This window comes from Schistocerca nitens, chromosome 8, assembly GCF_023898315.1.
Source record: "Schistocerca nitens isolate TAMUIC-IGC-003100 chromosome 8, iqSchNite1.1, whole genome shotgun sequence".
NCBI lineage: Eukaryota > Metazoa > Arthropoda > Insecta > Orthoptera > Acrididae > Schistocerca > Schistocerca nitens.
Window position 1 is genome coordinate 110,256,877 of NC_064621.1, and position 144,179 is coordinate 110,401,055.

General features: G+C 41.9%; 1 protein-coding gene and 1 pseudogene across 1 annotated transcript; one reads left to right on the forward strand and one right to left on the reverse strand.

Moving 5' to 3' along the window:
• Positions 1–25,762: 25,762 nt before the first annotated feature.
• LOC126198900 (myogenesis-regulating glycosidase-like) lies at positions 25,763–97,360 on the reverse strand. The gene is made up of 6 exons (XM_049935523.1): positions 97,268–97,360; positions 71,362–71,475; positions 61,020–62,008; positions 58,063–58,497; positions 47,115–47,271; positions 25,763–25,999 (listed from the first exon to the last, which is right to left on the reverse strand). Exons 1-6 carry the CDS (start codon positions 97,356–97,358, stop codon positions 25,800–25,802), a joined length of 1,986 nt encoding a protein of 661 aa, XP_049791480.1. The 5' UTR covers positions 97,359–97,360; the 3' UTR covers positions 25,763–25,799.
• A 35,591-nt stretch (positions 97,361–132,951) lies between these two features.
• LOC126199821 (5S ribosomal RNA) lies at positions 132,952–133,069 on the forward strand (annotated as a pseudogene).
• The last annotated feature ends 11,110 nt before the right edge of the window (positions 133,070–144,179 follow it).

Sequence of the window (144,179 nt, forward strand, 5' to 3'; positions counted from 1 at the left end):
TCTAAGGGGACGTTTCATGGTCTCTTCGCGGTGGTCTAGCGGTTCTAGGCGCGCAGTCCGGAACCGCGCGACTGCTACGGTCGCAGGTTCGAATCCTGCCTCGGGCATGGATGTGTGTGATGTCCTTAGGTTAGTTAGGTTTAAGTAGTTCTAAGTTCTAGGGGACTGATGACCACAGTAGTTAAGTCCCATAGTGCTCAGAGCCATTTGAACCATGGTCTCTTCCGCGAGCTGCACTAGTACCAAGGATGGTTACGTGACTATTCTCCAGAGCATAATTGGGCCGCCGCCAGCTTGTCTCCCTCCCGTAGTGCAGTGTCAAGGTTCAAATGGTTCAAATGGCTCTGAGCACTATGGGACTTAACATCTGAGGCTATCCGTCCCATAGAACTGAGAATTACTTAAACCTAACTAACCTAAGGACATCACACACATCCATGCCCGAGGCAGGATTCGTACCTGCGACCGTAACGATCGCGCGGTTCCAGACTGAAGCGCCTAGAACCGCTCGTCCACAACGGCCGGCGGAGTGTCAAGGAGCTGTTCCCCTGGCACACGACTGATTCGCGCCCTCTCATCGGCATAGTGAAGAATAGATCGGGATTCATCATACTATGCAACGATCTGCCACTTTCCCAACGTCCAGTGGCTATGGTCACGTGCCCATTTCAGTCGTAGTTGCCGATGTCGTGGTGTTAACATTGGCACTTGCATGGGTCGCCGGCTGCGGAGACCCGTCATTAAGAGTGTTCGGTGCACTGCGTATTCACATGCACTTGTACTCTGCCCAGCATTAAAATCCGATGTTAATTACACCACAGTTGGCTGCCTGTACTGTTTTACCAGTCTACCCAAACCCATGACGCCTGGAGGTTGTTTCAGCTTGGTTTCGCCACGTGTTGAAGGCTCTCACTACAGCGCTCCTCGAAAACCCGACAAGTCGTGCAGTTTCCGAAATGATCGTGCCGTCCATCACAATCTACCCTTGGTCAAGCTCAGTTCGCGCGCCTGCCCCATTCTACACGCGGACAGCACGTTCGCTGACACTACACGTGCCGTGCGTGTGTCTGACTAGCAAGTCATTCCTTGCCAGGTGACACTGCTATAGCGTGCACAGGTTTACATCGGTAGTACGTCGATAGTCATAATACTCTGCCTGATCAGTGTATTTACATAACCTGACAAGACGAAATGGAGTGAGGCCATATCAGATGAAAGAACGGCGCAAGAGGTCTACCGTGTGCGGGGGTCATTCACCTGTAGGAAGCTTAAGGAATCGCTTGCACGGAAAAGGGATGATGAGGCAGAGGCAGCCTTCACACTCCCAGGGCGCCTCGTCCCCCCATTGCGAGGTGAGGCGCATATAGAGTGTACACATTGGGACCAGAATATGATGAACTCCGCCTGTCTAGGACGAAATCAATGGAAACCTAGATGGAATCTGTAGCGATTCTAAAGTGCTAAGTGATTGTCGGAACTGTATGTACGAACCGTCTGGTAGTCGGTTGCTTCCGAAGATTCCCTCGAGGTGTGAAGGGTTAGCCCCACGTCGCTAATGAGGGACATATGAGTTGCGGCAAGAATTTAAAAGTTTACAGATGAAGCAATTTAGAATAATAGAACAGCTGCAACATGAAGACAATCCTCAATCCACTTTCATACCACAATTTACCTAATAAAAATCCTCCATCTTGTAACTGATTTTTAGCCGGTGTGGCCGAGCGGTTCTAGGCGCTTCAGTCTGGAACCGCGCGACCGCTACGGTCGCAGGTTCGAATCCTGCCTCGGGCATGGATGTGTGTGATGTCTTTAGGTGAGTTAGGTTTAAGTAGTTCTAAGTTCTAGGGGACTGATGACCTCAGCTGTTAAGTCCCATAGTGCTCAGAACTGATTTTTATGTTTCAGTACTTAATGAGAACTCAACAATTAGTCTAACGTTATTGGTTCATTTATCAAAACAGCGGAGAGTGGGACGTCATCACACTCTATACATTTAGTACTTTGACTAAAAATTTTATGCTTAGTAACGTGTTCATGAGGCACAGTCATGTTTCATGTACATGCAGAATCCCCGATTTTACACTCTTTTCACTATTTACACGTATAAAAAGGTTTGTTCATAGTGGGTTCAAAATTGTGTCCTTTCCACACATAAATTGTCGAATAAAGTGGCGTAATCTTTCTGTTTAATTAACGTCTAATTTTTCTAGTTTTGTGGAACTTTAGTTCTCGAGAAACATTCTGTACATAAAAATACAAAGACGAGGTCGAGGACTGAATCAAGATTGCAGCATCGTTGTGCGGCGGCGAGCGACAGCAGCAGGCGTCGAGTGTTGCCGGGCAACGACGGGTTTGAGACGCAGTCTGCTGGGGTGCGGGGGCGTGGTCAGCGAAGGACAACTGCCGGTCGCCGCTCAGGTCGGTTGGCGTGTTGTTCTGCAAACCGGTCGTCACGGGATACGTGACACAGTCGTAGGGCCAGGATCAGTTTTTCATTAAGGCGTGACATGCGATGTTGCCCTTTGACAAAGTTCATTAGTACCTTCATGTTATTGAGAAATTATAATTTACATATATGTATATAAATATTTATGCACTTCTATGACCCGAATCTGTGGGGACATACAGTTCTTTCATTAGCTGTAAGTTGGTAACGCTGTTTGCTAGATGCGAACACATAACGTAATTACAAATACGACTGTCCTCAGATATTTCACATGAAACATTTTGTTGGTTATGTCACGTAAGTGTTCATGGCTAGCAATAAGCAAATGTCAGTGCAGCGTAACGGTGCGTGACTTAGTTTACAAGATACACGTCAACAATTGGCTTTCACACGGCATTATTGACACCCACTATTCGCGCAGGAAGTTCATTCACGTCCGCGGCTAAGCGGATTGCAGCCGGTTCTACGTGTTTATATGGGTCAGAGGGTTTGTCACCAGTTGCAGGATATACAGAAGGCGAGGAGAGTCTTTGGATTCATGACTGGTTTCCACATTGCTACCAGTTCATCAGAGGTGAGTACACGGGCTCTACGCACTTTTAAATGCCTGTCTGAGTGCTCCAAGTTGCATCTTCCCTTGGAAGAGCGTCGCACATACTTCTTTTCCTGCTCGAATTCGAGTAAAATGTAACTCAGTGGCCTTATAATTACAAATAATTATAGTTTTTTTCATTTCTTTTATACATAGAGCAATATAGGTATAAATGCAATTCTATTGTTTTATGCTCACATGCGATAAATCGTCACTTACGCGAGCTTGGACCGGATACGACAAGCGAACCAAAAAAAGAATAAAGAAAAAGAAAAAACACGATCGTGAAAGAGATCAAGGACTAGAGATGAGGGTGAAATACTCATTGAACAGTTCATAATTCGCATTACACTGAATACTATAACTTGCTACCAACAGATTATGCAGCTAAGAATACTCGTCAATACAAGTACTAATGAAAGTCATTTGCTTGTCTTATCTCTAAGTAAAAAAATTAATTTCGTACCTAACAATATATCAAAATATTTCTTTCAAACAGCATCTTGGCTTAAAACTAGTATGACTGGCTGCTCGTTTCTCCTATATCACGCGTCATACGCACGATTTCTGTGTATTGTTTCAGTCCGACTGTTTATATATATATATAAAACCTCGTGGGGTGCCACTAACAGAGTGTCTTTACGTTTAACATAGTCATTATTGATGTTTCCATTTTTTACTAATATCACTCAAGCAGGAAAACTGTTTTCCATAGGAGTTTATAAACAAATATCTCTTCTTGTTTAGAATTTATACAACCAGTAGCGAACCCGAAACTTCTTCGCAATTGCTAAAATGTATGGAAATTGGATTCGTCCTTATCTCCTTCTCCTCCCCTCTCTCACAAACCTCTCCTCTTCCCCCTCCCTTTGTCCATCTCCTCCTCCTCACCCTACCACTGTTCGTCACCTTCCTTTTCCTCCCCCCACTCCCAGTACATCTCTTGTCCGACACTCTCTCCGTCCTTCTCCTCTTCCCTCTCCTCTTTATCCATATCCTCCTTCCCCTTTTTAACATCCATTTGCTTCTCCCTTCTCTCCCCCCTCTCCTTCCCCCTCTCTCTGCTCTATTGGTATTGTAAACGGAATCTTAATTGGGAATAGAAGACAACAAAATGAATGTGTGAATCGGTTGCAATCATCAGTACACGGGGTATGAGAGCGACCTTTCCAGCTCCTGGAATTGTGGGGATGGTAGCTTTAATGACAGTATTTCGCATGGTTTTAATATACGAACAGGTCGGATTATTTTCTTATTTTGCGAATCGCAGAGGGAGACCGAGAGATGAATACAGTAATCAGATTCAGCTGAACGTTGGTTGCAGTAGTTGTTTAGACATGAAGAGGCTGGCACACGATAGAGTAACATGGAGAGCTGCATCAAACCAGTCTTCGGACTGAAGACCACACCAAGAATGGCTGCCAAAAGGAAAAGAAAAGCTTATTGTTATAGCGCAACTCAGCGTGTTCTTCCTCGCAGCCGATTTGACAGAAATTGCTCATTGTGTAACATGTGTTATCTGTCAATGACGGGCGTTAACAATGGTTTGATAGCACTAATTAAGAAGGAATGGAATTTGGCAAATTTACTCTCCATTCACTGCTTACTGCGTCAAGAAAGTTTGCCATGTCAAATTTCAAATACCAAATGTAAGAATGTTACGCAAACGGTTATAAGCGTTATAAATTTCATTCGTGCCCATGAGCTTAATCACTGAAAACTTAAAGAACTTCTGCAGGAATTGCAAGCTTGTTACAGTGATGTTCTCCTACATACTGCTTCAGACGGCTAAGCAAAGGAGAAGTGCTGGAACGGTTTGTCAATTTGAAATCTGAAATTATTTCGTTTATACAACTAAGTTTCAAAAATTATCCTGAACTTGAAGATGATGAATGGTGGATACTTACAGCTTTTTTGACCGGGGTTACACAAAAATTCCACACACTTAACTTGGAATTACAAGAACCAAACAAGATAATTTGGCAAATGACTAACAAAATATTTGCATTTGAAGCCAAACTGCAATTATATATAAATGAACTCGAAGTAAAAGATCTGCCTAATTTTTCAACTGTTGCTATGCTCCGATCAGGCTTAACTATCGCCGAAACTATTTACCAAAACATGAAAGAATATTTGGAAGCCTTTTTAGAAGAAATAAAAAACAGATTTGCAGATGTTAGAAATATTCGAAGCTGTTTCATTCTCGTAGAGAACCCTTGGCATGTTGGCCATGATCTCAAATTATTCTGCCAATTTGGATTTCCTAAAACTAATTTTCCAAATGAAATAACCGAACTTCAGCATGACACACAGCTTAAAGCTCTGTTTATAGAACATCGTGAAACGCAACAGTACTATGAATTTTGGAAATGTGTGCCTAACAATTATAAAAATTTACGAGACTGTGCACAGTTCATTTTAACACTACTTTCGTCAACTTTTGTGAAGCTTCATTTTCAAAAATGAAGTACCTGAAAAATAAATATCATAATCGGTTGTCCAGTCATTTAGAAGACGCAATGAGGATTGCATGGAGCCCAAACGACGCAGATATAGACGACATAGGCAAAAAAGTTCAACATCTCAAGTCACATTAATAAAAAATTATATATTTGTATTTATGTTTGTTTTGCAATTATAATGAATAAAAACCAAATTCAGCAAGAGACCTGTAGCTTTCTTATATAGCCTGTTGTATGTGCAGGACATCTGTCCTTTTCTTATTTTTTTGTAAATTTCTTATTTATTTCTACATTTTTTTTTGGAAGTTTGAGATTAATGCAATTATAATAAAGCTTTTGTGGCCATTTGAATAATGTAATATAATATTTTAATAATAAATCTATCTCATCTTGCATGAAAGTACTTTAAAATAAATTTCAGGAACAAGATACACTGATCCCAGATTTGTTTTTGGTGGTGACTCAAAATTACTAATGATTCTCTTCCTTCCCTTCACCCTTCATATGCTCCTGCCTAGCTACATAAATATTGTAAGATTATGCAAGTTATGTGAATTTTATTTTAACACAGATAATTAAACTGGAATGAATTAGTCAGATGCACTGTATGCTTTTTTCCAGTTTACTGAAATTTGATCAGCAGCATGTTATGCAGTTTTCAGCACTCATAAACATGGTGACAGTCATTCTGTGAAAGTCTGTGAATGACACATGTCATCATTGGCTCATGCTACCACAACGATTATTCCAGTCGGTCTCAACACTCTATTGAAGACTGACTAAAAATGTAATTCTTGACAACGTGACACAACTACTCGTATGTCTCCTACGAATATATCCCTCATAATCTAATAGTTGTCAAACCGACGGACGGGTATTTAAAAATCTTTTTCCTTGTATTGCAGAATTTCAGTATCACAAACATGGCTTATTGTTGTCAGCAATTGCACAGCAATGTTATTTGGCGAAGGAGTCACATACATCCAACAGTTGCGAGGGGTTTGTTTCCGAAAGTACTATTTCATTTTAACAAGTGCTAACGTTTACAGTTTCTGAAGAACGATAAATCCGGTAAAGAATGAATGATTCGCAGCTTTCCGCTGTACCTCTCTCTTTCGTCAAATGAAAAATATACTGGAAGCATTGTAAGTAGGAGCGCTTAAAGTTGTTCTATCACCTCTACAGGTGCTACTTGGTACAGGGGCAGATGGATTTGTCGTTGCGGTGGGAGGGGACGTAATAATGGAAATGTTTTCTTGTTTGTTTCTCAGTGCTGACAACAAATGGGTGCGTGTGCCTCATACCTGTTATCTGCTATTTTATCAATCTTAAATGAAAGTGCGTTGGATTCATGAATACGCATTATAGAGACGGTCATATGCGGTACATATGTGTTAAAAGAAATAATTAGTCATTAGCTCTTAAAATGTACGTGTGTGTGTGTGTGTGTGTGTGTGTATGTGTGTGTGTGTGTGTGTGTGTGTGTGTGTTTATCCTTCACTTCTCCTCCTAAACCCTCGGATCGATTTCAACCACACTAATACACATATTATTTTCAGTCTGTAAAGATATATTATGCGGTAAGCAAAGGCAACGTCTTATTGGGGAGGGGGATGGTAATGTGGAGGGAGAAGGGGGAGAAGGACATGTACACATACAGGGAGAGTGCGAAATGGACAGATAAAGGGGTGAAGAGTTGGTGAGTGAGGGGAAGTCGAGAAGGATGACAGAGAGTGAGGGAAGGGAGAGACAGAATAACATGAGATTGGAATAAATAAATATCTAGCCAATGCCAGGTATCTCGACTAGTATGAAATAAAATTAAGGCTTTTGTAGTTCAGTCAAGTGAGTTGAAGAAAAATGACTTTCAAAACATGTAGAAAGCAGTTGTGATCGTGTCTCATGTTACATAATACATTTAAGTATAAGTCCATTTGCTGTTATTAACCATCTGTTCAGAAAGACAACGCAGAAACATGAAACTTCCCGGCAGATTAAAACTGTGTGCCCGACCGAGACTCGAACTCGGGACCTTTGTCTTTCGCGGGCAAGTGCTCTGCTAACTGAGCTACCGAAGCACGACTCACGCCCGGTACTCACAGCTTTACTTCTGCCAGTATCTCTCTCCCACCTTCCAAACTTTACAGAAGCTCTCCTGCGAACCTTGCAGAACTGACACTCCTGAAAGAAAGGATATTGCGGAGACATGGCTTAGCCACAGCCTGGGGGATGTTTCCAGAATGAGATTTTCACTCTGCACCGGAGTGTGCGCTGATATGAAATTTCCTGGCAGATTAAAACTGTGTGCCCGACCGAGACTCGAACTCGGGACCTTTGCCTTTCGCGGGAAAGTGCTCTACCAACTGAGCTACCGAAGCACGACTCACGCCCGGTACTCACAGCTTTACTTCTGCCAGTATCTCTCTCCCACCTTCCAAACTTTACAGAAGCTCCCCTGCGAACCTTGCAGAACTGGCACTCCTGAAAGAAAGGATATTGCGGAGACATGGCTTAGTCACAGCCTGGGGGATGTTTCCAGGATGAGATTTTCACTCTGCAGCGGAGTGTGCGCTGATATGAAACTTCCTGGCAGATTAAAACTGTGTGCCCGACCGAGACTCTAACTCGGGACCTTTGCCTTTCGCGGGCAAGTGTTCTACCAACTGAGCTACCGCTGCAGAGTGAAAAATATCATTCTGTGAACGCAGAAACATTTCGTCGGGCAATTACAGTGTTACAATTTACAGGTCATAGAGCGTGGCAACAATTTGAAACAGAGAACATTCTACACGTAGTGGTCCGAATGGTATCGACTTTAACGATATGTACTAGGACGTCAGTGGTAAACCTCTCCCTTTTTTGCTGTAGCTAGTCTGTTGGAGGTTCATAACACACAATTTACGTGGTTTACCAGTAAATAAAAAGACCTGGAAATCTGCGGCCCGAGGTGCCACATCATATTGTTAGTTTTGGCCCTTGAGCAAAAAAGTTTGACGACCACTGCTTTAGGTTGTGCGTTGTCTGACTCTGTCAGCCAGCCAGTTGGTCGAGAAGGGATTCATCCAACCAATCTTTCCTTGAATTTGTGTGAATTGAAACAAAACGTTTTCTATTCCTCACTGGTTGCATTTCCACAAAAAAAAAAAAACTACGAGCTGAAGTCATTTGAATGTTTACAACACACCAAATTACCACGAACTGGCATCAACTCAATCTTAGCAACACACCAAAGTTATGACCTCCGCTGATAACACACGTTAGGTCTTCGGTTTTGTCGACTTTCCAAATTATTTTTTGCGTAAGCTCGAAATTAGCTAGTCGAACTCGACTTTATCCGTTATTCCGGAGTCAAAATGGTTCACTCTTGAGAAACTTGTATTCGATTCGCCTTCAAACGCTGTCTACGCTCTTCGTCGGTTTCATTAACTCGACGATCATGTAGTTGGCCTGCGTTTAGCTTGCGCCTACCTATATTTCGACTACTCATTGGTGGCATTTTTTTCAAGGATGTAAACCATGAACTGAAATCAACCGAATTTTTGCAACACACCAACTTACCACCACGGAGGCAAAAAAGGAAGGGAAGTGGCAGTACAGTCTTAAGCTGTACGTTGTTTTGAAGCCAGAGTGGGAGGGGCCTGCCGCCATTTTAAGTAGCCTGAAACATTAGTAGATTACTGTTTGCGACTGCTTCTTGCTCATTATTTCCGTCTGTGCGTGCAACAACTATTTTAAATACTAAAAATAGTGGAGCTTACATAAATAACAAGGCAATTTCTGTTCTTGAATGCATATTTGCTCTAGTAATATCACACATCTGGCCTCGTTAAATTAACTTATTATTTGCTGCTATGTTTCGGATAAGCAGAAATTGAAGGAAGTAATATGGAAAGCATGCTTTCGTAATTCATTTAATTCCACTTTTAAAGTATTTGTATAGATAGCAGGAGAAACTGGAGCTCCGAAATGAACTCTTGTTTCCTTACTGGTATCGGTAGTTCCTTTTGTTTGTCATATTTTCAGTTTTCTACTCATATGCACAACATTTTTAGTGCTCTCGTTTGCAGAAAAGTTACCTACATGTTCTTTGCTTGCCCATAAACGTGTGCAATGAGGATAGAAGCAAGGGCTTGCTATCGTATCCTGTGCATGTCATCGAAGTGAATGATTAGTGAAACGGAACTGCATAGAGGTATACCTCCTTGCAGAATAGACTTCTTGTTTTATTAGATTGTCAGTGCATTAGTCTCACTGTAGTTTATCCCATCTTCTCACTTTGAAATCTTACATATGATGTGTCATTCAGTTTGTAGCCAACAATAGTAACTTACAGGGTAAAAAGATGTAATATTTTAAACATCGTCTGGCATTGTGAATGCTATAAATGTGATTAAGGGAATCGTCTCAAGCCCTTAAGACCACATAGAATGAATATTTAGCTTTTAGATGTATGTAAGTAATGTTTTAGTAATGATAGACTAACCTGTGTAATACGTAGCTCCACCTTTCCAACAGTAGCCTATTTGCTTCATTCCACGGAATATTTCTCTTCAGTAACTCTGTTAGCTTTTCAGGAACAACGAAACATAGCACAATTGGAATGTATGTCTACTTTGATCATCTGCTTGGTTCCATTTTTGAGTTTCATTTTGAGTTTTCCAGAGTGTATAACCATACACCACGTTTTGTGATATGCCAATAGTTAGTTTCACGTTCCATGCAGCATTTGCACGATAAATGTTTGTGATGTGGAAGGAGTCATTAGATACTGAAATAATTTTTTTGTAAATATGCTTCCATGATGATCATTTATTAGTTTCTTTCGTTTTATAATTTGAGACAAACAGATGTTAATATTTCCTACCCGTCACCATTTAAACATTACAGTAATAGATAATCTTCTGCGGAATAGGAGGCGTTGTCAAAGAGAAACGTTTTCACTTTATTTTTAAATTTTAGTGTGAACATTTTTTTCTTCTAGTGTTGTCGTTATGTACATCATTCATTGTTCCTATTGATGTGCAGTCGATTATTTACAACAGACTTCATGAGGGAGTAAGTACAAAATGAAATGGATAGATTGTTGCTCACACGCCCAGCAGCAGGCAGTACGACGAAAAGCGTGTTCACATAAGTTTTCAAGCAAAGCCTTGTCGAGAAAGGAAGCGAAGCATTTACACGTGACCACTGTCTCCGGCTGCTCTAGCCAGGATCTTTTTGAAAGAGGGAGGAAATATGAACAATGATCATTATCGGCGGGAGGAACGTAGGGCGTGAGATTCTGCCCCAACAATCAGCGCGGTTATATAGCCATGTGTTGTGCGGACGGGGACGAGACCATTGTTACAGAGTGGCTCGGATGTCGTATCGTTTGCGATTTAGAAGCTAACGAAAAACACAGGAAAGAGAGAACTGACGCTGAGTAAAGAAACGTAAATCTGAAGTTAAATGACAGAAATAAAATAACTACAGTAAATTTAAACACCGCAACCATAATTCACGTATAAACAAGAAAGTATTGCTTCAGCGGCTCCACTTACGAATGAAATGTGATTCTTTTAAACTTTAGATTACGATCGGATCGATTAGTACACCCGTAAAGAACGTGACACTGGCATTTTTGATGAAACAACTACGTCTCCACACAATCAAAGCACACAGCACTGTCGAAACTGGACACGGTCACGTCAGAGTGACGTCACGGGGAAGTACCCGGCTGTGAAACATGCAGGTATGAGTGCGGTAACTCTAATGTTTTGTGCTGCTTAAGATGGCGGACGCTGGCTTCAAGATTATGACGTAATGACTTTTTTTTACCTCCATGGTTACCCCCATAGATCTCATATAACATAGACCGCGTATGTCCCTATCTTTGCATTATTAAGGCTTGAAACCAACACCTAAGTCACGTGACTTGTGGAGAAGCAGAGTTGCTGTCTACGCGCTGTGTGAAGTGGAGCTGACAGTTACAAATTTTCTCATTTATAGCTACAATCAAGTATCGATTTTGACAATGTAACATACGATAGTACTACTGTTACACGTGTAGTAGTGCGGTTAACCTAGTTTCTCCGAAATTCCTGATAATAAAGCAATGGTTATCGTTTTTTACTTGTGGTCAAGTTGAAACGTATTGACAGTTCTTTTTAACAAGCGACTGAATCACTTTTCTTTAGTGTATACCATTTCTTGCACAGAGAATTCTTGCAGTTCGCCGGTTCCACGGGAGTGGAAGAGAAAAGAACAATTTCGCACACAGCATTAGTTTTCTCACGATTCCTCGAGAGTGTGTATGAAGTGTTTTGTAAGAAAGGAAATTCGTTTATCTGCATAATGTCAGGTATTTACACAAAATAAGCGCATATATTTTCTGACTTTTTCTTAATCCATTATCGATACCTAACGATATAAACATAGGAAGCGTAATATATTGATTATACTTGTGTAGTGAGCTAGATATTAACAATATGTCGTTTCAAAACCTTAGTCATTTAAAAAGTGTTACATCCAAGGACCAATATCCAACCTATCAACTCATGGAAATACCTCTACAGAGATTTTGAAATAGTTCCCGTTCACAATTGAGATTTTCATCCGTTTGTGAAGTGTGTAGCGTCGAAATACGACTTCCCTGGGCATATATGGAGGGCATTAATTATGCTGCTAATACAAAGCACAAAATTTGACTTGTATTAAAATTAAACTGTAGATGGAGAATCTTCAAGTATGTAGAATGAGTCAAGATCTACAGTAACAACAAGCAAATTGTAGACAATCTGTACTAACAATAATGTACCTATCACTATAATGCATAGTTATATTCATCCCTACAGCATTAAGAATTCCAAGAGTCTTAAAAAGCGTTCTGCACAATATTTGGTTATCATGCTGCTCACGTCTGGTCAATAGACACTATTTACTACACATGCCAAAACACTTTATTTACTTGAAGTGCCCTGCTCCAGAGTATTCATTTATAGTGAGCGAGAATATGCCAACACTAATCTCTCCCTGCCCCCCCCCCCCCAAAAAAAAAGAAAAACATTTACACGGACAACAGTGTACACCCTAAACGCTTTATACAGACATTAACTTGATACCACTGTGTTTGCCTTCATATTATTGTATATTTCTTACAGACGAATTTCACTCTCGGAAGAGTAAGGTAAACAGCATTTTTAACACGATTTTTGTCAGTTTAATACCTGTAGGATTTGCAAACGGCCTTATTATGTGTGTTAAAGTTGCAGCTTTTTCTGGTAAAGTGTCAGAGGGGTGTACATTTTTTATGACAACATTTCCACTTCCTGACCTAGTGCCAAAAAGTTGAACAGAATTCTAAAATCAGCAGTTAACACAAAAGAAAAATGAAAGTACTGATGGTAATAATAAAAGTTCTTGACTTATTACAAAAAAAGCACTTACATGTAACTTATATCCTTGTACTCTATAAATTCATTACTGTATCAATTAACACAGATCTTTTAGAATCAAATTTATTAAATCCAATTTTTGCTGCAGAGGAGACTCTGTATGATGTGGCAGAAGAAGATAAATGATTCAGCCACCTTAAAAATTAGTATCATAACACCGTTTTAAGGCGAAGAAACTTGGAAACTGATATTCTGTATTACACACTTACACAAGCATAAGGCATTAATTTATAACTTATCAGCAAAAGAGTTTAAAAAATGCCGAAAAGGTTTACAGAATGGGATTCAAATTCATTAATGTATTTCACACAAACAAACTCAAAAACTACATTTTAGCTGTAGGTGACTTGACTTCTGCAGCTGTAGCTGCCACCACATGTGATGAAATTATAGGTTCAAAACAATCACAAAACCACTGATTATAAACAAACTATTTTCGGTGTGGACACTTCTGATCAGGGAATGGTAACGCTTCTTGTCTCGAAATCCTACTTCGTCATGTAGCCTTATTTTCCAGTACTCAATCAGTACAGCTTATTTTTCAGTTTATGTATATTATTATCAAGGGAGAACTGTTTAGAACATGTTCAATCAGCTGAAAACATCCTTTGTGTCCTGCAAAGCTGAGGTAACTAATTTCTTAAAAATGGACATTTGTCTAACACTTTCTGGCCCATTTTCCACAGATAAACATGATATAGATAAACATGATACAGATAAGCCACCTCTGTTTTTTCTGTTCAAGATAGCAGTACCAGAAATTTTGGAACATGGTGTAATTTTCCAAATGTGACACACCAGGTTTTTGTTCAGTTTTGCAATCAAATACGAAGTCTATGAAACTGGATGAGGTATGTAACCATAGTCATTATTTATTAAAATGGCAGTTCGCTCCGATAGCTGAGTGGTCAGCGTAACGGACTGCCGGTCCTATGGGCCCGAGTTCGATTCCCTGCTGGGTAGGGGATTTTCTCCGCCCAGGGAGTGGGTGTTGTATTGCCTTCATCATCATTTCATCCCCATCTGGCGTGCAGGTCGCCCAATGTGGCGTCGAATGTAATAAGACTTGCACCAAGGCGGCCGGACCTACCCCGTAAGGGGCCTCCCGAGTAATGACGCCAAACGCTCAATTCATTTCCATTAAAATGGCAGAGCAATCAGCACTAGTACAGGTACCAATTTGAATGTGCACCAAAAATCTCTTGAAAGCAGCTTCAGACCGCTGGATTGATATGCTGCTCCACCACGAGTTAAAAACCACTTCCAGCGGGTCGTGAGTGAGTTTATATGCCAGTACGAAAGTCCTTCGTGGTGCAGAACTGCTTCTGACAGCGTCATACAAACTAAAGTTGAATGCAGACTGTTAATTACTCATATAAAATCTGTTTTTGTTGAGAGAACCGGTTAAGATCCCTCAGGAGATTCTTTTAACGTAATCTTGTTATCTTTTACTTGTTTACCATACTGGCATCGCTAAGTGACAAAAGACATAATATATAAACGCTTATTTTGCGTAAAAACTGGACCTTATATACAAAAGCGCAACTAAACATTTCACAAGTTTTGTTGAGGAATCGTCAGAAAAGTAATGTTGCCTGCCAAACTGATATTTTGTGTTCCACTCCTGTGGAAACCGTATACTAGGAGACTCACAGTGCAACAAAAACAAGTACTCACTGGAAAACTGTAATTCTGTTGCTTGTAAATAGAACTGTCAGTACGTTTCACCTACCCACGCGGAAAAACAATAATCATCGCACTAATATTAGGAATTTCGGAGAGATCAGGTTAACTGCATTACTACATGTGTAACAGCAACAAGGGAAATTTTTTTCTTGTTAAAATCAATGATTTCAACTATAAATGAGAATAACTATAACTGTCAGCTCCTCAGAGTGCATGATAACAGAAACTCGGTGTCCTGCCCCGAGTCACGTGACTTAGATGTTAGTTTCAGTGTAATGACGTCACGAACAGTCTGTTATCTATGGTCTTTGTATGGTTACGACGAACCACAGACATAAATTACTAGACTGGCAAAGATGTATCTTTTACTGCAACCTGACGTTTGGTGAGGTAAGATAGAGGCATCAGCAAGCTGGCGTTGGGTACTACTACCTTTTTCTGAAACCAAATAACACTGTAACCTTTATGAAGTGGTCTAACCAAATTCTGCAGTTGAGCAAGTATTTACGTAAAGTTTAAGTTAGCACATATCGTAGAATCGCGTTATGAGAAGAACTTCAAGTTATGTGTACACATGTTTAGAACAGACCATAGTTTTCGAAGGAACACTCAGATGAATAAAGAACACTTGTTATCGAGGTCAAATAGCACATTCTACTTCTAGGGCCACTTTCATAATGAGCGTAGTATTCGAAGAAAATCCAAAGTTGATGAAAACTGGTTAACAACACATCATCCAGCTACGTCTGTTAATACTAGATTTATGAAACCGCCTAAAATTTACATAAAGTATTTAATCATTGCCGGTATTTCAGGTAGGACAAACTGTAACGTAATTATTTAGGATTAAATACAGCACGAAAGCAAAGATATGTAAGATGTTTGTAGTTATTCTTGCATTGTGACATGTATCTTCCGTCAACTGTTCGATAAATTACAACCAAACAAGACGCATGTATCAACCATTTTGACAAAACTCTAAAGGTAAAGTAATTATATAAGTTTTCCCCATTTCTTACGATTGTTTTCTCAGTAAATAAACCGCTGTTTAGACGTTCTTTGCGCTAGCCGCCATATTGCTACACTAAAGTAACGTCGATGATACTATACACGGTATTGCCAGTCTAGTGATGGTAATTCAATCAATTTAATCTTTGCAGCATATAAATATATGATCATCACCGATAATACACTGAAATATCGCTTTCAAATGTATACTTTTGCGCAGACTGTCAATATTCAATGCGGAATTTGTTGTTATGAAAACATGCGACAGCAGAAGTGTCAAACTGAATGTCACTTTTTTTGTTATGCAAATATATGACAGCAGAACTGTCAAACTGATGGTCACATTTCTTTCATTTCGAATTTCCGATTCTTCCGGTGGATTTTCCAACTTTCGTATAAACCTTGTCCTGACAATTACAAACGCGCGCGCGCGCGCGCACGCGCACACACACACACACACACACACACAGAAAGTCAGCCAAATCGGTCGAGCCATTCTAAAGTGATGGTCTTTCATATATGTGGCAACTGATTTTTATTTATAAAAATTTACAAATGATCGCTTCATGCTGAATAGACTCTCCATCCTTTAGTCAAATGTCCATGACTTTAAAGGTACAAGGCCAATTAGGATATTAACTAGCCAATGATGAACTGTTTACATTCTGCTTATTTGGTTCTCAATCTTTTACATCTACATGATTACTCTCCAGTTCAAAATTGTCTGCAGAGAGTTTTTCGAACTACTTTTCAACTGCTTCTCTACCTTTCCGCTCTCGAACAGCGCGCGGTAATAGGAACACTTAAATCTTTTAGTGCGAGCCCTGTTTCTCTTATTTTGACGATCATTTCTCCCTATGAATGTGAGCGCCAACAAAATGTTGTAGCACTCTGAGGAGAAAGTTGATGATTTAAATTTCACAAGAAGGTCCTTCCGCATCGAGGAACGCCTTTGTTTTAATGAGTGCTAACCCAGTTCATGTATCATATCACTGGCACTCTCTCCCCTATTTCGTGGTAATGTTGCCGGCCAAACCCGATTTTAGGATGAATTAGTTTCGTCAAGGTCAAACTCGTTCATCCTGTTACAGATAGGATAAAACAGTTCAGCTTAGGTCGAATCGGTTTATCCTAGCTAGAATTTAATGCTTTAGGATAAAGTGGTATGTCCTAGTCTGAACTAAGTTTGCCTAGTCGGAACGCATGTCGCTGCCTGCACGACCGGCGAATCCCCGAGTCATCTCTGGCTCTGCCCTCGTGCCTCTGAACCGCTCTTCGCTCGCGCTGTTCTTTGTTTTGAACGATTTTACATCGACGAGTGCGCGTGTTAAGTTGCTGTTTGCGTTTAAAAGATTTTATTATAATCCTAGTATAGTTACTGTGAGGCTTATCACCATGGATGAGCCTTCGTGTAGTAGACAAGTCAATCAAAAGCTGTGGAGAGAAAATTTTCTGGAGGAAATTTTGCAGAGTGAAAACAAAAAGTGTTCTAACTATAATGTGTTATTAGTAAACGAATATGTGGATTTGGTTAAACAAGTAGAAGACGCGGAATAGTTGGAGAAAAGAACATAATTACAAAAAAAGATGATTGAAACGCTTTGCTGTTTTCAAAATTGGTGATGTGAAAAAACTCATTGCACGGTGTGAAGGAATATAAAATACTTTGTTCCAGCTGATGAACTTTATGATGTGATTGACACAGCGCATGTAGCTGTGGGTCATGGTGGTCGCGATGGGATGTTAGTCGGGACATCAAAAAAATATGCCAATATCACAAAGGAAATGATATGCCTCTACTTGTGATGTTTGTCAACAAAAGAAGACAAAAAAGGAAAGAGGGCTAGTTTCAAAGCCAATTCTCCATTCGGAAATGAATAGCAGATGCCAAGTCGATTTCATTGATATCCAAACTCAAGCAGGCGGGAATTTAAAATTCATTCTAGTTTGCCAAGACCATCTCACAAATTTTGTTCTCCTTGAATGACATATTCCTAAGTGAAGAGGCGCCGTGCATTCTTCAATCTGATAATGGCAGAGAATTTGTCAATAATGTTGTAAGTGAACTCGCAAATCTTTCGGTAGAAATGAAAATTGTTCGTGGAAAACAAAGCACAGCCAAAGTCAGGGTTCTGTTGAACGTGCCAAACAAGACATTGAAAATATAAGTTCTTGGTTAAAGACCAACAATTCGACGAAGTAGTCTGAATGATTAAGCTATGTCCAATTCATGAAAAACCGAGCTTACCAATCTGGCATAAAAGAATCACCTTACAAAGCATTATTCGGAATCGAACATAGAGTAGGACTTTCCACTTCCACGTTGCCTCAAGAAATCATAAATGGTATTCAGGATGAAGATGACCTAAAGAAGGCAATCGGAGATCATAGCAATACTGAACAGTATGAAGACAGTGGTGATGATAACATTGTGGAAATTGACACAAACGATATTCAAAGTGCTAGAAAAATTGCGACAGAAAATTTAAAGAAGCAAGCTAAAAGAATGAAAGCTTCCTCTGACGAATCCCATCCTCCGGCCGACATTGCAGACAATGTAATCATACCTATTCCAGATGTAGCTAAAGGCAGAGGTGACCTTCGAAACATAACTGGAGTAATACTTCAAAAACATTATTGCAGGTATGATTTTATTAAAATTTTCCACAGTTTTTGTAATAAAATATTAACAGATATTTGTTTTAACTTCTTTTTTATTTTATAGAACTGCATTCAGAAGTTTTTAGATGTGGGAGATATTAACCAGGATATTGAAATATCTTTACGGACTGCAGCCACAAAACATTCTATTGGATCAGGGTAAGGCTTCGTGAAGTGCAGTTGCATGAAAAACTACAACAAACAAATGCAATTGTAAGAAAAACAAATTACTCTGCAATTCTAAGTGCCACCAAAGTAAACCTTGCAAAAATATGTAAATAAGCAAATTGCAATAAAGTGATTTCAGTGGATGGATATATGTAAGCTGATCTAGTGACAGAGGTGAAATTACTGATTAGCTAACAAACAACTTTAATGAATCATATTGACTATTTTATTTATATTCCTCTATTCAGTTTACTTTGAAAAGCTTATAGAAGATACAAACTGGGTGAAAGTAATTCAGACTAGGACGTACCAGTTTATCCTGAAGCATGTAAATTCTAACTAGGATAGGCCGGCCTGAGTGGCCGTGCGGTTCTAGGCGCTACAGTCTAGAGCCTAGCGACCGCTACGGTCGCAGGTTCGAATCCTGCCTCGGGCATGGATGTGTGTGATGTCCTTAGGTTAGTTAGGTTTAATTAGTTCTAAGTTCTAGGCGACTGATGACCTCAGCGGTTAAGTCGCATAGTGCTCAGAGCCATTTGAGCTATTATAACAAGGATAAACCTATTCGACCTAGGGTAAACTGTTTTATCCTATCGGTAACAAGATGAACGAGTTTCACCTAGGCGAAACTAGTTCATCCTAAAATCGTGTTTGGCCGGTACCAGTAATACAAAACGAGCTGCCCTTCTATGACCTTTTTTGATGTTCTCCATCAATCCTATCTGATGCGGATCTCACACCACACAGCATAATCCGGAAGAGGGCGGATAAGCGTAATGTAAGAAAAAAGCAGTATCTTTAGTACAACTGCTACATTTAGTAGAAGTGTTACATTTTCTACCAAGAAATCGAAGTCTCTGGTTTGTTTTCCCCACAACATTGTCTGTGTGATCGTTCCAATTTAAAATATTCGTAATTATAATACATAAGTTTTTAGACGAGTTTACTGCATTTATATTTGCGTCATTTATCGTGTAAGTGAAATTTAGAGGTTTCTTTTTAGTGCTCATTTGGATGACTTCACTATTTTCATGATTTAGAATCAATTGCCACTTTTTGTACAATGTAGATATCTTCTCTAAATAATTTTGCATTAGTTATGATCATCTGCTGACTTTACATGACGGTAAATTACAGCATCATCTGCAAACAATCTAAGAGGACTGCTCAGTTTGTCTCCTAAATTGTTTATGTAGGTCACGAACAACAAAGGACCTTTAACATTACCTTGGGGAACGCCAGATATTAGTTCTGTTTACTCGATGACTTTCTGTCAGTTATTGCGAACTGTGACCTTTCTGACAGGAAATCACGAGTCCAGTCACACAAATGAGACGATACTTAATAAGGAGGCAATTTAATTACAAGTCGCGTTTGAGGAACGGTGTCAAAAACCTTCTGGAAATTTAAAAATACGGACTCAGTCTGACATTCCCAGTCGATAGCACTTATTACTTTGTGAGGATAAAGAGCTAATTGTGTTTCACAAAACCGATATTTTGTGAATCCGTTTTGGCTATTTATCAATAAATCGTTTTCTTTGAGATGATTCGTAATATTTGAGCAAGTCGATGTTAGTGATATGGGTCTGTAATTAAGTGGATTACTCCTATTTCTTTTCGTGGGTGTTGGTGTGAATTGTTCAACTTTACAGTCTTTGGGTGCGAATATTTCTAAGAGTGAATGATTGTATGTGATTGATAAGTGTGGACCTATAGTATCAACATACTCTGAAAGGAACCTGACTGATATACAATCTGGACCGGAAGCCTTGCCTTTCATGTGTTTTAAGCTGCTTCACTGCGCTGACAATATCTACTTCTAAGTTACTTATATCAGCTGTTGTTCTTGATTAGAATTCTGGAGTAATACTGACTACTACGTACAATAACGAGGAATCTCGTGAACACTTAGTGTTTATATATTTGCAGTGGGCCATCTTTATCATATTCAAACAGTAAACATGACTTATTGTATAAATACGAGAAGATGCATAAATAAAATAAATAAATAAAAGCAAATATACTTATAAATGACACTATGTACTATGTAGAAAATACCTGCTGCACATATTTCTTTAAATATCTCTGGCGATTTAATCTTTGAATCTTGTTGGAATCCGAATAGGCTATGAGGCAGGATTCTTCATGTAGCATTCTGATAATATTATATGGACCAGTGTACAGCAACTGCCGTTTCTCGTTTTTATTTTTTGTAAGTGAGGGCTTGGGGCGAGTTCTCAACAGTATTTGCTCACCAGCCGTAAAGTTCTGAATTTTTTCCAGTATTTTTCCTAATATGTGAACTTCCTAAGACATACAGAGGTTGTGAAGGAAATGCGGGCATGGTGTATTTTTTCTTCCCTTGCTATGTCACATCCTGGTGTGTGCAGCAGAAGTTTTACCCACTCATTCTTCTCTATCATGATTTCAGCCAGTGTGTGGTGTGTGGATGCATGATGAAAATTATTCACTATTTGTTCAAAAGTGATTTACAGACTCGACCCATCCAGTCTATTGATAAGGAAGATACATCCTAATGAATCGGATGAACTGCCTGAAACCCTTTCAGTGGGACTGGATTCAGGATAAAATTTCGGAATTAAAATTTGTCTAGTATGTTGCTCTTGAAGAAAATATTTCCATGGTTTGCATGTAAAGTTTGGGACATTGTCAGACAGCAGAGCCTGTGGCTTACCAAACCTTGTGATACAGTCTGCCCCCATCCTTTTGATAATCAAGGCTGTGGTAGCAGTTTTTGTGACATAAGAGTCTAAGAATTTAGAAAATAAATCACACACAGCTACGAGATATTTAGCAACCCCACGAGCCTGAGGTGATGGTTCTGCGATGTCAAGGGTCACGATTTCCCCAGGTTTTGATGTCAAAATCGGGTGCAGTGGTATCTTTCTGGATGTGTTGAATAGACGAATTCTGTGACATAGTGATTCTTCATATATACAGCGAAACGTTTTGCAAAGATAGAGTGGCGCGATGTGTTGAGAGTTGAAACTCAGCGAACTTGTTGTAGAGCTCTGCCGGGAAGCGGCGTGCACCAAAGGTGACACAGGATAAGCGCTACAGATCTTTCTATTAGTGGGGGCCACTTTCAAATCTGGACCATTTGAGTCCACACACAACAGCCGCAAGAAGGTCGTCCAGTGTGTGCCACGTCGAATGATCTCCATGAAACTTGTGCACAGCGTAATGTCGAAAAACCAGTCGCGTGCTGTTGTGACACACCAAATCCTTAATAATCCGAGATGTTTGGCTTCTTCCCGTTGGGACAATATGTCGATTATCTTGAAAAAATGAGACATTAGATTGGGAATGTTCGGATAGAGCATTAGTATTGTCCTGCTTGACACAGTCAAGTCGTTTAAATATCTGGACGTAAAGTTACAAGGCGATATGAAAAGGAATGAGCATGTGAGGATTGTGGTAGGGAAGACGAATGGTCGACTTGGGTTTATTGGGGGAATTTCAGGAAAATGTACTTTATCTGTAAAGGAGACCGCATATAAGACGCTAGTAGGCCCTATTCTTGAGTACTGCTCGAGAGTTTTGGTTCCGCACCAGGTCGAATTAAAGAAAGTCATCGTAGCAATTCAGATTCAGGCTCTTAGATTTATTACCGCTAGGTCTGAGCAACACGCTAGTGTTACAGAAATGCTTCGGGAACTCAAATGGGAATCCCTGAACGGAAGCCGAAGTTATTTTCAAGGAACGCAATTGAGAAAATTTAGAGAACCGGCATTTGAAGCTGACTGCAGATAGATACTATTGCCGCCAATATACATTTCGCTTAAGGACCAGAAAAATGAGATATGAGAAATTAGGGCTCATACAGTGAAAGGCAGTCTGTGTGTGAGTGGAACAGGAAAGAAAACGTCTAGTAGTGGTAAGGGGTACTCTCCGTATGGTGTCTTGCGGAGTGGGTCCGTAGATGTAGATGTAGAAGTCTTTAGAATCGGATAAGTAGTGGGGCCGGAAAACTGGAAAGTGCTTTTTGAAACGTACAGTGGAAAAAACAAGTCACAATGTAAACGCTTTTCCTTGGGTTTGTTAATAGGCTGGCTGCCATTGAAGATTCGTGTTGCAGGACTGAATAGACCGGCTTTGGAGTACCATCTCTTTAGTGCGCGGCAGCAGCAGGTGGCTCAATGGTTTCAGTCGCCACAGGAAGGCCTCAAGTCCCTGTCTAAGTAGGCTGAAGGGTTTGGTTGCTTCAGTGATGCACTTCCGGCAAATGCAGCCACGGTTCAAGAAATGTACTGCAGAACCGCAGCAGCTATGCAAAAGCTTCGACCATAATTGCTACAAAGACGACGGTACATTAATCTCCACTGTTGCTTCTTTTCTTTTGTAAATTATGCACTTTTCTTTCCGTAAGTTTGCACATTGTTTGCTCCTTGGTATAGGCCTGATTGTCTGTTTCGTGGGTGGCGTTATACTTCAACAGTCAACATACCACAGGCAACGTTCATTCACTAGGACTCTGGCGATCCGCCTGGCCACAACGGGTAGCGCAATATTTTCAAGCAAGTGTAGTAGACTACATTTTTCACACCTCGAGAATACCAGTAAACAGAAAGCAGCAAGATTAGAGTTTCTTGTTCCTCCCAGCATTGAAGTTATTTAAGACTGACAGTTGGGTGTACATGGTGGAACGAATGTGACATCGACTTGCTGAAGGAACTTTACTGGTTTCGTTTGAGATGATTTCCAGAACCTAAGGAAAAGCTGAATCACGCTGGTTGCGCTGTAATTAGGATGTTTCACCTTCCCGAATTATATGCAATATCTTAACTACTGCGCCACCTCCAACGCCTTGTACCTCACACTTCAGACACGAGAAGGGCATCAATATTTCTTTCAAGAGGAAAGTAAAATATATTAGTACAAATGTACACGTTTGCAATGTAAGAGATGGCAGGTATATTGCAAAATGTCATTGAAAAGTGACAAGTTTTGAGAGAAGAATATTAAGTCATTATTGTGGGTCTTTCTGCGAAGGCTTTGTATGAAAACGTTGTTTGTCTTTCTTCATGTTTCACATCATGGCACAAATTGTAGCGACATATAGAGCGCGGTGATCCTTTTAAGATTACAACATATCTGTGCAGGTGCTTCGTGTTTCAACGATACCAGACATGTGTTAGATTTAATTTAAAACCGTACATAATGTACAGAATAAATACCGTATCCATAGAGATGTCACTGTTAATATGGTACTGTTGTCTATTACTAAATTTAGTGTGTAAATGTAACTATGCAGGCAATAATCCCACGTCTTTCAATTCATCTCTATAAAGAGCACACAAGCCGCTGAGACTCCTTTCAAAATTATTGAATATTTTGTTGTCTGTTAATTTGTATTACCCAGCATAATCAAAATTGAAAAAATTAGAATTAAAGTCAAGATTAGTAGATACAGATGATGGATGACAAGAAGTTAACTTAAAAATTAATCTTAGACTTCAGCCATAGTTTATAAATGGGCGAGCCACCAGTATAAATAATGGAGGTAACTTCAGATTATGTGTGTAAAATTAATGCTTAAATGAACACAAAGCTTGTAATTAATATATCATTAACACAGAAATATTTTCTATCTAAGGACAAGAAAATCTGATAAGGAATACCACTCAATCTATGACAAGAAGATTGCAGCACTGCATTGATACCAATGGTCATCACTTCTAACTCCTTCTGCGAATGGACGTTCATGCCACCTTTGTGACCTTCGTTGACCTTCAACGACCTTATTGTTACACATCATTAGATTCGTCTCGATAGCCACTATCAGAAAATAAAGTACCAGACTATAGCATCCAATTAAAAAAAAAAAAACAAAGTTGACCTTCATATCTCTGAAGCAACCCCACCTAGCAACAAAAAACCAATGTCATATTATGGCCCCCGTTGTCCCATGCAACATCTGTCGGACAAACTTTTCAGCTACTATCATTATTTCGGAGTTGTTCTAGGTGGCAATAGTTAGTGACTCACCCTTAAATAAAAGAGAGAGAGAGAGAGAGAGAGAGAAAGAGAGAGAGAGAGAGCGAAAGAAAAAAAGAGAAAGAGAAAGAGAAAGAGAGAGAGAGAGAGAGAGATTTTAAAAACTGATATGTAGTATGTGATTTCAGCAGTCGCCATGCAAGCGTGCCCGTGGTAGTGACCAGAGACTTGTTCGCCACTACATACTAACCTTGTGAGTAGGGTGTTTAGGTTTTTATGTTGGTAACGCCACGTAGCGCTCTGTATGAAAATCACTGACTGTGCTGTGTGCAGTCTGTGGCTGGTTCGCATTGTTGGAATATTTGCTGTTGTAGTGTTGGGCAGCTGGATGTGAACAGCGTGTAGCGTTGCGCAGTTGGAGGTGAGCCGCCAGCAGTGGTGGATGTGGGGAGAGAGATGACAGAATTTTGAGAGCGGATGATCTGGACGTATGTCCATCAGAAAGAGTAAATATGTAACACTGTATATCATGAACTGATATATATATATATATATATATATATATATATATATATATATATATATATATATATATATGATGACTTTTGAACACTATTAAGGTAAATACATTGCTTGTTCTCTATCAAAATCTTTCATTTTCTAACTATGCCTATCAGTAGTTAGTGCCTCCAGTAGTTAGAATCTTTTATTTAGCTGGCAGTATTGGCGCTCTCTGTATTGTAGAAGTTTGAGCAACGAAGATTTTTGTGAGGTAAGTGATTTGTGAAAGGTATAGGTTAATGTTAGTCAGTGCCATTGTTTTGTAGGAATTATTGAAAGTCAGATTGAGTTGCGTTAAAAATATTGTGTGTCAGTTTAGTGTTGATCAGAATAAGTAAAGAGAGAGATGTCTGAGTATGTTCAGTTCTGCTCAGCTGTTTGAAAATCAAATAACGTAGAGGTTTATCAGCACAGTAATTCATTAATTTTTCTGGGGGGATGTTTCAACCTGAATGTCTCAGTTTTCACATTTTCAACAGCATTTTCATTCCTTACTCAAAGTTTGAGGGAGAATTTTGATTCATGTACGATAAGGTGGTGGTAAGGATAAGGATTAAAGGGTTAGTAATGATAAGATACGCCCTTTTGACGTATCTGAGTTGCTGAAGAGCTGCTAACTGGAGTAACTTGTGTAATGTTATGAAACACATTGCGACACAAAACCACATACCACTCTGAAGGCTTTGTTTATCACTGACATCAGTTGAAAGCAAGTGAAATGTCATAGTTTCCTGAAATGAATCATTTACAAACTCAAAACGATAGACATAAGTTATTTTATTTTTTATACGAAACGTGGAACATTTTAGTCGGTGAGACCTATGAGGAGGTGACCCTGGTGAAGTGGGGCAGCGTGTTGAGAGGCGCCGGGTAGTCGCGGAGCCAGGTGGGACCCTCTATGGTGGGGTGCTCGGGGTCCACCTCGTCCCTCCAGGTGCCCTTGGGCAGGTAGACGTCCCGTTCGTATGTGTCGTGCTGCACGATGGGCGCTGCCAGGAGGTCCTCTCCCAGAAGGAACTCTGTGCAGAAGGCAAGACACATTACTGGTGCTCTAGTTATGTCATGTTGAACCACTGCCTGCGATGTTGAAATACTGGAAAACAATGTTATAATCTGGATGTTGCTGGCGTCAGTTGATTTTACGCTAGAGAAAATTGGATAATGTGGAAGGATTGGATTCTTCAACAAAAACAAAGTATGTTATTGGACAAGGAATGGTGGCAGATATGTGACACACTGGAGAATGGTATGAAACGTCATCTGATTCCAAATATCAAGGGAGCTATGTTGTTGCTGTTGTGGTCTTCAGTCCTGAGACTGGTTTGATGCAGCTCTCCATTCTACTCTATCATGTGCAAGCTTCTTCATCTCCCAGTACGTACTGCAACCTACATCCTTCTGAATCTGCTTAGTGTATTCATCTCTTGGTCTCCCTCTACGATTTTTACCCTCCGCGCTGCCCTCCAATACTAAATTGGCGAACCCTTGATGCCTCAGAACATGTCCTACCAACCGATCCCTTCTTCTGGTCAAGTTGTGCCACAAACTTCTCTGCTCCCCAATCCTATTCAATACTTCCTCATTAGTTATGTGATCTACCCATCTAATCTTCAGCATTCTTCTGTAGCACCACATTTCGAAAGCTTCTATTCTCTTCTTGTCCAAACTATTTATCGTCCATGTTTCACTTCCATACGTGGCTACACTCCATACAAATACTTTGAGAAATGACTTCCTGACACTTAAATCTATACTCGATGTTAACAAATTTCTCTTCTTCAGAAACGCTTTCCTTGCCATTGCCAGTCTACATTTTATATCCTCTCTACTTGGACCGTCATCAGTTATTTTGCTCCCCAAATAGCAAAACTCCTTCACTACTTTAAGTGTCTCATTTCCTAATCTAATTCCCTCAGCATCACCTGACTTAATTCGACTACATTCCATTATCCTCGTTTTGCATTTGTTGATGTTCATCTTGTATCCTCCTTTCAAGACACTATCCATTCCGTTCAACTGCTCTTCCAAGTACTTTGCTGTCTCTGACAGAATTACGATGTCATCGGCGAACCTCAAAGTTTTTATTTCTTCTCCATGGTGAGCAAGATGTACGAAACAGGCGAAATACCCTCAGACTTCAAGAAGAATATAATAATTCCAATCCCAAAGAAAGCAGGTGTTGACAAATGTGAAAATTACCGAACTATCAGTTTAATAAGTCACAGCAGCAAAATACTAACGCGAATTCTTTACAGACGAATGGAAAAACTAGTAGAAGCCGACCTCGGGGAAGATCAGTTTGGATTCCGTAGAAATGTTGGAACACGTGAGGCAATACTGACTCTACGACTTATCTTAGAAGCTAGATTAAGGAAGGGCAAACCTATGTTTCTAGCATTTGTAGACTTAACGAAAGCTTTTGACAATGTTGACTGAAAGGGAGCTATATATTTACACAATAGAGGCGACCATTTTCCTTCTACCTTCACTGATCTACACTGAGCAGTATAATAACTGATAATATGGAACTATATACTTATCCCACAGGTAACGTGTTAGATCTTGATAAGATTTCGAAGTGGCGCCACAGTAGGCTTCTTGTTTTAAGGGGGGGGGGGGGGGGGTAGGACGTTAAACGGGCCGACTTGGAGCAGGAGAGGCATCTCAGGACATTTTAATTTCCACTGTCTATACTTTCAGAAATAAATTCATAAAACTTTGTCAGCATCACCAGAAAGGATTCAGGATTCACACCCATTGCAGTGGAAGTTCGAAAACATAACACAATACATTTTTTACGTGCGAAATTTCATCATTTGTTGCTATAGATACACTTTTCTTCATAAGTTAGAGAGATTCTTCAATGAATTTTGCACAGCATACATACAATACTCACAGGTGTATGAAACTCTAGAATTTATTTAATTTATGAAAAAACGAATGAACTGTTATATTTTAAACTTCATGTTTAAAAAAAGCACAAATTTTATATTTAATTACCTCAATTTTTACCATAGTTTTTAATAGATTCGGAAATTTCTGAATCCTTCCTGGTCATGCTGACGAAGTGTTATGAATTTATGTGTAAAAGTATAGACACTGGAAATTGAAATGTCCTGTGGTGCCTCTCCTGCTCCAACTCGGCCCGTTTGACGTCCTACCCCCCTTAATGTTGAGAAACGTAAAATTGTGCATTCCATAAAACGAAAAAACTTAGTTTCCTGTGACTACAATATCAACGAGTCACAAGTGGAATCTGTGAACTCATACAAATACGTGGGTGTAACAATTTATGGGGATATGAAACAGAAAGTTCACGTAGTGTCACCTGTGGCTAAAACAGGCGGGAGACTCCAGTTCAGTGGTAGAATTCTAGGCGAATGCAATCAGTCTACACAGAAGATCGCTTACAGAACACTTGTGCTTCTCATCTTAGAATATTACTCAAGTATGTGATACTCATACCAGATAGGACTTAACGGGGAATCTGAACGTGTGCGGAGGAGGGCAATACGAATCACAGAACAACGTAACGGAAATGCTGAGATACCTGAATTCGCAGACTTTTGAAGGTAAATTACTAGTTATCGCACGAAAGCTTACTTGCAAAATTGTATGAACCGGTATTTAGTGAAGAATGTGCACATTCTTAATCTTCCTACTTCTTACTCCCATAGGGACCGTAAAGACAGAGTAAGAATTGTTACGGTGTGGCGAGAGGTATTTAAGCAGCCATACTTTTCGTGGTCCATACTGGAGCGGAACGAGAAGGAATACTAACATTTGCTACCACGCTGAGTACCCTACTCCATGCACTTCAGAGTACTGTTCAGTATACGGAAATCAGCGTCAAAGCGTAACATTTTTTGAATATGACTGCTCTATTACTTTTTATTATATCCTGTCTGTCTTTTTTGTTTTTAAGCATATCTAGACATATTAGGGGAACCGGAAAGTAACGTCGTTTCTGCGCATGTCTATATTGGTCTGTCATTTATCAGCTCTTGTGTACTTCAAAGTCGTGCCAAAGACGTTTTAAGGTTAGTCTCTTGTTTACTGGCAAACCATTAAATCTTAAATTTTGTTTGCAGTTTATGGTGAAATGGCAAGCCAGATTCCAGAAGAGGTACATATCCGGCATCACTTGCTTTTTGAGTAATAGTTGCTGCCAAAAACATTTGTGATATTTACATGAATGCGTTAGACTTTCGCAAATGCCAAAGGCGGTTCTCTAACTTCAGATTCGGTAATTTTGATCTTTCTGACACGTATCGATCAGAAAGGCTAACAACTTTAGACAATGACATGTTAAGGGTGGAAGTGGAACCAAATCAGTGTCAGACAATCGGGGAACCGTCAAACGCTCTTAATCAACCTTGGTCAACCACCCAAGAACTATGCAGAACTTTCGTAAAGACAAAAAATAAGCTAACCTATCCACAATAAGCAAATTATTGCTTCAGTGACTCGGCAGAGAAGCGTTTTTTGATCGCTTTATCAGTGGAACTGAAACATGGGTCCACTACGATAATCCAAAACGCGAGAGGCAGTAGCTCCCTCCGAATGAATCGCCACGGAATACAGATGAGCCATGTATTACTCCCTAGAAAGGCGCTCTTGTGTGTTTGATGAAGTATTCGCGGGGTCGCTCATTCTGAAGTGGTGAAACCTGGAAAAACTGTGGATGCAGGCCTTTACTTTGAACAAGTGGATCGAGTAAATCAATATTTAATAGAAAAGTGCGCTGCGCTTGTCAACAGAAAGGCCATTATTCTGCAACACGATAATGCAGGACCGCACTGCGCAAGAGTAAGCCTGGAAAAATTTAATGAATTGGGGGGGGGGGGGGGGGAGGTATTGCCTAATCCACCACACTTGTCCGATATTCCGCTATCCGATTTCCATTTATTTCGATCATTACGACATTTGCTAAATGGAAAAAAATGTGAAGATGTGTATGATATCCAAAATGCTATCTCCAGATGTTTTTCTCAAAAACCAATTGAATTTTGTCGATCAGGCGTTGAAAATTTGCACACTGTATGGGAAAAGGTTCTTGATAAGAAGAGTGATTACGTCATTGATTAAAAAGAAAGACTCGTTAACAATTTATCTGTTTAAATTCAATGTAAAAATACGACATTACTTTACGGACCCCCTAAGACATTTACAGTCTACGTGTCACTTTATGATGTGTGACTGTAGTTTGCGTGCCATTGTCATCACACTTTCAACATTCCGTTCGCAAGTGATCCTCTGGGAGAACGACTGTTGATAAGCCCCATAAGAGCTCGCATTGCTGTGATTCTGCCGTCGTGAACACTTCACTATATATGTGTGTGTGAAGGGGGGGGGGGGGAGAGGCGGCGGGGCAGCGGCATTAATATCGTAATATGTATCCTTACATTAACGGAATTTATTCTTAAGACCTCTTTGTGCTGTACAAAAGCTCTCTTGTAGCGTTTAGCACGGAACTTAGTAGAGCCCTTCACTGATGCCCTCAAGATCACTAAATGAACCCATGGTGAAACCTACTACTCAGAGATTTCACCATCTGGCACGAAGACCTCAACGCAACTTACCTTCAAAAACATGAAAATCCTACAGAGAAACTAGAAGGAATCGAGCTGCTAAACAAATAAATGCTCACTGTGAAAGCAGCTCATATGAATAAAAACGTTTGCTGAAGGCAAATGATCCTGACAGAACCTCTACAGCAGTTTAAATGCAGCGTGCATGGCATGTTCCATAGAACTGTTATGTTTCAGTTATCAGTTTGAACATGGCAAGGGAACATAAAATAAATTCATGGAGATAATATTCAAGTTAATGATTATTTCAACTGGAGACACCGTAAAAAGAAGGATACAATTATTCACATATGAACCACCAGGCGTTGTATGCCACCACATGATAACGAATTTAACCACAAATTAGTCAAGAATCCTATGAAAGTATCAAGAACAGTTACATGATAATGTGAATTACGTGGCTCGCCTGGAACTCTACTGGGAAAGTGATTTCTGGCCCACATGCTTTGAGACTTAGTATCTCAGAATTCAAAACATGTTAAAGCCTGCCACTCACAACAGCTCGTTACGGACTTGTAATCGTTGCATTGAATTAATACTCAGAGCTGCGTAGTGCTAGGTCTTATTTCACTGTAGCTAAATAGCTCGTAACAAACGTATGCAGAAAACAATCTCAAGGCAATGCTGCACATCAATCTCTTCCAGTAAGAATGTGCCAGCAAAGAGCTGCACATACAGAGCTGCACACACAGAACCATGCATCCAATGCCAAACAAGAACCACAGACAATTCTCATACAGGACGGAAAAAAGCTAACATTTTAACATTACACTCACGTCCACGTTCCTGTTCTTTACTACTGTTCTTATCCAAATGAAGCTCTTAATTCACTATTCCTGCTGCGGCTACACTTCGCATTTCAATAACTGTTGTGCATTTGTTCAAAATAAATGTATTGAAGTCTTAGTTTCCTTCAAAACTTATTGTTCCACACAAGCTCTGAATCTCGATCTGGCGTAAATGATAAAAGAGGATTTGTTCCTCTTTTCTTGACTAGCAGTGCTGAATTCTTCCTTTAAACAACAACTGGGCTGCAGCTCTCCTGACACCACCAAAAACAGCTCAGTATCTATAGGTCGCTTACTGTTCATGTACTGGCACACATAAATCATCAGTTCTCAAATATATCGTAGTGCTCCTGGCACCAGTAAAATACTGTCTTACTGTTGTTGTTTTGGTCTTCAGTCCAGAGACTCGTTTGATGCAACTCTCCATGCTACTCTATCCTGTGCAAGCTTCTTCATCTCCCAGTACCTACTGCAACCTACATCCTTCTGAATCTGCTTAGTGTATTCATCTCTTGGTCTCCCTCTACGAGTTTTACCCTCCACGCTGCCCTCCAATACTAAACTGGTGATCCCTTGATGCCTCAGAATATGTCCTACCAACCGATCCCTTCTTCTAGTCCAGTTGTGCCACAAACTTCTGTAGCACCACATTTCGAAAGCTTCTATTCTCTTCTTGTCCAAACTATTTATCGTCCATGTTTCACTTCCATACATGGCTACACTCCATACAAATACTTTCAGAAACGACTTCCTGACACTTAAATCTATACTCGACGTTAACAAATTTCTCTTCTTCAGAAACGCTTTCCTTGCCATTGCCAGTCTACATTTTATATCCTCTCTACTTGGACCGTCATCAGTTATTTTGCTCCCCAAGTAGCAAAACTCCTTTACTACTTTAAGTGTCTCATTTCCTAATCTAATTCCCTCAGCATCACCTGACTTAGTTCGACTACATTCCATTATCCTCGTTTTGCATTTGTTGATGTTCATCTTATATCCTCCTTTCAAGACACTATCCATTCCGTTCAACTGCTCTTCCAAGTCCTTTGCTGTCTCTGACAGAATTACAATGTCATCGGCAAACCTCAAAGTTTTTATTTCTTCTCCTTGGGTTTTAATACCTACTACGAATTCTTCTTTTGATTCCTTCACTGCTTGCTCAATATAGAGAGTGAATAACATCGGGGAGAGGCTACAACCCTGTCTCACTCCCTTCCCAACCACTGCTTCCCTTTCATGTCCCTCGACTCTTATAACTGCCATCTGGTTTCTGTAGAAATTGTGAATAGCTTTTCGCTCCCTGTATTTTACCCCTGCCACCTTCAGAATTTGAAAGAGAGTATTCCAGTCAACATTGTCAAAAGCTTTCTCTAAGTCTACAAATGCTAGAAACGTAAGTTTGCCTTTCCTTAATCTAGCTTCTAAGATAAGTCGTAGGGTCAGTATTGCCTCACGTGTTCCGATATTTCTACGGAATCCAAACTGATCTTCCCCGAGGTCGGCTTCTACTAGTTTTTCCATTCGTCTGTAAAGAATTCGCGTTAGTATTTTGCAGCTATGACTTATTAAACTGATAGTTTGGTAATTTTCACATCTGTCAACACTTTCATTCTTTGGGATTGGAATTATTATATTCTTTTTGACGTCTGAGGGTATTTCGCCTGTCTCATATATCTTGCTCACCAGATGGTAGAGTTTTGTCAGGACTGGCTCTCCCAAGGCTGTCAGTTGTTCTAATGGAATGTTGTCTACTCCCGGGGCTTTGTTTCGACTCAGGTCTTTATGTGTTCTGTCAAAATCTTCACGCAGTATCATATCTCCCATATCATCTTCATCCACATCCTCTTCCATTTCCAAAATATTGTCCTCAAGTACATCGCCCTTGTATAGACCCTCTATATACTCCTTCCACCTTTCTGCTTCCCCTTCTTTGCTTAGAACTGGGTTTCCATCTAAGCTCTTGATATTCATACAAGTGGCTCTCTTTTCTCCAAAGGTCTCTTTAATTTTCCTGTAGGCAGTATCTACCTTACCCCTAGTGAGATAAGCCTCTACATCCTTACATTTGTCCTCTAGCCATCCCTGCTTAGCCATTTTGCACTTCCTGTCGATCTCATTTTTGAGACGTTTGTATTACTTTTTGCATGCTTCATTTACTGCATTTTTATATTTTCTCCTTTCATAAATTAAATTCAGTATTTCTTCTGTTACCCAAGGATTTCTACTAGCCCTCGTCTTTTTACCTACTTGATCCTCTGCTGCCTTCACTACTTTATCCCTCAAAGCTACCCATTGATCTTCTACTGTATTTCTTTCCCCCATTCTTGTCAATTGTTCGCTTATGCTCTCCCTGAAACTCTCTGCAGCCTCTGGTTCTTTCAGTTTATCCAGGTCCCATCTCCTTAAATTCCCACCTTTTTGCAGTTTCTTCAGTTTTAGTCTACAGTTCATAACCAATAGATTGTGGTCAGAGTCCACATTCCCCTGGAAATGTCTTACAATTTAAAACCTGGTTCCTAAATCTCTGTCTTACCATTATATAATCTATCTGAAACCTGTCAGTATCTCCAGGATTCTTCTATGTATATAACCTTCTTTTATGATTCTTGAACGAAGTGTTAACTATGATACTTCCTTACTAAAACGTTCATAATCGGAAGAATAGCGTTAAGCACACGGTACCATTTCGGACTATTGCCCAATTTCAACCATGAACCACAACAAGACACTTTGGCTAGCAACAACCTGTATGCAACGGAGAATCAAAGAAACCTCATATACTCGTCTACAAAAAAAAAAAAAAAAAAACCACAGCGTCACATTATTCCAGCATCTACTTTGGAGCAAATTCATATCTACACAAACCAGTTTCACTTTATAACTTCATTTTCACAGTATTCAGTACAGCCAGAAACATTCACCTCAAACAAATATCAACCACAACGACAGCCTAGAGAAATCATCAATCATCATACATAATCAACCTCTACTGAAACAGAACCCATCTGATGATCTTATACAACATTATTTATTTCCTGACAGACTTATCATGGTTTGAAATCTGAATCACATCGAATTTATTTTCAGTAACCATGGTCACTGTGAAATACTTATTTTAATTTGTTTTTCATGAAGTGATTGTTAACAGATGACATTAATTCAAACAATCCCACATTCTTTATGACCAGTTCACTTTCATTAGCCATTGAACTACGTACATTTTTTCACGGATGACTGCAACAACTTTTACACTTAGATCGACTGGTAGTAAGAGAACTATACTCATATAAATATAGGACAGAAACCTCACTTCACCTAAACAAACGAGTAGGAATACAATAAGTATAAAAGAATAGAAAAATGTAGACCTTCACAACATATCACTTCACACTTACAAATTATAGACACCAAGTATTAAATATCACTGAATGGAAAAATATTTATTCATGACCTCGTGGCATAGTTCAAACCAACTAACTAACAAAAATTATTGTACTGCATCACCTTACCACATCATCCAATATTCGCAAACATCCAGAACCAAGGCATCAAACAAATCATCAAAACATAAAGAACAGGTATAGTAAATCATGCAACCTATTCATGAAAGCAGACTCAACACCAAGAAAAACTGTATGCAGCAAGTAGGGAAATTATTTCATCACTTGAATACAGTAAGTGAAAGAAGAATATACAAAACAGCCACATGGAAAGCATCATCAGAATCTAGTCATCGATCTGGTCGATCACTGCATACTCTGTAATCACATACTGTCACCCACAAAGAAGAAACTATCTCGTATGAATACTAATGCAAACGATTCCTAACAAGTAAAAAAAAAAAGAAAAAAAGCACTTCAAGGATAGCATATATTAGCTGCCCAGTTGCAAACACAAAACGAACAAAATTAATTAACATACCTGGGTACTCTCATCTGAGTACAACAACGTACAAATTTTAGTGTCACTAAATTCTCCCACACTGAGGCCTGTTCTTACTTCTGTGTGAAGAAGATGAACATTGTGTTTGATCCTCTTATAGTTTGGTTCTACATCATTCAGTGAAAATAGCACAGTAAGGAATTCATTCAGCCTGAATGGAGCTTCAGTGAAAATAGCACAGTAAGGAATTCATTCAGCCTGAATGGAAATCATCCAGCTGCAGTTCACTAACACTCAATTGCACCGGAATGCCACAGATAAATTTATGCACATCCATCTGGGAACAGCAACAAGCATACATCAGGCTTAACTAATGATGTGGTCTCTCTTGACACTACATACCTTGTCAGCATTGCACTAAGAGGGTCACCATTTGGCATAGCCTGAACAGTTCTGAATTTATCTCTCCCCTCTTTATGACCAGAATTCATATCAAAACGACGCACATGAGTTCTGCTGTAACAAGAACCCTAAGCAATACTTTCTCCTAACTTTTATTGGAGAACTCTGTTCTCTTCCCATCAATCTCCTTTTGACCTTCTCTCAAATTCAACAAACGTCTCACCTCTTCAGAATCACCAACAATAGCAGGTAGTGTACTATGTGAGCTGTGCTCAGCATTAACAGCTACTTGTGCAACAGCAATGGCTTTTTAATGGTCTTGTGAACCTCTTCTCTAATTCCTGACACCTCTTTCTCTGAACTAACGTTTATCTCTTCAAAATCCTTCTCTAATCCTTATAATAAGGCAGTATTATTTGAACTTCGTTTATGAATTTGTTTATCGAGCTCCTCATTTGGGAAAGCATCCAACATCTCTGTCAAATCTGTTTTATTCTTCTCATACTAATTGCTTAAGCTGAAAACTCTCTTTTAATTGCTTATTTTGTTCACTCACTATTTCCTGCAACTTAATTTGACTTCCCCATACAATAACAAATTTATTCTCAATACTAGATTTACTCTCATCAAAATATGACAAACTCTCCTCTTAACTGCGTGCTAGGTACATCAAATCTCACTGAAAAATCTTCCCAAATCAAATTTGTTCAAGTTTGTGCTTGTAGTACACCTACTATAGCCTATTTTTCCATAGAAATAGCCTCGATCTTTTCACTTAATGTATCTACACCAGGCCACCTTCTGTTCTTTCCAAAATTTAATTTCGCTTCCAATATTAATTTTTAGTTTCTTATAAATTTCCTTTTTTTATTAGCCTCTAATCACTCTATGGATGCGAACAGAACATGAATTAAGAATGAATCAGAAATATCTTTTGGAACTTAATTAACACTCAGTTACTCAATCTGTTCATTACAACCAGCAGGAGTTGCAGAATTATCTGTCGAAACACAACAGTGAGCAGCAGAATCAATGGGTTGAACAAATTCAGATTAGTGGTACCCATACCATCACCTATAACTTCTTGAAACCCGTTACTGGCCTCAACACACGCTAATTCACTAACTCACATGCTCATTGAATCACTAAATGGCACACACATATCACCTAAATATTACCACTACACGTAACAACACCAGAATCATACTGCATGTTTAAACTAGATTTTTCGTTTCTTGTCTGGCTCTTCCCAAGTCTGTTGCTTCTCATCTCACTTTGATTTATTGCATATTTCTCCTTCATACAACGCAAAATAAGAGCACAAATGATTGATCAGCCACTTGAAAGCAACACACCAGAACACAGGTTCACAAAAATTCACAAATCCTCTCACTATACAGAAATTTAATATTCGTTTCTATAAAGCATTGCAATACCAAGACATAAGACAACAATACTTAAACTCTTTTCTTAATAGTCCACATCAAAAATTGGAAGCTGAAGTAAATTAAATATGACATGAAGATACTCAAAGTTCACTGCAAATATATATAAAAATTTAAAAAATCATTTCTCAAATATTAAATATCCATAGAAAAGCCACATCATTGCTCACAGAAGCACAAAAAATCTCAACTTCACAGCTGAGGATGTACAGTAGTACCTCCAGTCTGTTCCAGATACAGAATTTTTAAGTCACAGGTAATGGTAGTAAAATAATTAATGAAAATAAACAAAATTGTTTAATCCAACATACTCAGTAACTTTCTCCCAGATCTCATTCTGTCCTTCTGTAATGTAATGACAATGTAATATGTAACTATAACATAAAAATTTTAAATTTTTCTGATAAAATTGTACCTAACTGAGTGCTAATATTCTGTTGATGGATTCTAGCTTATCAAGATTGTACCACTTTGAATGTAAAGAAGTGAATGCTTCATTTCTATCTATTGACTATTAACTGTAATATAGTGTGAAATAAATTAGTCATTTCATTTAAAGCGTAAATGACCGATCAGCTTCCAAGGGATTTATATTGTATTGAATTCATGTTTGTAGTAATGATCCACATAAGAGGATGAACCACAGTTTGTTTTCCTTTGATAGGTTTTTTGGATGATCTTGATGCACATAGTGGGCAAGAGCAGAACTGGGATCAGTGAGAGACTGGCTTGTACAGAGTGAAGTCATGCAGCCAATTTTCTGAAATGTATAATTAAAAATGTTCGCTACAGTGTGTCGATACTCTTTAAAAAGGTTAAGAAAGTAGGGCGGCAATAAGTTACATGGTTATAAGTCGTGTCAACAAGATATTTGTCATGGATGCAAGAATTTCCAGATATAAACCTTGGTGAAATAGTGGCGCCACTGGTATGTCAAGAACAATGGCTGTTGATGGCATCATGGGGAGCCATATTTTTCTACATTAACAGAGACGGGAAGAAATTGAGTAACATTGTTTGTCACCACAAATCATGACTGTTCATTTGCTACAACAGAAGAAATTTTATGCACTCTCATATTCGGAAGCATATTGGGAGAATCAGTCATATTAGTGAATATACCAGAACACTGGATTTTAGAACAAAATAATTTTTCAGTTCTCAGCAGTTCTGTATTTTAATATTACATACATACAATTATTGTCTTGTTTCGTACATCATTTTTTTAAACAAGTTGATTTGTTGAGGAACTGCTGTTCATGTAAATTTTATTAGCTGAAATGGCAATGTTAGTGTGTAATTTACTTAACAAAGTACATTAACGACCAAAGCAATGAAATCTATTTGGAGTGGTCCCCTTTCAACTTATAGTGGTTAAATTCGATTTGCTGTTATTTTACGAGAGTACAGTAAATACAGTAAAAAGGTGGGATTTTAAAGAGATGGAAACTGGATAAACTGAAAGAACCAGAGATTGTAGAGAGTTTCAGAGAGCATTAGGGAACGATATGATACTGCATGAAGAGTTTTACAGAGCACTGAAAGGTCTAAGTCGAAACAAGGCTCCAGGAGCAGGCAACATTCCATTAGAACTACTGATAGTCCTGGGAGAGCCAGCCCTGACAAAACTCTTATCATCTGGTGAGCAAGATGGATGAGACAGGCGAAATACCCTCAGACTTCAAGAAGAGTATAATAATTCCAGTCCCAAAGAAAACAGGTGTGAAAATTACCATACTATCAGTTTAATAAGTCACGGCTGCAAAATACTAACAGAAATTTTTACAGACGAATGGAAAAACTGGTAGAAGTCGACCTTGGGAAAGATCAGTTTGGATTCCGTAGAAATGTCGGAACATTTGAGGCAATATTGACCCTACTACTTAGAGGGTAGATTAAGGAAAGGGGAACTTACGTTTATAGCATTTGTAGACTTAGAGAAAACTTCTGACAATGTTGACTGGAAGACTCTCTTTCAAATTCTGAAGGTGGAAGGGGTCAAACACAGGGAGCGAAAGGCCATTTAGAATTTGTACAGAAAGCAGATGGCAGATATAACAGTCGAGGGGCACGAAAGGGAAGCAGTGGTTGACAAGGGAATGAGACAGGGTTGTAGCCTATCTCTGGTGTTATTCAATCTGTATATTGAGCAAGCAGTAAAGGAAGCGAAAGAAAAATTTGGAGTAGGAATTAACATCCACGGAGAAAAAATAAAAACTTTGAGTTTTGCCGATGGCATTGTAATTCTGGCAGAGACTGCAAAGGACATGGAAGAGCAGTTGAACGGAATGGACAATCTCTTGAAAGGAGGATATAAGATGAACACCAACAAAAGCAAAATGGGGATAATGGAATATAGTCAAATTAAATCAGGTGATTCTTGGGAATTAGATTAGTAAATGAGACACTTAAAGTAGTAGATGAGTTTTGCTATTTGGGGAAGAAAGTAACTGATGGTGGTCGAAGTAGAAAGGACATAGAATGTAGACTGGCAATGGCAAGGAAGGCGTTTCTGAAGAAGAGGAATTTGTTAACATGGTGTATAGATTTAAGTTTCAGGAAGTCGTTTCTGAAAGTATTTAGGTGGAGTGTAGCTGTGTATGGAAGTGAAACGTGGACGATAAATAGTTTAGACAAGAAGAGAGTAGAAGCTTTTGAAATGTGGTGCTACAGAAGAATGCTAAAGATTAGATGGGTAGAGCGCATAACTAATGAGGAGGTACTGAATAGAATTGGGGAGAAGAGGAATTCGTGGCACAATTTGACTAGAAGAAGGGATCGGTTGCTAGGACACTTTCTGAGGCATCAAGGGATCACCAATTTAGTACTGTAGTGAAGCGTGGAGTGTCGAAATCGTAGAGGGAGACCAAGAGATGAATACACTAAACAGATTCAGAAGGATGTAGGTTGCAGTAGCTATCCAGAGATAAAGAAGCTTGCACAGCATAGAGTAGCATGGAGAGCTGCATCAAACCAGTCTCTGAACTGAAGACCACAACGACATCAACAGTAAGTAATATTTAACTGTTATTTCAGATCAGCTTTTCGACATGTAGCTACGTGGTTCAAAGATGCTGATGGCATCCCTCTTGATTCCAGGTAACTGCAATAATAAAGGATTTCGTTAAAATATTTCAGTTCATTACAAAAGTAATAATATTCGGATTTTTTCTGTTCAGGACTAGTGGGCAGATTTTATGTTTGGTATTTATTTCGGATGGAAAGACTAATGTTGACTTCGGTGTTGCTCTCATCCTGATACTGAATACAAGCCTTGCTTGTTCAGTCGATGTAACTCAAGTTATTAAGACGATATCGCAGATAGGCAGTGCAGTGAGGCGTATTGTTAATGTATTTTATGTGGAAGACCGAACCCCACATGCACCTAATACGTCGGATAAATTATGCGAAAACATCTTACAGCAATTTCAGTGGAGGTAAAAACACAGTAATAAATATTGTTATCAGTAAAACGCCTGTCCAATTTCATAACAGGTTATAACGCTAAAGAGTCATTGCACAATAAAACTGTAAAAGTCACAGCTTGTTTGAAGTGTAAAATTTGCGATACGCTCGGACGTTTAATGTCTTATGCGTTATCTGAATATACAGTGAAATATGTTGGAGGATGTTTACCTTTGAATACTGCTTTAAAAAGTGTATAAATTTTTTTCTGCAGTGAAGATATTTTTGTGAAATAATGTGGTTGTGATGCAAGAACAGTCAGATGTCAATGTCCAACGGGCGCAATATTTTTACAAATGAGCCCATTGCTATTATCAGATGCAATGATGCGATGTGGTCATGCCCCGAGGTCATACTGACGGACGCTGCGAAAGCTGAAAAAAAAATCTTGTTAAAGCAGGATTATGTTACTAAATATCTGACAAGAGACAAAGTAGGTGACGTTGTACTACTACATGTGAGGGAGTGAGAAATTCTCCAAACTGCTCTCTAGGTTTCAAACACTGAATTCCTGAGTAATACACTCCACACCTTACATTACTATGAAACGCATATGAACACAAGAGATGTCTCCCACTAACTGCATTTCGACTGACTGACTCGTAGCAAGAAAACAGGAAAACCACAGCTGCATTCTATCCATCGTACACAGGTCCAGTGTATAAGCCATGACACTTTGAAATGTCACAGAGGAATAGGTACATGTATTTAAAGCAAAATGTTATACTTCAAAGGAATAAGGACCTCAGAAAGACAACATATTAGCATGAACACTTCAATAAATTTCCACAAATAAATAAAATTTACATCGTATATTAACGCTACATGAAATTCAATGGAAACAACTCTATCTCCACTGTGTAATAACCTTATCTCATAAAGCAAGCCACGAGCGTATTACAATTCCTAAAGTTCTCTTTGCGTACTTCATAACGAAATAGTTCATGTGTAAATGGTCAGATGTCAGTGTCCAAGTGACCAAATTACCATGATTGCACCTGATAATAGCAATGTGCTGACTTGTAAAAATAATGTGTCCGTTGGATGCTGACATCTTACCATTCATGCGTGACATATTTCGTCACAACCATATTATTTCACAAAAAATACCTTCGCTGTACCAGAAATTTTTATAGAGTTTTAACATCAGCATTCAAACATAACATGTTCCAGAATATTTCACTGTACATTCAGATAAGGCATAAGACATTGATTCTTCGCACAGTATCACAGAAAGGAAATTCACTCATAAAAATCCGCACAGTATTCAAAAGAATGGCACATTAGCAAGATTACAGGACAAAAATTTGTTCAAAATAACCAACAGAAAAATAAGAACCATTTCCACCCACTCACCGAAAATAACTCACTCTGACGGTCATTTAATCAAATCTTACCGCATGTTGACAAACAATTTATCCACAGAATGCTATAGTACTGGCTGAGTTTAAAATACCTGTGTAATGTAATGGATGTAGTCTTCAGCATGAGATATGACTATAAGTACCATGCAATGAAAATAGTAAAATGCATACAAATATCACTCCCAGCATTAATTGTCCTTCGAGTAATATATAAGTTTCGCCAAAAGAATGTACTCTTCATTAGCAGAATAGTGACAGTGAATATTACTGGACTGTAACCTCTAAAATTAAACAACTGCTCACGCAGATACCAGAAGTTCTACACACTTTATGGCAAGTCTCTACACAAGTATCTACAAAAGAAAGTCTTCGATACTTTATTCCAAAAGTTCCAAGAACTGAAATGAACGACGTTAAATATCCAACAATCTTAATGCCTCCCAATTAGCTACAAAATAAAATACCAGAATTTGTAACTTCTCAGGTGGTGTAAGCAACATTAGCCTTAAAATAGTAATGTACTATAAACAAAGTATTTATACGGAGTTTAGCCATGTATGGAAGTGAAACATAAACAATAAACTGTCTAGAAAGGACGAGAACAGAATTTTCTGAAACGTGGTGCCGCAGAAGAATAATGAAGATTAAATGGGTAGATCGTATAACTAATGTGGAGACAGTGAACAGAACTGCGGAGCAAAATAATTAGTGACAAAACCTGACTGGAAGAAGGGATTGATTGACAAGACACATTCTGAGACATCAAGGAATCACAATTTTAGTATTGGAGGGAAGTGTGGAGGGAAAAAATTGTAGAGGGAGACTAAGAGATGAATACAGTAAGCAGATTCAGAAGGGTGTAGGTTACAGTAGATTTTCGGAGATGAAGAGGCTAGCACAGCATAATCATGGAGAGCTGCATCAAATCTGTCTTTGGACTGAAGATCACAACAACAGAAAAAAAGGTTCCGCTACATCTATTAAATAAAAACGAACTGGATTAGACAAATAATGTAATACATGAGCATAATGTTTCGCGTAACAAGTATACTTCACATAAATGTGTGAGGTTCATAGAACACTGATCTTCCAGCAACATACACTCCTGGAAATTGAAATAAGAACACCGTGAATTCATTGTCCCAGGAAGGGGAAACTTTATTGACACATTCCTGGGGTCAGATACATCACATGATCACACTGACAGAACCACAGGCACATAGACACAGGCAACAGAGCATGCACAATGTCGGCACTAGTACAGTGTATATCCACCTTTCGCAGCAATGCAGGCTGCTATCCTCCCATGGAGACGATCGTAGAGATGCTGGATGTAGTCCTGTGGAACGGCTTGCCATGCCATTTCCACCTGGCGCCTCAGTTGGACCAGCGTTCGTGCTGGACGTGCAGACCGCGTGAGACGACGCTTCATCCAGTCCCAAACATGCTCAATGGGGGACAGATCCGGAGATCTTGCTGGCCAGGGTAGTTGACTTACACCTTCTAGAGCACGTTGGGTGGCACGGGATACATGCGGACGTGCATTGTCCTGTTGGAACAGCAAGTTCCCTTGCCGGTCTAGGAATGGTAGAACGATGGGTTCGATGACGGTTTGGATGTACCGTGCACTATTCAGTGTCCCCTCGACGATCACCAGTGGTGTACGGCCAGTGTAGGAGATCGCTCCCCACACCATGATGCCGGGTGTTGGCCCTGTGTGCCTCGGTCGTATGCAGTCCTGATTGTGGCGCTCACCTGCACGGCGCCAAACACGCATACGACCATCATTGGCACCAAGGCAGAAGCGACTCTCATCGCTGAAGACGACACGTCTCCATTCGTCCCTCCATTCACGCCTGTCGCGACACCACTGGAGGCGGGCTGCACGATGTTGGGGCTTGAGCGGAAGACGGCCTAACGGTGTGCGGGACCGTAGCCCAGCTTCATGGAGACGGTTGCGAATGGTCCTCGCCGATACCCCAGGAGCAACAGTGTCCCTAATTTGCTGGGAAGTGGCGGTGCGGTCCCCTACGGCACTGCGTAGGATCCTACGGTCTTGGCGTGCATCCGTGCGTCGCTGCGGTCCGGTCCCAGGTCGACGGGCACGTGCACCTTCCGCCGACCACTGGCGACAACATCGACGTACTGTGGAGACCTCACGCCCCACGTGTTGAGCAATTCGGCGGTACGTCCACCCGGCCTCCCGCATGCCCATTATACGCCCTCGCTCAAAGTCCGTCAACTGCACATACGGTTCACGTCCACGCTGTCGCGGCATGTTACCAGTGTTAAAGGCTGCGATGGAGCTCCGTATGCCACGGCAAACTGGCTGACACTGACGGCGGCGGTGCACAAATGCTGCGCAGCTAGCGCCATTCGACGGCCAACACCGCGGTTCCTGGTGTGTCCGCTGTGCCGTGCGTGTGATCATTGCTTGTACAGCCCTCTCGCAGTGTCCGGAGCAAGTATGGTGGGTCTGACACACCGGTGTCAATGTGTTCTTTTTTCCATTTCCAGGAGTGTATATAGAACAGTACGCACACTGTACTATAACACCATATTCTTCGTAGAAGTATACTAATGAGTAATGTTGTCGCAATATTCTTTGCAAAATGTCTCACTATATAAGCAACAGTAAATGATGTTTTATTTGCACAGCTGGTGACCCAGAGGACACGAAAAGCCCATGTAAAAACTGATAAACGCTGGTAAAATGGGATCTTGGCTGACATGAATAGCAATGAATTATTAATCAGAAGGTTCCCAGCAAAAGGTCTAGGGTGAGGATCGAGTAATATCAGCTCCCCTATGATGGTAAATTCTGGATACATGTGAGAATCTCTACAGAAAGCTGCCCTGTTTGATATGCCCTCTTTTGCATTGAAAGGTTTTAACTCTGCAATTTTTGTTAAACACTGTCTGACTATATTTTAAGAATAAATTGCCAAGGAGAAGACTTACTTTACACAAGGCGTTGATCTATGGGCGTAAATGAACGTTCAAATGAACTTAAACGACCAAATTTCCTAACAGCAAATTCATGCCCTGACTTGCTAAACATGTAAATAGACAGCGGCAAGTACAATAAACATACCATGTGCAATGAGCGTACGTGGCTCAGTCTGTTGTCTTAACACTCTTCCACACAAAGCCTGAAATTATAATGTACTTATGTAATAAATACTGAATGGAGCATGATACTATATATAATCAGCTGCTACGAAATTATCGACGCAGCTTACGTTCAAAAACCTGGAAGATTATTCAGATAAGCTAGAAGTAATTTTGCTGCTCGACAAATAAAAGTTGATAAGCACACGTTTGCTGAAGGCAAATGATCATAGCAGGACCTCTGTGGCAGCTTAACTGCTAAGTGCACGAGCTTTTGGGATGCTGAGTGGAATTTTTACGTTTCAGTTATTAATTTAAGTAAATGTAATAAACTTCGGAGATATGTTATTCCGGTTAATGATTATTCGAACCCAAGCAACTCATAATATAAGGAAGAATACAATTATTCAGACATGGACCACTTGGCTGTCTACGCCACCACATAACAAATGTACCCAAAAATTAATCAATGTTCCGAAAACATCAAGTATAGTTAAACAAATCCGAACGTGAATTATGTAGCTCGGCTAAGAGTCAGACATACTTTTGGTTTCTGTCCCATGTGCATCGTGACAGAATATATTACAGTACAAAGTGTGTTAAATTATACCATTCGTCGTGGCTCGTTACAAACCTGAAATCGTTGCACTGAATTAATAAGCTAAGGTGCGTAGTGCCTGGCTGTAGTTCGTAGCTCATAACAGTAATACACAGAAGGCAGTTTCATGGCGAGGCTGCACATGAGTCTCTTCCACTTAGGACGTGTCAGCACAGAGCTACACAAGTAGCGCCACGCGACCAGCACAGGCAAGAACCACGAGCACGTCTCTCTTGCCTGCCTTTGTCCTTTTTCGTACGCTCACCAGGCACGAGGCAACGCAGAGTTCTCACAGCCCTGGATTCTCTCCGTGAAAGAACGTGGCCCAGACTTTAATTAACGACTGGCCAGAAACTGTACTCACTTCGGACATCTTATTACTAGTGTGCTCGCCAGCTGTTGTTGTTGTTGTGGTCTTCAGTCCAGAGACTGGTTTGATGCAGCTCTCCATGCTACTCTATCGCGTGCAAGCTTCTTCATCTCCCAGTACCTATTGCTACCTACATCCTTATGAATCTGTTTAGTGTATTCATCTCTTGGTCTCCCTCTACGATTTTTACCCTCCACGCTGCCCTCCAATACCAGCTAGGAAACGGAAAATAATAAAGGCTGAAAATTCTCATTTCTGACGAGCAACTTCCAGCCTACCGCTACCATGGTCCAAATATAAATCCGTAGGATATTTCCCATGAATCGGTGTTGGATTCACCTTTCTTACAACTACTTTTGTGTGCTGGTTCCAATTTAAATCGCTTCGCACACAATCTGTATATATTTTATCGCTTTGATTGTTGGAGTTACTTGATTACTTACCACATGAACGAAAAGCTATGACTATTTTCACTTATTTTTGGCAGTAAGTTGCTTTTATTTATGTTGAGCGTCGACTGTCCGTACCTTCACTAAACATAGATGTTCTTAGCTCCTCCTGATCTTACAGTTTTCTACATACTCAACAACAGCATCACCACTGAATATCCCCATGTAACTTCCCACTTCATTCCGCACATCACTTACATACTGCACGTAATCAACAGAAACGACCTAGTAACATTTCCTTGGAGTAGTCCCGAAGATAATTGAGAACAATATTCTGCGCATTACATGCTAAAACGACCACAACTATAGTTAGAAAGTTGTCCTGATATTCCATAAGCTCGTATCTTCTTCACTAGTCGTCAGTGAGGAATTGTACTGAACGCCTTTGAAAGCGGAGAATCGTGGCCTCTGTGTAGAGCCTTCTCGATCTCACAGGAGAACTGAGTGCAGATTTACAAAATCGTCGTTTGCATGATCTTTTCTTCAATCCTACAGAGCAGACTGATAATGAGCACAAAATATGTGACAATTACAGAAAATTGTGGGTAGAGGCATTTTCATGTTAAAGTGAAAAATATGTAACAATTTCTGCAAAATCACAAGGAAATTGTAAGACTATTTAATCACTCGCACGCGCGTAGGAGTCGAGAAAAATGTAGAGCTTACCTGAATCGATGGTGAGGGCCGTCGAGTCTGTAGGGTCGAGCCACCAAATGGGAAGGTTGACAGGGGTGCCGTCCTTCACCGCCCGCTTCATGGCTTCCACAATACGAGGTGCGTGCATTGTGTGCAAAGCTGTCATGTTGCGGAAGATCTCCACCGTCTGTAACATCACCAGCAAGTACCTTCCAGGTGATGGCTGGACGCAAATTTTTCCGTGTTTTTTGTTGAATGGTTTGCAACAAAATTCACCATTACTGAACATACACTGGCGTATACTCTGTATTAAGGGAATGATGAATGGAACGTAGCAAAACACGCAAAGCAGAAAACTACTGGAGTGATCTAAAGAGGCTTAGTCGTGTATGTCCGGGCAGTTACAGTTCCTAGTCTTCATATTCAGCTGGGTTAGAAGCTGAGAAAAAAAAAATTGCTCATTTGAGAAATGGTTGTGCAGAGAAGAAACTGTCCAAGTATAGTTTAAAAAGCCTTCACTTCTGTTGAAATAATGCATATTTCCTATCATGTAAACTGAACAGCGCCAGCCGCGGTGGCCGAGCGGTTCTAGGCGCTACAGTCTGGAACCGCGCGACCGCTATGGTCGCAGGTTCGAATCCTGCCTTGGACATGGATGTTTGTGATGTCCTTAGGTTATTTAGGTTTAAGTAGTTCTAAGTTCTAGGGGACTGATGACCTCAGAAGTTAAGTCCCAAAGTGCTCAGAGCCATTTGAACCATTTTTAATCTGAACAGATATATTATCACATATCGTCTTCGGATATAGTATGAGAAAATAAAGTTCCCCATTCTGGCCCTAGACGAGCAATTGAGCCCGACCAAACGTGTTATCCACAGCCAATGGCGTCATCGGATGCGGTATGGAGGGGCATGTGGTCCAGATATAGTGTACCATGTTACTAATAAACTCTATAAAGTCAAGAAACTAGATTGGCATTTATCTGGTAATAAATATACAACAAGTGGCTTTTTTACGCTTAATTCAACCATGAACATGTTTTCGAGCCACTGTAGGTTTATCATCATGTGTTATAAGGACATTATATTGTGGACCAAGTGTAGCTAGATGCAGCGCTGGAGAGTGCACTTCCTTGTGGTGTTAAAATCAGATTGCTTCTTATAACGTGGATTATTAAGCTATGTACACAAATAAACACAGTATTTAGCTACAGTTGGTTTTGCACCGATCACAGAATGTAAACATTACTTGACGATTTACTGAAGAACTACAGACGATAAAAATGATAATCGTAACTGCTGGTAGAGGTGGATAATATCTTATATTCCTGAAGTGTCTGTGTTTATATCTGCTTCGCATTCAGTATGACGCATTTGTGAATTTACTAGGACAAAATTCACGGATTCCTCAAGTACATGCCCAGCGACAAATTCTCCTGCAAAGCCATACATGGGTGTAATACTTTGCAGTTCGATGCTTTGGTCAAAAGAGTTCCTGTTAAGCCACAGTTTTTGTCACGAGACTCATCAGAAAGTTACAGAGGACGGAATGACACGGTTTACAAGTGTTGTGCTTAATTCTGAAAGAGGTGTCTCATTTGAAGACAGACTGGCAGTTGAGGGACGTCGCCAAGTTCTCCAGGACCTGTGACACTTGTGGGGGTGAAAGGGATGTTGGCTGAAAGGCCTTCTCACTACAAACAGACGGACTTCTTGTTAAGATGCAAACTTCTTAGGGGCTCAGAACACAGAGAAAAGCCAGGAGGCAGTCTCAGCAGCACATCCGGTGTGCAAACCGTTAAGGAAATGTCCACAGACAGTGGCTTGCACTTGCATCGCAACAGGAGGTAGCATGGAAATACTTCCTGCATTCCTGTGACCCAAGCTAGCAATCATCTGTGGATTTTTCCAAACAAGATTAAAAAGGTTGGCATCCTGTATTAAAGACTGATAAGAAGAAGTTATACAGCATCAGCCGTTCATTAGGTGAGACTGAAAATTAAACGTATCAATGACAGGGAAGTCTAATGGGAAATTTAGAATCCTGAAGTACAAAAGTGGGGAAATACATACTCCATTGTTTAAAATTAAACATCTTAAAAAGTGTTACAAACAAAATATCTTAAAAAATGTAATCAAATTTTCGGGACTGCTAATGCTCATAAGAAATAGATATCACTCCTAAAGGCAAACAAATGCAACATATCTTTAAACCTGCATTAGATAAAATTGGAGCATCGTTACTGAGAGATGATGACATACATATTGGCATGGGAGAAAACACAATTTCAGGCCTTAACAGCCAAATCAAACAATGTATTTACGAAAGCAGAAGTTGGAGACAAAGGAAGACGAGAAGAAATAGTAGATGATTACACTAAGGAAGATGGTGGAAATGATGATTCTGAAGAGAAAGAAGAAGAAGATAATCATGATGAAGAAGAAGAGATTATTAGATGAGGAAGATGACTCTCCCCATTGTAATACAGTCTCCAACGAATCATTAACAGCTATCGACAATGACCACTGTAATAACCTGAAAGAAATGGTAGAATAATTAGTTTCCTTAATGACTTTGAAAGCGACAGGCAGTGATTCACGTGATAATGAAATAATATCTATCGAGGAGAAGCACTGATTCTTGCTTGAAGTTTATAATGATCACAGAAAATGAAGTGAAAGACTCAGCTGCAGAATGGTAAATTTCATATGAGAATATTATATCTTACATAAATAACAAAGATAATTAGTGATAAACGTACTCTAGTGAGCCAGGTCCTTGCTACGTTAATGGATGAATCAAGATTGGGGGGGAGGGAATACGTGTTTCAAAGCTCCATCTTCATTGTGTTTTATGTTTGTCATTCGCTGTTTGATGTATCAACGAGAAGTATTTGCTAGTGTTAGACATTCTTATCATATTGCTATGCTAAATGCATCCCAAGCACAAGAAGATGATGGATGAATGGTGAACTAGCTGAAACCGCCTTTTTGTGAGCATATGATGATGACATTCTTTCCTTTGGTTATCTTCGACGACAAGTGTACATTAAGCTGTATAGTCGATCAGTAATGGTGGTCATACATGTTTTGCAACGCTATAGAACCAATTTTTATGTATTTTTATGAATTTACACATGTTACAGAGATCAGACGCTGCTCATCTAGTAACGTATAATTTATTTCACTAGTGCCAAAGTGACCACGAATAGTTAAAGTGATACGGACGATTTGGATGTGAAAGTATTTAGTTTTAGGGTCCATTGTGCTTGCAGAGTGTGGTACAAGAATCATAATTTGGTCGTTAAGAGTTGTTAAAAGTTTTATCAATAGTGTACACAATGTGAAATTTTAAAAATATTATAGAACAATTGATGTATGGCAGTAGTGCCATATGTCTCTCGTGCTTCAAATCTTACCTATTTTGAGAAACAGTACAATTTTATTTTGTTGTTAAGTTCGAATTTTTGTTCATGATCAGATATCTCTAATTCTGCTTACGTATTATTACAAGCAATCTGTATGTGTTTAGTACTCAATAAATGACAATTTTACTTTGGTTGCAAATATTTTACTGTAGAGATATCGACACTGAGTCTCTGTCTGCTGCACCGTCGTCTTTGGTGACGTTTCATCTCTGTTTTCGACCAGCACCCGTCATGTTTTGATGTTTGTAAACATAACAAAAGTTCTTATTGTGTACTGCGAAAATATGAAGTTTAAGTGATTAATCACAATAAAATCTCTCCAAATCACAGTCTCCCTTCCTTTCTAAAATGGTTTTTGCACAATTTGGTTGTCTTTTCGCTATATTGTGTGTGAACTTACTGTTTTTACATCATGTAATTTCATTAGACTCTGGTGTTATTTAGTAGTTATGGGACATACACTTTCAGAGATCTTTGTCATGTAAATATTGCAGACATCATCGAGAGTTGTTACTGTACAAAATCTTTACTAGCATTAATCATTTTCAATAAAAGAAAAAATTGACAGTCAATATCATCGACTTTTTTATTGAGGAACATGGTGCATTACCTTCTTTCACCTTAAAACAGCGGTTTCTAAATTGAAACATTATTGAAAAACTTGTAAAACCTTCAGGAAGACCCGAACCACCATTAACACAGCATCAGTTGAAATGTCGACACCCTTTACGCATTTTAGGTGGCGGGATACCATTGTAACACTTGCAAATATCATAGAACAATGTAGATCTTGAAATACTTAATTTCAAGATGCATTGTGTGTTACACTAATAGTAGACCAAAAAAAGTGAGCTACATTATGCCTGTATCTGGCAATAATTAAAACTTCCTATTTGTTAGTATGTTTGCCTGCTTAGCATACTATATTAGATAACTTGTATTTTCTGCATTTTTTAGCCTCGTCAGGTTAATTTTACTACGTCGAAGTTTGGGGCCTAATTTCAAATGGCAAATGTTTGTTTGGTGTGTTATTTGTAACAATTTAGGTGTGGAAGTAGGTAGCATTGAGCTACTGATTTTACTGTTCAAAATCTTATTTTAGGTTCAGTTTGGCACACACACACACACACACACACACACACACACACACACACACACAAACGCACGCGCGCGCGTGTGTACACGCACGTAAACATTGCATTATTTTTGTTGCTGATATATTTTCACAATCTTTTTAGAACTGGAGAGAACATTGTGAACTATACCTGCATCATAGGACAATTTAGATGCGGAAAATAATTCATTTGAACCCCTGATTTGCCTTACACCATGTATGGTACACAGGTACAGGTTCACTAGTACAAATTAACCTAACCTGTAAGATCACAGCATAAACACTGTGTATGTGTTTCTTGTGCGTGAGTTCTTGTGTTATTGTGTGTGTGTGTGTGTGTGTGTGTGTGCGCGCGCGCGAAAAATTGTGGCACTTGATGTAAAGATTGCATTTTTTGCGTTGTTGACGTAGTTTTACCGACATTTTAGACTCGGAAAAATCATTGTGACACTCGACAACGATCGTAGTACAATTTAGATGAGGAAAATAGTTAATTTGAGGATACGATCTGTCTTACACAATGTGTGATATGGTACTCAATCTACAGACATTGGTTCTAGGCGCACAGTCCGGAACCGTGCGACTGCTACGGTCGCAGGTTCGAATCCTGCCTCGGGCATGGATGTTTGTGATGTCCTTAGGTTAGTTAGGTTTAAGTAGTTCTAAGCTCTAGGGGACTAATGACCACAGCAGTTGAGTCCCATAGTGCTCAGAGCCATTTTTTTCTACAGACATTGCCAAACATCTGTTAGCAACACAACCGAAAGGTGTAAAGCAGCAATTTATTTTACTTCGCATTTCGAAGTGTTGCAGAATGGTAGTTAAAGTAAAACACATGCTCAGCATCTTGATATATCTAATTCATTAATTACAGTGCATAAGCGACCACTGGTTTGTAACTATTTATGGAAAGAATGGTTTATTCTTGTTGTCATATTCCATGCTGAATGCGTCTAGTTTCGTATGAAATTTACAAATGTCAGTTGAAATTTGCTGATGAGGCCATAAAGTGTTTGACAAACAATTTTTTTATAGCGAAGAATGAAAAAAGTTGGCAATATATTTTTTAACATGTGCAAGGAGTACAGAATTTGACTATGAAATACAGTGTGTGCATGCACTATTCACAGGCATATACCTTTGAACATACACCATTTTTCGGAAAATCTTTGAACATGATACTATTTCAAATGAATGTTACATATCTCTTCGGAAATACTCCACGTCAGAGACATATTTTTACGGAATTCAGTTACTTAACTGCCTCTTTTACATAGTACACTGAGATTGACTGGTGACGGGGATAGGGTGGAGAATGGGAAAGGGGAAGGGGTTAGGCGGAGAGGGAGAGGTGGTACGAAGCACAACTAGGCTACTCCCGCTATCTTGCATTTTTTTAATTTCCTGCCCTCTTGGATTTTTGAATTTTCCCCCAGCATCATCTTGGATTTGTCGCCGACTGCAGCGCCGAGTAGCAGAGGAAGCTTGAACTATGGATCAAAGTCCTCGTAGATATACCACCTAGATGGTATGGCGGTAGTGCGAAGAGAACCATTTCTTGCCAAATTTTCTCAATGGAAAAATGAGATGAAGGTTGGTGTTCCTTAATGTCACAAGTTAGCTTACCCTGTCGCTATCTATTTTTAAGTTTATTCTGTACATTTCTACATGACAGTACGATGTATTCCTGTTGTTGCCACAGCGGAGAAGAGAACACAAAAATTCACAACAATGTAATGTTTCCTGACACTGTTATTTGGCATTACTCTTCACGCACTATCACTTGCGACTTTTGTTCACTGTGTAATATGTAAGAATCCACAGTTCATCTAAATAAACCGCAGGCTGCTCCAATTCTGATGGTTTATATTTCCATAAAAATACAATATAGTGCGTTCTTTTTGCAAGAAAGTTCTCTCTTCTGCACAAAATGGCTAGAATCTGGTCCCTATCAATATCGAAGACCAGAGATTGGACTGTTTTTTTAGAGTGTCCTTCCAACCTGCAAGTCCAGTTACATGTGCCAAAAGATGTGAAGGTTCTGCAAAAATATTTTCTTGTGTTGTTCATAATATCTCAGAAATTGCTGTCTAATAACACTTTTATCTGTATCATCAATGAGACATTTGTAATTTGTATTTCACTTATTCTTCTTCTGCTCCACTCGTCATCACATGTCCGTCCTTCTGTAATTTGCACACTCCTGACCTTGCTTTTGCCTGTGAACAATCGTTCTTCCATCACCTTCTCTGTCCGCAGAGATGTTTTCTGTGACTTGTTTCTGCGACTGGGCTACGAGATAACAGCGCGCACCACTTTACTGGGTAACCAGTTCGCCTTGCCGGGTGATACTTGCTTTGGCAACAGTACTGCCTAATTTACTCTTCGTCCTCAAACTTGCATTGAGCACTGCTCAGTTCTGTCTTCAGTCGGTTTCACCGGTGATGTTAGTTGTACATTAACAGCAGCACACAGCAGTATGGATAGCTTTCCTGCTGAAGAGTTAGCCAATATGCGGCTCGCGTCTGTGCAGTGTAAGAGCGGCAGCAAGGCACTGTGCTTTGTGATTCCTTCTGGTACAGTAACTTTTGCTACTGCGAGCTGTTGAGTTGCTCCACATTTTGTGTTGTACCTTTCTGGGATGGTACATTGAGGCTGTTTCATTGTTCTAAAAGTATTATGAGGACAGTGGTTAGTCACGTGTCACTAACACGCAAAAGTCCAGATATGAGACACTCACACAAACGTTGTATGTAGACAGAGTATCAATCAAAACACCGATTTCTATCGTGCTGTGTGCTGTCCTCCGGTAGAACATACGTAAACGGTAATTAAAAGTAACACGAGCACTACGGAGCACAGAAGGGCAAAACTGTGAGTGATTAGTTTCATAGATCTCGCGTGGGTGGGTAGGTAGACCACGAGCTCGTCGTGCCAAAGGTCCCGCATTCAATCCTGATGAAAATTCATTTTAACTGTTTACGCGTGAAACTATTATATGGGTTAACATTTTCCTGACATGTAAAAGGACGTTTTGGAATTTGCAGCAATGTTCTTGTAACAGTCTACTTTCCCTTCGTTAGTTGAAAGTAGCAAACCTCTAGAGTACATTTGTATAGATAGGTCCGGGGTTCTGTCGGACATGTGCGACAGAACAGACACCACTCGTGATGAAGCAGCTAGTGCATTTGTACTTTCATAGCATACACATAGCCGGCCAGTGTAGCCGAGAGGTTCAAGGCGCTTCAGTCTGGAACCGAGCGACCGCTACGGTCACAGGTTCGAATCCTGCCTCGGGCATGGATGTGTGTGATCTTAGGTTAGTTAGCTTTAGGTACTTCTAGGTACTGGGGGACTGATGACCTCAGATTTTAAGTCCCACAGAGCTCAGAGCCATTTGAACCATTTTAGAATACACATAAACAATCGGAACAGTAGAATAAAGAAACAATTGCATCACACTGGCGGAAGTCTTAATAATCCCATATAAAACTTTCCCCTAAATGCAGTAAAAAAGAAAGTTGTCATAATTGGGGTATGAACTCAGCAGTCTTCGTATGACGGTCTAATGCTCTACCAACTTCCCCACGGAAGCTGTACGTATTAGTTACTCACAGTTATGCTTTTCGTATGCGCCGTTGTCCTGTTGTTACTTTTAATCAACGTTCTGCTGGACGACAGCATAGAATACGAAATAAATCGGAATTTTGGTTGATATTCTATCGACGTACATCATTTGGTACCGATCTGTCTGACATCAGGAGGTCAGTGTATAAGCGACAATCGATACATATATAGAATTATTTTGTGTTGTATTCTTGCAAAATTCTTAAATGGAAGAGCCGACTCTGTGATTCTACTATTTTAGCCCATGTTTCTCCGAGTTGTTGGAATATGACGAGACGTTTCACCTGCAGGTTTTAGGTGCTGGTTAGGCAATGTTGGGAAACTGGGAGATTTTCCACCAGAAACCGGCACGAGTAGTGGACATGTGAGTCAGCTGCTTTGGGTTCCGCTTAAGTCAGAATACTACAAAAGTGCCTTTCAAAACAGTGTGAGTCATATGAGCTCCCAAGGGATTTCAACAAAGGCCCACCGGGTGCCCTAAATGCGAAAGCAGAGAACAGAACCACCACTATGTGACCGTAAACAACATGGGAGCAGAGCTGCATTTACATGCTCAGACATCATTCCGCCAATCATAAGGCGAGGGCCAGTACACTGCCAACTTTTACTTCGTTGGCAGAGAACAAGAAAAGTGCTAGAGAAGAAAATTCTGCTATCTTTTCCTGCATGCAGGAAAAGAGCGAGAGACTTCCAGTTGTCACTGTGGCAAGCTTCGCGACTTTCTCCCCTCCTACGGTAATTATGAGAAGTGTGTGAGAGCAGGCAGTCAGTAGATTTTGTGGTGAGCACATGGTGGCAGCTTGCGTCTCTCCCCTGGAGAGTCATTGCTCGGTGCTGTGCTTCAGCTTGGCTCCCCTTTAGCTGTTTTGGAGTAAGTGTCACGTTTAGCGAATGCATTGGCTTTACACTGCATAGCTCACAATTTCTGTGTCTGTTTCTCAACTTGTGATGGCTTTTTATCATTAATCCTCTATCATATTGGGATCAACTATTAATGCTATTCAGTATATGTCCCTTTGCCTTCCTCCTGTACAGATAAAGCGTGTACAAATCTAAATATTATCACACTGGTGATTCATAAAAATCTTAACATTGTACGTGTACTGCTTTTTTCACTTTTTATGAAAACAGTAGTAAATCAGTCCAACTCTAATTTGAACAATGTTGATTGAGAACAAATAAATTAGTATTTTTAAGGTCACTTTTTCTCATTCCATCATTTACTCCTCCAACATGGTGATGAGGCGATCTTTACCATTAAAAATAAATATCGTGAGAAGATTCTAGCTCACTGCATTGCAGCCTCACTGTGACGGTATTCGCCATTACGAGGAACCTATTCTTTTCCTTTAATCTGGAAAGTCAGCTGGTCCTTTCTAATTATATGAATTCTGTTAAATTTTGCTTTGTGGATAATGAAACTTCAACTGCAATAACACTCAGCAGAGTGTATAATTATCAATTTAACCGTTTTGCGATTGTGTTGTATTACTTATGGGCACAGAATCACTTATTTGGTCAGTTGTGTATTGAGTACACGAGTGTGGAAGACAGCTTGTACAAACGAATGCTGAACTCAAGTCGACTCGCACATAGCACAATTACAACAAGTGACGTAGACATTTCAGTAGTTTCACAGAAACAATTTTTTTGAGGACAGAAACGGAATCAACCATAGTTAAATTACTGCTCTGTAACGAGTCAGTGTTATACCAAAATAATTAGAAGACATCCCCGAATAACTTCCGGAAATTTGATTGGGGGAGACCTGTTTTGCCCTGTATACATTGTTAGTGCAGGCGATGGGTAAATTCGCGACAGGTATACGCGTCACAATCAGTGAAAGGGTGAAGACTGGAGTAAAACAAATATGCTTCGCTGCCAGAGCACGATCAACATGCACATCCACAGGGCCTGTGGGACTCAAGGAGAAAAAACCCCACGGCGCAGTGCTCCTATCGTAGGTGATGGAACCAATTGATGAGCGAGTGGGGCATGTTGGTTGGCAGCCATGACGTTCTCGTAGGCGAGTACGTGACTAGGGTTCAGAGAAACCACACTTTATACCAAAGGAAATGCAAGTTGCAGAACTTTGCAACTCCTGATATGACTTATAGATAGGACCAGAGCGTTGCTGTTGACTACTTACATCCTTCGAGAGCTAAATTCCAGCAAAATTGTGAACTTAGAATTTAAAGAAAATTGAAAACCTACATTCGACTAGCGTCTGAATTTCAGCAAAAATAGTGATAGTCTTATATTATAGGTGATAAAGATGTAAACTGGAGACAAGGTAGCCCCTGAGGGCCGGCAACCCACATTACACCACAGAGGACGAGGTTGTCTATGTCCAAGGCGTACCTAACGCACCATGGTAAACACCGGCTATTTACATACTAGATAAGGGAAACAGACATGCCGAGCACTACTTCCTGCAGGGGAAGCTCGAGCCACGGAATGCAGGAAGTATCACTATGCCAAAACCTGATTGGCCAGAGACAGCTATTTAGTGGCTAGAACCAGCCCCGAAGTTCAGTTCACTCTGGATGCCGATCTCGTGTACTTCGAGAGATTTATGTCTTCGTATCTGAATTGATTATTAGTGTGTGTGTGTGTGTGTGTGTGTGTGTGTGTGTGTGTTGTGTGTGTGTTACCACAAATCTTTCTGGCAAATTAGAGGTGAACTTTTGTTTGCCTCAATTAGGAGACTTTTACTGGCAGCGTTATTGTTACCTTTCGTTTGTTGTTCAGTCATCAACCTTGTGAACTTACATCAAGAAAAACTGCGAATTTTCAGTCACAACACGTACCTCGTTGTCGTAGTCCCAGGGCACGGAGGAGAGCTGTATAGTGGGCATGAAGACGTTGACCTGCAGCCAGCGTATGAACAGCTGCTTGTCGAGCACGTCACCTTTGTAGCCATTACCGCCCACCATGTCTGGCAGAACGAAAGGGTGGCCCACTATGTTCATCTGCAGCAGTGTGGGTATCAACGTCTTCAGACCGTTCTGGGCGCTCCAGCTGCTGTCTTTGTCGATCATTCGGAAGAAGTGGGGCAGGTGCTGGCTCTCGACACTGGCGCGCACCTCTATCATTGGCCCGAACTGCGAGACGGTCTGGACGTAGTCGTCGGTGAAGCGCACCGGATTGACCTCCAGGGGCGTGATGGCGGGCAGCTGCGGCAGCCAGCTGGTCTCGCCGGCGTCGAACTTGAAAGAGTCCAGCCCCGTCTCGTTCCGAAGCGCCTGAGAAAAGACAGCGGCGTAAACGTGCACGCAGTGGAGACGTGGACACGCGACAGACGAGCGTCACTGCCTAAACTAGCCAGCCGCTAGGCTCGCTGAGTCAAACTTGGGGAGCAACATCTGCTTAATGACTACTTAAGTCAAGGCAAAGTACCAAAGAACCGCTCTCACTAACAAATATTTTTTAAAAAAATGGTATCATTGTTCACAATTTTACAAAAGCTCAAAATTTAGTGCGAACTTCAATGTGAGTTACATTCCACAACGAAAATCTGTCTTTAAATCTGGCAGAAAACCCGAAGCACATCAGTCGCAATACGTTGATTTCGCAGCACTGAAACATGCAGCAATTTGCGGAAGGGTTGCATTTCTGTCACGTTGAGCAATTCTCTTCAGTCGTCGTGGGTCCCGTTCTTGCAGGATCTTTTTCCGGCCGCAGCGATGTCGCCGATTTGATGTTTAACCGGTTTCCTGATATTCGCGGTACACTCGTGAAATGGTCGTACGGGAAAATCCCTACTTCATCACTATCTCGGAGATGGTTTGTCCTATCGCTGGTGTGTGACTATAACACCACATTCAAACTCACTTGAATCTTGATAACCTGCCATTGCAGCCGCAGTAATCGATCTAACAACTGCACCAGACACTCGTTGTTTTATACAGGCGTTGCCGACCGCAGCGTCGAATTCTGCCTGTTTACATATCTCTGTATTTGAATACGCATGTGAATACCAGTCTCTTTGGCGCTTCAGTGTACGTCGCAGTCTGTGAAATTAGGAAAAGAAACACTATCTGTTGAGTCTGGCTCCAATGGTAATTTTTATGTGCATGTGCATCAGCACTGTGAACTATCTAAATTTCATCTACATCTTCATGCAAGTATATTGGCTACCTGAACAAGTTATGTGATTATTCACAGACGAGCGTGCTACGGAAGAATCACAAAATGAATCGTGAACCAACTTTAAATAAACCTCAGGGATCGTATGGATGCTTCAACATATAATGGAAATACAAACAATCAAAGAGTACACCAAGGAAAGAAAGTCTATAGAAAATTATGGATAGAACATGTAATGCAGCTCACAATTGGAGAGGAAATCGGTAAGTTCCTTCCAACTGGATCGAGTAGCTAGTGGGTGGGACAGGGGAAACACAGCTTCTGAAAGCTGCAGCACGAGGTGGAGAGGTAAATACCAATAATGATCTAATGATCTTCCAGTTCTTACACGTTGTTTGCAGCTTAGGAACTGTAGACAAAAATATGTCTTCTGCCGCAGAACTCTGATGAGGATGATGATGTGTTGGTTCTGGCGACAGATCTTTAGTGACAAATACTGCTAAAAGTGGTCAAACAGTAATTTAACAGGAATTAGAATTTAAGAACACCTTGAATACCATAAACTCACAAAACCCCCTTCCCACCCAACACACACACGCCCATCCTCGTGAGCATGCGCACATACAGAGAAAAAGAGATGCTTTCTGTAAAAAGCAGTTCATTTATGTAATATAAAATAGCGCAACAGTAAAATATGGCTCGCTAACCACTGAAATGAAAACTACATCAGCTGCAAAGGTATGTATGCTCTTTATTGTATGGACAAACTTTATGCTTAAAGAACAGATTATTCAACAGCTGACAGTATCGTACTGATCGATGTCGTGGAGCTAACAATTTGTTACAGCCTCTTCATGTCTTTTACAATGTTTTACTCATCTTACAAGACTCTGCTTGATGAATCATACTTCAAGATAATCTTAAGCATAGAAACCAGATCATGAAGTAGAATGTTCCCAATCAGCTCTCACATACCATTTGGGTTCAGTATGGAGGCTAGTAATGATAACAACACATCAATCTTACCATTAAGTACTTGTTAATAAATGAATTCAGAATGCATACAGGAATATTTAAAATATTTGTGCTTGTGCCTCCAAGGAGCAATTGTTAATTAGAATGATGCGACTGAATCAAGATGATATACTTTTTACAAGTGTAAAAACCAGTCAAGGTGTTGATGGCGTTTTACGTCAGTGGCGACTATTACTTTATCTCTGTCAGTTTTGCATAGAATTTATGGGCAGGTGGGGCGAGATCCTTAAAATGTATGTTCATAAAGGGAAAGCCAACCAGATGTGTTTGAAAGCGTTTGAATCACCCAAGAATAAGAGAATATATGTTTTCACTCTTATCATCCCAGTGATGGGTCAGTATCAAATGATTCTTGATTCCTTACGATGTAACCTCTTCACTGAAAAATATATGTGATAATTGTTACCTGCTTTTTTAAACTTTTTTCCTTCATAACTATAGTGACAGTAATAACGAGAAAAGTTTATGACTGGAATAATGACATAAAGATTTTCAGTTCTCCTTCAAGCACATGTACTTGTTCGCTGTTGTAGTAGCTCCCTGAAAATAATCTGTAATCACGGAGATATCTCATAAGCAAGTGCAAGCATCGTGTCTACATAAGGCTAGGGAGTAAAAAAGTTTTCCGTGTAAGCTGACTCACCCAGACGCGATTGATCCACCAGCTGGCGGCTTTGGAGTTGGTGAAGTCGATGACTCCGCCGTAGCCACGCCACCACTGTGTGCGGGTGCTACCCTCTGTGTTGGTCGCGAAGTAGCCTTTGGACAGCGCCTCCGAGTGGTAGGGCTCACAGTCCTCGCTCACGAACGGGTGTATCCACAGCGTCGACCGGAAGCCCAGCTGGCGGAGGTCGTCCGTCAGCGCCCTCACGTCGGGGAACTTGTTGGTGTCGAATGTGAGACTGCCGTAGCAGGTCTCCCAGTTGTCGTCCACCTGAATGTGGCTGTTGTTGAAGCCGTTGGCGAGAATCTCGGCGGCCAGTTGTCTCACCTTCTCGTCGTTGACGTCTTTCTTGTAGCGGACCCAAGTCGACCATATGGGGTGCGTTGCCATGCGCTCGTCTGGGATAGCCGTCGGCTTGGCCAGGTACTTCCCGACGGCGTACTCGTGGGCCTCCCTGGCGTCGTCCAAAGAGCACACGTCCCACTCCATAACGTTCTCAGCTCGTTCCAGTGGGTACGGGTCCTTGTTCTCAGCGATAAAACATAGGGAATTCACTGAATCGTTAGTGTTCTGGCTTATGAAGAGTGGTACATATGACGGGATATGGACCAGTCTCCCGTCAGAGAAAAGCCAGTAACGCACGGCGATGCCGATGTGATTTGTCTTCGCGGTCACATACGGCATGTGGTCGTACTCCTTGGACTCCATCGGCCACTTTGGGTCTACCGTCTCGTGCCCGCCATATACATGGCTGTCCAGGTGATACAGACAGCTAGAGATAACGGACGTGGAAGAATCAATTGACGCCTGTATATTGAGACAGTGGCCATCACTGTCTCCATTCTCTACAGTTATTTTACAACTGCTGGCTCTGGAGTGTTCTTTGTTGGAACGACTCTCCTCACATGGGATTGAAGAGCCATCCTTGTCACTGACCACAAAGTAACCAATCTCAAACTCCTCGTTACCTGCAACATAAAGTGATAAAAAATGTCTTCACCTGCCGCTGGGAGACATATGTTATCCTCTAGCAAGTTTAGTTATCCCTTATATTATAGAGGGTGAACCTGAAATCCACCAACTAACTTTGGTAAGCTGTTGTGGTATATTTTCTGAGTATTTTCATGTGAGGGACTGTTGGTCTCCAGTGGCTCATTACATTTCCCAGTACCTTTCTTTTCGTGAAAATATCTTCATAATGATGAAATAGAATGAAAGATACTGGCATATTACAGGCCAAACCCGAAGGATCCGGTATCTCGTAGGTGGCTGTGTGCAACTGCAACAATGCTGTGAGGTGGCTCCCGCCACTGCGGGAACAACCCAGCGTGCCGCCGTTGTGCCGTCCATTGCATTCAGTGAACCCTTACAGGAGGTGCCTAATGGCCAACTCCTCGTCAGTGAAGCAGCCCAAACACCTCTGTATCGCTGCTAACGTGCAACTATTTTCTGGAAAATGAAATCTGAGGTAGGACCGAGCAGTAGTGACTGCTAGTGCGAGGGTGAAGAGTAAAGTGGACAGTACCTTTGTCAACAGCAGGAACCATGAATGAGTGGAAAAATTTAGTTTTCAAACAAAGCACGTAGCATATACCGTCGAGTTCCGCGTTGTTCTGCGGATTCATTTCGTGCAGTACAACTACAAAAGTAAATGGGGGTAAGAAAGCAAAGGAAATTGAATTACTCTGTAGCGACCCACTGGAGACCACAAGTGGCTCGAACCAAGATAAAAAATATTCTTTAACGAACTTCGAAAGGTTGTGTGTAGAATTCAGGTTCAACCTGTACATAACGTATCCGTTCAAATTACGTGAGTTCGCAAAGTACATTGTATTTTGTATGCGATACTCAATGGAGAATGACCACCTAACTGTCACTCTGAGAGGGACGAGTCTGGATCTGGAACAGTCAGTAACAGTCGGTTTCCGAGTAATGGAGCATGGCATCACGAAGTAAATGCTTGTGTAGTTGTTTTAGGTTTATTCCCTTCTATAACAGTACAGAAGCGTTTGTGCCGTGGTAAAATTTGCTGTTATGAAGAGCGCGCCGCAGCGCGTAGTGTAAAGCAGTCGCCTTCCGTTTCTGGCGGTGGCGTCGCTGTGGCAATCGGAGCTTTGGTGTCTCCCTCTGGTGTGAAAGGGGGAAGGTTGCTTGTTCACGTGCATTTAAGGGGCGCTATGAGCTCGTTAGGGCGTCAGTCAGTCGGAGGCAGTTGGTCAGCCAGGACAGTCTGTCAGTCTGGGCGAGTCTGGTCAGTTGGTCACCCAAGTCAGTCTGGGTCTGTCTCTCGTCCGCATTGGTGAGGCGGTTAGTGTCTGTCTGTCGTCCGGAGTGCTAGTATGTGTTAGGCCGCCAGTCTGCTCGAGTTTGCTCAGGCAATGGGCATTGGCGGTTGGATCGATCGGTTGATCGGTCGCGAGCTGGGACAGAAGATGACTTGTCCTTCTGGAGCGTCGGCGCATGTGAGGTGGCCACGTGAGTGCAGTGGCCGCGCCGTATAGCGAGGCGTAGTGGCTTCGCGGCCGACACGACAGCAACAGGAGTCAACCCACGACATCGGTCTGACCGGGGCAAGCTGCGACGCCGTGAGACGGGAGATCGGCGCGCCTTCCTGCGTCCGTTGAAGCAGCTGGCAGCGGACGGTTCGGGAGAACGTTTTGTGGGTGCTGCGCCAGGTCTTCGCCTGAAATCGCAGCTTATTAGAAGTTAAGTGACTGGAGATATGTTGTGTCATTTAGTTGTTAAATTCTACTTGTTTTCTGAGTCAGTCTCTCGTCCCCAGCTAGCTCGTCTGTCTCCCGTCCGCATTGGTTAGGCAGTTAGTGTCTGTCTGTCTGTCGGACGTTAATAGCTGCCTCTGTCATGTTTGTCGGATTCTGTGTTAACGAATTTATAGAATTAAGGTAAAGGCCGAATTCCTGAAATATGTTTTTATCTTGCCTATCATCTTGTAACCCGGTATATGTGTAATGTAGAGCATGTTGTACAAGAGCATGTTGTGCACTTTATGTAAGCCTGAATTTCATGGGTTTCATTTAAATAGTCATTTTTATAAAGTTGCCACCCTTCCACCGTAGGAGTTCTTTAAAAAAAATTGCACTTTTGGTGGAAAATAACTTCTTAGTGTGAGTGTTTGTACCATTTCCATCCCTCTTACGGGGAGCATAGTTAATGTGTTTGTGTGAGTTGTTAAAAATTTTAGTTCAAAGTAATCTGGTGTGTTGCAGATTTGCACCAGTGTAGTTTTTCAGAGGTCGTTGTGAGCGGTCGTGACTACGGCCGTGTTGATAGGGGGCGGAAGCTTCTCAGCCCGAAGGCTCCTACTGTAACAAAAAAAAATTTTATCCTGCCTCTGAATAATTGTAACTTGATATTTCTAAGGCGTTTTTCTGCTTATAAATTTTAAATCTGTTTTTGAAAAGGCTTTTATGAATAAAATTTCCCTTGGTTGAAATTTAATTTGTTTCCATCAGTTACTCCTTGGCAACTACTTCCACGCTCACATAATGTGTTAATGTTCTTGATGAATGGCTAGTAAATAAAGTAAATTCTTTAAGAAAAGATTTTGAAAGTAAATTTTCACGGTTCATCGTTATTAATACAAGCGGCGATCAAAAAGTCCGAGAGCCATACAGTCCAGAATCGGTATGACAGTCAGGCAAAATCGCCGTGAGCATTGAGGCGGGGCGATCAGCCCACCGACGCATCAGGTTGAAGATACCGTTGATAAAACACTGTCTCCAGCTGTGTGAAGAAATCCGTAACTGCCTATTGCACATCCTCGTCCGACAGGAATCGTCGACCCTTCAAACATACTCTCCTCTCCCATACCTATTCTTCATTTTACGATGTAACGAGTGAAGTAGAATATAAACTACGAAATATTACAGAAATGGATGTAATCCCCACTCCGAGGACTCTCGTTAACTGAGCGACTCGATTCAGTCGAATCCGAATTTAGTTTCAGCGCTCGTGACCATGCTACTGTACCCCGGAAAGCCACCAAATTATCAGCCATAAAGAGCTGTCTTTCTATTGCCAGGAAATATTCGAATTTATCGTTACCAAACCATCTAAAATATGCAGGTAGGGAACACCTGATAACAAGAAACCAAGCAGGAATCAGGATCAAACGCACCACAACGACCTCAGCCAGCACTCAATCTTACCGTTTATGTCTCAACCCTGCACTTAGACGATGAACGCGCTTTAGACAGGTGAGATACTCAAATCCTTATCACAGAGTACTACAACTCGATATCATATCACTGATGACCCATATAATGACATTGATAAACGATGACAGGCCTTAACGTATAGCTGTTACACAACCAGCAATCAAATGAGCGTCTTGCAAAAGTAAGAGACTTCTGTTGAAAATCACGACTTGTTTCGCGTCAACTGAAGACGCATCCTCAGGTGACAGACGCTCCATTTAACAACTCATAGCGAAAAGGTAACGGCTTTGCAGTCACTCCCCGTCATTCACGTCAGTTAATATACCGCTGTAAAGGGTTGTTAACATGAAGCGGATGGCGTAGAATCGTGCCACGAGCGTAAAGGTGGTTGAACGGCAGCCGACAAGGTAGACTTCTGCGATGCGGAAGCTCGCAAAAAGTTCTTCTCCTCGTAATAGAAAAAGAGCAGTAAACCATAGATTCATTGAGGGATTGAACTCCCATGTACAAAACTGCTTAACTCCCCTTTACAAAACTGCTTCAAATATTTGTTTATTCTAAAATCAGTTAACATATTAAACATTTGAAGTTAACGATGTAAGCAAGAAAAAGTTTAGAAAATGTTTGAAATCATGTTTAAAGTTTTGACTGCTTTCCAATATCCAACAGTAATTTCTTTGTTGTGATTAGTGTCGGACGATCTCGTCCATTTTCAAAGTATGGTTTTAGATGTAAGTGTTATCATATAGTTCCCAAAAATGAGTATGTGAGTAATCAAATATTCATGATGCCTCACTAATAATTATTATACACTAAAGCGTCAAAGAAACTGGTATAGGCATGCGTATTCAAATACAGAGATGAATAAACAGGCAAGATACAACGCTGCGGTCGGCAACGTCTGTATAAGGCAAGTGTCTGACGCAGTTTTAGTTCGGTCGCTGCTGCTACAATGGCAGGTTGTCAAGACTTAAGTGAGTTTGAGTTTGAACTTGGTGTTATAGTCGGCGCACGAGCGATGGGACACAGGATCTCCGAGGTAGTGACGAAGTGGGGATTTTCCCGTACGACCATTTCACGAGTGTACCTTGAATATCAGGAATCGGGTAAAACATCAAATCTCCGACATCGCTGCGGCCGATAAAGATACTGCAAGAACGGGACCAACGACGACTTAAGAGAATCGTTCAACGTGACAGAAGTGCAACCCTTCCGCAACTTGCTGCAGATTTCAATGCTGGGCCATCAACAAGTGTCAACGCCGACGGCCCACTCGTGTACCCATGACGACTGCACGACACAAAGCTTTACGCCTCGCCTGGGCACGTCAACACCGACGTTGGACTGTTGATGACTGGAAACATGTTGCCTAGTCCGAGGAGTCACGTTTCAAACTGTATCGAGCGAATGGACGTGGAGACAACCTCATGAATCCATGGACCCCGCATGTCAGCAGAGACTGTTGAAGCTGGTGGAGGGCTCTGTAATAGTGTGGTGAGTGTGCATTTGGTGTGATATGGGAGCCCTGATACGTCTAGATACAAGTCCGGCAGGTGCCACGTACTAAGCAATCTGTCTGATCACCTGCATCCATTCATGTCCATTGTGCATTCCGATGGATTTGGGAAATACCAGCAGGATAATGCGACACCCCACACTGTAAGTGTACTGTCATATCTCTGGTTTAGTTGTGGAATATCTTTGCGGGCAGCCGCGTCTAGAGAGTCGAGCACGGGACACAAAAAACTGTTGTGTAGCGTGTACCTCTGCATGTAAGAAGCATTGTTAGTATTCAGGTTGAAGTGTTGCTACTAGTGCTATTACATTAAAGTGATTAAATATGGAAGTAATTCAGAGGAAAGTGCGTCAAGATGTAATTAAAAACGGGCAGTGCCGCCGGTAACGTATTTGTGTATCCTCTCGTTGCGTGTCGCACAGTATCAATCATCCGTGCCGTGTTCGGTTTTCCAGAATGATCTGATGTGAATCAGCAAAAATTAGTTACCATAAAAGAGTGCAGTCAAATGCCAGTGTCTTGTAGCGAGCGTGAGGACATGCGTTCGATCATTGCGTTTCCGCATTATCAACAATCAGCCGCGCTGCGACGGTTACGCGCACGCTCGTACAAGTCAGAACTGAAAAATTAACTTTACGAACAGTGTTATATCATTACTAGTGACAAGGAGGACTATTACCAGATATCCGTATGTGTGACGAGCGTAAGAACTTCGTTCGATCATTCGGCTTCAAAAAATGGTTCAAATGGCTCTGAGCACTATGGGACTCAACATCTTAGGTCATAAGTCCCCTAGAACTTAGAACTACTTAAACCTAACTAACCTAAGGACATCACACACACCCATGCCCGAGGCAGGATTCGAACCTGCGACCGTAGCAGTCCCGCGGTTCCGGACTGCAGCGCCAGAACCGCTAGACCACCGCGGCCGGCTCATTCGGCTTCCGCATCATCAACAATCACCCGCATCGTGTCGGTAACGCGTACGCTCGACTGAATGATATTTTGGACTGTTAATCATCAAGATTGTTAATTGGGATAACCATTTACGATGTAGAGTGTAAACAGTGCAACCTGTGGTTTCCATATCGTCTCAGAATATAGATGTTCATACCAGACATAGGACAGTGTTGTGTTTGAACGTTGAGTGGCTCGCCTAAACCCGCTTGCATATTTCGATAGATAATTTCAGGCAAGTAAACAGCAACAATACGATCGCCGTGGGATTATCAGGTACGTGGTGTGGACAGGGCGCACGGTCACGAAACGAGATGCCAGTTTAAGGAACCACCGCACCCATTGTACCCCCGGGCGTGTTACAACACGTCCAGAATTGCTACAGAGTGGCTCTGGGAGCACTCTTCTGAGTGTAAACGCCCCAGTCATGAACGTTATGGAACATATCTCGGACGCCTTGCAACGTGCTGTTCCGGAGAGATCTCCACCCCCTCGTACTCTTACGGATTTACGGACAGCCCTGCAGGATTCATGGCGTCAATTCCCTCCAGCATTACTTCAGACATTAGTCGAGTCCATAGCACGTCGCGTTGCAGCACCTCTACGTGCTCGCTGGGGCCCTACATGATTAGGCAGGTGTAGCAGTTTCTTTGGCTCTTCACTGTGTAATTACAAAATGGTAAACTTGATACGAGTGTATACCGCGATTTCTCGTGTGCCTCTACCAACAAAAATGTAATGGAACTGCATACAATCGCACATGCCTGATTATCAGAACTTCCCCTGCACCTATGGTGTGTGAAAACTGGTGCCATGCTGTGCAGTAAAGAGACAGGAACGTGGACGCTCGAAGTGTGCAGGCCTACAAACGGCAGGCAACTGGGACGGATTCCCCTTGGGAACAGTGGAATCATGGATTCTTCCAGCGCTTTCGATCAAAGTTTTATTAAAACTATACTTTAAGAGGCTTGCAGGAACCAGTAGCTGTTCCAGACCCTCAATAAAGAGAATGAAGCAAGCAAACAAGTACTTCCCAATGCTTCACGATTTCAGAAAGGAGAAGAAAAATGTATTTTTTAAGGTAATATTGCCAAAAAGATTGTCAGATGTCTGACGCATAATTTCGATGTAGCACGTGTTACTCATTTTATATTGCCAGGATTGTAGTAAGTGACGTCCAGTACACTACACATTTTACCTCCTTTTTTTGTTTTGTGGATTTATTTCAGTCAGTGCATGGTCGATCTTGTTTTGTTTCGTTTGACCCTCTGTATATGTGAGTACTTCTTTTTCGGTACTCTAGTGAAAAAAAAAATACTGACTTAAAACGACTATATTTGACGAAATGTAGCACGTGCTATGTGTTGTTGATACATTCGTTTGAAGACTCAATAGCTGAAGCTTACAACATGTGAAAGGTGAGCGTTTGTGTGTAGGCATGAGCTGTGGAGCTGCAGCTGCCCTACCATACAGTGCTCGTCCACAGTGGAGCCCTGCTCCCTCCCCAGCAGTGCTGTGCTCTCCTCTTCCACACAGCTTGTGCATGTTATTTTGTCCATACTCTGGCAGTTGACGCATAAAAAGCCGAAAACCGATTTATAATAAACGAATAGTGCTATAACAAAACACCATTTGTTTTTTTCTACCATTAAATACTAAATAGCCCCACAAAGATGTGGCGGAACAGTTGATTAACATGTGCAGCCACCACCAGTCTAGGGAGTATCGGAAATGTTGCATCAATAAACCAAGTATCTTGTTTACCCTTAAATTCACTGTTGGTACTGTAATAGTTACTTTCGCAGCCTACATATCGGATCGAACCAACACCTTAACATAAAAGCAGTCCATTACAGATGGTAACGCAGCGAATGTCAGTTTCTACCGCGCCACTGCTGAGCAGCCTATGAGGTGAGTGGGGACGGAATTTCGTACCGGCAGCAGAGACGCGTCCTGAATGTCGGTCGAGAGGCGCGTTCCCTCTATCTCTCTCTCTCTCTCTCTCTCTCTCTCTCTCTCCCTACGCTCTCGGCAAGACGTCTTCTCCCTTCCCCCTATCTCCTTGGTCTTTCAGACTCTGCTCCGCCTCTGGTTGACTACCATGAGCATTCTAATTTGTTGGTGGTTTGTTCACCGACCTACAGCGCGCCTAATTATACATCAAAGTGAATACACCCCACTTTCACCTTTTAAACGTACTGGTTCATTTCTGTAGGTTTCAGACGCACACATCCTTTATTATATATTGACGATGTAATAACTTGTATATTGTTAAGCCTAAGATTGTTGGAAGCCGGTAAGGGCACTCCAAGATAGGAAATCAGTGCAGAGAGCATGCAAAAGTGGTAGCGTTTAGGTTACCTGAGGTAAGCAGTAATGGTAGAATCCTGCAAATTCCAGACACGCTGGGCAGCTGTCCCAAGGTAAAAGTTTCAGTGTAGAGAATTAACTGCTAACTCCATCGATAGCCGAGATCCTTTCGTACGCCTTCACCATAGAAGAAGGTCACAGGAAGCTAGAAAGCTTGACACATGCCCCTGAGAACCGTAACATCAGTGGGTTTACACAAGTGCTACAGCAGCAGTCCCCACTCACGAGATCTCTCAGGGCGAGGCCAAGTGACGTAAAACACTGATAGCCGTAAGAGAAAGAGCAGAAACGTTAAGCTTTCAGCTGAACGCTGTGCTACCGAACTTGAAATTTGTTAATGTAAAGTCTAGAAACACCCTACCTACTAAGTAGAAGAATGAGGGGGGACGGAGCCGCCCTGGAGGCGCAGAAACTATCATACGATTGGCTGAAGTGTGTAAAGTGTTGATGGGTTGGTAGGCCAACTGTAGGAAAACAGAAACAGTGTCCTTTAAAACCAATGTTTCTCTATTCAGACAGAGTTCAGTCAGATCGTTGGAGTTCCAACTCCATGTCAAACACTGCCAACATCGAGTAATTCTCACTCCACAGACTCAGACACTGACGTCTGTTGTCCATATAGTTGCACCCTTTCCTTTTTATAACGTTTAGGACTAGCTTTCAGTGTACTAGCTTGTCGGAATGCAATTAAATATTGTCAGGCAGGCCCCAGACGATCCTGGAGTCTTCTGTTTAGAGCATCCTATGGACTCCCAAAATTCGCGCCTCCAGTAGGTGTGACAGTATTTACCGCTGATCCACGCAACCAACCCACCTTCACTGGAAGTTTGTCTTTCTGCCCGTGTTCGTAACCGCTCAGAAAGTGCATGCTAATATGTAACCCCTGTCTTGTCACCGTCTCGTCTTAGAACACGACACCTTGTCCACCCTGCTCAGGAACCACTATGGCGTCTGTTAAAACATGATTGATGACAACTATCTACAGGATGAATGAGGAGCTACGGACAAAGTAGTTATTTTTCTGTTTTGTACTAGGCAGTAGTTGTATAGCTTGCAACATGTTGTCTAGACGTTAGAGAAGACGTTTTGAAAGATCAGATTAACAGGGCTACATACGAATAAAATGAATGTACCTTGTCGATATTGTCAAGCGTTTATTAAAAAAGAAAAAAGTGAACAGTGAGTAAGCAAAATATTATTCTGTTCGCCGCAGAACAAGAGACCTTGATGGAGGAAGGATTATTTTTAGGATCACGGCGATCCATCTTCTCGCGGTGGGGACGGCAGCTGGGCACCTCACCTGTGGCAGACAGCACCAGCAACCGGCCGCTGTCCTCGTCGTAGCGGGTCCTGAGTTCGGCCGCCGCGGGACACACCACCGCCCACGCCACCAGCAGCGCCGTCGCCCTCCAGGCTGCAACAAGACATTGTGGTGCAGAGGCGGAAATGTTGAATCACTCCCAGACATCATAGCTCTTTTGTTAATTCAGATGTCCTCTTGGCAAGTCTAGATTATACGGCGCGAAATACCAAACACATTCATGAATTCTTCAGAAACTGTAATGTTGCATGATATCAACTCAGAAGTGTTACCCAGGTGTAAAAACTGAACCCACACGGCGCACAGCACATGTGATACCTGAACAGCCATATTTAAAGCTTTAACCATACGAAGACTCGCGTTACCGTATTCCTGACTAAAAACATTGATATAATTATACTGTAAAATACACTATGTGAGAAGTTTCTTGGTATCCTGATGGATGACAAGCTAAATAGAAATCGATCACAAATAAAATAAGGAAACAGTTCGGTTCGGCATGTTTTGCACTTTTGATGTACTTTTTGACAAAAGTGACATGCTGAGATGCATACAAGGCATACTCATAAAATTTTAATTCTCACCTGGAGGAAATAGTTTTTTATTTATTGTAGGAATGCTCCAGATTCCACCTTTTTAGGGAAACTTCCACTTTGGCGTACTGGGAAATAACTTTGCAATGCCGCAGGAGCATAATTGATAACAACAGAGATGCAGCAAAATGATATAGGAATAGCAGTGGACGTACCTTCTATTCCTATAACGAAAATAGTGGCATTTGAACTTTTCATAAACAAGTGAAGTGCTCCTATGTTCTGTGCTGGCGTAAGCTGACGCCAGCACACCAGGCGGCAAAGGGGTTGCGTGAAGATCAATAGAGGCCAACGACACACTCGCAGGAAACGCGCCACCAACGGCCTCCCGGCGACCAGTATTTAGATCGCCGCCATGGCCCGGTGGGTCAGTTTGTAGCAGTCTGTTACGCCGAGTGAGTACGAGCCTGTCATTAATCGCAGCCGAGTCGGATCTGCAGTCACAGCCTCTAGTTCAGAATCAGGCAACACATAGTGACCAGAATAGTGTTCATAGCGAACTTCGTGCTTCAACAGTAGTAAGGCTAACGTGGACTATTACAGAGAACTTGTACCAGAACGACTATTATAAGTAGATTTCTTATTCATAGGAGTAAAGAAGCCAGTTAATGTATGTTTGCAGTTTATCTTACAGAAATAGGATACTGGCCACCAAACTATGTCCTTTCCTTGCTCCCTTGGTACAAGTCTACAGAGACAACGAGACGATATAAAATGTTTGTCTGTTATGAGCTTTTATGAAAATCCATTCCATGTGTTGGTGCTGTGGTCTTTAGCTCGAAGGAAGGTTTATATGCTGCTCAACCCTGTGCATGCCTTTTTCATCTCTGAGTAACTAATGCAACCTACACACATTTGAACCTTTTTACTGTATTCGTCCCTTGGTCTCTCTACAAAATGTTTACCTCCTCTCCCCCAGTCCCTCCCGCAATGCACATCCTTCCATTACCAAAGTGATTTCTGTGATGCCTCACAACGTGTCCTGTCAACTTATAACTTCATTTAGTCAAACTCTGCAGCAGATTTATTTTCTCCCCACTTCAATTCAGAACCTCCTAACAAGGGAACCTCCCCATTGCACCCCTCTCAGATTTAGTTATAAGTTGGCACAGTGGATAGCCCTTGAAAAACTGAACACAGATTAATCGAGAAAACAGGAAGAAGTTGTGTGGAACTATGAAAAAAAATAAGCAAAGTATACAAACTGAGTAGTCCACGCGCAACATAGGAAACATCAAGGATAGTCTGAGCTCAGGAGCGCCGTGGTCCCGTGGTTTCCGTAAGCAGCTGCGGAACGAGAGGTCCTTGGTTCAAGTCTTCCCTCGAGTGAAAAGTTTACTTTTTTATTTTCAGACAATATCAAAGTTCAGGCACACATAATCAACTTCGCTCTCCAAAATTCCAGGACATATTCAGCTTTGCTTGGACATATGCAGGATTTGACGGTCTACACACGGAAAAATTTGAAAACGTTAAAAACATATGTTTTGACAGAGCACAGGGAAAACTGCGACTGTGAAACTGTTGCATTCGTTTGTTGCAGTTTATGTCACAAACTCTTATGTTTTCATCACTTTTTTGGGAGTGATTGTCACATCGACAAGATAACCTATATCGGGCAAGGTAGAATAATCTTTTTACCCATTCGTCAAGTGTACAAGTTAGGTGGGTCGACAACATATTCCTATCATGTGACGCACATGCCGTCACCAGTATCGTATAGAGTATATCAGACGTGTTTTTCTGTGGAGGAATCGGTTGACCTATGACCCTGCGATCAAATGTTTTCGATTCCCATTGGAGAGGCACGTCCTTTCGTCTACTAATCGCACGGTTTTGCTGTGCGGTCACAAAACACAGACACTACACTTATTACAGTGAACAGAGACGCCAATCAACGAACGGACGCATCATAACTTTTCGAAAATAAACATTTCACTCGAGGGAAGACTTGAACGAGGACGTCTCGTTCCGCAACTGCTCAGGCTAACCACGGGACCACGGCGCTCCTGAGCTTACAATATCCGTGATGTTGCTTATCTTGCACATGGACTACTCAGTTTGTATATTTTGCTTATTTTTTTCGTAGTTCCACACAACTTCTTCCTGTTTTCTTGATTGTTCTGTGTTCAGTTTTTCAAGGCCTATCCACTGTGCCAACTTATAACTAAATCTGAGGGGGTGCGATGGGGAAGTTCCCTTGTAAGTAATTACGCAATCTATGAGGGTTGGAACTTAAATAGTGGTAACTATGTATTCCCAATAGATACAAAAGAATCACATGTTTGCACCTGTTACTGCCCTTCAAAGACGACACCAGCGTTATGTAGGACCCATTGTCATGTGGAAGGCGTAGTATACCGTTAGCAGAGCCTGTTTTGTTGATGGTGCGAATGGAGCGGTCTACTGCCTGTCGAATCTGTGGAACAGTTCTGAAGCGAATGCCGCGAAGCGGTTCGTTCATCTTCGGAATCAAATCAAAGTCACAAGGACTTAAGTACAGGGAGTATGGTGGATGGTACAGTACTTCCCAGTCCCGTCGAACGAACAGAGCAGCCACACCTTGCGCTGTATGCGCCCGCGCATTGTCGTGAAAAATGACGGGTGGGTTGCGCAGAACAAGTCGCAGCTTGTTTCGCAAAGTTGATCGCAGGTAATGTTCCAAAACCGAACAGTAATACTGTGCATTTTTTGCCAGCAAATGTTTCTCAGCAGTGCTACCAACGTCAACAGAATGAGATTTTCACTGTGCAGCGGAGTGTGCGCTGATATGAAACTTCCTGGCAGATTAAAACTGTGTGCCCGACCGAGACTCGAACTCGGGACCTTTGCCTTTCGCGGGCAAGTGCTCCACCAACTGAGCTACCGAAGCACGACTCACGCCCGGTACTCACAGCTTTACTTCTGCCAGTACCTAGTTCTGCATGGTTCGCAGGAGAGCTTCTGTAAAGTTTGGAAGGTAGGAGACGAGGTACTGGCAGAAGTAAAGCTGTGAGTACCGGCCGTGAGTCGTGCTTCGGTATCTCAGTTGGTAGAGCACTTGCCTGCGAAAGGCAAAGGTCCCGAGTTCGAGTCTCGGTCGGGCACACAGTTTTAATCTGCCAGGAAGTTTCGCTACCAACGTCACTTGCATTCGTTACACCTCATTTTTAAATTATTTTGAGTATATAAAAGCTGTTAAATTCTTTAAAAAATCGCTTAATTCAATAAATTTAACTGTAAAATGTGAAGAAATGGTGTGTGGAACAGTTTTTTAAGTGTCATATTTGGGTTTCCCACCCTAAAAAACATAAGAATAAGGTATTTTTAGCAAAAACGTTTTTCCATCGTTGACCCGTGTTATGGTCAGAGTCCACATCTGCCACTGGAAACAATTCCAAATCTGATTTAGAGTTTTCTGACTTACCATTATATCATCAACCTGTCCAAGGTCTCCTGGTCTCTTCATGTCTACAGCATTCATGCGTGATTCTTAAACCAAGTGTTAGAGATGATTAAGTTGTGCTCTCTACGAAGATCTGCCAGATGGCGCCTTCTTTCATTTCTTTCCCCCAGTCCATGTTCATCTACTAGTTTGCCTTCTCTTTCCTTTCCTAGTATCGAATTCCAATCTCCAATCACAATTAAGTTTTCGTGTTCCTTAACGACTTGAATAATTTCTTTAACCTCGTGATACATCATGTCAACTTCTTTGTAATCTGTGGAGCTAGCTGATATAAAAACTAGTACTACTGTAATGGGTGTTGGCTTCTCTGGCTACGATAATGCGTTCATTGTGCTGGTCATAGGACAACCACATTCCCGTATTCCCATATTGTACCTACTAGTGCATTACCCCTGTTTGGTCTAGAATTTATAACCCTACAGTCTTTCTGCTAGTTCAGTAATTCCCACAACTAATTTCAACTTATCGAATTTCCTTCTTAAATTCTCTAACCTACTTACCTAAGTAACGGACCTAAAGTTCTACACTACTATCCATAGAATGCTAGTTTTCTGTTTCTTGATAACGACGTATTCCTGAGTGGTACCTGTAAAAAGTTTCGAACGGGGTATCATTTTTACCCTCGGAATATATTTCCCAAGACGAGGCCATCACGACCTGACAACACAATAGCTCTGCAGGCTCCCAGGAAAAACAACTGCCGTATTTTCCCCTTGCTTTCAGGCAGATATGGAATGCTAATAATAAAAGTGCCTATGAAACCTGTGTGCAAAATACTTGACGCTCTTGAGCTGCGTCTGTCTGTACTGGTGATGTAAGTACATTAAGAATCTGCCGGAAGAAACGTTATGGCACATCACAGTCAAGCAACTTTGTAGTTGGTGTGTGATGGCGGCAAAAAATGCGTTCTGTGCATCTGAATAACTTTAAGTGTTCATTGGTGAAGACTTCCAGCATAAGCAGTCACCCTCATGTCACTTTGTCAAAGAGTGCAGAGGAGCGGATAGAGGTTCAGGGTAATCTCTCTTGTCCTTCGGGTGGAAACTGCCCATAAATGCGGAAGAATCAGCAATGATCAACAGCATGAGGATGCAGAAGGTAATGGAAACCACTGCATCAACGGCACATAACATGTATGCAGAGGATATGTGGCCTGTAATTGAAAAGGTTTCACGATGATGTCTCCATTAGCAAAAGATTCCGGTATAGTCCCCCATTCGGATCTCCGGAAGGAGACTGCCAAACGGGACGTGACCTTGAGAAAAAGATTGAGTAACCAACGAAAAGACATCGTTCTACGAGTCGGGGTGTGGAATGTCAAAATCTTTAACGTGGTATGGAAGCTAGAAAATCTGAAAAGGGAAATGCAAAGGCTCAATCTAGACATGGTAAGAAGACAAGGATTTATGGCCAGATCAGTAAGGCGTAATATCAACAGCAGGAGAAAATGGTGTAATGGGAGGAGGATTCGATATGAATTGGAAAGTAGGGAAGAGAGTGTCTTAGTGTGAACAGTTCAGTGATAGGTTTGTTCTTATCAGAATCGACAGCAAACCAACAACGATAGTTATGGTATACATGCGGACGTCGGAAGCTGAAGATGAAGAGATACAGAAAGCATATCAGGATACTGAAAGGGTAATATAGTACGTGAAAGGAGATGAAAATCTAATAGTCATTGGGGACTGGAATGCAGTTGTAGGGAAAGGAGTAGAAGAAAAGATTACAGGAGAATGTGGGCTTGGGAAATGGAATGAGAAAGACCAACTGTGTTGTAATAGATTTCGGCTCGTAATAGCGAATACTCTGTTCAAGAATCACAAGAGGAGGAGATATACTTGGAAAAGGCCAGGTGATACGGGAAGATATCAATTACATTATTGTCAGACAAAGATTCCTAAATTAGACACTGGATAGTAAGCCGTAGCCAGGAGCAGATATAGACTCAGATCACAATATAGTGGTGAGGAAGAGTGGGTTGAAGTTTCAAAGATCAGACAGGACGAATGAATACACAAATAAGTGGGAGACGGAAGTACTAAGGAATGACGCTTGAAGTTCTCTAAGGCTAGAGGTACAGCAGTAAGGAATAGCTCAATATGCAGTGAAGTTGCCGGCCGATGTGGCTGAGTGGTACTAGGCGCTTCAGTCTGGAACCGTGCGATCGCTACGGTCGCGGGTTCGAATCCTGCCTCGGGCATGGATGTGTGTGATGTCCTTAGGTTAGTTAGGTTTAAGTAGTTCTAAGTTCTAGGGGACTGATGACCTCAGATGTTAAGTCCCATAGTGCTCAGAGCCATTTGAACCATTTCTGCAGTTACGTTAAAGAGGAATGGGCATGTCTAAAAAGGGAATTCACAGAGGTTGGAAAGAAAAACATAGGTACAAAGAAGGTAACCGAGAAGAAACCGTGGGTAACAGAAGAAATTCTTCGGTTGATCGATGAAAGAAGGAAGTCCAAAAACGTTCAGGGAAATTGAGAAATACAGAAATACAAGTCGATGAGGAATGGAATAAATAGAAAGTGCAGGGAAGCTAAGACGAAATGGTTGCATGAAAAATGTGAGGAAATCGAAAAAGAAATAGTTCTCGGAAGGAGTGACTCAGCATGTAGGAAAGTCAAAGCAACCCTCGGTGAAATTGAAAGCAAGACGGGGAACATTAAGAGTACAACGGTAATCCCTCTATTAAATGCAGAGGAGAGAGCGGATGGGAGGAAAGAGTACACTGAAGGCGTCTGTGTGGGGGGGGGAAGATATGTCTGATGTGACAGAAGAAGAAATAGGTGTCGATTTAAGGAGATGGGGGATCCAGTATTGGAATTTAAGAGAGCTTTGGAGGACTCAAAATCTAATAAAGTGGAAGGGACAGATAACATTCCATCAGAACTTCTAAAATCATTTGGGGAAGTTGCAACGAAACGACTATTCACGTTGGTGCGTAGAATGTATGAGACTCGCGACATACCATCTGACTTCCGGAAAAATATCATCCAAACAATTTCGAAGACTGCAAGAGCTCATAAGTGCATCCAAGCCGCTGATAATACTAATATAAAAAAGAAAATTGAGGATGTGTTGTTTGACGATCATTTTGGCTTTGGCAAAGGTAAAGGCATCAGGGCGGTAACATTGACGTTGCAGCCGATAATGGAAGAAAGACTAAAGAAAATTCAAGACACTTTCATCGGATCTGTCGACTTGGAAAAATCGTTCGGCAATGTAAAATGGTGCAGATGTTCGAAATTCTGAGAAAAATAGGGGTAAGCTGTAGGGAGAGACGAGTAGTATATAACATATACAAGAGCCAAACGAAGTGCTCGGATTAAAAAGTGTGAAAGACAAGGATGTAGTCTTTCGTCCCTACTGTTCGATCTGTACAACGAAGAAGTAATGATGGAAATAAAAGAAAGGTTCAGGAGTGGAATTACAATTCAAGGTGAAAAGATATCAGTGATACGATCCGCTGATGACATTGCTATCCTGAGTGAAATTGAAGAAGAAATACACGATCTCCTGAATGGAATGAATATTCTAATGAGTTCAGAATATGGACTGAGAGTAAATCAAAGAAAGTAGCAGAAATGAGAACAGCGAGAAACTTAACATCAGGATTGATGGTCACGAAATAGATGAAGTTAAGGTATCCTACTAACTGGGCAGCAAAATAATCTCTAACCGACAGAGCAAGGAGGACATCAGAAACAGACTAGCACTGGCAAAAAGGCCATTTCTGGCCAAGAGAAGTCTACTAGTTTCAAACATAGGCCTTAATTTGAGGAAGTTCTGAGAATGTACGTTTGGAGCACAAATGTCTCTGAGCACTATGGGACTTAACATCTGTGGTCATCAGTCTCCTAGAACTTAGAACTACCTAAACCTAACTAACCTAAGGACATCACCCACATCCATGCCCGAGGCAGGATTCGAACCTGCGACCGTAGCGGTCACGCGGTTCCAGACTGAAGCGCCTAGAACCGCATGGCCACACCGGCCGGCTTTGGAGCACAGAATTGTATGTTGTGAAACATGGGCTATGGGAAAAAAGGAACAGAAGTGAATCGAAGCATTTGAGATGTGATGCTACAGACGAATACTGAAAATTAGGTGGACTGATAAGGAATGGAATGAGGAGATTATTCGCAGAATCGGAGAGGAAAGGAGTTTGTGGAAAACATTGACAAGGAGAAGGGACATGATGATAGGACATCAAGACGTCAGGGACTGACGTCCATGGTACTAAAGGGAGCTGTGGAGGGCAGAAACTGTTGACGAACACAGACATTGGAATACATCCAGCAAATAATTGAGGACATAGGTTGCAAGTGCTACTCTGAGATGAAGAGGTTGGCACACTAAAAAATTAATAACTAAAATAAAAAAAAGTGTTCGTAATTTATGTTCATATTAGCAGTTATCGAAGTGCCAGATGAACTGAGCATCTATCAGCATATCTGCTTTTATTCACACACAGGTTAAAACTGCGACTTCCTTACAGTATTCTCATTAGAAACAACACAGGCACGAGCAGTTGAAGTGTAGATTGCTGATGTTTCTTTGGAGAGGACACCAGTCCTTGGACGGGCTACTTCTCGTTTGAATACTTGCACTGAATCTTAACCTCGCTTCTGCTTTTCCTTCAAGTAGTTTCATTTTATATCGCTCCGGACAGATACTCCCAGGTAGTTTACAGCTATGCTGCTGTACTGTTTCCGGCGAGTTGGCACCAATGTTTTAAACGAACAGTAACGGTCTCTCCCGATTACAGGTGCGCTATACGTTAGATTCATGAACTGTCAGGTTAACTGCCAATCTCTTTCACATGTATCGATCTTCTGTAAGTCTTCCTGTATTTCGTTTAAGTTTTTTTTTTTTTTTTTTTTTCGTTGCAGATTTCATATATACGGCTTATCTGCGAATAGCGCAGCAGAGTTTCCTAAGCTACCCACAGATATACTGGACTATAAGCCCCACTACAGTCCCCTGTGGTACCCCAAAGTTATTTCTTCGGGTAAAGATTCCGCTCTGTTAAGGACGAATTATCGCGTCGGATCTAGTAGGAAGCAATGAACCATGTCGCACACGTTCGTGTTTTGTATCCTATGTGTCAGTTAATAACTGTATTGTTTTCCAGAAGTCATGGACCGTGGTATATGCGATTTTAATGTGACTGTTTTGAAGTGTTTGTTGAATGCAGTTCCCCGAGTTCCGTCACACTGATTACCGTTACTGCAGCTGCTACGTTGCAAAACACTGACATGTACTGTTCCTGCGCCCGATGCGCTTTTCTGCCTCTAGAATGGCTGAATATATCTGCTTTCACTGAACGATACAGAAACGGGAAGGTAAAAGAGAAAGACGGTCTCAAAAGTATTAAAAATGCCTAAAATCCAAATAGAAGTATTTATACGAGGGTTGGAATTTTAATAGTGGCAACTATTTATTTACAGCTCGTACAAAATAGATGCGTGTTAAGTTTTACTGGCCATCAAAACAGTCACCAGCACTGCGTATATGTGTGCGATGTGGAAGTGGTAGGATACTCTTAGTAGTTCCAGCTGTGTTGAGAATTCGAGTGGCGCGGTCTATTGCCGGACGAATTTGTAGCAATTCTGAAGCGAATGTCTTGAGAAATCGAGTTGAACTCACGAGGGCCTAAGTCAAGCGAGTGCAGTAGGTGGTACAGCACTTAGCAGCCCCATCAGTCAAACAAATCAGTAACAGCTTGCACTGTACGTGCTTGAGAATTGTCCTGCAAATTGATGGTCAGGTCCTGCAGAAAGTGTCATCACTTCTGTCTCTAAGCTGGTCGCAGGTTGAGTTCCATCTTGTATCTTGCTCATTTCGCATAAGACATTTTCGACGAATGTAAAAATATTAAAGTTCTCAGCCTTCGCAGCTATAATTCCAATTTCTCTGGGGGGGTTATATCCGGGAAGTACTTGAGAGTTATCAGAGCATACGTAAGTTCAGCCTTGTGCGTAGCTACTAATATCTTTGCTTTTTATCAAACTGATATCACGCAAATGCTGAACTGTAATATTTCACTTGATCACGTACTGATATCACGTAAATGCTGAACTGTAATATTTCACTTGATCACTATCTATCCTGTGGTTCATGGTGTGGGTTCCTGTAGTCATGTCCTAGTTCATGAACCACGGGCAACCTATGAGTGGCCAAGTAAGTGGTCCCGACAGTTGGGATAACAGTTACTTTGGAATAAGGCAGGGCATCTCGGACATATTCTGAGTCGTGGTCACCTTTGTGCTCATACGGAAAAGACTACCAAATCCACCGGTTAGTCCCTCAACCGTTAGGGGTAATACCCAATGGGACTCATGGCAAGTAAGGCTAGAAATCTGCTTCCCCGGTACTTTAAATATGATGCTGGCAACAATCAGAGCAAAATGCCTCGGACCTTTGGAGGTGACGGAGTCCCACCTCTAACTGACAAACCAGGGACTCCTAAGATACGACTTGACAAACAAATGGTAATGAGATAGGGAGCTATTAATATCAATGGGGGCTACTCTGGGAAGAAGGTAGAGCTGGCAGAGGCTGCAAGTAAAATGGGGCTGGACGTTTTAGCTGTTAGTGACATTCGGGTAAGGGGTGAGAAAGAAGAGGAAGTGGGAGAATACAAGGTCTACCTGTCAGGGGTCAAAGCAGGAATAGCACAACGGGGTGTAGGGCTTTACATCAGGAAAGAAATGGAACCCAGCGTAGTTGCAATAAGGTATGTAAACGAACGACTGATGTGGATCGATTTGACAGTGTCTAGCAAGAAAATTAGGATTGTGTCAGTATATTCGCATTGTGAAGGGACAGATCAAGATAAGATGGATAGTTTTTATGAGGCACTCAGTGATGTAGTTGTTAGAGTAAAGGACAAGGACAGTGTTCTGCTCATGGGTGATTTTAACGCCAGGATTGGAAATCGAACAGAAGGGCATGAAAAGGTTATGGGTAAATTTGGAGAGGATATGGAGGCCAACAGGAACGGGAAGCAACTCTTGGATTTCTGTGCCAGTATGGGCTTAGTAATCACAAACTCCTTTTTTAAACATAAGATTCACCGGTATACTTGGGAAGGCAGGGGAACCAGATCTGTCATTGACTATATAATAACAGATCAGGAATTCAGGAAGGCTGTGAGGGACACACGTGTATTCAGGGGATTCTTTGATGACACTGATCATTATTTAATCTGCAGTGAAATTGGGATTGTGAGGCCGAAAGTGCAGGAGGTCAGGTCCATATGTAGGAGGATAAGAGTGGAGAAACTTCAGGATAAGGAAATCAGGCACAAGTACATAACAGTGATCTCAGAAAGGTACCAGTTAGTTGAATGTAGTCAATTACAGTCATTGGAAAAGGAATGGACAAGGTACAGGGACACAGTACTAGAAGTGGCTGAAGAATGTCTTGGAACAGTAGTGTGCAAAAGTAGGAAGACGCAAACAGCTTGGTGGAATGACACAGTCGAGGCAGCCTGTAAAAGGAAAAAGAAGGCGTATCAAAAAAGGCTACATACTAGAACTCAGGTAGACAGCGAAAGTTATGTTGAAGAAAGAAACAAAGCCAAACAGATAATTGCAGCATCCAAGAAGAAATCTTGGGAAGACTTTGGAAACAGGTTGGAGACCATGGGTCAAGCTGCTGGAAAACCATTCTGGAGTGTAATTAGCAGTCTTCGAAAGGGAGGTAAGAAGGAAATGACAAGTATTTTGGACAGGTCAGGAAAACTGCTGGTGAATCCTGTGGATGCCTTGGGCAGATGGAGGGAATATTTTGAAGAGTTGCTCAATGTAGGTGAAAATACGATCAGTAATGTTTCAGATTTCGAGGTAGAATGGGATGGGAATGATGATGGAAATAGGATCACATTTGAGGAAGTGGAGAAAATGGTCAATAGATTGCAGTGCAATAAAGCAGCTGGGGTGGATGAAATTAAGTCGGAACTCATAAAATACAGTGGAATGTCAGGTCTTAAATGGCTACACAGGATAATTGAAATGGCCTGGGAGTCGGGACAGGTTCCATCAGACTGGACAAAAGCAGTAATCACACCAATCTTTAAACATGGAAACAGAAAAGATAGTAACAACTACAGAGGTATCTCTTTAATCAGCGTTGTGGGTAAAATCTTCTCAGGTATTGTTGAAAGGAAAGTGCGAATATTAGTTGAGGACCAATTGGATGAAAGTCAGTGTGGGTTTAGGCCTCTTAGAGATTGTCAGGACCAGATCTTTAGCTTACGCCAAATAATGGAGAAGTGTTATGAGTGGAACAGGGAATTGTATCTATGCTTTATACACTCCTGGAAATGGAAAAAAGAACACATTGACACCGGTGTGTCAGACCCACCATACTTGCTCCGGACACTGCGAGAGGGCTGTACAAGCAATGATCACACGCACGGCACAGCGGACACACCAGGAACCGCGGTGTTGGCCGTCGAATGGCGCTAGCTGCGCAGCATTTGTGCACCGCCGCCGTCAGTGTCAGCCAGTTTGCCGTGGCATACGGAGCTCCATCGCAGTCTTTAACACTGGTAGCATGCCGCGACAGCGTGGACGTGAACCGTATGTGCAGTTGACGGACTTTGAGCGAGGGCGTATAGTGGGCATGCGGGAGGCTGGGTGGACGTACCGCCGAATTGCTGAACACGTGGGGCGTGAGGTCTCCACAGTACATCGATGTTGTCGCCAGTGGTCGGCGGAAGGTGCACATGCCCGTCGACCTGGGACCGGACCGCAGCGACGCACGGATGCACGCCAAGACCGTAGGATCCTACGCAGTGCCGTAGGGGACCGCACCGCCACTTCCCAGCAAATTAGGGACACTGTTGCTCCTGGGGTATCGGCGAGGACCATTCGCAACCGTCTCCATGAAGCTGGGCTACGGTCCCGCACACCGTTAGGCCGTCTTCCGCTCACGCCCCAACATCGTGCAGCCCGCCTCCAGTGGTGTCGCGACAGGCGTGAATGGAGGGACGAATGGAGACGTGTCGTCTTCAGCGATGAGAGTCGCTTCTGCCTTGGTGCCAATGATGGTCGTATGCGTGTTTGGCGCCGTGCAGGTGAGCGCCACAATCAGGACTGCATACGACCGAGGCACACAGGGCCAACACCCGGCATCATGGTGTGGGGAGCCATCTCCTACACTGGCCGTACACCACTGGTGATCGTCGAGGGGACACTGAATAGTGCACGGTACATCCAAACCGTCATCGAACCCATCGTTCTACCATTCCTAGACCGGCAAGGGAACTTGCTGTTCCAACAGGACAATGCACGTCCGCATGTATCCCGTGCCACCCAACGTGCTCTAGAAGGTGTAAGTCAACTACCCTGGCCAGCAAGATCTCCGGATCTGTCCCCCATTGAGCATGTTTGGGACTGTATGAAGCGTCGTCTCACGCGGTCTGCACGTCCAGCACGAACGCTGGTCCAACTGAGGCGCCAGGTGGAAATGGCATGGCAAGCCGTTCCACAGGACTACATCCAGCATCTCTACGATCGTCTCCATGGGAGAATAGCAGCCTGCATTGCTGCGAAAGGTGGATATACACTACTAGTGCCGACATTGTGCATGCTCTGTTGCCTGTGTCTATGTGCCTGTGGTTCTGTCAGTGTGATCATGTGATGTATCTGACCCCAGGAATGTGTCAATAAAGTTTCCCCTTCCTGGGACAATGAATTCACGGTGTTCTTATTTCAATTTCCAGGAGTGTAGATCTAGAAAAGGCATATGACCGGGTTCCTAGGAGGAAGTTATTGTCTGTTCTACGAGATTATGGAATAGGAGGCAAACTTTTGCAAGCAATTAAAGGTCTTTACATGGATAGTCAGGCAGCAGTTAGAGTTGACGGTAAACTGAGTTCATGGTTCAGAGTAGTTTCAGGGGTAAGACAAGGCTGTAACCTGTTTCCACTGTTGTTCATATTATTTATGGATCATATGTTGAAAACAATAGACTGGCTGTGTGAGATTAAGATATGTGAACACAAAATAAGCAGTCTTGCATGTGCGGATGACTTTGTTGTGATGGCAGATTCGATTGAAAGTTTGCAAAGTAATATTTCAGAGCTAGATCAGAAATGTAAGGACTATGGTATGAAGATTAGCATCTCCAAAACGGAAGTAATGTCAGTGGGAAAGAAAATAAACGGATTGAGTGCCAAATAGGAGGAACAAAGTAAGAACAGGTGGACGGTTTCAAGTACTTAGGATGCATATTCTCACAGGATGGTAACATAGTCAAAGAACTGGAAGCGAGGTGTAGCAAAGCTAATGCAGTGAGCGCTCAGCTACGATATACTCTATTCTGCAACAAGGAAGTCAGTACCAAGACGAAGTTATCTGTGCACCGTTCAATCTTTCGACCAACTTTGTTGTATTGGAGCGAAAGCTGGGTGGATTCAGGTTATCTTATCAACAAGGTTGAGGTTACGGATATGAAAGTAGCTAGGATGATTGCAGGTACTAGTAGATGGGAACAATGGCAGGAGGGTGTCCACAATGAGGAAATCAAAGAAAAACTGGGAATGAACTCTATCGATGTAGCAGTCAGGGCGAACAGGCTTAGATGGTGGGGTCATGTTACACGCATGGGAGAAGCAAGGTTACCCAAGAGACTCATGGGTTCAGCAGTAGAGGGTGGAGGAGTCGGGGCAGACCACGGAGAAGGTACCTGGATTCGGTTAAGAATGATTTTGAAGTAACAGATTTAACATCAGAAGAGGCACCAATGTTAGCACTGAATAGGAGATCGTGGAGGAATTTTATAAGGGGGCTATGCTCCAGACTGAACGCTGAAAGCCATAAGCAGTCTTAAATGATGATGATGATGATGATGAAGACTATCTATCCTTACTGTTTAGCCGGCCGCGGTGGCCGAGCGGTTCTAGGCGCTTCAGTCCGGAACCGCGCGACTGCTATGGTCGCAAGTTCGAATCCTGCTTCGGGCATGGATGTGTGTGATGTCCTTAGATTAGTTTAAGTAGTTCTAAGTTCTAGGGGACTGATGACCTCAGATGTTAAGTCCCATAGTGCTCAGAGCCATTTGAATTATTTATCCTTACTGTTTGTTAGTTAATCAGTCCCAATGGAATATCTCTAATGGCGAAACTATAACCTAAAAACTAAACTCCCTCTTTCTCCTACAAAAAGAAAGGAAAATAGATTGCCTTTTTTTACCAGGACCTATGAAATACGCTTGTTGAGAATGCCTCCTTATGTGATTATGATTTGGTCATAATTATAAGTGCGGTATCTGTCTCCAAAAGAGGTCTGCTGGGTCTAGTGCCGTGGCAAACCACATCCAGCTTCAAGAAATTTCCGTAGTGTGGAATCTACCCACCTAGACAAGGGCACAGTTATTACGTTACAGTTTTAGAATATGAAATGGAGGTAAGCCATTGGTTACAGATAGCTGCAGTGCCTTGGAAAAAAATTGTCAACGTGTAAGTTTGCACGTACTTCAGATATCTGAAGTGTATGTGCCAAGGCAACAGATTTTAATAGTTTCCCGTAAAGAGCGGTCGTCAAAGAGGCTTTTACTGTCTCACCTATCGTTACGTGTGTGGTCACGTCGTGGTATCTGACTCCTCTGGTTTCGATGTAATGCAACCTCCCGGCTATCACGATGCTGAAGTCCCATATTTTTTCCATATTTGTTTTACTTCATATTATTGATTAGTTTACTCGTCTGTGTTGTTGTCTTGCCACCATACCACTTCAGAGACAACATATCTCACAAACAGAAAAAGATGACACAAGCTGTTTACTTCTTTTCTACCTGAGGAAAAAAGCGGACGTACTGTGTCTCACAAAGTAGTTTAATAAACACTGTGTTATTTCTATGTGCCGAGTTTTTCCTTTTAATCCTTTAAATTAATACCTTTACTGTTCCTGCAGACTTTGTCGATCTGGTAGTACAAGAATGTTACATACCATCGACACGAGTGTCTTGATTTGTATAAATCGACGACAGAGAATAAAACTGCCGACAGATGAATGCTATAGCTGTAGATGTGCTATAAATGACTACAATTTAACAAATGTAAATGAATGAAATTCCAAGACGTAGCTAACACACAAATTTCTCGTTTTGCCTATATTTTATGAAACAGACAATGTAAGTGGTGAAAGCAAGAAATGAAATTTATTGCTGAGAGTACTGTCTCGATTAGAGCTAGGGTGCTATTGTTATCAGGAGGTCTAGCGAAGACCACGGGTGTGTGATCCTGTAGAGCGCTGGGGCGCCAATGAAACACATTTAATTAACCATGATTTACCGGCGAGAGCTTCACGATCACTCCGTCTTCTTCCCGGTGCTGCCGAGTTGTCACCATACTGCTTGAAAGCGAAAGGGGTACGTCTTTCTCTGGCGAGGAGCTTACGGAGCTAGTCCCTGTGGTCAGCACCACAGCCTTGGGCCGGTGGAGCCCAGCGGGGCTGTGGACTTTTGTTAGAGGCTCAGTGCTCTCGATGAGTGAAACTGCGCTTAGGCTTGTTCCCAGAACACTGCTACCCCTGTGTCAGTTGCTAAGATGGCGTGAAGACGGAAGACGCAATAGCAACACGAAGGACAGCCAGCCCGAGCGATGGTGCTTGTCTTGCTCCAGTAGCAGCGACACAGGCGTCTGGCTTCCAAGTTAAACAGCTTGCAGATGGGGAGATGGGTTCTTGATCCGTGGTAGATCGCCCTGGCCCTCATCCTCAGACCATCACCGCTGCTACCGCAAGACTACTGATTGTAGATCTGGAGACCTCTCCGTGGCCAGGCGGCTGTGGTCTTGTAGCTGTGGCGGCAGCTTTTAGACACTTGCTGAATTCACCAGAGCATTCTGCAGCTTAATAGGTGTTCCATCGGTATCTGTGATGCAGATGGAATGGCCATTCCCCAATACAGAGCTTGAGGAGGGTGAAGGTTTGATAGCAGGCGATGACGTGATTCCCCACCCCCACACTGTTGTCCAAATGTGCTTTCGCTTTATGAGTAAGTTCAGGGTTTCAGAACATTCCTTTACGCGAAGTTTGCGTCCTGAGAGGCATTCTTGTGACGTATTTAGGCGAAGTTACTATGTACATTTGGCCTCATCACAGTACAGCAGTCAGTCTACTGCGCACTGTTGTCAAAGTGCTGAATCAGTTGTTCATTGCTTCCGTCTTGCCCAGTCTGATGAAACGAGCTCCCATCTTGTGTGTACATCGGGGTTACCATGTTGACAGTAGGGTACGACATCGTTGCGTAGCTGGCAGATGCACCCAGCTTGGCGATTTCTCAGTCGGTTTCTAACACAGTTTTATTACTGCACCAGCTTATTATTCTCCTGTGCAATATTCCTCCATCCTTTATAAAATTCATCCCGAATTTTTACGCGTTCCTATTAGTCTACATCCATCCTTTATGGAATTTCGTTGTTATAAAAATCGAATTCGATATCACAAATTTTAATGCCCTTAAAATATTGTACCAACTCCCAACCATTGCTTATTCCTACTTCCTAGTGCTTAGACTCTGTGGTACTTACCGTCATATAAGCAACCCAAGGAATAGCTAACCCGTGCACAGGTAGTTCTGGGCGTTGTATATGTTTCTTCTTGTAGCAAACGTAAATTACACAAATAGCCACCAAATCTCTATAGTATTCGTAACTGAAATGCTTATGTTTATAACCCGACTACACTGCTTCACGCAGTACTGCTGGATGTACTGTTCTGTGGGAATGTGCTAATAGTTGGTCTACTGAAAGAAGGATATCAGGGCTCAGGGTATACTTTAAAAATGTGAGATTTTGGACTAGCAGTATCTCTAACAGCTTCTCTGGCCAAAACAGTAAGCAGTTTGTCAACTTCATTACTGTTGTACATAACTCTTGATGATAAGCGAAACGTTGTTCTATATATATCATAAAATGTTCCATATATTAAGATTCTACTATTTTTAACTCCATTTGGGACTTGCCTCATTCCTTTCCTTTTTTTTATAGAAATTCAAAATAATGATCCCCAGAGTGTATAATGAATATATCCAGCGCGCTCTCATTCTTTGGAAATGCAGATAACGGGTTAGTACTTCCCTCCAATACTCTGTTACTATGTATTGTCTCAAGAACAAGTGTACCTCACATGCATGCGTGTCAGTCTGAACAACTCAGTAATATTGTTTTGCTGGCAATCCCGTAACAGGCCGGCCGAAGTGGCTGTGCGGTTCTAGGTGCTACAGTCTGGAGCCGAGCGACCGCTACGGTAGCAGGTTCGAATCCTGCCTCGGGAATGGATGTGAGTGATGTCCTTAGATTACTTAGGTTTAATTAGTTCTAAGTTCTAGGCGACTGATGACCTCAGAAGTTAAGTCGTATAGTGCTCAGGGCCATTTGAACCATTTTGAATCCCGTAACTCTTCCCTGGACATCAGCGTATATATTTTCCTGTTTTCTGAAATTATCTTTACTTCGCTAGTACGTACTTTTACCAATTTTCCTACCGTGCTCAAGTTTACAGGGGCAGGATGTATAAGAAAACATTGATATTGGGTGTTTAAGACAACCACTGCAAGATGTATTGACACACGTAGTCGCGCACCATCTGTTCTCAACTAACGATATGCTGGAAAATAATGCTAATTTGCCCTCAGTCGGTTCCGCTTTACTGTGTAGTTCAGTTACAAAATTCTTTTGTTCTTCTCGTAGTCCTGCTAAGAAGTGCTGCAGTGGCAGTAGTGTAGCGCTTAGCTAGCCATATATGGCATGGAAAACAGATTCCTGCCGTGTTACGGTCTCCAATCTTCCGTTACTGATACTAGCTGACAAAAGTCGTAAGAGTCTGGCTATAACTGTCTGCCCGTCTATTTCCTGTGGTTGGTACTGCACCTGTTTAAGACCTTCATTTATTCAATCTTCATTTATAATCTGCTTAGTGCTTCTACTGTATTGCATTAAATCCGTTGCCAGTTTCCGTGCCACTCTTGTGTTATTTAATACAGCTTGTTCCATATTCCTCAGCTGGGTGATATGCCATTCCACTTTACCCCTTGTAACGTCTCCTACTGCTTGTACCTGGCCTAGTGTGTAATTTAAATGTCGAATATCTTTTTCCAATGCTGTTCCAGACACTACCTTCAAAAGTTTTCCACTGTGTTTACCCATCCTTTCTTTCTCAGAAACGATGTCCTTGGCACCAGGTTGATTGCCTTCTTCAAGAGTTCCCTGAGTTTATTGTAAGAGTTGCGATCCGCTGTATTCATTTTCACTAGAACTCCCTTTTCCCTTTTTCCCTGCTTCTTTCTAAAATTCCGCAAAAGTATCTTCTAACCCACACACCTAATTTCTCATCTTCCATGCATTCGGAGTTAAACCAAGCGTCCACTGATGACTGAACAGTTCGAACTACAGGATTCTTCGCCTTCCTAGAGTTCTTATTCCATACCACCTATGGTGTTGGACTCTGTGGCAAAGCGTCTATCACTCCACTGAAAGGTTTGATTTGGCTTACATGAATAATCGATGTTTTTGTCAGAAGCTGTACCTTCACATTCACTTGGGATGTCATCTCTATCACCTGATACGGGCTTTAGTACTTAGTTAAAAATTTGTTTATTCTTTCTTGTGGTGCGTATGGGTTGGTTACCTAAACCCACTGATCTACTTAATGTTGTGGCAATATCGCTGTAAGTTGCCTCATCTTTTCTTGATGTTCGAGTGCTTTTGTATTCGCTCGTTTGACCTTCTGCCATACTTCTCTTATATGTTTCGTGAACTTCTTCACTGACTGTTCATTAGCATCTAATTGAGGCATCATAATCTCGATAGGAGAGGGCATGTTTCTACCGAATACAACCTCATATGGTGAAAGATCTGTACTACTGTGTACTTCTGAAATATATGCTGTGACGATATATTGCATCTATGTGTCCCAATTGTCATGTTGACTATTCACAAAATGGCTCAACATCTTTGGACCTGTTCAATATGCCTGTTTGTGTGGATGTAAAGGGCTAATGTGAAGTTTTTGGATGTGAATGAGGCTACACAACTGATTCAAAAGGTCTAACATACAATTTGTTCCCTGATCTGTAATTATAGCATCAAAAATACCACACGGTACTATACAGTTGTGAACCACTGCGTTCCTGAATGTCTGTATTCGCTGGTCCGGAGTTGCTGTTATTACTGTGAACGGGGAAATGATCTATTATCGTCGGAATACACTTGTTACCAGCTGCTGTCATACTGAAAGGTCCATGAATATCTAAACAAAGCATTTTAAAAGGTTTTCTAGATTCTAGTAATCTTTGCATTGCATGGATCGGTGAATGTTCTTGCATTTAAGATGTAATAATTGCAACGGAACCATCCAATGACTTTTTGAGCACAATGACAACGTTTGCATTCCAGGTAATATCACTATTCTCAGTGATTGCATCAGCTAACTGCAGGTCAGTGAGTTCCTCCATTAGCAGTTGTAACTGCTTTGTGATCGTGTATGGTGTCTTATATACTGGAGCATTGCTTCCTGTTTGTGTTCTATGCTGTGTAATGGTGTCGCTGGTAATGGACCAACTGAATTGAACGCATCCATGAATGTAAGCAAGCTTTCATGCTATCCCTATCTTTCCTTTGCAAGTGTTTAAATTTACTACATAGTGAAGAATTGTTAACCGTATGCCTGTGGCTGTGGACATCACCCGACTTGTCAGTATCATCTTCTAGGTCTAGGAAGATTCATCTCGTCCATGCCAAAACTGCCTAAACTCGCGGGAAGCACAAATTCTCCATCTACATCCATAATGCATACTACGCTCCTGTGTACCACACCGTGCGACTTATCTACCTCTTCGTTCCATGCCAATGGTTCTACCATGCACAACAATTCACTGGCAAGTCCATACCTACAATAATACATATCGGTTTTCCTGTGTCTCCTGGTACGTTATCCTGTGAATTAGCCAGCAGTGTAGGTGTACGGAGTTCAGCTGGTACTAACTTCACGACAGGTGCACCTGGCGACATTATTTCACTAGTAGCTCTCTCCCCTAACAAAGCCCCACCAAATTCCATCATATGGCACACAAGATCAATTACTGCGCGATGTTTATTCAAATAATCGGATCCAAGAATTGCACAGTACTCATCAACGTGTGGCAACACTTCCATGTGCTTATTTAGTTTTTCAGCCCCAATGCTAAAAATGAGAAGTGTTACCTCCGCTTATTCTACCTCGTCGATATCCACTGCATGTACCCTATATCGCAGAGACTGAAATCTTTCTACTAGAGCCGCCCTGAAGTCCCTTCCTACCAGAGAGGTCCAGACCATGCACATCTTTGCCCACCAAGAAATACGCTCCTTATTCCTTCCTACACTCTGTCTCTGCACTCGTCCTTGTAATGTACCGTTTCATTACGAATGGCTACTGACGGTGAGGGCACTCCCGTTTCGCGGTTAACGAACGGTTCTTCTTATTGTGCTTCTTCTGCTTACTATTTTTGCAGTCACACACCTTACCTCGCAGCTCACCATAGGGAAAAGCATTGTGTGGCCTCTTCATGTGGGCCATTTGTGCACATCTGTGACATTTAACATTAGAGCGGAAAACACTTTGGTCACACCGTTGTTGAATGGCATAATCTTTTCCCGTTGTGTGGCAGTTCCGACAGCAGAGGACAAATCACGAGGAGTATCCATTCTTACTGTTCACGACATATTGGCTGAAGTACCCCTCTTGTTTCTTACAAGTGGACTATATCTGCTTCTGCCTAGTGCGCTAGAACAAGTCTTCAAATTCAGCTTACTAATCCTGTCAGACAACGCTTCTGCTGATTCATTATGTTTCCGCATTGACCACATGGGCTCCTCCCTGAGAAATATAGCACCATTTTGCTTACGATAACATTGGGTCAGTCTTTCAGCCAGCTGCTTAAAGATTTGTGTTCACCAAGGGTTTTATGGCACGTGATACATGTCAGCTGTTAACCGTAAATTAGCCATAGAAAGACATATTGCATTTGACAACTGCCTAACCGAGTTGCTTCGTTACCGTCACTCAGAAAAGCTGACACGTCCTCAGATGTTTCCCCAGGAAAAGGTATTATGAGACTAGCTGCAATAAGATCAATAGATAGAATTGGTACGCTAACTACTGTTTTGGTATCTCCTTCTTGTGCTTGCGTCGGCCCTTCTGCTGCGCTAATGCTTCTAGTTCACTTTGCAATTCTTCGCTAGCCTTGTTCTGCTCTGTTTTACCCTGGAGAAATGCAGCTTCATGATTTTTTTCGAAACTTGAATGGTTTCACTCAAAGTTACTGAATGCGTTTCTGATCGTTGTGCCTGAATTTAGAACAACTGGGATCTCTTTATACCGACACAATCAACCAGAAAAAATAACTGTATTAACCTTTCTCTACGTATCATAGACCGGCGAGACTAACTCACTGCCGTGCTTCTTGGCCAGTTCGTCTGCAGGTTTCACATATTACTAGCACTGCCTTAGTACAAGGTGATTCATGCCCTGATATGTTATAAAACTGACACCTATTCAGACGTAAATATTCTTCCCTACGGTTATCCCGAGCTATGATAGTTCTAAAGGCTCTTGTGGCCTATAAAATGTCACTTTCAAGTTACTATGCAGATTCTAGCCACTTAACAGGGCCCCCCAGCAATGAAAAACGAAACAGGCGAATAGAAATTGGTCAGTCACTGCTCCGGATGATGACAAATGCCAGTGGCTGCTAATGTACAGGTGAGGCTCGTCGATGGCGGCGACAGTAGACGTCAGTGCCTCAGGTGGCCCTTTATAGGACTCCAAGTCCTGCTTTCACAGTGCAGCGTGTCAGAACCACGTTCTGGCGCGAATGTAGTGTACCAGAACCACTGCTAACAATAATGTTAAGTGTCGACGCCGCTTCTTAACAGTAATGTTACGACCTGAGTCAAAGTCGTGTTGTTATCACGATGTCGAGAGCAGAGAGGGGGTGGGGGGGTGAGTGATCCTGTGGACCTCTGGAACGAAACGAGAGCTTGACAATTACGTTATTCCCGGCTCTGCTTAGTAGCGACCGTGGTGAGCCCGCGTAGCATGAAAAAGCAAAGTGAGGAACTTTCTGAGAACAGGCTCTGGCGTTGCCTTTGGTCAGTGCTGCGTCCTGCGGGGGGTACAGCGACTGTGCGTCTCCAGAGCCCAGCGAGGCTGTAGGCTTCTGATGGAGGTTCAGTGCTCTCGATCAGTGAAACTGCGCTTTGGCTCGTTCCCAGAATACTGCATACTTATGTAGTTGATTGTCGAAATGGTGTGGTATCGGAAGACTCAACAGCAATATGAAGGACAGCCTGAGTGGCAGTCCCTAGTAAAGCAGAACTTGTACTGCCGCAGTAACGGCGACACAGGCCCCAGGAGCCAAGTTGAACAGCATGTGGACAAGTGGACTGGTTTTTCATCCACGGGAGATCATCCCGTTCCCAATCATCAGTCAGAAACTGTTATGACCGACAGGACTGCGGCTTGCAGATCAGAAGACCCCTTCACAGCCAGACGGCTGTGAACTTGTAGCAGTTGACTCCAAGTTGGCGTCAGCATGTAGACATTTACTAAATTCCTGCAACTTAACAAATCTGGGCTTCCATTCGTACCTATTATGCGGACTGAATGGCCTCAATCCCAGAATGAGTTTGAAGAGGGTGGGGGCTTTGCAGCAGGTTATCACGTGATCTCCCCTCCTCCTCCTCCTCCCCCCCTCCACCCCCTCCCCACGCCACCAAACTGGTGACCGAATGTGGAGTCGTTGTTCTCTGAGCCTGTCAGCGCTCTCGGCTGCTCTAGTGTTTAACTTGTCGGTTTCAGAAAGTTTCTTCATGCGAAGTTTGCAATCGGAAAGGCATTCTTGCGATATCTCTAGGTGAAATTGCTACATTTGGGTCACTACATTTAGCCTCATTATAGTAGAGCGCCGGCCGGAGTGGCCGAGCGGTTTTAGGCGCTACAGTCTGGTACCGCGCGACCGCTACGGTCGGAGGTTCGAATCCTGCCTCGGGCTTGGATGTGTGTGATGTCCTTAGGTTAGTTAGGTTTCAGTAGTACTAAGTTCTAGGGAACTGATGACCTCAGAAGTTCAGTCCCATAGTGCTCAAAGCCATTTGAACAACTTTTTATTTTTTTTATTTTTTATTTATTTATTTATTTATTTATTTTTGCAGTAGAGCGTTGTGTCTACCCCACATGTTGCCAATGTGCTGAATCAGTTGTTCTTCGCTTCCCTCTTACATAGAGTGATGAAATGAGCTTCCAGCTTGTTTGTACTTCAGGCCTGCCGTGTTGACATTTGGTTACGACACCATTGTGTAGCCGGAGACGCATCTCACTTCGCGACATCTCAGTTGGTTTCTACTGTGCATTGTGATGCAGCCTGTCTGCTGTCACATTATTAACGTCCTACATTTTTTCCATGCTTGTTTTCCTTCTTATTGCTTAGTGTACGCCTATATTGCAGAAAACAAAAACATTTGACACAAGCTACCCTCTTCTCTTCTACCAATTGAAAAAAGGGGACGCACTGTATCTCACAAAGCAGTTTAATAAAAACTGTGAGTTTTATTTCTGTGTTGGTTTTTTTTCTTTTTAATGTATTAAATTAAAACCTTTACTGTTCCAGCAGATCTTGGCGATCTGAGAGTATAAAAATTTTACATTGCGTTGACAGTATTCTTGATTTGTATCAATTGAAAACAGAGAAAAAAACTGGCGAAGGATGAAAACTGATAAGATGCGCTATAAGTCCGTACCATCTAAGAAATGTGAGTGATGAATTTGCAAGAAGTGGTTAACAAACAAATTTCTTTTTTTAAGTCTGGTCTTATGAGACATACGACAAGTGATGAAAGTACGAAATGAAATTTATTTTTGAGAGCGCTTTTAAAGCCTCTTGTGTCTCAATATCCTGTGTGCAGCAGTTGTCGTTGGTTTTAAAGCAGTGAAGCTCAGTTTTTTTGAGTTTTTAAATAATTTCCTACCTCTTGCAGGTGCCATTTTTCTTTATCCGCTGTACTATTTGCACAGTTTCGGTGTTGGACAGTTTTTAAGTGTCGTATTAAACGGAAAGAACTTGGGTACAGTATATTAGGAATAGCTTAAAATTGAAACGTAGTAACAAATCGGATTTTAAAATATGCTGGAATTAATAAAGATAAGATAAACTTTTAACCGATTACTAATGTATTGAATTCATGTATCTTCTCTTTAATAGGATACTTCAAAATGGTCTCACACCGAAATTAAGTACTTTGAGTGTTTATGAATCTGCAGCTCACGCTTCTGTTGGTTTTCATTCGAAAGTTTCACCATAAAACAATCTCTTTAAATGTCTATTGGACATGCTGAAGAGTCTTTCGCGCTTATTATCTGAGCTGTCGATTTTTCTTCCCCTCCGCATGGATCAAATGGTTCAAATGGCTCTGAGCACAATGGGAATTAACTTATAAGGTCATCAGTCCTCTAGAATGTAGAACTACTTAAACCTAACTAAGCTAAGGACATCACACACACCCATGCCCGAGGTAGGATTCGAACCTGCGGCCGTAGCGGTCACGCGGTTCCAGACTGTAGCGCCTAGAACCGTTCGGCCACCCCGGCCGGCCGCATGGATCAGGAGAGGCATTAGCGTCCTATGCATTGTAGCTACTCGTTTTTTCCAACGAACGGCGGCTAACTTTAGAATTAGAAAAATGTGTAGTATACATCCAACACTCAACGTGGCCATTCTATCGAGTTTACATTAAGAATAAATATGTAAGTGGAGAAGCTCAAAGAAGTGTTACTCATCTTTTGAAAGCATTAACTCACCTTTAAACATTTCCCCAGCTGGTAGACAGTACTGTAAACGATTTCTCTTTGTCGACACTCGAATATATAGGTAGCCGTTATCAGACACCATTTTTCCATTTACGTAGGTGTAATTGCTTTTCTCAGTCATTACGTATTTCTTATCAAGCGATCATTTGATAGAGTGCATTAAAATGGCACATTTTTGAACCACATTAAGTGTTCTGATCAGCTTCACCTTGTGAACGTTATTCTCACGACTAACAGCGACACCAGTTTCTCAAGAGATACATGCGAAATGAGACTCCTGAGTAAAAACGCCTCGACGATGAGGTAGTTAGAAACCGAGAACAAGTTTCGAGAGGTGAAGTGGCTCTATTTTCAAACACCTGTAAACAGTGATTTGTAACCGATGTCTAAGTTTAAGTTTTATACAGTCCAAATCATGTGAGCCACCGCTATTAGAAGCCTAAAATAAACAATCCCTGAAAACAGTATTTTACAAGTATAAGAGTAATAGGTGCGACCCTATAGTACGCATCCGGCTGTGATAATAATGCTCCACAGCTCCAGGCGTGTCTCAGCTCCAAAGAATAGTACGTGCAAAATTAAGAATAACCAATTGTCTGAATTCCATGCTACAGTCCATACAAATTATAAAAAAAGATATGCATATATATGTACATATGCATGTATATGTTTGTATGTTCTACATCTGCCCATCAACCAAACTCGTTCCACATATCTACATCTACATCCATACTCCGCAAGTCACCTGACGGTGTGTGGCGGAGGGTACCTTGAGTACCTCTATCGGTTCTCCCTTCTATTCCAGTCTCGTATTGCTCGTGGAAAGAAAGATTGTCGGTATGCCTCTGTGTAGGCTCTAATCTCTCTGATTTTATTCTCATGGTCTCTTCGCGAGATATACGTAGGAGGGAGCAATATACTGCTTGAATCCTCGGTGAAGATATGTTCTCGAAACTTTAACAAAAGCCCGTACCGAGCTACTGAGCGTCTCTCCTGCAGAGTCTTCCACTGGAGTTTATCTATCATCTCCGTAGCGCCTTCACGATTACTAAATGATCCTGTAACGAAGCGCGTTGCTCTCCGTTGGATCTTCTGTATCTCTTCTACCAGCATTATCTGGTACGGATCCCACACTGCTGAGCAGTATTCAAGCAGTGGGCGAACAAGCGTACTGTAACCGACTTCCTTTGTTTTCGGAGTGCATTTCCTTCGGATTCTTCCAATGAATCTCAGTCTGGCATCTGCTTTATCGACGATTAATTTTATATGGTCATTCCATTTTAAATCACTCCTAATGCCTACTCCCAGATAATTTATGAAATTAACTGCTTCCAGTTGCTGACCTGCTGTATTGTAGATAAATGATAAAGGATCTTTCTTTCTATGTATTCGCAGCACATTACACTTGTCTACATTGAGATTGAATTGCCATTCCTTGCACCATGCGTCAATTAGTTGCAGAGCCTCCTGGATTTCAGTACAGTTTCCAATTGTTACAACCTTTCGATATACTACAACATCATCCGCAAAAAGCCTCAGTGAACTTCCGATGTTATCCACAAGGTCATTTATATATATTGTGAATAGCAACGGTCCTACGATACTACCCTGCGGCAAACCTGAAATCAATCTTACTTCGGAAGACTTCTCTCCATTGACAATGAAATGTTGCGTTCTGTTATCTAGGAACTCTTAAATCCAATCACACAATTGGTCTGATGGTCCATTTGCTCTTACTTTGTTCATTAAACGACTGTGGGGAACTGTATCGAACGCCTTGCGGAGGTCAAGAAACACGGCATCTACCTGGGAACCCGGGTCTATGGTCCTCTGAGTCTCGTGGACGAATAGCGCGAGCTGGGTTTCACACGATCGTCTTTTTAGAAACCCTTGCTGATGTCTACAGAGTAGATTTCTAGTCTCCAGAAAAGTCATTATACTCGAACATAATACGAGTTCCAAAATTCAACAACTGATCGACGTTAGAGATATAGGTCTATAGTTCTGCACATCAGTTCGAAGCCCCTTCTTGAAAACGGGGATGATCTGTGCTCTTTTCCAGTCCTTTGGAACCCTACGCTCTTCTAGTGACCTACGGTACACCGCTGCAAGAAGGAGGGCAAGTTCCTTCGCGTACTCAGTGTAAAATCGAACTGGTATCCCATCAGGTCCAGCGGCCTTTCCTCTTTTGAGCGATTTTAATTGTTTTTCTATCCCTCTGTCATCTATTTCGATATCTACCATTTCGTCATCTGTGCGACAGTAGAGAAGGAACTGCAGTGCAGTCTTCCTCTGTGAAACAGCTTTGGAAAAAGACATTTAGTACTTCGGCCTTTAGTCTGTCAACCTCTATTTCAGTACCATTTTTGTCACAGAGTGTCTGGATATTTTGTTTTGATCCACGTACTGCTTTGACGTAAGACCAAAATTTCTTAGGATTTTCTGCCAGGTCAGTACATAGAACTTTACTTTCGAATTCGTTGAACGCCTCTCGCATAATTTTTGGTTGTCTGCAAGGCTTTGGCTATGTTCATGTTTGCTGTGAAGTTCCCTTTGCTTCCATAGAAGTTTTCTAACTCGGTTGTTGTGCCACGGTGGCTCTTTTCCATTTCTTACAATCTTGCTTGGCACATACTCATCGAATGCATATTGTACGATGGTTTTGAACTTAGTCCACTGACCCTCAACACTATCTGTACTTGAGATAAAACTTTTGTGTTGAGCCGTCAAGTACTCTGAAATCTGCTTTTTGTCACATTTGCTAAACAGAATAATCTTCTTACCTTTTTTAATATTTCTATTTACGGCTGAAATCACCGATGCTGTAACCGCTTTATGATCGTTGATTCCATGTTCTGCGTTAACTGTTTCAAATAGTTCGGGTCTGTTTGTCACCAGAAGGTCTAATATGTTATCGCCACGAGCCGGTTCTCTGCTTAACTGCTCAAAGTAGTTTTCAGCTAATGCGCTTAAAAAATTTCACTGGATTCTTTGTCCCTGCCACCCGTTATAAACGTTTGAGTCTCCCAGTCTATATCTGGTTAATTAAAGTCTCCACCCAAAACTATAACATGGTCGGAAAATCTACTCGAAATATTTTCCAAATTTTCCTTCAGGTGTTCTGCCACAACAGCTTCTGAGCCAAGGGGCCTATAGAGACATCCAACTACCATGTTTGAGCCTGATTTAACCGTGACCTTCACCCAAATTATTTCACATTTCGGATCTCCGTCAATTTCCATCGATACTATTGTACTTTTTATCGCTATAAACACGCTTACCCCTTCGTTGTCCAGCCTGTCTCTGCGGTATACATTCGAATCTGAGTGTAGAATTTCATTAATGTCTACATCTGGTTTCAGCCAACTTTCCGTCCCTAGTACTATGTGGGCACTGTGACTGTTTATTAATGGGAGCAGTTCTGGGGCCTTTCTATTGACGCTCCTGCAGTTTACTATTACCTCATTAATATTGCCATTCCCTGTTACGTTTTGCCTACTGCTACCTTGTCGCGTCACAGGAGTCGTCTTATCGGGCCTAGGGAGGGAGTCCTCTAACCTAAAAAACCCACATGTGCACTCCACGCGTACTCCGCTACCCCTGTAGCCGCTTCCTGCGTGTAGTGCACGCCTGACCTATTCAGGGGGACACTACATTTCTCCACCCGATAGCGGAGGTCGAGAAATTTGCACCCCAGATCTCCGTAGAATCGTCTGAGCCTCTAGTTTACTGTCTGGAAAGGATCACTATGGGATAAGACGATCCACCTACCCAAGAGGAAGGAATGGGGGTGAGGAAGCACTGTAGCCCATGAGGCGAGAATACCCACACTGCAGCTATAATTTCTTTACAAATGAATTATGTGGTAATGAATCAAATGCTGCTTTACTCATAAACTGACTCAATTCGTCGGTCATAAATTGAGCTCCAGATGTAACTAATCTTTTAGCTACAACTTTGTTATTATTAGCAGGAGCAACTACATCAAACCATTTATATGCATAACCCCATACAAAGAATTTATGTGTATTAGTAATTATCACACTGTTTTGTTTAATTTGTTCTACTGACTTCCATAACTGAAATGTAGTTAATTGTCCAGAACTTGTACCATTTGATGAATCAGTATTACTAGTACCATGCCGTAGTTGTTGAGAAGATCTTGTTTGTTCTTCTACTTCCATTTCTGTGGCTGCAGAAGTACTGGGATTTATAATTCTTGATCTTGAAACTCGTTGTCTATTAAATTAGGTTCATTATCAGGTCTTGAATATGGTCCTGGTGTCGGTTCTTTGTCTTGTTTAGGACGTTTCGCTTCAGATGGAGTATTACAAAATAATTCAGTGAAATGAAGATCTTCTAAAGCACCAAAAAAATCCTTGTCTTCAGTAGTTAGCTCCAATGATTCATCTACAATATCTCTCTTACGTTTTGCGTCACGTTTACGATTAATCTCTCGTATTGCTGACCAAAGTAAACGTTTCTCTTCACCACGAGCAGTATACTTTTTAAACTTCCCACGATTTGACTCCATAACCCATCGTTAACTAAGTAGAACTAACCATAAAGTCCAACGCTGCCCCTTATGTACCTACTCACAACTTCATTTGTAATACAAATGAACATTTGTAATACAAATGAGGACTTTTTACATGACTGATTACTTGCCAACGACCTCCAGCCACCCACCGACCCTCGGCCGTGACGTCACGGCCGCCACATAGTGCTACTTTGTGCTTTCGGCAGCGGTGGCCGTGACGTCATTGCCGAGGGCGGTGGGTGGCTGGGGGTGCACTTGAGAATAAGAGCACTTACAGACTTGCAAATTTCAAACCTCTACGAAACTCTTCCTCGCTGACGACCCCCGCCCCCCCAGAGGGATGAACGGAAAAAAGTTATCCCTTGCTACATTTTCGCTGTTCTTACAGTGAAACTGCCATATAAAGCATGACGTTTTGATTTCTTACTTTATTAGTACTAACTTTATTCGTGGCACATTTTTCATACAGTATTCACATATACCACTGAAAAATTACGTCATTGTACGATAGCTCATTCAGCAGATACGATGTCACAAAGACTCAGTGCATGAAAAACCATCGCAACATAAGACGATTAAATTTATTACTTCGTTGTCAATAAATCTATTCACAACAGTTTTTGCAGTCAATTTCCCTTTGTCAGTGATTCGCTGAATTGTACAATATATCATTGTGTGACACATAGTTCAGGAGATACGACTAAAATGGTGAGATGCCTGAGAAACTGCGGCATTATGCATGATGTTTTAGTTTATTTCTTCTTTTCTATTAAATATAGTCACAACACGTTCCGCAGATTGTAGGTACATACACCACTGGATGGGCGTGCATAGTTATATCATTCTACAGCACGTAGTTCAACAGATAGGTCATAAATATTGAGATGCGTGAGTGTGAAACTGCAGGACGCAATGCACTAGGCACACAGGTGACCCATTGGTACAAATACGCATGAAATATGTTAAACATGTGTGAAATATATTTGACATGTGCATTTGTGGGTAAAGTCACAGGTAAGTAGCGCATCAGAAATCCATGTCACGACATCAGTAAACTTTGGTACACATGTTAGCTACAGTGTGATAGGAACTACTGTAGGGATAAGCAGCGCCAACCTCCAATTGGGGGGAATATGATAACGTGGAGAGAAGGAAAGACGACGGGCTCGAAGACAACTAGGGCAAAGGAGAAGATCTACACATATAGGTTGTTGAAGAACCGATTGACAGAGATAGAGGAGGTGATATTAGAGAGAGAGAGAGAGAGGAGAGGAAGAGATGAACAGAGAAATAAAAGACGAGGAGTTGGTCAGAGGCAGGTGGATGTAGAGATAGGCAGCGAGATGAATGAGGGGAAGATGAACAGGGGGGATAAGGAAGTGGACAGAGAAGGGAAGGAGGAGGAGATGCACAGTGAGAGGGGAGAGGGGATGTGGAGGCAGACACAGAAAGGAAGGGGGGGGGGAGATGGACAGGGAAGAGGAGGAAATGGACAGATAGAGGAGGCAGGCAAAGATGTGCAGAGAGAGGGGGACCACAACGAGAGGGAGAGGAGGAGATGGGCAGGGGGGGGGGGGAAGCAGTAGATGGACAGAGGAAGAGAATCAGATAGAGACATGGGGAGGAGGAGATTGGACAGAGGGGGAAGCAGCAGATGAACAGAGGGAGAAGAGCAGGCTACAGCGACAGAGGGGGTAGGACGTGGTTGGAGGGGGAAGCAGCAGATGAACAGAGGGAGAGAATCAGACTGACAGAGACAGGGGGAGGCGGAGATTGGACAGGGGGGAAAGCAGAAGATCAACAGAGGGAGACGAGCAGAGACACAGCGGGTTGAGGTGGGTGGGTGGGTGGGGGGGGGGGGGCTGTAAGCAGCAAACGAACAGAGGGAGAGAAAGACAGAGTCAGGGGGAGGAGGAGATTGGACACAGGGGGCAGCAACAGATGAACAGACGAGCAGACTGTAAGGCCTGGTTAAATCTGCAGGTCAGAACAGGTAGCTGGAATTGTTGAAAGGGGCCAGAAATGAGCGGCTGTCACTTACACTCGAACACATATAACTTTATTTAGTTGCCCAAACGTTACAGAGCAAATTTCCTACCTTCTGTATGGACTGAATATGTCACACAGTCTTATGGCTTAAGGGCAATACCTCTTTAATTTTGAAAATGGCTGAAGCCCCATGATTTAAAACTCAAATACAGTAATTTTTCAAAAGGCAGAAAGCACAAGGTTTTATCCTTAAATAATGTTTCAAATGACGCTGAAGGCCCGAACAATCTAAAACTTGACAAATAAGGGCCGGCCTCGGTGGCCGTGCGGTTCTAGGCGCTGCAGTCCGGAACCGCGAGACTGCCACGAACTTTATAGCAATCGGAACAGTTCCCACACACTTCGACACTTTGTAGAGACTGCAAGCGAACTCGGCCCACTGCGCTGCATGGTGATTTCCTGGCTGATCAGGTCCGAAGTAACTGCTGGCACGTTCCAACTGACTCATCGAGAAGTAATAGCAGTCCAGCAAGGATAATACGGCAGGGATTATATCGATAAGCGCTGCTGCTGTTGCTCATGGGCAGGCAAGGCATCTACTCAGTGACACCAGTAATTGAAAATTAACAAAACGAGATGGCAGTGTGGTAAAAACAAGATGTAAAATAAGAAATGGCATGAACACGAGCCACGCACAGCTCAACCTCCCCCCCCCCCCCCCTCCCCTCAAGCATGAACCCGTGGGTCACATGCCGAAATGAAATTGATTAGCAGCTCCAAAATCAAGGCAAAACACAATAGCCAAGAAAAGCCGCAAGCGAAACACTCGCTCAGGCACACCCCTGCAGAGGGAACATGCCCCCTGGCTACCCGACATCCCTGCACTACGAAGGGCCCGACCTAAGTCCCGCAAGACGACCAATTCAAAGTCATTGCTAAGTCAGCAACGAAGATAGCGGACTTCAACAATGCAGAGGAAACACGCCCATTCCCTACACTGAAGAAGCCACCGAGCTAAGCCTCACAAGATGACGAAGGAACTATTCGAAGTTGACAACGAAAGAGCTAACAGAACCTTAAGACCAGAAGGAGCAGAAGGAGATGTCTTGAACATAAACAGTGCCCGCTCACTGTCTAATTGACTGTCAGTAGGTTGCATTCCTTTCAAAACCCAACTAGTTAGCTCAAGGCCTGTAACAGCCTCAAACAAAAATTGCCACTCCTATCTCACCCACCACCGCCGACGTGACATCAACCCACTGAACAACGGCAGCGTGAAAATTGGCTACCAGTTCCGGAACACTGCCCTCAATCCGTTGGTGCCTTATTGCCAACTCGTAAATAAAGATGGTCCTTTCGGGGCAGGCCGATCCTCGAACACTGTCTGACTGCCATTAAGATAAGCACCTTGATGTACTGGATCAGTGAGCCACGAACCTCATAGCAGTCAGAACTGCTCCCACACACTGCAACACTGCCTAGAGACCACCAGCGGGCCCGGACCACTGCACCGTGCGGAGATTTCCTGGCTGATCCACACTAACTGACTGCCACACATCAGCATGGAGACAGCACTAAAAATAACTGAACAGCCGACGTCACAAGCTACACACAGTTTCACGAACACTTGCATGAAGGACTAGACAATACTAACGTTGGTGACTGTTCAATAACAAGGACGAATTACGAGTCGCCACATGCAGGCAACCCATAAGTAATTGCGGCCAATATACACATTGTCCGACAAGACGACCGACCGGCGACCAACCAAGGCAGTCCACACTCAAGTATCGGTAACCGTCGGGTGATTCATGGCTGTCTGGACCTTACTGCAGCCGCACCCCGACAGAACTTCTGCTGCGTCCTAAGTCAAATACTGCCAGGTCCGAACTGCACTGTTAGCACCTTGCAACTCACTGCCAGATGCAAACTAACTCCGAACACACGACAGCCGGGAAGTAACAGCAGTCAGCAAAGATAATACGCCAGGGCTTATATAGATAAGCGCTGCTGCATCACTCACGGTCAGGCAAGGCGGCAACTCAGTGACGCCAGTAATTGAAATTAACATAATGAGGTGGTAGTGCAGTAAAAACAGGATGTAAAATGAGATTTGGCATGAACACGAGCCACGCACAGCCTACAGACTTACAGAGTAGGAGATTGGACAGAGTGGGAAGCAGCAGATGAACAGAGGGAGAGAATCAGACTGACAGAGACAGGGGGAGGAGGAGATTGTACAGAAGGGGAAGCAGCAGATGAACGAGGGTGACGAGCAGACTACAGAGACAGAGGAGGTAGGAGATGGATGGAGGAGGAAGCACCAGATGAATGGAGGAAGAGGAGTAGACTGACAGAAACAGGGATAGGAAGAAATGGCTCGGAGCACTATGGGACTTAACATCTGTGGTCATCAGTCCCCTAGAACTACTTAAACCTAAGGACATCACACACATCCATGCCCGAGGCAGGATTCGAACCTGCGACCGTAGCAGTCGCGCGGCTCCAGACTGAGTGCCTAGAACCGCTAGACCACCGCGGCCGGCTGGATAGGAAGAGATGGGTGGAGGGGGAAGCAGCAAATGAACAGAGGGAGACAAGCAGAGAGATACACGGGGAGTAGAAGATGCACAGAGTGGCAAGCAGCAGGAGGACAGAGGAGATGAATGGAGGAAGAAAGGGGGAGGAGGAGACTGGACAGCTGGACAGAGGGGGAGCAGCAGATGAACAGAGGGAGAAGAGCAGACTGACACAGGGGTATGAGGAGATGGACAGAGAGAGTGGCAGGGGGAAATACACAGTGGGAGGTAGAAGAGGTGAACAGAGACAGTGGCTGGTGGAGATGGACAGGGAGAGTGGGAAGGAGATATGGACTTATAGAATATTCGAATAAATACATTCCCAGTTTCAGCTGGATACTCATGGTAGTTAATGATAAAAGAAACTGCCAGTGTGCAGTTAAACGTAAATCAAATAATCTCTTTCACTTCATCTAGTGTTTAAAGGAAACGGAAAACTACTGCCAGAAGAAAGGAAGATTAGGGTATGACGTTCCGCCGACATCGAGGTCGTTAGAGGCGGAGCAAATGCTGGGATTGTGAAAGAATATCTTGGAGATTGGCAGTGCTCATTTTAAAGGAGCCATTCAGTTTGGTTGGTTGGTTTAGGGGAGGGGACCAAACAGCGAGGTCACCAGTCCCATTGGCTTAGGAAGGATGGCCGTGCCTATTCAAAGGAACCATCCCAACATTTTCGTGAACCGGTTTAGGGAAATCACGAAAATCCTGAATGAGACTAGCCGGACAGGGGTTTGAACCGTCGTCCTACCGAATGCGAGTCCAGTGTGCTAATCACTGCGCCACCTCAGTCAGTCGAACCATTTAGACATTTGCATTATGCGATGTGGGGAAATCCAGGAAACCCCAAATCTGAGGGGCCTGAAATGGATTTGAACCAGCGTCCTCCATAATGCGAGTCTAGTGCGCTTGCCACTGTGACACCTCGTTCGCTTGCGAACACCTCCAAATTATTTAAATGATATGTTTTTTAAAAGAAGTGACAAGCGCTGCGCCTCATCGTAATAAGTTCTAACAGTTTAAAATCAGTGTTAGCAATAGTGCCAGCCTGATGCAACCATCAACACATCAGAGCGAAATGAATACTCCTAGCTTGGCATACGTGAAGAGGGTGGAAAATAATTTATTTTATTTTCGACTTGAGCTACTCTAAATTTTGACCATTGCTTTCTCGCAATGTAATTTTATGGTTTCTCAAAATTTCATTCTGATGATCACACCCTTAGTAGGGCTCGAGACTTAGATCAATTGTACCAAACAGTTATTTGGAACCGATGGGATGTTTAATTCCTATGTTTGAAAATTGTATGCATTTGCTGAGAAACAGTCATGTTTAAAAGAACTGAGAAATAGATTTTATGCGATTTTTCTTGTTTCGGCCACTGCAGTAGTGAGCTGTGGCCTCCATGCTATTTTGGTTATCTTTCGCCAGTCTTCCAGGTACTTCAGATCCCCGAATTCGAAGCTGGTTGACGGCTCAGGAGTTCTTAGCTGACCATATGAAACGGATTTTTTCTCCAAAATTATTAATAAAAGGATATTTATCTACTTGCTGCCCTCTCTCATCACTTAGTAATAATTTCGCAATAATATTTTTACTCATTTGTAAAACTTTGAACATAGCTGCTAAGGTTTAGTGACTATGTCAGAATTATATTGTAACAAACAAGCCCTCGGTCACAAACTTAATATTCGTGTCCGAGGGCTTATTTGTTACAATGTACTCATTTGTATTTGAAATCAGTTCCCCGCTGTGCAACAGAAAAAGTTATACATACTGTAAGAAACCTCAGACAAAATGTATATATTTATTTACGCGTCAAGCTCCGTAGGACCAAATTGAGGAGGAAATCTCCAAGGTCATGGAACGTATCAGCACATGAAATTACAACATAAAAGTAATAACAGATAAAAATGAATGGTTATGAACCCGAAAAAAGTCAGTCCATAAGTCTAAGTAAATGCAGTCAACAATACGACAAGAATCAGCTTAATTTTTCAAGGAGGAAACTCTTTAGTTTCGATTTGAAAACGCTTGGATTACTGCTAAGATTTTTGAATTCGAGTGGTAGCTTATTGAAAATGGATACATAAGTATACTGCACACCTTTCTGCACAAAGACTTAAGGAAGTCCGATCCAAATGCAGGTTTGATTTCTGCCGAGTATTAACTGAGTGAAAGCTGCTTATTCTTGGGAATAAACTAATATTGTTAACAAGAAATGACAGTAAGGAATATATATATATATATATATATATATATATATATATATATATATATATATATATATATATACATAGAGGCTAATATCAAAATACCCAGACTCGTGAACATGTGTCGACAAGAGGTTCGTGAACTTACACCACTTATCGCCCGAACCGCCCGTTTCTGAGCCAAAAATATCCTTTTTTAATGGGGATACTTACCACAAAATAATAACATACGACATAAGCGAATGAAAATAAGTAAAGTAGATTAATTTTCGAGTCGAAAAATCACTCTCTTCAGACACCGTTCTAATAGTAAAATTGGCAGCTTGAAGTCTTTGAACAAGATCCTGGACGTGGGCTTTCCACAACAGCTTACCATCTATTTGAACACCTAGAAATTTGAGATGTTCAGTTTCATTAATCATATGCTCTTTCTGTGAAATTAAAACGTCAGGTTTAGTTGAATTGGGTGTTAGAATCTTTAATAACTGAGTCTTACTGTGATTTAGCGTTGGTTTATTTTCTACAAGCCATGAACTTAGGTCAGAACTGCACTGTTTGGAACCGAGCCAATGTTGCACACAACATCCTTTACTACCAAGCTAGTGTCATCAGCAAACAGAAATATTTTAGAGTTCCCCATAATACTAGAGGGCATATCATTTATATAAATAAGGAACAGGAGTGGCCCCAACACTGATCCCTGGGGTACCCTCCCTCCCTCCCCTCCCCCCCCCCCCCCACTTGACTGTACCTCACTCAGATCCCACATCGCAGACATTCTCAGCATTGTGAATAATGTCTTTTGCTGTCTGTTGCTAAAGTAAGAGTTGAACCAGTTGTGAGCTGCTCCCCGTATTCTGTAATGGTCCAACTTCTGTTGCAATATTTTGTGATCAACACAATCAAATGACTTTGTTAAATCAAAATATATGCCTAGCGTTCGAAGCCTTTTGTTTAACCCATCCAGTACCTCACAGAAAAAAGATGTGCAGCATTTTCAATTGTTACACGACTTCTAAAGCCGAACTGTACATTTGATAGCAAATCGTGTGCTATAAAGTGATCAATTATCCTCACATACACAGCCTTTTCAATAATTTTAGCGAACGCACATGGCATAGAAATAGGCCTAAAGTTATCTACATTACCTCTTTCTCCCTTTTAATAAAGCGGCTTTACTACTGAGTGCTTTAGTCGCTCAGGAAACTGACCATCCCTAAAGGAAAAATTACAAATATGTCTTAATACGGGGCTAATGTGTGCAGCACGGTACTTTAATATTCTGCTAGGCACTCTATCATAACCATGAGAGTCCTTAGTCTTCAGTGATTTAACTATTGACTCAATCTCCCTCTTGTCTGTATCACAGAGGAGTATTTCAGACGTCAATATCGGAAAGGCATTTGCCAAGAAAGTGATATGATTCCCCGTAGAAACTAAATTTTTATTTAATTCACCAGCAATGCTCAGAAAATGATTGTTAAATACTGTATGCACATCTGATTTATTAGCGAGACAAATATTTTTACTGTGAACTGACCTTATATCTTCGATTTTGTGCTGCTGACCAGAAACTTCTTTCACAACTGACCATATGGTTTTAATTTTATTCTGTTAATTAGCTATTCTACTTGCATACCACATACTCTTTGCCTTCCTAATAACATTTTTAAGCACCTTTCAAGACTGTTTGTAATGGGCTACTGTATATTGATTGTGACTACTTGTAGGCTGGAAAGAAAAGTAAGAAAGAATAGAGACGGATAGGGAATAAAGAGGATAGAGGAGGGTGATATTGGAAAGAGGGGAGAGTGGATGAGAAGACGGAACACAATATATTATAAGAACAATACGCAAAATTATACAGACGCGCGTGGTAGGTGCACGGTCTGAAGGCGTCTTGCCACGGTTTGCATGGCTCCACCCCTCGGTGGCTCGAGTCCTCCCTCAGGCATGGGTGTGTGTGTGTTGTCCTTACCGTGTTGGATTAAGTAGTATGTAAGCCTAGAGACCAATGACCTCAGCAGTTTGGTCCCATAGGAACTTACCACAAATGTCCAATTTCTCAAATTATACACCGACTCCGTCATGATGCGAGTCGGTAACCGCTGTGTTCCGAGGAGCCGTAGTTACGTCCTCGTTGCTAACGATAAATGAATGGAAGAAATCTGGACAAGCAAGAGAAAGGTTGCCACAAGTGCACTATAATACAGGGTGTTTGAAAAAGAAGTGCCTAGTTTTACGTATAAATTTAATGGGGAAATTATTGAAAAATTGCATTAATGAGTACATATCATGAAAGAGAATTCCTTCAAGGTTTGTTTGGTGTTAGAAGACTTCAACGTGGGATCCATTTCTTGCCGTCCACACGTCGAGATGATATTCCTCTTCTCGCCAAGTATTCACCAACATTTCGTGTATAACTGTCCCAACCGCCACGACGATTCTTTCCCTAAATGACTGATGCCTCTGATCTTTTCACTGTACACGACATCTTTTATGTGGCCCCAAAAGAATGAGTCATGTGGGGTTAAGTCTGGGCTTCGTGGTGGCCAAGGATTGGGCCAGTCCTGCCTCTCCACCTTCCGGGAAAGCGAGTGTCAAGAGCCGCGCGCACATGGTTAATGTAATGAGGTGGGGCGCCATCTTGTTGGAAAAACACGAGCCCCTTTTCCGCCCCAATATCGTCCATTTGCCGAAAGACGTACTCTGTCAACATGTCACAGTAAACCTCCCCGTTTATTGTTTTTCTACAAAATTGAAAGGACTATTTGCACAATCTTCCATCAAACCGCACCAAACATTAACTTTCGGAGAGTCATGCTGATGCTGAATAACTTCATGTGGATGCTCTGTCCCCCAAATTCTGAAGTTATGACGATTAACTTTTCCACTGACATGAAATTTTTGTTGCGCAGTGCAAATTGTTTCTAAGTTGCTCTGCAGTGCGCTGCACTGCATGCACGCCTGGGGAATAGAGGAATTAAACAGCACTAGTGCCGTCTTAAGGTCAGACAGATCTGCCAACTGCACGAGAGTCAAACTTGGAGAGATGATCGATCATACACCACAAGCTAGAGCAGTGTGTGTCACTTTGTACATTCTAGGACACATTAAAACTAGGGAGTTCTTTTTCAGACACCTTGTATATTCTACTCAGCTTGTCGGTGACGAATCGTTGCACTGTTGACAACTTGTCTAGCAGACGCTGCTAAATGTAAGCAGACACCCGGCACGGGCGTTCATCGGTGTACACTGAGTGTTTGCCAGTAGGGCTAGCTATCAACGACACCGAAATAATCTTGAACTGGAGGACTGCTGCCCAGGTGTCATATTTGTAAAATATTGGTTTTACAAATATGACAGTATACACATGATGTGTCACGACAGCGAAAGGAACCTGTGATTACTGGAGACAGTGCCACAAGTTCCTCCAAAAAATCGTAACACAACACACACACAAATGTCATACTAACTAATGTAAATCCACCCTATGATGGAGGGTTAAATATTTGAAACGCATTGTGGAAATAAATAAAACGATGAATGGTAACAGTGAACTTGCTGTTTCATTTAATAACAGCTCTCCATACTGTGCAAGCGTCTTCATCTCCAAGTAACCACTGCAACCTACATCTCTCTGAATCTGCTTACTGTATTCAACTTTTGGTCGTCGTCTACGATTTTTTCCCCCACGCTTCCCTCCAGTACAAAATGTGTCCTACCAACTGATCCCTTCATTACGTCAGGTTGTACCACAAATTTCTCTTCTTCCATATCTGTTCAGTACCTCCTCATTAGTTACATGATCTACCCATCTAATCTTCATCTGTAGCACCACATTTCAAAAGCTTCTATTCTCTTCTTGTCAAGACTGTTTACGGCCCATGTTTCACTCTGTACACTCCATACAAATACTTTCAGGAAAGACTTCCAGAAACTTACATCTATACTCAACGTTAACAAATTTATCTTCTTCAGAAACCCTTTTCCTGCCACTACCAGTCTACTTTTTATATCCTGCCTACTCCAGCCATCATCAGTTATTTTTCTCCCCAAAAAGCAAAGCTCATTTACTACTTCTAGTCCCACATTTCCTAATCTAATTCTCTCAGCATCACCTGATTTAATTCGACTGCATTCCATTATCCTCGTTTTGCTTTTGCTGATGTTCATCTTACATCCTCCTTTCAAGATGCAGTCCATTCCGTTCAATTGCTCTTCCAAGACCTCTGCTGTTTCTGACAGAATAACAATGTCATAAGCAAACCTCAAAGTTTTTGTTTCTTCTCCCTACTACAGACTTTTCTTTTGTTTCCCTTATTGCTTGCTCAATATACAGAGTGAATAACATCGGGGATAGGCTACAACCCTGTCTCACTCCCTTCTCAACCACTGCTTCCCTTTCGTGCCCCTCGACTGCCATCTGGTTTTTGTACAAATAGTAAATAGCGTTTCGCTCCCTGACACCTTAAGAATTTGAAAGAGAATATTCCAGTCAACATTGTCAATAGCCTACTCTAAATCTACAAGTGATGTAAACGTTGGTTTTCCTTTCCTTATCTTATGTGAGAAGTCATAGGGTCAATTTTGCCTCGCGTGTCCTTTGGAGGTTGGCTTCCACCAGTTTTTCTGTTCTTCTGTAAAGGATTCATGTCAGTCTTTTGCAGCTGTGACTTATTAAACTAATAGTTCAGTAATTTTCACACCTGTCAGCACATGCTTTGGAATTTGGATTATTGTTTTCTTGTTGAAGTCTGAGGGTATTTCACGTGCCTCATACATCTTGATCACCAGATGGTAGAGTTTTGTCATGGCTGGCTCTCCCCAGGCTAACAGTAGCTTTAACGGAATGTTGTCTATACCTGGGGCCTTGTTTCAACTTAAGTCTTTCAGTGCTTTGTCAAATTCTTCAATGAGTATCATATCTCCCTTCTCATCTTCCTCTACTTCCTCTTCCACTTCCATAATATTACCCTCAAGTACATCTCCCTCGTATAGCCTCTCTATACAGTCCTCCCACCTTTCTGCTTTCCCTTCTTTGCTTGGTACTGGTTTGCCATCTGAGCTCTTGATATTCATACAGGTGGTTCTCTTTTCTCCAAATGTCTCTTTAATTTTCCCTCAGGCAGTACCTATATTACCCCTAGTGATATATGCTTCTACTCGTACATCCTGATATTTGTCCTGAAGTCATTCCTGCTTAGCGATTTTGCACTTCCTGCTGACCTCATTTTTTAGACATTTGTCTTCCCTTTCGCCGGCTTCATTTATTGCATTTTTATATTCTCTCTTTTCATTGAATAAATTCAATATCTCTTGTGTTACCCAAGGATTTATATTAGCCCTCTTCTTTTTATCTACTTGTTCCTCTGCTGCCTTCACTATTTCACCTCATTATTCTTCTACTCATTCTTTTTCTATTGTGTTCCTTTCCCCTGTTCTTGTTAATCGTTCCCTAATACTCCCTCTGAAACTCTCTAAAACCTCTGATTATTTCAGTTTATCTGGGGCCCATCTTAAATTCCTGCATTTTTTGCAGTTTCTTCAGTTTTAGTCTGCAGTTCATAACCAATAAATTGTAGTCAGAATCCACATCTGCCCCTGGAAATATCTTAGAATTTAAAATATCATTCCTAAACCTCTTTCTAACCATTATATAATCAAGCTGAAAACTTCCTGTGACTCCAGGTCTCTTCAACATGTACAATTTTCTCTCATGATTCTTACACCAAATGTCAGCTATGGTTAAATTATGCTCTGTGCAAAATTCCAACAGGTGGTTTCCTCTTTCATTCCTTTTCCCCAGACCATATTTGCCTACAACTTTTCCTTTTCTTCCTTTTCCTACTATCGAATTCCAGTTTCCCATGACTACTCAATTTTCGTCGCCCTTAATTATCAGCATAATTTCTTTTATCTCACCATACATTTACTTATTCTCTTCCTCATCTACTGAGATAGTTGGCATATAAACATGTATTACTGTGGTGGCTTGGCTATAAAACTTTATTTTTCAACATGATCTCCGTTCAATCTGATGGCCTTACATCACCTTCCTTGTAGGACTTGTATGCCCACATGGTGCCATTCTATTGGTCGACGTCAGAGCCAACATCTCGCTGCGTAAATAAGCTCCCCACCATCTGCATATAGATTCCCATGGAGTTCATCCTTCATTGGGCTAAACAGATAGAATTTGGGAGGTGCGAGGTCCTGGTTGTACGATGGATGAGGAAGTTTTGTGAGCTCGTCTTGGGTGCGAAGACTTGAGTGAGGCCTTGCGTTGTTATGCAGTAGGGGAAGCTCGTTTGCATTTTTGTGGCGTCGAACATGCTGAAGTCGTTTCATCAATTTCCTGAGGGTAGTACAGTACATATGTGGAAGGACATCAAACAGAATAGTACCTTCACAGTACCGGAAGACCGTTGCCAAGACGTTACCGGCTGAGGGTGTGTCTCTGAACTTTTTCTTTGGAGGAGGGAGGTTGTGGCGCCACTTCACGGATTGTTCTTTTGTTTTTGGTTTGAAGTGATGAACCCACATTTCATAGCCCGTGATGATGTTCAACTAAAAATTGTCACTATCAGCGCAAGCAATTCCACACAGATGGTCCTCCATTGTTCTTTGTGGTCTTGTGTTAGGCGGCGAGAGACACAGCGAGCACACACGTGTGAGTACCCCAACTGGTGTACGAATGTGTCAGCACTACCAACTGATATGCCAGTTGTGATAGGTAAAATGTAGATAAACATCCTGTCTGATCACCTGCATCTATTCGTGTCCATTGTGCATTCCGACGGACTTGGGTAATTCCAGCAGGGCAGTGCGATACCACACACGTCGAGAATTGCTACAGAGTGGCTCCAGGAACGCTCTTGCCAGTTTCAACACTTCCACTGGCTGCCAAACTCACCAGACATTAACATTGTTGAGCATATCTGAGATATTTTCCAACGTGATGTCCAGAAGAGATCTCTACCCCCTCGTACTCTTACGGAGTTATGGACAGCCCTGCAGGATTCATGGTGTCAGTTCTCTCGAGCACTACTTCAGCTATTAGTCTAATCTATGCCATGTTGTGTAGCTGCACTTCTGTGTGCTCGCGGGGGGCCTACACCCACACGAGGTCAGGCAGGTGTACCAGTTTCTTTGGCTCTTCAGTGTAAATATAAAGGTATTGGTCCAGTGGAGCTGGTGGCCAGTGATCAAAGTCGCCTGCACAGACCTCTGTAAAGTTTTGTCGCCCGTACTGTAGGAGGACCGTATCCCACAGACTATCAGTCACACAGAAATTAACATGTTTCGATCTATTGACTCTCACAGAATTCTGCACATCGCATAGTGTAAACGAAACTGCTTCCACAACACACAGAATGGTTGAAATAAAAGACAGTGTTTCTTATTGACAAGAATGTGGAAGACATTCCAGTATGTGGAAACTGGAAGATTTGCGGCATTGTGGAGCGTTTTCAAACAGCTGTCTGAAGGTGATGACCTCTACATTTTACCTCACCTTCTACATTGACGGGGAAGCAGATATTTCGGTGCTCTGCTTTCAAAGAGAGCCAGACCATTGACTCCCATATTGCCGGTGCATATTGCACCCAGGTATGTGGTCACTAAACCGCGTATTTTTAGGTCGTAGAAAGTGCATTTTGGGCACCTAAAACAGGCTCTTTCACTACCTCATTTAGACCATAAAAACTGGAAATAGGCCCTAAAGTGTATTATACAGGAAAATTAAACATAATGTTAAGTACGCAGTGGTGACTTATGAGCAAATTTTTATTAGCTTACAGTAAGGAACATGAAAACATGCACAGTTGCTCAATGCAGAAAACATTATTCAGCATTAATGTTCAAATTAACGCCAAACCTTTATAGTTTTTCGATATTAAAAATACAATACAGAGCACACGCATATGTTAAAATACATGTAATATATGATTTCACAAACGCTGAATGAACCAGTGGTTTCAAATTTTCCGACCATGGTTGGCTTCACAGTAAATGACTAAAATATTTCCTAGGTTTTCCAGAGAAAAGCTATGGGGCTGGTCAGCCAGTATTAATTCATATGCTAAGAAAGAACGTTCTGTCTACATCAGCGGATGTAACGGTGGCGTACTGACACGTTGGACAGGAACGCTGCATTCGGTGGATCTGGATTTTCCGCTAAGTCTGGATGCTGCCGCGCACAGGTCCTTCCGGGCGGTGTTCTTCAGGAAAACCTGCTGCATTTTTGCCCGTACTTTTTCTCCCGCTCCACCTGGCGCTTCATTAATTTTCTTTTTCACTTCCTCCAGCAAAGCAATGTTATCGTAGGTAGGTCTCCCTGAGCCATCTACCTCGGAAATAATTGTTGCCACAAAAGTGCAGTTGTCTCTAATGTAAGTCGAGTCCCGTTCAGCTGAGGGATCTTTGAAAAATTGTCTTGCGTAAGTTACAGAAGCGGCAGCAGTTACCTTCTGGACGGCATTCTGCTACTGCTAACCACTTGCACAAGCGGGTAACGATGGGCTCTGGTGGCAAGGGGACATCTGGAAGATTCTCTTTGAATACCTGTACCGTTGATGGTGCCTTAATGAAATCTATATTTACCGTGGTGGTTAATTCATTTACCTCAAGGAACTGGCGATTAATTTATTTACCTTAGGGAACTCTGGCCTGACTTGTTCGGTTATACGGTTGATACTATGTGCTACACAACTTACATGCAGCATTAACGAGGAGAGCACTCGGAGCAAATGAAACGCTGCAAGCACATATACAGTGGCATCTTAGACAGCCAGATGCACTTTATTTTCATCGAGGCTATTTGGATGTAGCACCTTCAGCCCATTGTAGACAAACTGTGCGATTGTTTGTTGGTTGGTCTTAGAGAGCTGCTATGAACAAGTCAAATACGCTCTGGACGGCGCATCTGGGTCCAACTTTCCAACAATCAGATCTGCAGTGCACCAGCCGAGATTGTCAGTAGTTTCATTTACAGAAATCCATATGCAAGACTCCCCAATGTCTTCTCGGATTCTTTGCAATGCATCAGTGTAAGTTGAGTCTACATAATTTTTACGCAACGTTGATTGTGCAGGTACAGACAGAGGGCAGTGCTTCTCAAGATGGACGGCCGCTGTGACCGAGCGGTTATAGGCGCTTCAGTCCGGAACCGCGCTGCTGATTCGGTCGCAAGTTCGAATCCTGCCTCGGGCATGGATGTGTGTGATGTCCTTAGGTTAGTTAGGTTTACGTAGTTCTAAGTTCTAGGGGAGTGATGACCTCAGATGTTAAGTCCCATAGTGCGCACAGACACTTCTCAAGAAAACCTTAGAAAATAGGATTTTCTAGTTTTCATAAAGAGAAGTTTGGTGCCAAGATGGCATGCCACAGATCACTGCAGAACTGATTCCTTTTGGTGGATTCAGCAGCTGTCTTCGTTAAAAGCGTTTGTTTCAAATTTGATTTTCGTTCAACATTTGCCTTATGTAACTTCCACCTGTGTGCTACGTTAAGTGGGAGTTTTTGTAACTCGAAACCTAATGCAAAAAAGAAACTGGATGCTGTATAAAAGTGTGTACAGAAGTGGCATTCTTAAGTGGCTTACGTTTAGCAAAATAAAAAGCATTAGAAAAATGTACAGCACAGTTTATCGATTTTTGTTTTCCAACTATTCTGTCACTGAATATATTTTTGTTATAACTCAAAACTTTAAAAAAAGTCGTTAAAACTTTACAAAAAGGTATATCATTTTAAAAACATTTATGCTTTGTACTGCAGATTTGACATTTTCATACCGATTAATTTTCCTTTATATCGAAATCGAACTCGGCAACTGAAAAATTATAAAAGTCAGTACTATTTCAAAGGATATGTATAAAATAAACTGCCTCACAAATGCCATGGTGTCGAAAGATGTGAGAAGCAATTCGGAATTTCGAAATGGCAGGAAAAACTAAAAAGCATAACAGCAATTCTCTTTGTTGCAGGCCTGGCAGAATATAATTTTCCTATCTGTCGTACAGCCACTGTCTGTGTCAGCTACTGTTTTATACGACTAGACTTTGAACTAGCAATTTTCGGCATTTTCTTCTGTTGAACTATTCGGGCACTCAAACTAGAATAGTTTCTGAACAATCAACATATTCTATCTTATACGTCCAGCGTTACCCTATGCAGTAGTTACCGCCACCAAAATAGGACTGTGAGGGTCACACCCGCTGCTTGAAATCGTCAGACTCGAAGCACTCTGGTTTGTTGCCACCTTAGAGACACTGCAGATCCGACAGAGGTCAGCGCCAGCTGAATTTTCAGTGTTCCTGTGGAGTACTGTTACTCAATTGTGCTTTCAGTCTTCCGTAGAAAGGGGCATTGATTTCTGTTTGTAATGAGTGGAATGTGGGAGCAAGGGCTTACACCGAGCGGTATGCACAAACGGCGACAAACTAAGGTTGTAGCATCAAACGTACTGAAGCCTTTACTACTATCTCCAGATATATTGAGATTCTCGAAGAAAGAGACATAAATGGAAACGGAAATGTACGGAATTTAACGATTTTGTGGTAAAGTTAGGGCGTAGAACTGTACGTCGTAACTGTGGAAGAGAACAGTACATGGCGGATAGTAAAAGAGTAATCTGGTTATAAAATTAAATATTCTAGCTCAGAGACCTCCGTTGCTTATCTTCTCCGTTCACCTGATTTTCGGCTCAGAAAGTATAATGATGGTAGAAAATTTTTATGGAATACAGAGACATTACAACAGCAATAACGAAGTTTTGTGTACGAGGCGAGTTTTTTTAAGTAAGTATCGTTTTGAAATTAAAAAAAGACGTCTAAGATGGTAGTTACTGGGCGCAAGATGGGGGCTGTACGGAGGATGATCTAGAGTTTCCCATCGTAAAGATGTGATGAGATCTTTGGTCTGATTCGCCACATGCGGACCGGCATTGTCTTGCAGCAAAACGATGTCCTTTCTCAACTTGCCACGTTTTTTGTTCTGAATTGAACAGCGCAGATTGTGCAATGTCTTACAGGAAGCTGCTGCATTGATTGTCTCATTACGAGGCAGAAACCCCACAAGCAATACTCCTTTTCAGTCCCAAAAACTGTGCACATGATTTTCTGGGGAGAAATTGTTCACTTTTCTGGGTGAATCTGAATGCCGCCATTCCATGGACTGTTGCTTTGATTCTGGTGTGACCTAGGCCACCCATGTTTCATCGCCCGTAATAATTTGGCTTAAGAAATCATCAGCGTCGTTGTAGTACCGCTGAAGGAAAGTCAATGCACTGTCTAAACGTTTGGTTTTGTGCACATCCGTCAACATTTACGGTACCTAACGTGCGCACAATTTTTGGTAGTTCAAGAGCTCTGTCACAGTGCCATACAAAACATTACGAGAAACATTACGAAAGTCATCCCGCGAGGAGGAAATCGTAAAGCGTCTTTTTTCTCTCACCTTATTCTCCACTTCCTGACCCAAACTTCCATTAACGACCGAAGGACGCCAACTCCGTTGTTCATCATGCATATTTGTGCGGCAATCTTTAAATGCTCTCACCCAATTTCTTACCATTCCATCACTCATAATGGTTTCTCCGTAAACTGCACAGATCTCACGATGAATATCGATCGCTTTTAGGACTTAAGCACTAAGAAATCTTATAACAGCCCTTACTTCACAGTCGGCGGGACTCACGATTATCGGAGGCATCTTAAACGCTCAGTACACAACGTAAACAAGGAAGAATCAGACTGTAATGGTGTCAGTGCATACATTAAGGTACAGGCTTTCATGTAAAAATAAAAAAAAAGACGTGGTAAGATATCTCAATAATTTTAATTTCTAAACGGTACTTACTTAAAAAACACGTCTCGTACAATGCACTGGTTGCGCGCCGAGGATAATAGTGTTGTAGTATACTTTGATAAAACGCGGATTTCACAAAATCATACGCACAAATACAGGATACCTTTGCTCGATTTCGATGAAAATATTGGCCTAAACGTACCTACAGTTTCTTTTGCACAGCGTATGTCGGCGTTTTGCGTGGTAGGCGTAATAGTGAAGGGTTTGTAGCAGCTGCAAATTAAGAATTTCGGGACGTAGGGAATATTCACAGTTCTGTTAAGACGAGTCGCAGGAACTAAAATGCTGCCGCGGATAGATGATCTCGGAAATAAATTGCGTTCATAGGTGACGCGAGAGAATATTGACGTCTGTGATGTCACCAGAATCAATTTTATAGTCTTTCTTGACTTTTTCTCGCTGGAAGTTTCTACAAGGTCCAACAGAACAAAATTCATCAGCGACGACATTTTTCGTTACACAGGCGGAATAGGTTCACTTCACTTACGGTATTTTATTATTTATATTGGTATACTCTTACGTTTCCACGACAAAATATATATGGCGTACATCTATAGATTCTGAGAGCGTTCATATATATATTTTTTAGTCCAAATACGGTAGTAGTTCTGTTCTTCCCAAAGGCTGAAGTGAAAAATTATTTTTTCGAAATTAATTGTAACGTTAGTTCTTTTCATAACAGCTGACTAGAATTCTCTTGTGGAAAGTACTCCTTCATATTCCAGACTAAAATACAGGTGACTACTATTTTTTCGGAATTTTTACTAACATTTGAAATTACCATCGACTGCCAATGCTGCAAACACCAGGCCACTCAAAAGGGCGGCGTGCATCAGCGGCGCACTGCACAGTGGATGGCCGGGGCGTTCAGCGACGAGTTGCGCCACTCGGGCAAGAAGGCTGTGCGAGCAGATTGCACCGATGTGCCGGCGTCAGCTGTCGCTCGGAGTAACCCGCCGGAACCGCCTTTAGGAGGTTGCATACATAGCGCGTGACCTGACGATACAGTAACGAGTTCGTTATCAATGTTGCCTGGCAGTTGCAACTCAAGGTCACAGCCCGGAGAGCGTTTTCTCTGGTAAGGTCTTCAGACGGTGAGGTCGACTTCAGGTGCGTATTTTGGTTGTGGCCGATGTTGTTTAGTTTGGCCAGTGGATACCAAAAATTCAACAGTGACCTCATTTTTCTACAATAATAGTCCCCGTATAACCAAGAAGAAAAGTGAGGGTTTTTTTTACCAAATTGGTTAGGCAGTTTCAATTTCCCCTCGTTTATGTGTGTTTTATCTTTTTTCTGAGGCCATTTCAAAGCCTGTGAATATCTTTCTTTGTGGTTCTAAGAGCTAGAGATTTTTTCCCCAGATATTGACGTCAGTGCTTCTACCTGTGATTCTACTTTTGAAAATAGAAGAAATAGGTGCCTTTTGGGTTTTAAAGCTGAAATAGGGAAAAAGGTGTTAACCTGTTATTTTAGGTGCTATAAAATTTGGGTTTCATTTAGTAATGAAATGCGTAAGTACAAGTTTATTTGCAACTAGAAGCTCAGGAAAAACATAGGTTTTAACCTAAAGATCCGAGGTCTCTTGATCAGTGTTTCGGTGTTCTAGGTGGCGATAATCATGACCGCCAAATCTTTGGACACTGCGCCTTTCATTTTTGTTGGTTGCAATGCATAACCGCATGTGGAACAAGGCGATATTGTCCAGGACTTAAACCCTTAGAGCACGGATAGTACGCACCAACAGTTATCAATGCAACCGGTGGAGGAATGGAATGATTTTTATATACCCAGTACCCTCATCCCTCCACACTTTTTATCGTATTTTCATCAGTTTTATGTATTTTCCGCAAATTTTCGTCATTTTACCAGGTTTTCCGTAATTTCAATGTATTTTACTCAATTACTTTATATCCAAACCACCACTCTCAACTTTTGTGATGCTGTCAGCCAAGGACATTGCAGCACGGTTCTCAGTTCCCGTAGCAACCCCTCCACTATTCTGCGAAGGTCATACACATGTGGGCATATTGCGAACCCTGTTCCAGTGCCTACATCACATAGGAAATAGCCATCAGCCGAGGGAAGATGCAAAAACTGCGTTCCTTAGCCGGAACACATAACTTCGGTAAGACTTTATTGTTGTTGTTGTTGTGGTCTTCATTCCTGAGACTGGTTTGATGCAGCTCTCCATCCTACTCTATCCTATGCAAGCTTCTTCATCTCCCAGTACCTACTGCAACCTACATCCTTCTGAATCTGCTTAGTGTATTCATCTCTTGGTCTCCCTCTACGATTTTTACCCTCCGCGCTGCCCTCCAATACTAAATTGGTGATCCCTTGATGCCTCAGAACATGTCCTACCAACCGATCCCTTCTTCTGGTCAAGTTGTGCCACAAACTTCTATTCTCCCCAATCCTATTCAATACTTCCTCATTAGTTATGTGATCTACCCATCTAATCTTCAGCATTCTTCTGTAGCACCACATTTCGAAAGCTTCTATTCTCTTCTTGTCCAAACTATTTATCGTCCATGTTTCACTTCCATACATGGCTACACTCCATACAAATACTTTCATAAACGACTTCCTGACACTTAAATCTGTACTCGATGTTAACAAATTTCTCTTCTTCAGAAACGCTTTCCTTGCCATTGCCAGTCTACATTTTATATCCTCTCTACTTCGACCATCATCAGTTATTTTGCTCCCCAAATAGCGAAACTCCTTTACTACTTTAAGTGTCTCATTTCCTAATCTAATTCCCTCAGCATCACCCAACTTAATTAGACTACATTCCATTATCCTTGTTTTGCTTTTGTTGATGTTCATCTTATATCCTCCTTTCAAGACACTGTCCATTCCATTCAACTGCTCTTCCAAGTCCTTTGCTGTCTCTGACAGAATTACAATCTCATCGGCGAACCTCAAAGTTTTTATTTCTTCTCCATGAATTTTAATACCTACTCCGAATTTTTATTTTGATTCCTTTACTGCTTGCTCAATATACAGATTGAACAACATCGGGGAGAGGCTACAACCCTGTCTTACTCCCTTCCCAACCACTGCTTCCCTTTCATGCCCCTCGACTCTTATAACTGCCATCTGGTTTCTGTACAAATTGTAAATAGCCTTTCGCTCCCTGTATTTTACCCCTGCCACCTTTAGAATTTGAAAGTATTCCAGTCAGCATTGTCAAAAGCTTTCTCTAAGTCTACAAATGCTAGAAACGTAGGTTTGCCTTTCCTTAATCTTTCTTCTAAGATAAGTCGTAAGGTCAGTATTGCCTCACGTGTTCCAGTGTTTCTACGGAATCCAGACTGATCTTCCCCGAGGTTGGCTTCTACTAGTTTTTCCATTCGTCTGTAAAGAATTCGTGTTAGTATTTTGCAGCTGTGACTTATTAAACTGATAGTTCGGTAATTTTCACATCTGTCAACACCTGCTTTCTTTGGGATTGGAATTATTATATTCTTCTTGAAGTCTGAGGGTATTTCGCCTGTTTCATACATCTTGCTCACCAGATGGTAGAGTTTTGTCAGGACTGGCTCTCCCAAGGCCGTCAGTAGTTCCAATGGAATGTTGTCTACTCCGGGGGCCTTGTTTCGACTCAGGTCTTTCAGTGCTCTGTCAAACTCTTCACGCAGTATCATATCTCCCATTTCATCTTCATCTACATCCTCTTCCATTTCCATAAAATTGTCCTCAAGTACATCGCCCTTGTATAGACCCTCTATATATTCTTTCCACCTTTCTGCTTTCCCTTCTTTGCTTAGAACTGGGTTTCCATCTGAGCTCTTGATATTCATACAAGTCGTTCTCTTATCTCCAAAGGTCTCTTTAATTTTCCTGTAGGCAGTATCTATCCTACCCCTAGTGTGATAGGCCTCTACATCCTTACATTTGTCCTCTAGCCATCCCTGCTTAGCCATTTTGCACTTCCTGTCGATCTCATTTTTGAGACGTTTGTATTCCTTTTTGCCTGCTTCATTTACTGCATTTTTATATTTTCTCCTTTCATCAATTAAATTCAATATTTCTTCTGTTACCCAAGGATTTCTACTAGCCCTCGTCTTTTTACCTACTTGAACCTCTGCTGCCTTCGCTACTTCATCCCTCAAAGCTACCCATTCTTCTTCTACTGTATTTCTTTCCCCCATTCCTGTCAATTGTTCCCTTATGCTCTCCCTGAAACTCTGTACAACCTCTGGTTCTTTCAGTTTATCCAGGTCCCATCTCCTTAAATTACCACCTTTTTGCAGTTTCTTCAGTTTTAATCTACAGGTTGTGGCCAGAGTCCACATCTGCCCCTGGAAATGTCTTACAATTTAAAACCTGGTTCCTAAATCTCTGTCTTACCATTATATAATCTATCTGATACCTTTTAGTATCTCCAGGGTTCTTCCATGTATACAACCTTCTATCATGATTCTTAAACCAAGTGTTAGCTATGATTATGTTGTGCTCTGTGCAGAATTCTACCAGGCGACTTCCTCTTTCATTTCTTAGCCCCAATCCATATTCACCTACTATGTTTCCTTCTCTCCCTTTTCCTACACTCGAATTCCAGTCGCCCATGACTATTAAATTTTCGTCTCCCTTCACTATGTGAATAATTTCTTTTATTTCATCATACATTTCTTCAATTTCTTCGTCATCTGCATAGCTAGTTGGCATATAAACTTGTACTACTGTAGTAGGTGTGGGCTTCGTATCTATCTTGGCCACAATAATGCGTTCACTATGCTGTTTGTAGTAGCTTACCCGCATTCCTATTTTCCTATTCATTATTAAACCTACTCCTGCATTACCCCTATTTGATTTTGTGTTTATAACCCTGTAATCACCTGACCAGAAGTCTTGTTCCTCCTGCCACCGAACTTCACTAATTCCCACTATATCTAACTTCAACCTATCCATTTCCCTTTTTAAATTTTCTAACCTACCTGCCCGATTAAGGGATCTGACATTCCACGCTCCGATCCGTAGAACGCCAGTTTTCTTTCTCCTGATAACGACATCCTCTTGAGTAGTCCCCGCCCGGAGATCCGAATGGGGGACTATTTTACCTCCGGAATATTTTACCCAAGAGGACGCCATCATCATTTAATCATACAGTAAAGCTGCATGCCCTCGGGAAAAATTACGGCTGTAGTTTCCCCTTGCTTTCAGCCGTTCGCAGTACCAGCACAGCAAGGCCGTTTTGGTTATTGTTACAAGGCCACATCAGTCAATCATCCAGACTGTTGCCCTTGCAACTACTGAAAAGGCTGCTGCCCCTATTCAGGTACCACACGTTTGTCTGGCCTCTCAACAGATACCCCTCCATTGTGGTTGCACCTACGGTACGGCTATCTGTATCGCTGAGGCACGCAAGCCTCCCCACCAACGGCAAGGTCCATGGTTCATTTGCCATATCTCCCTATGTGGATGGGACTCACAAAATATTCTCACATTCATTGGATAAAGTCGTAGATTCAAAGATCTAACACCCTATCCTCTATTTCGAAACGAGCTACCCTTTCATTGAACCTATCGTCTCTGAGCAAAACTCTCGATGACCTCTCTTTATTCGTCTCGTAACTCTTCCTCTGCTGTTGTGACTGACAATTCCCAATTTTTCACAACCACAACTTTTATTTATGTACGTTTTCAAGGTTGATGACTGAACCACAAAAGAAAGGTAACAATAACGATGCAAGCAAAAGATGTTCACCTCTAATTTTCCACAAAGGTTCGTGGTAACACACACACTAGCAAAAAGTCCAATTCAGAGACGAAGACGTAATCTTCAGCGGTAGAAGTCCACGAGATCGGTATCCGGAGTGAACAGAACTTCGGTGCTGGTTCCAGCCCCTAAATAGCTGTCTCCAGCCAATCATGTTTTGGCGTAGTGATGCTTCCTGCAGTCCATGGCTCGAGCTCCCCCTGCAGGTTGTAGTGCTCGGAATGTCTGTTTCCATTATAAATAGTCGGTGTTTACCATGGTGCTTTTGGTACGCCTTGGACATAGACAGCCCTGCCCTCTATGGTGTAATGTGGGTTGCTGGCCCTCAGGGGCTACCTTGTCTCCGACATAACACCTGCAACATTTATTTGATTTAATTTGGAACTAACCAGAGGTAGGAGTGTACTCTACCACCTATATTCGACGACCCCTGAAGGAACACAACATGAATTCCACGTGATCAGTACATTTCGATATTTTACTTTTGCAAATTGTGTAACACGTCTTTCACAACTGTACTGACCTATGCTAGTGATATAGACCGGTATTCTCATTCCAATATTGTAGCTGCCGTTCTGTGAAGGCTGTTCTGTACCAGTCTTACTCACGTCACTCATTCAATTGCACAGATATCTCTAGATGCATGCTTGCTGAGGAGTTTAGCAGTCCTTATAGGTGTATATTTTATACAAGCCTGATACGCTTGAGAGTGTTACGGTGCTACACACATCAAAATAAGTTTTGCATCACCTAGATTCCGAGAGTTCCGGAACCTGCACAGAAAATTGGAATAGAGAGAAACATAAACATCATTTCCGCCCTTTTTATTGCTCATGAAAATCACACATTGAATATTGTACCACCATACAGCGAGACCTTCAGAGGTGGTGGTCCAGATTGCAGTACACACCAGTACCTCTAATACCAAGTAGCACATCCTCTTGCACTGATGCATGCCTGTATTCGTCGTGCCATATTATCCACAAGTTCAGTAAGGCACTGTTGGTCCAGATTGACCCACTCCTCAAGGGCGATTCGGCGTAGATCCCTCGGAGTGGTTGGTGGTTCACGTAGTTCGTAGACAGCCCTTTTCAATCTATCCTAGGCATGTTCGATAGGGTTCGTGTCTGGAGAACATGCTGACCACTCTAGTCGAGCGATATCGTTATCCTGAAGGAAGTCATTCACAACATGTGCACGATGGGGGTGCGAATTCTCGTCCATGAAGACGAATGCCTCGCCAATATGCTGCCGATATGGTTGCACTATCGGTCGGAGGATGACATTCACGTATCGTACATCCGTTATGGCCCTACACAATACCACACTAAAACAGCAGAGAACCTCCACCTTGCTCCACTTGCTGGACAGTATGTCTAAGGCGTTCGGCCTGTTGCCTCCAGACACGTCTCCGACGATTGTCTGGTTGAAGGCATATGCTACACTCATCGGTGAAGAGAACGTGATGCCATTCGGCATTTTGTTGGGCCCATCTGCACTGCACTGCATGGTGTCGTGGTTACAAAGTTGGACCTCGCCATGGACGCCAGGAGTGAAGTTGCACATCATGCAGCGTATTGCGCACAGATTGTGCCGTAACATGACATACTGTGCCTGCACGAAAAGCATTATTCAACATGGTGGCGTTGCTGTTAGGGTTCCTCCGAGCCATAATCCGAAGGTAGCGATCATCCACTACAGTAGTAGCCCTTGGGTGCCCTGAGCGAAGCATGTCATCGACAGTTCCTGTATCTCCTCCATGTCCGAACAACAACGCTTTGGTTCACTCCGAGATGCCTGGACACTTCCCTTGTTGAGAGCCCTTTGTGGCCCAAAGTACCAATGCGGACGCGATAGAACCGCGGTATTGACCGTCTAGGCATGGTTGAACTACAGACAACACGAGCCTTGTACCTCGTTCCTGGCGGAATGATTCGAACTCCATCCATCTAATAGGAGCAGCTCATACGTGGTTGTTTAAATCTTCGGGCAGGTTTTGTGAGATCTGTGAACAGTCAAAGGGACTGTGTCTGTGATACAATATCCACACTCAACATCTATCTTCAGGAGTTCTGGGAACTGGGATGATGAAAATTTTTTTGATCTGAGTATAACAGACGATTAAGGAGAATAAGAAATGTGTGATAGATGCATAGTGAAACTCCAGTCGAAAGAAATTTGAAACATTTTACGAAAATCACTTGCCCTATCAATTCTATAGAATTGTTGTAGTGTTTGGATTCCACACCAAGAAGGAAAGAGAAATGATTGTAGGACATGAACACACACACGTAAGACTGTAGGGTTGTGCATTTAAATTGTTATAATATTAAAGCATTGTGATTTCCGATATATTAGTCAAGTGGAATGAAACGCTGTTAACACTCCAGTGCAGGAAACATATTTATTTATTTATTTACACGTCAAGTTCCGTAGGACCAAATTCAGGAGCAAATCTCCAAGGCAACGGACCATGTCAATACATGAAATTACAACATCAAAGTAATAACAGACAAGAATAAATGTTTATGAACCCAAAAAAAGTCAGTCCATAAGTTTAAGTAAACGCAATCTGCAATACAACAAGAATCAGGTTAATCTCTCAAGGAACTCCTCGACAGAATAGGAGTGAGCCGTGAGGAAACTCTTCAGTTTCGATTTGAAAGCGCGTGGATTACTGCTAAGATTCTTGAATTCGAGTGGTAGCTTATTGAAAATGAATGCGGCAGTATACTGCACACCTCTCTGCACAAGAGTTAAGGAAGTCTGATCCAAATGCAGGTTTCATTTCTGCTGAGTATTAACTGAGTGAAAGCTGCTTATTCTTGGAAATATGCTAATATTGTTAACAAGAAATGACAGTAAGGAATATATATATTGAGAGGCCAATGTCAAAATACCTAGTTTCGTAAACATGGATCGACAAGAGGTTCATGAACTTACACCACTTATTGCTCGAACCGCCGGTTCTGAGCCAAAAATATTCTTTTAAGACAGGAAGAGTTATCCCAAAATATAATACCATACGACATAAGCAAATGGAAATAAGCAAAGTAGACTAATTACGTGTCGAACGATCACTCACTTTGCATACCGTTCGAATAGTACAAGTGGCAGCATTAAGTCTTTGAACAAGATCCTGAACGTGGGCTTTTCACGACAGCTTACTGTCTATGTGAACATTTATAAATTTGAACTGTTCGGTTTCACTGATAACATACCCATTCTGTGACATTAAAAAGTCAGATTTTGATGATTGTGTGTTAGAAGCTCTAAAAACTGAGTCTTACCTTGATTTAGCGTTAGTTTATTTTCTACAAGCCATGAACTTAGGTCATGAACTGCGCTGTTTGAAACCGAGCCAATGTTGCATACAACATCCTTTATTACCAAGCTAGTGTCATCAGCAAACAGAAATATTTTTGAGCTATCTGTAATACTAGTGAGCATATCATTTATATAAATAAGGAACAGGGTTGGCCCCAACACTGATACCTGGGCACCCCCCAATTGACCGTACCCCACTCAGACCCTACATCGCAGTCATTCTCGACATTGTGAGTATTGACCTTTTGCTGTCTGTTGCTAAAGTAGGAGGTGAACCAATTGTGAGCTACTCCCCATATTCCGTAATGGTCCAACTTCTGGACCAATATTTTGTGACCAACACAATCAAATGCCTTTGTTAAATCAAAAAATATGTCTAGCGTTCGAAACCTTTTGTTTAACCCATCCTATACCTCACAGAGAAAAGAAAATATAGCCTTTTCAGTTGTGAAATGACTTCTAAAGCCGAATTGTACATTTGAGAGCAAATCGTGTGATATAAAATGATCAATTTTCCTTACGTACATAGCCTTTTCAATAACTTTAGCAAACACTGATGGCATATAAATAGGTCTAAAATTATCTACATTATCCCTTTATCCCTTTTTATAAAGTGGCTCTACTACTGAGTACTTAAATCATTCAGGAAACTGACCATTCCTAAAGGAAAAATTACAAATATAGTTAAATACAGGACTAACAAGTGCAGCACAGTACTTTAATATTCTGCTAGGCACTCCATCATAACCATGAGAGTCCTTAGTCTTAAGTGATTTAATTATTGACTCAATCTCTCTCTTGGCTGCGTCACAGAGGAGTATTTCAGACATCAATCTCGGAAAGGTATTTGCAAAGAAAGTTATATGATTCCCTGTAGAAACTAAATTTTTATTTAATTCACCAGCTATGCTCAGAAAATGATTGTTAAATACTGAACATATATCTTATTTATCAGTAATAGAAATATTTCTACTGCTAACTGACTTTATATCGTCGAAACAAACTGGAGCTATAACTTTTTTTATATGATATGTAGTTTTCGAGATATTTCAGTGTCTTAAGTTAAAATGAACATCCTGTATATAAGGTAGCTTTAAAATATAAATAAGATTACGCACATTATGTATCAGATCATTGACCACAATTTAGAGTAATTCCCCAAGAAATGTTTCAGTGGAGACTGGAAGGACATCATCGGTGCCTCTCCAACAACACTCAAACGGATAGACTCTCTTGTGATCAGTCTGTAAGGTCAACTGAGACCTGATCTCTTACATATTCCTCTTGTGTTTCATTGTTTACATACTACTGTGCAATGGATATATATATATATATACATACCATAAATAGTAATAATAATAATAATAATAATAATAATAATAATGAGGTGATGGTAATGGTGCTGATGATGGTGGTGGTGGTGGTAGTAACAATAATAGTATTGCAACAATCTCACTCTTGTGAAGCTCAAGCACAGAGTTTGTAGGTTCACCTTTGTTCTTCCCCTTTTTCACAACTTAACTTCACTCACTATGCTTGAATCACTTCTTCGGACCCTTAGATTGAAGGATAGTAAGGTTGGCATTTGGACAACTCTGTATCTGAGATGGCAGCAAATAATACTTAAATCATAATTATGCAGGCAACTGATGTTGTAGTTCCTATGATGATGAGTTAGTGGCAGTTTTCGGTCCTATATTCCACTCTAATGATAGAACAGGTGTTATACGTCACACGAACATATTGTGCCTCTATCATCTGGCCCAAGGAAGCAAGGAGGGTCGGGTCTAGCTTGTCACTTGAGTAGGTTAGGTTTTCCTTGTTGGAGATCTCGAAGCGTAGGTCTGGCTGGGAGATTTGTGTTTTTTGTGTGGTGGTTCCGGTGATGGTGGAAGGTAACTGTAAAGTATGTCCAGAGATGTAGTATCGTGTACCATTTATCAGGAATCCCTGTCTATTCAGTTCTATTCGCTGTGCGACAGAGAAATGACCTTGTTACTAGCAGTTGCTAGTGACGACTACCGGCTTCGGTGCTGAGAATAGCCAGAGGCACCCTATCTTTTCAAAGAATTAGACATCACTTGTAATAACCTCCCTGGTCACTCGGTCACGCGCTGCTCAGAGCAATCAGTGTGCTCGCATGACTCACGGGGTTCTTGTAATCGTTTTGTGGAAGAGACAGTGACTTGCCCAGTTCGGCACTGCAGTAACCCCACTGCAGAGAGCAATACTTCCTTTAATATCTCATCGTCTTACATATAAATGCACTCATTCTCGTTTACCGTCAGCCTACTTCTCCTTTCAAGACTGCACAACTACTTCCACAGAAACAACAAATGTAACAAAACAATGAATGTTCTGGTGTGGTAAGGCTCCTCTAACATTGCAAATGAAACTTAACGTGAAAATTCTTTTAATCTATTACCTAAGTAGGAGGGTTTGCATTCCGCTCACTCGTGATCTCTCTCATGAAACTAATGAGCAAACGGAAGATTAGCTCGTAAGGGCACCTCATAGTCTTAAAGAGTATGTGTGTGAGGAAACAACTGCTGTTATATTATGCTTCAGTTGTCTAGGTTTACCTTTCTTTCTCTTATTTTCTCGAATCACTTACCTTTCCCCTTTAGAAGGAACTGCTGGTAATTTAGGTAGTCCTTCAGGTTCACCATGCACGAATTCTTCTTATGTGGACAATTGAGCTTTGAGTCGGGAGATGTACTTTGGTATTAACTGCAGATGCCATCTTGACTACCTGGTAAGGTCATTGGCAATCAGAAATCAAATTTTTAGCTCTTCCCTTCGGCATATACGGGTAGGTAACATTACCCACTGTCCGACATGGTACTTACGCATTTTCACTTTGTTGTTATGCGTGCCTGCTTGCCTTTTTAGAGCAAGATACGTCTTATTGTTTTAGCAAAATCGTGAGCTTTACTGCCATTATAAGTTAGCGTAAGTCGAAATGGGAGGACATTTTTCGTCTGAAAACTACGTTATATGGCTATAAATCCGTGTTACCGTCGATTTTCAAGTTTTATGCGGCCACGACGAATAGTACGACGGTGTCTCAATTTTCGTGGCTACTATTTACGTAATAATATTTTTCCCACTATCCTGTGAACTCTTTTAGTACAGCCATTCGTGTGCTGTTGTAGCACACTAGTTTGTAACTTTTTTTTGTGTCTAATAGCCCACATAATTGGTTCAATAAGTGAGTCATTAAGTTCGCAGTCTCTGGTGTTCTGAATTTCAGTAACCATTGATTACAAAAGCCTGCGCCACCAAGGGCGCCTGCTCGTTTGGTGTGGCGATCATGGCCAAATAACATGAAAAATAATAAATTGCAATTAACACATATCGATTCCCTGCTGATGTTTGTGCGAAGGGACAATAGAACTGCATTCCACTAATTTATAATAGTCTGTCCACCGCGGTTAGCAACGGCCTTGCCGCAGTGGATACACCGGTTCCCGTCAGATCACCGAAGTTAAGCGCTGTCGGGCGTGGCCGGCGCTTGGATGGGTGACCATCCGGGCCGCCATGCGCTGTTGCCATTTTTCGGGGTGCACTCGGCCTCGTGATGCCAATTGAGGAGCTACTCGACCGAATAGTAGCGGCTCCGGTCAAAGAAAACCATCATAACGTCCGGGAGAGCTGTGCACTGTCCACACGCCCCTCATATCCGGATCCTCATCTGAGGATGACACGGCGGTCGGATGGTCGCGATGGGCCACCTGTGGCCTAAAGACGGAGTGCTAGTGCTCGTGCTATCCACCTCAGATAATGTTTGTTATGGGATCTGCAGATGACTAATCTTGGCTCTCTAAACACAAGGAATGCAGTTCTCGACGTTTCGTTTCCTTTTCGGCCATAAGAAATTTTCCGCGACACAGCACTCTTGGTGCGTTGTCCACGGTGTAATCGTGAGCCTACCTCAGTACTTCATTACGCAAACTTGCAGGTACAACTATGCGGCAACCACGTCTTGTTTCCTTGTACACGACTCGAATTTCAGAACTGAACTGTGTTTGCTTCATGAACTGCTGACAAACCAGGTCAGCAGGCTGGGCTCCACGCCATTCTTCCGTGCTTACTCCAATACAATCTACGGCATGTGAAACACTCAAACAGCCTGCATTCCCATGAGATTTTCCTGGATGGTGTACAACCTCAAAATGAAATTCGCTTAGCTGTAAAGCCTAACATGTCAAACGACTAATTGGGTTTCCTAGTCCCAGAAGCCATTTTAGCGCTATGTCGCCCTTACAGATAACGCAGCAAATTATCTTTTTTTCAGTAGTTGAATATTTTTTTCTGTCTTATCGAGCTGTCTTACAAGCGTATGCTATTGGGTGCTCTTTCCTGTCAAGCTCTGGACTTAAAACACAGCCTCGAGCATGGTTGTTAGAGTCACAAGAGAATGTAAACTGTTTTTGATACTCTTAAAAGGCAATGACGGGACTGGTGGCGAATAATTCTTTCAGTCGCTCAAATGTCACTTTGTTACCTGGAGTCCAATAAACTTTACTACATTATTTTAACAAATGTGTCAAGAATCTTGCTACCTCTGCAAATTTTGGAATGTTTCTGCTGCAGAAATTGACAATCCTGGGATATGACTGTCATTCCTTCACTGTGCTTGGCGTTGGGAATCCTAAGTAGCCAGTACCAGTTGTGGGTCGGTTCACACCCCATCTTGCCCAATGATATGGCCTAAATAGCAGACCTCTTGTAATATGAAGTTGCACTTTTCAAAACTAAGGGTGAGTTGTGCCACACACAACTGTTTAAATATCTCTCATAGAAGTGTCATGTGCTACTGGATATCACTGAAGAAAACAATGATAACATCGATGTAGACCACGCACTGCATGCATGCAAGTACAGTGATGGCCGCCACAGGTTGTACAGCCTCTTAGGGCCCAGCTGTGGCAATGATGAGGCGCTAGACCTAGGGGCCAGTGTTGAGTATATAGAACGACCATGTTTCTGTGTCACCTGGAAACCTGAAGGCTGGCCGATGAAGGCTGTTTCACTCCCATATCTTTTCTATATGAGTGCTGGCAGCTGTACGTAAGTGTCAGTGTCTGCTGATTTGCGGTACTGACAGGGGTGTGGCCTGCAAAGCAGACTGTGGCTGCGGGTGGGTTGCGGTTCTACGTTCTTTCCATGCTACTAGAGCTTTAGGCCACTACATTTGTACTATTAAACAACATGAACTTGTTTTATCTGCACAAGACGACAAATATTTGATAGTTTCCTATGATGTAAGTACAGTGGCTTGGGGCCACCATCATACGAAAAAGGACGACTGATTTTATGATAAAAAATGTAAATAATGTAAATGCCTGTGAAACGTTTGTAAATTGTTGATTGTAATTGCTGATTGTTATTTGAGTTCACTGCTGTCTGTGTAAATGACGTGAATTTAATTTAAATACGTGTAAATAACATAAATATGTGAACAATGTGTGTGAAAGATATAAATTGTAGATTGTAATTGACATTATAGATTTTAAATTAAAGTGACTACCACGTTTGTAACAGATGTGAATTCACATATTCCTTGCCCAAGTTGAGTTGGACTGATATATACTTGTTGATGCAAATTTAGTGATCTCCTATAATTGCTGAGATTGTGAATTTGTCGAAAACATTGACGGCAAAAACATTAAATGTAAAAACATTCGAGACAGTGAATGTGTAAAAAACATTGAATGTAGAACCACTGAATGAAAAAACATGGGATTTAAAATCATTGTATTAGATAAAACTGTAATAATAAATTTAATATCTAGAATATTTTTCTCTGAGTTTCTTTCCTTCCTGTCCCACCTCCCGCCCTATAATGTGTCACTTGCTGCTGACAATGATAAACAATGCTGTCACACAGTGGAAATTACATGACACTTCAGTGAAACAGCGTGCTGAACAGTGGTAATCTGAACAGTGGTAATAGATATTCATGTAGGTAGAAATGAGACTACCCACTTTCACAACAAGCTAAACATTATAGTGACCCCTTTCTGGGGTATTACTTTTATCTTACAGTACCAAACATTTGCGCTCTTCAGCTTTAACATAGTAGAGTCTAAAATAACATTTCACGCCATGCATCGCTACTTACAGCAAAATTGCAACAAGTCGACCCAAGTCACAGCAAAAATCTAACAAAATGCTCCACGTTACAGCAAAAATTGTAACAAGTAGCTTCATACATCACAGTGTTGTAGCAAAATTGTAACAAACTGCCCCATTTATCATCTTACAGCAAATTTATAAGAAACTGCACCATACATCTACATGTTATGGAAAAATTGTGAGAAATTGCCTCATAGAAACACTAATGTCTGACAATGTGTGTGTGCGTTAGGTATCAGCTATTGGCGTGTCAGTTACTGGATTTTAAAACAGTATTCTAACACCAAGAGTTGACAACTAAGTGGTGTCATGGGATCTGCTTAACGATCATTAACTTTGTTTGCCACTATGTCCAAATTTGAAGGTCTATATTTTCAGTACCTCCTGAGGAAACTTCCGCGAGAGTTTCGGTTCATCCAGCAGAAGGTAGTTTAGTTGTAAGGTGAGATTAATAATGGTGATGGACGCCCCTCTGATTTATATTAGAGGCTGAAGTGCTGCAAATGGGAGTAACTTGTGGAATGTTGAGAAACACAGAATGATACACAACTACATACTACTCAGTAGGTATTGTGACATGGAAAACAGGTGACATGTAGTTCCTTTTATGAATCACGTCATTTACTAATTGAAAACTATAGAAGTATTTATTTTATTTTCACAAAAAAGTGGAGCGATTTCGTCGGCGAGATGTATGAAGAGCTGACCCTGGTGAAGTAGGCTAGAGTGTTTAGGGGCACTGGGTAGTCCCGGAGCCAGGTGGGTCCGTCTATGGTGGGGTGCTCAGGGTCCACCTCGTCCCGCCAGCTGCCTTTGGGCAGGTAGACGTCGCGTTCGTATGTGTCGTGCTGCACGATGGGCGCTGCCAGGAGGTCCTCTCCCAGAAGGAACTCTGTGCAGAAGGCAAGGCCTACTGTAATGGTGACATCTTACAAGTTACATCATGTAGAACCATTGTCTACAGGTCTGAAAATCTGGGAAACAATCTTGGTGCTCTGTATTAGTCTATGCTGGAGAAACCTGGATAACATACATCTGATGGTAAGACAGTATTCATCAACAATAACAAACAAAATGTGTCGTTGGACAATGAACTGTGGCAGATGGAAGACACACTGGAGCCTGGAATAGAGATCATCATCTACTTCCACATGTAAACTACAACCACTTACTAGATGGTGCTGTGTATTAGGCTATACTGGAGAAACATGGATAACATACAACAGATGGCAAGACAGTATTCATCACCAAGAACAAACAAAATGTGTCGTTGGACAAGGAACTGTGGCAGATGTGTGACACTCTGGAGACTTGAAGAGAGATCACCATCTACTTCCACATGTAAACTACAATCACGTACTAGATGGGACCATTTCCCATCCACCTTCACAGATTTACATTCAGTCAGTATAGGAATGTGAAACTACAAGTAACGGCAGAGTTGGCATAATCTTTAGATATTAGATTGTTCATATGACACATGGTATAACTTCCTGTTCGCGTTGTACAGCAGTGACTTGGCAGAGAGTACTAATAGGAACTTCAGAGTTTTTGAAGATGGTGCAGTGTTTATAATGTATGTGTACAAATCTGAAGAAATATCCACTTAGATACTGATTATATTTCAAAGTAGTGCAAAGATAGGCTAATTGCTTTAAATGTTCAGAAATGTAAAATTGTGCGCTTTCCAAACGAAAAATGGAGTATCCTATGATCACAACATCAGTGGGTCACATTTTGAATTAGCCAAATCGTAAAAATACCAGGTCGTAACAATTTGTACAGACACGAAATGGAATTATCACATAGTTTCAGTCGTAGGTAAAGGAGCTTGCTCGTTGGCAGCTTACTTGGAAAATGCAGTCTGTCTATAAAGGAGACTTGCAAACTTCTGTGCGTCCAATGTTAGAATATTGAAGCAAGAGGGAGGCGACATTGAACGTACGCAAGAAAGGGCGGTGTGAATCATATATTTCTTTGATTCACGAATTGCTGAAAAAGTGAAATGACACATGCTTGAAGACAGGTGCCAATTAGTCCACGTAAGCCTACTAACGAAGTTTTAAGTAACCGCATTCACTCCGCATCCCCATTCTTCTCCTTTTTAAGAGTATATAGAAAACCTGCCGGTGTGTGGCCGAGAATACTTCGGATGCCATTGTCATCCCATGTAGTGTTTTCTGTTTGCGAGTGACGCTTTAGGAGAAAGACTGTGGACACGCCTCCGTCAGGGCTCGTACGTCATGAACGCTTTATGAGGGGCGCATCGATATGTAGCCCCACATTCTCAGAATTCAAACTTTTCACCCGCTCCGTGATGCACAATGGCTGTCTTGTAGCATTTAGTTGTTAAACTGCACTTTCATTTTTACCTGTAGCTTTTGACTTTTTAATATAGCGAAATAGTCTTTGCCATGTTCATTAAGTGTATCTAGTGATCAGCTTCCAATAGTCATGCTAACTCTGTGAGCTGTCTCTTTGTAGCACCGAAGAAGATTTTATCTTTGGCGTGCTGTTTGTGCCTTGAGCCAATCAACGACACAGGCGGTAGTCTGCGTCATGAGGCTCTGTGTATCTGAATATCGACATGGTTACAGAATTCGAAGCCAGGCAGCATGGAGGGAGCGTCTGCAACGTTGGAGGTTTTTGTGATTCACTTCAGTTATTTTGCGGTGATTGTACAAAGGCATTGCTTAGATAAATTCTATCTTGCAACAAAACCGTTTGCACAGTCATTTTGCAGTCACTCCATGCCTAGAACTTGTAATGAATTCTAACGTGATTTGGTATTTGGGCGCATTGTTGTTTGTATGATGGAAGCTGATTCCTGTATCGGCTCCTATTAGTTTCATCTGGTACATTTCTTTACTGGCCGACGTGTATAGAGAATCCATAGTTTCATGACTTGTACTAAAACTTTGACTCATTTCACATGAAATTGGAAACAACGAGGTTTACGTTAACTTTCTCCACAATCTGAGAAAAATATAGTAATTATATTGAGGGTTCCTACTAATTGGTTCTGCTCTTCCTAAGCCATTCACTTACTTTTAAATATAAAATATATGTATGCTTCTTGTGTCGCCATTTTGTTGATACTTGTTTCCGGATCTCTTTTTGCCGCGTCAGTGATTAATCTGTGTGCTAATGATCAACTATTAATGTAGTACACAGCTTTTCCACTTCAGTAATAGTAAACGCTTTCGTCTGTGTAGGAGTAATTTACAGGTACATAAAGCGGATTTCTGATTGCTGTGGAGGCCTATGCATTGCGTTAATTAATGCAGCAAAGAGATATTTTGAGTAGGACAAGATGATGATGCTTTCTCTCATTTTTAATAGTATGTGAAGATTTTGTCTCTGAAATTCGTTATGATTCTATTGGTTCGATGAAATATTATATTGATAAATCTACTCGGGTCTAAATTCCATAACTGCGGTCACGAGGAGACAAGCTCATTGCACTGTGTTTAGCTAAAAGATCAATGTAACCAGATTCTGTCGTATATGGCAGAAATTTATGAATATTTACCCGCAGTTTGATGTTCAAGTAAGTTTACAGGGTGGTCAGAAAAAGTCTGAAACGTTTGTAAGAGTGTTCCAGGGTAGGTTGTGTTGAGAAATAATTGTTAAGAAAAAAATCGGTACGTTCCGCTGTTTCAGAGTCTGTTACCATTGAATTCAGCCAACCAGGCCGTTGCCCGCAGATTGAAGCGGTCCACCAGAGACGGTGTTGCCAAACGTATTTCCGTTTGGTTTCCTAAAACCGAACAAGGGAGCGATGCACAAATTGGACATCGGACGGTAGAAAGGATCGAACCCGAGCCAAAAGCTGAACAGTCTCGTGCGTTACTGTCTACACTCTGAAAACTGTCGACATTAATTGCATATATATGAAGAGGGTATCTGTTGTTTCGGACTTGTCCGAAAGAACAGATACCATTGGTGACCGTGCAACTCTCTAGAATGAAATGATAATCAAACTAAAGACCTTAAGCTGCCGACAGGCGTTGATATACATCAACGGGGACAGTTGAAAATGTGTGCCCCGACTAGGGCTCGACCCCGGGATGTACTGCTTACATGGCGGACGCTATATTCTTCTGAGCCACGGAGGGAACAGAGGATAGAGCGACTGCTGGGACGTATCCCCTGCACGCTCCCGTGAGACCCACATTCCCAACTTAATCTCGACACACTACATTCGTAGTGCCCCTGCCCATTACACTCATGATACCATCTTCATATAGTTAAGGATAACCAGCCATTGACAGTCTTCTTCTGTGCGGATGGATACGCATTGCCCGAACTCTTACGGGACGCGGTAGATCGTCTGCCGCGGGTAATGAGTGTAATGGGCAGGGGCACTACGAATGTAGTGGGTGGACATTAAGTTGGCAACGTGGGTCTCACGGGGGGTCTGCAGTCGCTCTATCCTCTGTGCCCTTGGTGGCTCAGATGGATAGAGCGTCGGCCCTGTAAGCAGTAGATCCCGGGTTCGAGTCCAGGTCGGGGCACACATTTTCAACTGTCCCCGTTGATGCTTATCAACGCCTGTCGACAGCTTAAGGTCTTGATTTAATAATCGTTTCTAATTGCAACTGGCGGGCCGCTTGAATCAGCGCGTGCAAGGATCTGATTGGCTGATTTCAATGCTAATTAACTCGGAAACTGCGCAACAATCTGAATTTTTTCATAAGAATCATGTATTAGCACAATCTATTCTGCAACACCCTTGCAAGCTTTTTAAATTGTTTTTGACCATTCTGTATATGCAAATTTCATTTATTGTTGATCTAATGTACATAACTGTATGTTCCTGTGACACATTTCTTGAATTACATCTGGTGAGATTTCGTTCTGAATTCAAAACTGGGTATTTAACATTTATATAATAGAGCATAGGTTCGTAATTCAGGACTTTATGGAACAAGTCTTGGCAGTGTCTCTATTTTATACACAGCACACACCTTATAAAAGTACTGCTCCGTTTGAATTTCCTGTATCTTCTCTGTTAAGTCCACCAGGGTGAAGAATACAGACTGACGAGTGGCGCTTACGAATTTGTCGAATGAGGTTGTCGTAGCCCACTTTCACCGTGCTTCTTAGGTTATTAGCCGTGAATCTTGCTCTGGCGTCTATCTTTCTTACAACTACTCGTAGTTTTAAGAGCTGGGTCAGTTTAATTCGCTTCTAATACAATCTAGAGACATTTTACAGCTTTGATTGATTCAGTTATTGATGACTTATGAAACGAATGAATAACTGTAATTCTTCCCGTCTATTTTTGCGCGGTAAGCTATTTTTGTTCATGTAGAGGATCAACTGTGGGTACCTGAACTAAACGTAGAAGTTCTGACCTCGCAATTTTCCTACATACTGCACAGTAAAATCTCTAGCAAACCGCCTCATCGAACTTCCCACCCCATTCACCATATCGTTTACATACTGTATATAATCAACAGTTACGACATAGTAACGCTTACTTGGAGAAGTCCCAAAGACAGTTGTCCTGATATTGCATAAGGTCGTATTTTGTTCACTAATCGTCAGTGCGCAACTGTTTCGAACGCCTCCCGAAATCTAACAATCACGTCGTTTATATAAGTGCCTCTACCTACCTCCTTCTGGAGCTCATTCAACAAAATAAACGAGTGAAGATTTGTGAAACCGTCGCTCACATAATCCGTGTTCATTCTTACAGAGGAGACAGACGATGGGCATAAAATATGTAAGAATTAAACAAAATTAATTCTGAGTAGAGGCGTGTTACTTTTAAAGTGGGGTACAAAGAAAGAGCCTCCTAGAAGATTGTGAGCCTAAAGACAGAAGACAGACACAATCGGACGTACCCTGGAAACGGTGAAAGATTTCACCGGCTATCCTTCTAACACCAGATCAAGTTTAAGTCCAAAACCAAATTAACATCAAGATGCAACGGCCTTTATCAAGACCACCCCTTGTGACGATCTCGATAAATATTGAGGGATTCTCTAGTCATAAGAGTGTTTTATTAGAAGACATGTGCTATAAGCATAAATGTGACGTATTGTTGGTGCAGGAAACACTCCGGGGAGCCACCAGCCACAGACCTAAAATAGCAGGAATGGATTTGGCCATTGAAAGACCTCACGACAAGTATGGGAGGGCGATTTTCATCAGACCCGGGCTCAACGTAACATCAGCCGCAATGACAGAAGTAAATAACTTTGAAGTACTTACCATTCGCGCCCAGAAGTTCTCTGTGACGTCTGTGTACAAACCGCCAGATGTGGACTTTGTTTTCCATGAACCAAACAATTTTACATATGACCATATTAATTTTGTCATGGGTGATTTCAACTGCCATGGTGAAGCATGGGGATATAATGAGACTGATGAGAATGGTGTACAGCTTGAATCCTGGGCTGACACTAATGACCTACAACTCATCCATGACCCAAAACAGCGAGCGTCGTTCAACAGCAGAAGATGGAGAAAGGGATATAATCCTGACAACATATTTGTGAGTAGGAAGTTGGCAGCACAGTGCATGAAGCTTGTTGAAGAACCTATCCCAAGTACACAACACAGACCCGTCATTTGTGTTGTGAATGCCATGGTTAAACCAGAGGAGGTGCCTTTCCGAAGACGGTTTAATTTCAAAAAGGCAGACTGGCAGAAATTTAAAGAGCAATTGGACGAAGAGATTGAGAAAATCCCTCCTCGACCAGATGAGTATGGTAGATTTATCGATCTTGTGAAAGGGATCTCAAGGAAAAACAGCCCAAGGTCTGACCGGCAGCAGCAAGGTCTTACTTGACAGGTACCAAAAGCTGTTCACTCAGGACCCCTTCAGCGATGATACGATGGAGGCTTGGGAGGAACTAATGCAGGCTATTGTTGAGGATAAGAGATCACGGTGGTGCAAACTAGTCGAGAATCTTGACATGAAACAAAACAGCAGACGTGCATGGAAATTACTAAAAAACTTAAGTGGGGACCCAACTGACCACCAGCAGAAGAACAACGGGGTAACAGCAAATCAGATTGCTAGCCAACTTCTGAAGAATGGGAAAACCAAAGGGAAAAGAGAAAGGAAAAGAGTTATACCACAAGAACAAAAAGATTACGGACTCCTCAATGCTTAATTCACAGCAACCGAATTGGAAGACGCCATTCAGAGTGTGAAACTGAATAAGGCCGCTGGAACTGATAACCTTAGAACGGAGCAGATAAAACAGTTTGGGCCCAAAGCTCGAAACTGGTTACTACAAATGATGAACACCTGTATTAAAGAGCTGAATATTCCAAAACTATGGCGGCAGGCGAGAGTGGTGGCTTTACTAAAACCTGACAAGGAGATAAAGGACCCCAAAAGTTACAGACCAGTGTCACTTCTATGCCATCTCTATAAGATACTGGAGCGGATGATTCTCAACCGGGTGGTAGAAACTATAGATGGAAAGCTAATAAAGGAACAAGCCGGTTTCAGACCAGGAAGATCTTGTTGTGGGCAAATACTTAATCTGACGCAACATATAGAAAAAAAGACTGTTAAAGTAAAAATATGTCGACAGATAATAAATGTTCCAAAAAGTCGAGGAATTAGTGAGTCTATTTAATCACTCGTATGTGGATAGGAGGCACTCAAAAAACGTATGGAGCTTACCTGAATCGATGGTGAGTGCCGTCGAGTCTGTTGGGTCGAGCCACCAGGTGGGAGGGTTGACAGGGATCCCGTCCTCCACTGCCCGCTTCATGGCTTCCACAGTACGAGGTGCGTGCATTGTGTGCAAAGCTGTCATGTTGCGGAAGATCTCCACCGTCTGTAACATCATAGGCAAATACACTCCTGGAAATGGAAAAAAGAACACATTGACACCGGTGTGTCAGACCCACCATACTTGCTCCGGACACTGCGAGAGGGCTGTACAAGCAATGATCACACACACGGCACAGCGGACACACCAGGAACCGCGGTGTTGGCCGTCGAATGGCGCTAGCTGCGCAGCATTTGTGCACCGCCGCCGTCAGTGTCAGCCAGTTTGCCGTGGCATACGGAGCTCCATCGCAGTCTTTAACACTGGTAGCATGCCGCGACAGCGTGGACGTGAACCGTATGTACAGTTGACGGACTTTGAGCGAGGGCGTATAGTGGGCATGCGGGAGGCCGGGTGGACGTACCGCCGAATTGCTCAACACGTGGGGCGTGAGGTCTCCACAGTACATCGATGTTGTCGCCAGTGGTTGGCGGAAGGTGCACGTGCCCGTCGACCTGGGACCGGACCGCAGCGACGCACGGATGCACGCCAAGACCGTAGGATCCTACGCAGTGCCGTAGGGGAACGCACCGCCACTTCCCAGAAAATTAGGGACACTGTTGCTCCTGGGGTATCGGCGACGACCATTCGCAACCGTCTCCATGAAGCTGGGCTACGGTCCCGCACACCGTTAGGCCGTCTTCCGCTCACGCCCCAACATCGTGCAGCCCGCCTCCAGTGGTGTCGCGACAGGCGTGAATGGAGGGACGAATGGAGACGT

Excerpts from the sequence above, each read along its gene's own strand:
- LOC126198900 (XM_049935523.1), bottom strand. The coding sequence starts at position 97,358 with ATGGTGTCTGATAACGGCTACCTATATATTCGAGTGTCGACAAAGAGA. Across the intron at positions 71,476-97,267 it reads AGCTGGGGAAATGTTTAAAG|CCTGGAGGGCGACGGCGCTG; the intron begins GTGAGTTAATGC and ends GTCTTGTTGCAG. Across the intron at positions 62,009-71,361 it reads GCTGGTGCTGTCTGCCACAG|GTAACGAGGAGTTTGAGATT; the intron begins GTGAGGTGCCCA and ends TTTATGTTGCAG.